The sequence below is a fragment of the Opisthocomus hoazin genome, chromosome 6, assembly GCF_030867145.1.
Source record: "Opisthocomus hoazin isolate bOpiHoa1 chromosome 6, bOpiHoa1.hap1, whole genome shotgun sequence".
NCBI classification, from domain to species: domain Eukaryota; kingdom Metazoa; phylum Chordata; class Aves; order Opisthocomiformes; family Opisthocomidae; genus Opisthocomus; species Opisthocomus hoazin.
This window is the reverse complement of record NC_134419.1, coordinates 30,940,389-31,079,428: the sequence shown is the minus strand read 5'-3', so window position 1 is coordinate 31,079,428 and position 139,040 is coordinate 30,940,389. Positions and strand designations below refer to the sequence as shown.

The window sequence follows — 139,040 nt, the reverse complement described above, 5'->3', positions numbered from 1 at the left end:
CTGGCCTGCGTACACACACATCAGGTAGCCATGGCTGGTGTTGCAAGCGGAAGTGTCAGGCAGAAGGGGAGGTTCCCCTTCAGCTCCCCAAGCCTTCCTTTCTTCTTTCGTATTTCTGCAAATGACCCCAAAAATGTAGAAGAGCAATGCTGATGTGTGTGGATGAGGCAGAGCTGGGGGATGTTAATGATACAGAGGACGTTATAGGTGTTTTTAAAAGAGAATTGGATGACCTGGAAGATGGGAGCAATGACAAGGATACAGAGCTCAGCAGCAGAAATCAGAAGGTCTTTGAGCTTGAGGAGCAACAACATATGATAAGGTAGGATTTCTTGTTTTCTGAAGGCAAGAGAGAAGGGCTTTAGACTATCGACTGATTTTACGGTGCCTGGGAGCCACTGTCTGAGTGCTCTCATGCAAAAGGCAGATGCACCAGACTTCTCCGTTGCCTTTAAAACCCTCAGGGCAACAGCCACCAAGACCTCCACTGCAACGGCAGGTACAACTGTGGTCATCCTTTCCCCAGAAAAAGTTGGAGTGGAGCAAATGCACAGCAAATCCACCATCCTGATTGCTCCAAGGGTGCAATAGGTATGAGGGCCAGACGTGGTTGTCCTTCTGCCATCATGGTTTTCCAGCATGGCAGAGGCAGGCTCTGGGCCCGGTTTCCACCCCTACCCAGCAGAAGAAAATGTTCTTCCAATTTTTTCCTCTTAATGATGATGATGATAACCATAAACTTCTTGCTTTGTGTGTGTCCTTGCTATGAAAGGCTGTTCTCGTGCTCGGTGCTAATGTTCCCAACTCGGCTTGGAAAGGGTACACTGGCCAACTGGACAGTCATTCATTTTGCTGAGAGGCTGTCTGTTCTGCAATTAACAGACAAAATGCCCACCACTGTGGTTGGAAAGAGGTTTTAATTAAAATCCCTTGGTATTGGCCTTGGTCAGACTCTGCGGTGAATGGGAAGAGGGCAGAAGGCCCAGGTCAGTGTCTTGGGTCACCCTAGGAGAGTGTCCGCTGAACACAAGGAAGGACCTGGCTTATAATTGCATAGGCCTTTTTTTTTTTTTTTTTTTATTTCTCGAGTGACCTGCCCGGTGGACAACTGCAAGCTGATAGGAGCGCAGATACTGCCAGCCAAAAGTTGGGCTAGGTCCACAGGTCATTTAAGTCCTAATGAGGACCCATGAATAAAAGCTCACATCGCACAAGTGAAAAACACCTCGCTTTCTTCTCTAATGAGTGTGGCTCTCCAAATGCTTTTGTCTTAGGCTTTGCTTGGCTTTCAGAGTTGCTCAGGGCTGCATCTTCCAGGCTGGCCTCCAAGCTGCTGTCACCTACTCGGTCTTCTCTCTGTTGGCCACCGGGAATGTGCCTCACTCTGCCGGGTGGCCAAGGTGGACCTGCCATGGCCCTGCGTGTCCACGATGATGGCATGGGTAAGCGAAGTCCTTAGAGGGTGAGATGCCCCCTCAGGGGGATGTGGTGGGCTCCAGTCAGTCTTCCCCAGGTGGGGGTTGCCCTCCGTGTGCTCACCTGTGATGTGCTGGACTCTGGACAAGCGGGCGCGTTGTTTCGTGTGTGTTGTCCCCCACCAGCGCTGTAACTGCAGGTGCTACTCTAATGAACAAGGGTCTGCTCCTGCCAGTGTCAAAGCCCACTAATTAATGCAAAGGGCACGTAATAAGCGCCAGGAAACTGGAACCAGGATGGGTTCCCCTGTCATTTGCATGGAGCAAGTCCTGCTTGCTTCCATGCTGCCAGCCTGTTTATATTCTCTTTGCTTAGGGTGGGGTGATGGACCTTCTGGTTTGCACACTAATGAGCAAGCAAATTTAAGAAACATAAAAAGCTGAATAGGTGCCAGCCCCACAACTTGTCACTCAGAGGCCTCCACGAGGGTCCTGCGAGCCTATGTTACCCCTTGACGTGGCACCAGGGCCCTGAAGCCGTGTAGATGCCCTTCAAAACGTTACTCAAAAATATCTTCTATTTTTTCTAAGATTGTTAAGGTAACTTTTGGGGGCAAAAGTCCCCCTTGGTTTCATGCACCGAGCCCTGACTCCTGCACCCTTCCCTCAGCATGGCACAGACTTTGTCCAGAGGTGCTCCAGTCCCTTGCGCAATAGGATGGAGCAGGCATCTGGCACAGGCAGCTGGGAAAGGATTTTACTTCTCTTGGGCTCTGGCCTAGAGAAAGCAATTGGTTTTCACACGTTTTAAGGAAAAAGGAAAAAAAAATCCTTTTCTGTTACCATTTAAGGTTTTGTCTCCTGCTTTCAGGTTTAATTTTGTGCCATCAAGCTGCATGGGAGCGCTGAGCAGCTTTGGAGTTTCTCTGCCTGTGCTGGTGTGATGGTGAGGACGTCGTCCAGGTGAACCCGGGCTCTTTGGCCAGGTGCATGCGGCCGGGATGGGTGTAAGTGCCCAGGGTGTCCCTGCCCGGCACCCACCCTGCGGGCTGGGAGGGAGAGGCGGTGGTTTGGGTGGCTGGGGCTGGGACACGGGGAGAGACCCAGCAGTGAAGCACAGGGGTGGCTCCAGGGACCGGTCAGTGGTGGCATTTGGGGCCACAAGTACCCAGGTGAAATGTCCCAGTGTGTTCCCCACTGGCATCAGCTTAGCCCCGTGCAGGACCAGCCACCTGCACAAACCAAGCTTTTGGGATGAAATTAGCATTTTGGAGCAGAGAAAAATGCCAGTTTTAATGCCTAAGTGTAGCAGACGAAGGGGTTGGCTGTATTTTCCCCTCTCCTTTCAATCCCTTTTCTGCAGGGTGACATTTTCTATTTCCAAACCCTGATTTGCTGGGGTTTTACCCTTCTTTTTCCCTTCCCATTGCCCCTGCCCTTTTCCCGGGGTCCCCCCGTCGTGGCAGGGTGCCAGGGAGGTGCCATGGCGAGCAGAGGGGCAATGGCAGCGGTTCCTTCTCCCTCCCCGGCAGCACAATGGGGACATTCAGGCAGGCTCCGTGTAGCCCAGCACCAACCCAGAGCCGGAGACCCCCCCTGCCATCCCCGTCCCCCCTCCTATCGCCATCTTCGCCTGGACGCGGTCCTGTGCAGCCTGCTCTGGGTGACCCTGCTTCGGCAGGGGGTTGGACTGGGTGACCCACAGAGGTCCCTGCCAACCCCAACCATCCTGCGATTCTGTGATCTCCCAAACAGCAGCGTGAGACAGCAAGCAGCTGACGCTGCGTCCCAGCACGCCAGTGGAGGCGAACTGGAATCCAGCGTCACAAAACAAGCCCTGTGCACCCGACGCAGGCGCGCGCGTGCGTGTGTGTGTGTCACACCCCCCCGCCTCCGTTCCCCCCAAAATCTCCCAAGTCTGCCCAGTAACACCAAACTGGGCTCCCATTCCCACCCACCCCTGGCCAATCCGCGCTCTGCCAACGGGCCAGGGCCTCCGCTGACGAGATGCGAGGGGCAGGAGCTGGTGGGGTTGGAGGAACGGCATGTTTTCTTTCCTTCTCGCCTTCTTCCTCCGGAGCCTCTTGTTTTTTTAATTCAGGGCCGGAGGGGAGGCGTGGGTCGGGGCTCGGAGGCAGCCCCCGTCCTTTCCCAGTAACTCAGCCTACTCCAAAAATGAGATTTCATTGCTGCTCAAGGAAGCCTTGTTTTTAATCGCAGAGAGATCAGCAGGTTTTTTTTAGGGGTGGGACAAAGAAGAAAGGAGGGAGAGCAGAGCAAGGAAAGCGCAGTTTTGTCCTCCCGGAGTCCCACCACATCTTTTCAGGCTTTCCTGCCTGCTCCAAGGGGTTTCCCCCCCCACCCCGCCCTTTGCTTTGCTGTTTTTTCTCGTCTCTGACCGCGCTTGCAGCAGCTGCTGTGTTTGCAGAGCTGGAGGCTGGGCTGGTGTAGATCCAGCAGTCCTGGGGGGATGGATGGAGGCCAATGGTTGGGGTCCAGCCTGCTGCCCTCCGAACCCCTGCCCTGGGCTAGGGGCAGGGATAAAACCACCAAATATGCTGGGTGTCAGGGGATTTAACGGAAGGACTTCAGCTGCCTTGCAGGGGAGCTGCCGGTCCCTGCATCTCCTCCCTGCATCGGGGCTTTTTGTGGGTCCTTTGGACTTGGCAGCCACAGAGCACGAGCTGTCCGTTACCGGGCACAAAATAATAATTAAACGCATTTTGGTCTTTTCTGGCATGTTCGTAGGGCAGCACTTCAGGATGAGCTTGCCAAGGTGTGAGCCACCCTACGAAGGCAGAGGTATTGGGGACATCCAGTGCTGCAGAGGTACCGGGGACATCCAGTGCCCATCCCTGACGTAAGGGGATGGGTATTCGGACCCGGGACCGGCAGGGCAGGCAGGATAACGTGTCCCACGCTGCGTGCTCGGATACGCAGTTGTGCTGAGATGCAGTAATGCCCGATGAGAGGCAGAGGCCAGCTCACAACTGCTCTTCCGCAGGGTTGGAGAAGCTCTGCTATGTCAAGGGCTGGTTTGCAATGCTCTGCTGATTTGCACCCTGCCGAAGCCTTGGCCCAGGAAGGTGCGTAGTGGCTTAATGCAGCCAAATCCTGATGGGATCTCAGTGAGTTGAGGGCTTGAAGGCAGTGGTCTTGTTGCAACGGGTGGAAAGCAGGAGGCCACGTAATCACCCAGCTTATGCCTTGCGGGGAAATTGCTGCCGGCAATATTACTGGCCAGATGGGATTGTCCCGACATCCGAACATTTTGCAGGCACCTCCAGAGGAGTGTCACGCTCTCCTGGTCATTTTGGGTGCCGTGACACAGTGATGGGACAAACATCCCCCCTGGCTCCAGGGGACCTAAAATGTCCGGGGAGGAAATGGCGACTGTGGCAAGCCGGCGCCGTCGGCTGCAAACGAAGAGCAGGCGGCCGGATCCTGTGGGCACTGCATGCGGCTGTTGGGTAAGCTGCTGGAACAGAGCTTGCGCAGGACTGTGGATGTCCTGGGGAATGGCAAGCTGTGCCAGTCTTGGGGGGGTGGCTGGGAGAGGCTGGCAAGGGCAGCGTGCCCCTGTGCGTGCCAGTGCCACTCCACCCCGGGGAGAGACTGAGCCCAGGTTTGCGTAGGGTGAGGGAAGCTGGGGCCTGGTGGCACGGAGCAGCTCGGGATGTCCCGAGGCAGCTGTCCCGCACCAGCTGTGGGAGCTGGGCAGGGACCATGCAACAGCGTGGAAAACACCACAAACTGCAGCTCCCGGAAATGAGGGCATTGCCGGGCAAGTGGGACCAGCTCAGCCGTGCGGGATCCCCCCTCTGCAGGGGTAGCGAGAGGGCTGTGTCAATAAATAGGTGTTTATTCTTAAAAAGACTTCAGGGTCTTTTTGTCCTCTGTCCTGCTTCCCTCATCGGTTTCTCAGCATCTGCTGGTGTCATTGACTCCACTGAATTCTATCAGGACACAGAATATCTGGCCTGAGAAGCACACACCTTGCATGGGTAGCCAGCACCGCCATCGCTTCCTGGCTCTGCACACCCCCAGCACACAGCCAGAGGAGGAGAGATGGAAGACTCAAAGCCCCAAGCTTTAACCCTGACAGCCCTTCTGAATTACTCCCACGGACATGATCCCCGCAAGGTGACAGAAGAGCAGCCAGGGCCCCACCAGTGAGGACAGGTTAGAAAGCAGAGCTGGGAGGATGGCTGGTGTCAGACGGGTGAAGGACAGATATGGTTTCTGGTAGACTTGACCACAGGCAGGATAGAGGTTCATCCAGCAAAGTCACCCATGGGTGCAGCGCCAGGGAGAGGACAGGTACTGGTTCTCCCTCGGCTGATTATGGTATTCACTGGGCAAACCCATCCTCCTGGATACCTGCACACTCACACTCAGGCTTGAGTGAGAAGTAAGATGTGGACACAATATATACAATATCCTATATGATATGATGGTATAGGATACAGACGTGGTCCACATCAGCCAAACTAACAGCTCGAGAGCTGGATTTCATATCGGATGTTGCAAGAGTTGCAGTAGTAGGAAATGGGCTGATTTTACCCAAAGAAAAGGGGGTGGGGTGGGGTGGGGTTCATTCGCTCCCTGACTCAGGGTCAGGGTAGGCGTACGGATGGGCTCAGCAGTAGGACGAGGGTCCCTCGCTGCAGGGCAGCCCTGTGAGGCAACCAGGGCAGGGCTGGCTGGGCTCGAGCTCAGCCTTTTGTGCCGGGAGGGTGGGAAAGGGCTGGCAGGGAGTGGGCAAAGTGGGACAGCCAGCTTTGAATCGGGTTATGGGAGGGAAAACACGGTCAGGAGGGTGTTAGCTGCGGCGTGGCCCTGGGGTTACGGTAATCTCCCCCACCAGCAGTGATTTGAGCTGTACCTACTAAGGGGCAGTGACCTTGCAGCGGTGCGTGTCATGCTTGTCCGGAGCATCAAGGGTGACCATCCCGTCGGTTTTCAAATCTCAGAGGAGATTTCCCTGGCAGAGCCACTCGGTTTTCTTTGGAGCAAAAGATAATCTTCCCCTCCTCCCCCACTGCTGAATACTCTGGCATCGCACCAAATAGCAAAGTCAACATGAAATACACCCTCATTTCCTGGGTCTCCTCTTCCCAGCAGTCCTCCAGCGAAGAGGAGTGATACAGCATCTGCTTTTCCAGCCGCAGTCCTCTTCCAGGCCCGGGTCTTTGTGGCTTTTCAGAGGTGGTGCCAAGAGCTTTGAAATCCGTTCAAATCCAAGGCGTAAAGCAAGGCAGCGGCAAGGAGCGAGCAGCAGGAGCAGCGCTGCCTGCGTTGAGCCCTGCCCGATGCCTGCTCCAAAGGGCCTCTGGTTTGCTCAGCCTTTTAAGGGACAACGCTGAGGCCACTACCGTCCCACGGCGTTGCACAACCTCCCCGTTCAGCGCACACGGGGAAAGAAGCCGCTCGCATTTCTTTCCTTCCAACGCGGGCACAAGGAAAGGTCAGAATAAGGACGTCAGCTCTGCCCCGTTGGCCTGGAAAGCGCTGTCCATGGCGATGACATCGAGTCTAATTTATGGGCTAAGCAGGATCGAGAGAGAAGCTGATCGGCAGAGGAGGATCCCATCAGTGTCTGCCAGACCGTTTGCCTCCAGGAACTGGAAGCAAGATGGGATCAAAGGTGCGTATGATATCTGCTGCACCTTCATTGCACCAGCTTCTCATCTCCATCCCAGTTCTCTTGCAAAGCACCTCAGAAGCTGGACAAGCGGCTCTCCACATCTTCATCCCTGTGCTTTGCTGCAGTGACCTTCCTGGGACCTTGCTCCTTGCTCCTCCTTGGCTGACGGCATGATGGACCCACCACAGTGACCCTGGGACCAGCTCCCATCCACTTGCTGTGGACTGTGGAGGACACGGAGGTGGGGTGGGGGAAGGTGGACCCACCTTCCAGACAGGAGTGTCTGGTTTGGGGGGAATGGGGAAAGCAGGGTATTTATTAAATCATTTGGAAGAAGGATTTAGAGACTCCAGGACATGCCTAGTCAGAAGGAAATTATTTAGTAGTAGGCTGGTATTTTTCCGAGCCTCAGTATCTCCTGCTGCCAATTCCTTTGCACTTAATTAAACTGCCCTTCCAGTCAGTCTTTTGAACTCAAATAGTATGAGCTATAAATTACTGCTGTCAGCCCCATGATTCCTACGCTTATTGCCATCTTTTGCCCTGGACACTCGGACTAGAGCCAGCCTGGGCAGGGCAGGAGGATGGGAGAGGGAAATAAGATCAACAGGAGGGTGAACTTGGGGAGGGATGCGTTGGACAGGACTCAGATGGGGCCCCTGGTCATGGGGCAGGATATATCCCAGAGGTTGGATACCACACCTGGGTGTCAAAGTGGGAAGAGGTGAGGCTGGCGTGTGGATGTGCGTGCAGATGTGTTGATTGCCTCTTCAGGATTGCCTTGTATTCAAAATTCGTGGTACAGCCTCTCTTCCAGCAGCATTTCCAGGATCTGGCACTTGTTTCCAGGACCGCAGAGATGGCTCTGGTAACTGGCACGCAGAGAGTTTCTCCCCAACCCTTGCACCGTTCTGCCTGGGGTGAGGTTTTGCTCTGGTCTGCTCTCATCCCTCCTGCTTGCTTCCCGCATGCTGCAGAGCTGGTTGGGCAACGTGCTCCAATATTTTCTTCTGAATGAAGTTTCCTACAGTGATAAAAAAGGGAAAAAGTGGTTTGTGCTGCAATCAAGAAATGTCCATGTCCTACAGCTCTATCCCACATGCTCCTCTTCCCTGGAAGCATGCAGGTACCCATGCAGGTAGGTATGGCAAAGCCCCAGCGCTCCCCTGTTCCCCACTCATTCCCAGTAGTGCCCAGACTGCTCACCAATGGGCAATGCCTGGGGGAGGCTGGGGAGCACCCTGCAACATGGGGCCCTGCTGACAACCTCCAGGTTGGTCTTCTCCAGCCACTGGAGAAGCAGATGACACTTACCTTCCCCCTGATTCCTCACCAACATCAGCTCCAAACGGGTGGTCCTGGGACCCCCACTGTGATGCGTGCATGGGAGCCCTGCTCTGGTCCAGGTCTCTTTCGCTGACTGCCACTCTCAGCCCCTCCAAAGGAAGACTCAAAGCTCCCAAATAATGCAATTCACATCATGGGCTTTCAAGCACTGATGCTCAGGCTCACCTGCCTGTGCTGGCACACTAAGACAGCCTGGGCGCTCAGCCTCCGTAGGACAGACCCCTTGCACTCACTGTGCAGAGCAATTCCTCCTCAAGTTTGAGTCTCTGATGCAAAAATCCCAGCAAGGCAATAGAGGCCATGGCCGGTTCCTGCCTGCTGACGCTGCCAAGGGTGGGCAATAAGGGGCAGAAAGTTGAGCTATGAAGGGAGGAGGGAGCCATGGGCAGAACATGGCAGCTCCTACACCCTGCATCAGATTGCTCCGTGTGGCTGTGGCATCTTGGGTTCTGTTGTTCTGTGATGTCTCCTCGCAGGCTGTCGAAGCCTTAGCACAGACTAACCCAGCAGAAAGGAGCGAGCAGGAATATTGAGAGAGGTGTGTAAGTGACAGAGGGACAATTCTAGCTGGAAAAGAGCCTCTGCTGGAGGTTTCTCTGCTGCTTCACTCTGCCTGTGCAGAAAAAGAAGGAGGGTTTGAAACACCGCTCACCGCTTTGCAACATCTGTTTCCCCGTCCTGGTGTCATCTGATCACTGGTGTAGGAATCCGTGCTTAGGTGGTCACATAAAGGGATGAAACAGCTTCCCAGTGTAAAACACATGGGGTGGATGGGTGGTGGCAGGGAGGCACCGGCGGAGCATGTTGTGCAGCTCCCAGGCAGCTAACGAGCCTTTGACTGGTAATCTGGCAGGGCACGGTGGCTTCGGAGAGAGGTCGGTCCCCAACGACCGCCAGGCATGGGCCACGCTCCTACCAGGTATGGAGCCAACCCAAAAGGACACATGGCAGATTCCTCAGAAACCTCTGCAGGAACTGGACCGTTGCATGGCCGCCTGCCATCTTCACTGCTGCAAAACTATTCGTCCCCGCTGTGTTTTCACATCGGCGATGAGCTGGCTGGCGTTACTCCTCGCCCACGGTGCAGCCAGCACCGGGCAGAGACTCCTCCTGGGGTCCCTACGACTCCCTGTCCACGCTCAGCTAATCTGCTGGATTAAAGTCATTATATTTAACCAGATTAGACGACCGTTACTGTTTTGCATCGGTCATGTTTACAGGGTGCGCTGGTCGTATTTATAGACCTGCAGAGTCAAGTTACAACTTTCGGGACTCCAGCCATGGGCCCTGTAAATCAAAGTAATCCCAGATATAGCGGCGCTGGTCCTGCTGAGCATCCCACATCAGTCCCAGCGCTTCCAGGGGCCCTTGGTGGCTCCTCACTGCGGGGCAGTGTTTTGGCACTGTGAATAGAAGCCCCCCAGCTCCCATGCCTCGAATTGTGTTTGACAGCAGTGTGGCATACCGAAATACTCTGATCCGGGGGAATGGGGCTGGAGAGAAGATCTTAAACCCTTCTGCCTGAAGAGGGGGCAGTGCACACAGCCGTCGGTCCCTGAAATGGGGAAAAAGAAGTCTTTAAACCGCTTCATAACATCTCGGATGCCTTTGGGGCTGGTGCCCTGTGGGTTTGGTACCAGGGGATGCCATTTGTCACAGCCCAGGCTGCTGTCCATGTTAGATACCTGCACTGCTAGGCTTGCTGCTCATCCAGCGAGGCGGGCACTCTGCACTTTCGGCGATGCTGGAGCACTTCGATGCCACCCCAGAGCATGTATCGCAACGAAAGCCGTGTTCAAGAGCTGAGACGAGCTTTGCCATGCGCCCTGGGTTTGCACAAGCAGGTCCAAAAGCCACGCGCACCCCAGCCCCGTCGCAAGCACCGCTCCCTGCCCCAGCACCCCAAGGGCACGTTGCCAACCTCCCCAAAGCTGCCTCTCCACTTTCCCCACCATGGGGGTCCCTGTGCCCCCCAGCACCCCGGCAAGCAGGAGGGGTGCTGGCTCATTGGGAATCACAGCATGATCAGGGTTGGAAGGGGCCTCTGTGGGTTATGTAGTCCAACCCCTCTGCCGAAGCAGGGTCACCTACAGCAGGCTGCACAGGACCTTGTCCAGGCGGGTCTTGAATATCTCCAGAGAAGGAGACTCCACAACCTCCCTGGGCAGTCCGTTCCAGTGCTCCGTCACCCTCGGAGTGAAGTTCTTCCAACTGTTTAGCTGCTGCTATTATGGCAGCAGTAAACACCTTCCCACAGCTGGCTGAAGTCCAGCGCTGGCATCGGCCCCACGGTTGGGACACAGCCCGTGGCCCGGGGCCACCCTGCCGATGCCGGGTGCCAGCCTCTCCGCCCACGGAGGGAGCAGGGCAACACCTCTGCTCATCCCGACCCAGCTTTGGGGTGTTTGTGTGGACCCCGACAATAATCCCCCTGCGATGCTGGTTCAGCCACAGGGAGTGGCACCAGGCATGGACCAACACCCAGCTAAATGTCGACCTTCACTTTGCACGGTCTCACTTGTCCATCTTCTCCGAGGCTGGAGGATGTCTCTGAGGGTGCACACACAAAGCGCCTTGTTAGCTGGGCTTAAGGATGATAAATATTCAACATTGTTAAGAAATTGAGCCCCTCCACCAAGATCTCTTAATCGGCAGCTGATCTTGGCTGTGCAACCACGCTGCATGTTCAGATGAGCTGAAATTAACTGTGCTCCCATGCAAAGGGTGTGGCGGAGCTGTGCTTGGGGCAACACAGCGTTAGGAGCTGCTGCTGCTGGTTTTAGGTGTTAGTGCATGGTCAGACCTGTATCTGTACCCCCCAGAGATGAACCTTTTCAAAAGAAACCTGCCTGGAGGCAAGGGTGGGCAAACTGAACTACCTGAAGGCTCAGGCTGTGCGACGGCCAAAGACCCTGGTCCCACAAGCATGTGGAGCTCCTCTCCACCCCATTGGGCTTTTGGCTGCTCACCTCCTTGCAACGCCGTGCTCCTGTATCCAGCCCATGCACCGTGGCACCAGCCCGACCTGGTGTTTGCTGCCAGAGGGGAGAAAAAACCATGAGCCCATCTGCAGACATCGCATCCCACTGAACAAGCAGGAGGATTGAGACACTAGAGCTGTGGCTGCTCCCTGAGTGCTGGGGAGGGACGTGGACTGGCAGAGCCAAAAGCCAGCTCTTGGGTGACGCTGGGAAGTTTTGCTGTGGGTGATGCAAAGGAAAAAAGCAGCTCTTTCCTTGGTGTCTGGCTGCTTATGGATGGCAAACAGATGAGCAAAGGCACCCTCGCTGCTTGGAGACCCTGAGCATCCTCCAGCCCTGCTGCATGGTGCACGGCAGGAACCAGCCTGCCCAGTGAGGCCACGACCGAGCCTCCAGCATGGGAATCCCAAACAAGCTCTTTGGAAGTGATGAGGAACTCCAGCACACACACTAAAAATAAGGAAACAGCAGACGAAAAATAAATCACTCGGAGGAGCCCCCGGCCAGGAGGCTGCAGCGCACCCAGGCTGACTTGAGCCCTGATTTGTGGTCTGACCTCGGCCACACTCATTGAACTCCTCGGGCCCCGGATCGCCTGGCTGGAAAACCGAGTAGAATAAAAAGCAGGATGTCAAGGCTGAGCTGAGCTTTCACTTCTGCCGATAAATCACTGAGAGATGAGGAAAATGGCTGTTTTTTTGCAAACACAAGTTCCTTCTTCAAGGATTCTCCAGTCACTTGTGCAAGAAGTGTTGGGTTTTTTTCCCTTTCCATGCAAGAAATCTTTTCTTTTGTTCTCCTGCACGTTGTGCCATCCCAGTCTATGTTTTGGGGGAGATGCAGTTGATGTCTGACAGCCTCGCCGATGCTCCCAGGCTGTTCGAGGTCTAGTGCTCTGTATAAAGGTAAATACATCTTGCTTTCCCTTCGCCAGCTGATGGGAAGTCGGGAAGGGTGATGTGTTTTAGCTGGTGGGGTAAATCAGAGACGCAGGCTGAGCTCATGGATATTCAGATCATAGCAAATGTCTGTAAGTGTTTTCCACAGTAAAGAGTTTATCTAGAGGCACCCCTGGCATTTGGCACCTGCTAGGCCGGATTTGGGGTATCTCAGATATTAAGGGATTAACAGAGAAAGCTCTCGGGGAAAGAGTAATAACTGCACCCTCTTCATCCTCTTTTTTCTTATGGCTTCCAGCAGCAGGAGCAGAGTTTACTGTAGCTCCTGTTCCCATCTATTCTGGAGCTGAAGCCGTAAAAACAAACGGAGGATGATTACACCACACACTTGCAAGCACCGAGGAATGGCACGGATGCGAGGAGCAGAAGAAAAACTTGCTCATTTAGTGTTTTTCTGACTGCCTGCCAGGGCTGCATCTGCTCTTCAGCTGACGCAGTGCAAGACCGCTAGCTGGCTATTAGATGAGAAGAATTCAAATAATTTTTGTCACATGGAGGAAGAGGGAGCAGTGACCCACCCTGACGGCCTTTCTGAGCTGAAAACTGATGCTCATGTCCATCAACTGCTATGTAAAAGACACCAAGGTATGGAATTTTTTATTATTATTATTTTAGAGAAGTGCTTTCTAAAACTTTTGTAATTTGAGAAGTTAACCAGCATGGCCAAACCAAGCAAGCCACAAGGCAGGCAGCCGTTGTCATGAGGTGAGCTCTTGTCCTTCATCTCGTGCTTCTTCAGTCAACCTCTGCAAACATGACCACTTTGCTTTTTTATGGACAAAACTTCCAGGGACCAAACAGTCTACTGCCAGGCATTCAGACAGGCAGGAAAACACAAAGCTGTGTAAAATAACCCCACTGTTTAGCCCCTTCTCTAGGCAGGTATATGTATTGCCTTGCATTGCGTTTTCCCAATGGGTTCTTCACTGTTGCAAGCAAAGCTCAAAAGGACTCATGCCATGCAGGCAAGACACCCTCAGAAGCCTTTTAAAAGCCTGTATTGAGCAGATCCTAAAATTTTGCGTGAGTCTAAATCAGATCCCTCCACTTCTCCCCAAGCCCACTTATCGCCTGCTTTTATACCATCCACGGATGGTAAGGATCAAACAACCTCCCAAATGAGCTACTCTGAGTACTGGGCCATAAAACAGGCAAAAATGGCCAGTAAAACCAGACCTGGCAAAATCAAATAAAGCAAGAAAGCTACAGGTGGAAAAACTACAGCATGGCTGCTGTTGCTGGTGCCAGAAAGATGTTTGCAGAAGAGCAGTGAGAGCTGGTGAGAGGTTTCACCTGGTGCCACCTCCCCAACCTCAGCAGACCCTCTTGATGGCAGTCTGCCATGGAGGTGGGAAGGAGGGAAGACCATGAGCGGACGTAAGCCCTTGCAGCTTTTTGAGGCACCTGGGTTCGTGGTGAAACTGCTTAGGAGGCCCTCAGGACCTTCCAGACACTGGGCTGGGAGAGCCTTCTGCTGCCCTTTCCCTGTCCTTTCTTCCCATCTCTCATTACCACCTCTTCAAAGAGCTGGGACCAGTTTAAACCCGTTTATGTGAAGCTAGGGAGGGAGGAAGGAGGAGAAATATGATTACAGGATCAGAGATGTATCTCCTGCAAGGTGCCCGGCACGCAGCGTGTCTGCTGAAACAAAAATCGCCATTCGTCTAGCCCTGATAATTTCATAAACTGCTCCAGATCCAGGGATGAAATATGGCCATAATCGAGGAGGTGCCTGCATTTTGACGGATGCTGCAGATGGCTGCTCTGTCTGAGATGAGCAGGGGTTTGCTCTGCCCAAGCCCGGCGCTGCAGGACGGACCCCAGCAGCCCGAGATGCACCCCAACATGGGCCCTTTTGTTATACCCATCCTGGGTGATGGCACTGGGGGGGGCCCAGTGTGAGCCCGGTGGCAGTGACCCCTCAGGCTCGCCGCTCAGTCTCTAATCCCAAGGGACACACTGGGTGTGCTGGAGGCTGGGAGGCAGAAGGACATGGATCTCTTGTGTCTTTATGTCATGTGCTTTAAATTGCATTAAAACATGCAATGTAAAAAATAAAAATAATAGTGTTTAATGAGGAGGATCCCAAGGCCTGCGGCAGGGGCAGGAGGTGGGGGAGATATGCTCCGAGGGTCAAGGACGAGCTCCCCAAGCTCTGGCATGTTCTGGGCACCCTGTGCCCACCGGCACGGCTCAGCCCACGCCGAGTGCAAGCAGGCGGCACCAGGCACGGGCTGCTTTCCAGACCTGTGAATTACAGCTGCAGTGCGTGCCTCCTCCCCAGAGCAAATCCACACAGGCTTGCAAAATAACCCCCCCAGCAGGACTGAGAGTCGGCGGCTGCGGCCGCAGCCTCGCTGCACTGTGCACTGGCCAGACCCTCTGAGATGGAGAGCGCAGCTGGAAGTTTATGACACGGCAGACTGGTCTGGAAAATAGTCCCTGTGAAGCAAATGGGAAATTCGGGGAGCTGCCGGTGCTTACTTGCCAGAGAGGTTGTGGAGTCCTCTTCTCTGGAGATGAAATTCAAGACCCAACTGGACAAGGTCCTGTGCAGCCTGCCCTGGGTGACCCTGCTTCGGCAGGGTGTTGGACTAGATGACCCACAGAGGTCCCTTCCAACCCTTACCATTCTGTGATTCTGAGGCATCAGGACGCACCAAGTGATGTGCCCTTCCCAGTCCTGGCTGTGCTTCCCACTGGTGGCCCCAGCCCAAACCTCCACGGCCATCTCAGTAAACCCAGCACATGGATTTAAAGCTGACTCAGGCACACGGTTTGCTTTATTTACAGGTAAAACCAGCAGCCATCAAAAAAGAAATGAAATGCCAGCAGCAGCCACTCATCCCTGGGCAGCAGGGGTAGAAAACATCCCCAGTCCAAATCTGGGGATATATAAACTGGGCATCAAACACGAATGCATGACTGCCATGGGGAAAAGAGGGTGATCCCCAGCTCAGCGCTGGTGGCACACCGGAGGGGTTACGCTGATTTGGCGGGTCCTGTCCCACCCCCACGGCTTCTTGCTTTTCCAAGGAGCATGGCTCCCATCCTAAATCTGCTGGGAGATGCCACCGAACCTCCCCCAGCCTCCCTGGCCCAACAGCCCTGTGTGAGCTGTACCCCTCCAACAGCTAATTCCGCTTTTCTCAGGGGGCGACATATTTCAAAATTCCAGAAATTTCCCAAAGGGGGGGCCAGCTGCCAGGGGGCCGGTGTCCAGGAGAGGGCAGGGTTAGCACTGCAGCACAGCACCAACATTTCAAGGACGCGGGGACCTGGCCGCTGCCATTATTTCCAGCCCAGATAGAGTTTTGCCTTTTGTTTTTTAATGAGCTTAAAGCTTAAACCTCACTCTGCAGCCATGTGGTTTGTGCCTTTCCTGGCCACTTCCAGCCCCGGACTGTCCCTGCAGAGGCAGGGGCCAGCAGGCACCATGCTTACGCTGTGTTCCTGATGCTGAGCCATGGTGGCTGCTCTTTCGAGAGGCACAATGTGCCCCAATGGGGTGGAGAAAATACCTTAAGTTAATCAAGAGATTGGTTACAAGGAGCGTTGACCTTCCAGGAACCTGTGGTCGCCCTCCAGCTACCGAGCTCCAGAGGCTGCGGAGAGGAGGGTTTGCAATGGGCTCTGCCCCATCGCGAGGATGCCGGAGTGGTACCGAGGTGTCAGGGGGGCAACGGGGCCAGCGGCGGAGGTGGCATCACCCCGAGAGGCTTAGCACGCACCCCAGCAGCACCTGCTTGGCCAGGTCAGCCTTAGGCAGTGAGTGAAATACCCTGCCCACCAAGCGATGCGCTGAGCAGCTCAGCAAGCCTCTGCTCCTCCAGAATGAGATGGAGAAATCAGATGGAGAACCGAGGAGGACGATGGAGGAAGGCTTTCTGAGGAGAAGCAGCCAGATGGGAGAGAGTCACCAAGCAGCAAGGAGAAGGGCTCTTAGCATCGCTTTCTCCAGAAATCACATCCTTCCCTGAGTCACTCCTGAGACTCGTCTGCCCTCGCACCGGCCCCAGCCTGTTAATGTTTAGCCCACCGGCCAGGGACCGGTGGCGGTCTCAGCTCGCGGGGATGGCAGCGGGTGGCTGGGCACACGCGAGGTCACCTCCCCGCACCAGTGGGACCCGCAGCGCCCGGTGACGTCAGCGGCACCCCCCTCGCACTCTGTGCCCCTAAGCCCCGGGGCTTAGTCCGGGTGAAGCGGCTTTGCCGGGGGTAACACCAGTTCAGTTGGAAAAGGCTCTGCCGGGGCCGTGTGACCCAGGGTACCTCGGCACCGGCTTCGGGGACCAGCTGGAAGGTGAAAGGGGGGAAATGCTGGCTTCAGCTTGTCCCCGAAGTGTGAAGCTCGGCAGGCAGAGCTGTGGGGCGATGTGCAGTGTGAACCCAGTGTCTTTCAACACACAAAGCCCCTTTTTCCCTGGGGACGTCGTCTCCAGGAGCCCAAGCAGGCTCAAGGCTTACAGGGGCGGTTGGTGCTGTGTTTTAGAGCCAGAGCTGGTTTGTCTGGCGAGGGGAAAAAAATATGGTTTCCTCGTAAGCAAACAAGGCTTGACTTTATTGCCTTTGAAGTGCAACTAGCACAAACAGCGGCAAAAGTGCAAACACTGATAATGCTCGGAACATTGTGAGCTGTGCAAACAAGCCAGAGGTGGAGGGGTGTGTTGAAATGAAGGGGTGAGGGGGGGACCAGGGAGAGGAGAGCTCCCGGCCCCACGGACACCCGGAGCTGCCCGAGGCAGCAATGCTGTGTCCGGTTTGGGGGTGGAGGCAGCCCCCCAGGAGAGCAGGGCTGAATGGGAGCCTCACGGAGCACATTAATGACATTTTTAGCCCCAGCCTGAGGTGATGCCCTACCCTGGCAGCTGGAAGAGCTCCAGAGCCGCACAGCAGAGCCACCCGGACAAGGCAGAGCCGTGCATCCCTTTCCCGGTCTCTGCCTACATGGAGCATCCCACCAGTGACTCGGATGCCATGTGGCAGACAGGATGCTGCCCCACCTTGCTTTTACTCTTTCCTCCCCTACCCTAAGTCCTTTTTCCTAGTCAAATGGCCACATTGCACACGCCTTGCTCTTCTCCTGCAGCTTTTCTGTCTTGTCCAGCTCTACGAAGCCTCCTCCGGGTGATGATCCATAGGTGGCTGCTGTACATCCCAGCCCTGCCCCGCTGGTTCCTTGCCTGGTGACCACAGAACCCTCTTCCCCACCGCCCTGTGCCTCTCAAGGCACGTTTTTGCCCTGGATAAGGGAGGGTCATGCATGGGAGGCTCAGTCCTTGCAGACGCGAGACAGCTTACATGGAGCCAGAGCAGCAGCGCTGTAGGTAGGGATTAAGGTCCAGCTCCTCAAGCGACGTTTAGGCTTCTGATTCCTATGATTTAGGATTACAAAGTAGGTTGGGAAAAGCAGGCCACTGCAAACTGGGTCAAAAGAAGAAAGGGAGGGACAGCAGATGGATCACCGGAGAATCAGGCAGGGTGCAGGGACCTCAGCCTGTATCTCGGCTCCCTCCCTCCAGATCCTGATGTACCAGAGGGTCTCTCCAGGCTGTTTCTGCTGCCGGGCTGGGAGGGGAAGGGATGCCTGGAGTCAGGGCAGCCCCATCAAGCATGCACCCCCCAGGCTCCCAGCCCAGCCCTCCTCACCCCGGCACGAAGGGATTACCAAGTTTTGCGTCTGGCTGACGAACTCTTCCCTAATCCAGCCTTGGGAGGGGGGCAAAAGCTTTTCTTATTAAATCCATCTCCTGCCCCCCTCCCGCATGGGGCATCCTGATGCCAGGCTGCCACGTGCCGACTCGGACACCTCCCCGGCTGCCCCATGCTCCAGCTGATGGGGTCACCGCCAGCCGGGAGTTTTCAGGAGACCGGGTACCCAATGAGCCTTTCCCTCTCTGCAAGAGATCAGCCCACCCTCCAACATTGGCATCTATTTTCCTGCAGTCTGGGAGACCTGAACACTGGGGAGGAATTAACGTCTTTGCCAGGGCGACCCAAAACCAGCCAGTTCAGCATGTTACTGAGGGCAGGGACAGGCAAACAGAATGATGACACACTGGCTTTTGTAAGGCTTGAGAAAACAGGCTGAAGTACAGTACATAAAATAACAAAAAAAATAGACATACGGGGTAAGTTCAGTTGCTTTGGGACAAAGTGTTTTATTTCTTTTTTTTTTTTCAAGCTAAAGCTTCCTTTACTTTTGCTTCTAATTCTGCCAAGTCTCTTCTGAGTGAGGATTTTGGGGATTTTCCCACTTGGACTCCATTTTCTGGTAGGAGAGGCCAGGGCAGGGGCGACCGCAGAACCCCGATTTGGAGCAGAGAAGCAGTGCACATCGGAAGTGACACCTGGGGTGGTTTTGGCCCAGTGTGGCTTGTTGATATAACGAAGGCTGGAGGCCAAAGGCAATAAGGGATTAGAGTAAAACAGCTTGGGCAAGCAAGGAACTGGGTTTTCTCAGCAGCGTCTTTGCTGGGCGGTGTGGGTGATGCTCCCATGAGAGCCGCAGCCCGGGACATGCGCCCATCACGGAGACGCTGTCCCATAGTGGTACCCGTGACATTTGAGGAAGAAGCCAGTCAAAATGGGTGCTTGATGCTGTCGGGTTTTCAGAAGAAGCTGTTATTCTCAAATGGGCTCTTTCTCCCTTGCTGCTCACCCCAAACACTCACTTTCCTTCCAAAAATTGCAATGAGCGTCATGTGAGCTAGCGAGCCGCATAAGCCCCATTTTCCCCCAACCCTGCCCCATGGGGTCTTCTCTGGGATGAGCAGCTGTACCTCACCCGTGGGGCACTGGAAGATGTCATGCCTAGAAATTCACAGCTCCTCGGGGAGCAGAGCAGCTATTTTAGAGGCTTCAGAATTGCAGCAGCTTAAGTTCTTTCCTGGAGCCTGCATTAAGTTATTCAGGCATCTGGCTGCACAGGTATAAAGCATGAAAATGCTGCTCTGTGATAAGTTCCTTGAGTTTTTCCACAGCCATGGGTTTTTTTCTGTGCTACCGGGATGTGGGGAAATAACCTTCTTCTAGTGAGCTTGTTCAGGATGAGATGAGAGGATTTTTTTTTCATATCTGTGGGTGTGCAGTCCTGTAAGAGGTAAAATTTACCCAGTCATGGCTAGTAGGACAGATGGGTTTGCAGAGAACCCTGGAAAGCAAAGCCACCATGTCCCTGGTGCCCATCAAAGCGTGCTTGGGTTTCCTCTACGGGGCCCCAGGGAGGAAGGAGAAGCCGGGCCAGTGCCCTCCCCACCGGGCAGCCCGTGTCCCAGCCTTATGCCAGGGTCAGGTGCCCGCATCACGCGCCGGAGCATCGCCACCGACTGGCACTTCCCAGCTGCTTTGAGGTGCTGCCAGGGACTGTAGGTCGCGACTGCCAACAAATCAGAACCATTGTGTTCTATCATTCCCCCCCCACTCGCTTTCTCCCCGTTAATAGCCCCTTTCTGTACCCAGGGAACGTGATTCTGCATCATCCTGTCCCGTTGCAAACCCCTGCCCATCGTACATGACGTCCCAGCTGGCACCGCAGGACGTGGGTGCACCTTCAGCCCTGCAGCCCCCCCTGAAAAGCGCTTTGATTTTGTACCGGGGTATTTGTATTGGGTCGGAGCGTTCAGGAAAAAAAATCTCTGCCACTGCAGTATCCATAAGCCCTTCCACCAAAAATGGGTCTTCTTCTCCAAAGGCTGCAAAAACATGTCCCCCACAGCTGATGTTTGGGACCCAAATGGCAATTTGGGTACCCGGAGCAGCAGTGCGCAACAGTGGGCGCCCCAACACGAGGGCTCGAGCAGGCGGGTTGTTTGGAGGCTCTCACGGAACACAAGCCACCTAGCCAAGCTGTTGTTCTCATTTGTTATTCAGCGTTAAGGAAATCTGAACCACTCTCCCGTCAGCCTCCCCATCCCGGAGGATAATTCATGCTAACGTCATTTCATTTTGGTCCAGCTGCTGGGCTCGGGAACAGATGTTTTATTGTTCAAGCTGAACACACAAAACCGAAAAATAAAACACCCCAACACAAAAAGCAACAAAACCCAACTCATTTGTGTTTGCGGTGAGGTTAGCCGCAGCTTCCTCTCCCCAGAAATGCGAGGAGGCAGAGCAGCAGCCCCAGGGAAGACCCAGGCCTCTGGGAAAGCCAAGATTTATACATCCAGCTAAGTGTCAACCTCCGATGTACGATGCAACAACCCCCCCCCCCCCCGAAAAAAAAAGCCTGCCATGTCCAACAGGCAGGCACTTCCAGCAGGGTCCCATCTCCCCCGACACTGAGCTGTCACCTTCGGGTGAGATGCCCCGCAACAGCCTTCACGTCCTCCCAGGAGCAGAGATCCACCCTGGTATTTGCAAGGAGGAGAGCTGCACTTGCTTAAGACCATGGATACAGGTCTCCTCCAAGCAGCAGACAAGGAGAGGTGAAAAGAAACGTGCCAGTGACATGTGCATCTTCAGCACATGGGCAAACGAGCTGACCCTCTTTTCCAGCTCATTGAAAGCAGCCTGCGCGTTCGATGCTTCAGCGTGAGAGCCCTGCGGCTTGCAGCCGTAGAGGAGTGCTGGGCACCACACACACACACACACACACAGAGTTCTGCAAGAGCATGGGATGGAGGGAGCAGGTCCGTGACTTGCTCTGCAGCAGGTGAGCAACAACATCTGGAAGTCACAGGCTGGTCCCGCCAAAGCACCCCACTGCATCCTTAAGCATTCAAAGAATCACAAAATCACAGAATTACAGAGTGTTTGGGGTTGGCAGGGACCTCTGTGGGTCATCCAGCCCAACCCCCTGATGAAGCAGGGTCACCCAGAGCAGGCTGCACAGGACCGAGTCCAGGCGGGGCTTGAATATCTCCAGAGAAGGAGACTCCACAACCTCCCTGGGCAGCCTGTGCCAGGGCTCCGTCACCCTCAGAGGGAAGAAGTTCTTCCTCATGTTCAGACGGAACTTCCTCTGCTTCAGTCTGTGCCCGTTGCCCCTTGTCCTGTCACTGGGCACCACTGAAAAGAGTCTGGCCCCGTCCTCCTGACACCCACCCTGCAGATATTTATAAGCATTTCTAAGGTCCCCTCTCAGCCTTCTCTTCTTCAGGCTGAACAAGCCCAGCTCTCTCAGCCTTTCCTCATAGGAGAGATGCTCCAGTCCCCTCATCATCCTCGCAGCCCTCCGCTGGACTCTTCCCAGTAGCTCTCCAGCTTTCTTGAACTGGGGAGCCCAGCACTGGACACAGTACTCCAGATGGATCCTGTGAAGCTACCACCAGGCAAGCTGTGGAGCAAGTGGGAAACACTTCCCTGGCTTCCAAAAACAGATTCATTAAAAAAAAAAAAAGCTTGCGAAAAAGCCAAGAAAGAACTCCTAAAACCACCCAGTTTAATAGATGTTTAGTATTTTTTTTCCCCTCTATCGCTAAGAACCTTATAGAGAATAATGGCACTTCTCCCATGCAGAAGAACTGGGAAACACTGGTATCTTCTACACCAACTGAAGAGGAGCTACTGGGAGGAAGGGCATAGCTGTTCTCCTCGCCTGGCCCACAGAGGCAATTTCGCTATAGGTGACACCTGGCCCTAGAAATAAAGGGTTCAGAAACACCCACAGCAAATCGCTTGGGTAATTTTCCCTACATGGTGAAAGCAGAAGGCACAGGGTTGCCTGTGAGGCCAAGGCGAGCATCTTTTGACACCTCCTGGTGCCTGCTTGGCATTGTCTCTGGCAGCATATTGTGTTTTCTCCCTGTTCCACATGACAGGGGTGGTAGGGATCCAATCCTAAGGGATCCAGTTCTATACACCGTGACATTAAATGTTCCGGTTCCCCTCTGGAGTCTGTGCTGGGCCTGGGAACAAGCACGTGGTTTGAAAAGGGACAATGACCATAGCATCTCCTTCTAGCAAACCAACAGTGGAGGAGAGCCACCAACTTTTAGTGGCTGCAAATAAAATAGACCTTGTCCATGAAGAGGCCTGGGCATTGTGGAAGAACTTCTTCACTCTGAGGGTGACGGAGCCCTGGCCCAGGCTGCCCAGGGAGGTTGTGGAGTCTCCTTCTCTGGAGATATTCAAGACCCGCCTGGACGCGGTCCTGTGCAGCCTGCTCTGGGTGACCCTGCTTCGGCAGGCGGTTGGACTAGATGACCCACAGAGGTCATTCCAACCCCTAACGTCTGTGATTCTGTGATTCTGTGATTGTGAATCCAGCTGCTGAGACCCATGTGGGATCAGTGTCAGATGTGACTGTCCCCTTGCAAAGAGCACTGTCATTGGAAGGAGTCTGTAGGGGAACAACACAGCAAGAGCAGTAAGAGGCTGGAGGTGGAAAATACCTGCTGGATCCCCCACCGCTTCTCATTCAGCTGGGCGAGCAGCAAGGATGCGGAATCAGTAAGTGTCCCCTCCTTTGCCTGGTGACAAGTTGCTCCGGTTCAAAACAGCCTCAGAAGCATCCCACCTCTGGCCCCCCGGTGCTTTGTGCCAGCTCGAAGGCTGCTGCCTGCAGCATCCCAGCTGGCTTGGCAGCAGCCCATAACCACAAGCGTGTTTCAGCTGCGAGTGGGCAAGGGGAGGTGTTGGAGAAACCGGCAGGATTCAGAGCAGCGCTGGCCCATGAGCCACCTCATTTGCCAGCAAAGTCCCTTGAGGGGAGTCCAGAGAGGTCACTGAAACCTGCAAGGCAGTGACACGGCATGGGGACATGCAGGGAAGCAAGGAGAGGGCAGAATCCAACCCCATTCCCAGCACCAGTGGCGCTCAGGCAGGCTGGCTGCAAATCCAGAAGCCGAGTCAGCTCTAGGTGCAGAGCCCGAAAGGAGACGTTGGAAGGAGATGTCATGGAAAATATTTACTCCATGAGGTCCTTGGCTTCTCTTTGGAGGGGACTTTGAACACAGGAGGGCAGACGTTTCCCGCACGCTTCTGCAAGCGAGAGGCTGGGGAAAGCAGGTGCTTCCCTCGGATGGAAAGGCCAAAAGCACAAGTGGAAAGTTTCGTGCATAAGGAACAGCAAGCGAGGCTTCAGCTGCTGGTGGCTGGGTGCTTCCTATGAGGGGAAGCAGCCTGCTTTGGAGAAAAAGAGGATGAATCCCTGAGAAGAAGGTCGGGGGATAAAAACAGAGGAGATGCCCCAGAGCAGAGCCGTGGACTGGCAGCATGGCACTCAGGAGGTGCAGGCAGGCACTGCACTGTGCGTTAGAGGGAAGAAATCACCCCAAAAGTGTAGTGCATTGGAGGTGAGGTGTGGGCACAGGATGGAGGGGAACCCTTGCTCTCAGTGTGGATGGGCAGAAGGGGCTCAGCGTGCCCATGGGGCATCCCTTAACCACTCTCCTGCCCAGCAGAGCCAGGCCACCCTCTCTGCAAACCATCATCCTGTGCCACCACACCAGGGAAGGACGTCTCAGAAAAGAGTCCCCGGGTCTGAGATTAAAGGGCAGGCTAATGAAGCGACAGACCATGCATAACAGGGTACGTTCGTCCCCGATGCAAGCCCTCAAAGTGCCACGCAGCAGCCCGGGCAGCCAAAGGCTTCGCCGTGTTTCTCGCAATAACAGCAAGGTTCAGCTCCCTCCCGCAGGGCTCCTCGTCACTACCTCTGAGATTCAAGCCTCAGTGTTGGTCCTGCTGACTCCCATCAGCGTCTCCGGACAAAAGCAACGGCCTCCCTGCGTATGTGAACACCACTGAGTGCTCGGGCCACCTGAACTGGCTGATGCCAAGCATTTGGGTAGCTCAGGCAGGGAAAACCACCTCCTAGAACATCACCAGAAAAAGCAGAGGAAGATGTTTCACACCTCATGAGGAGCAAGCTCTCAATCAACGACTTTGAGCATGTCTTGCTTGTCCTAATTGCTGGGCAAATTGGCTGCCTTAAAGTGAGGATCTTCCCGCTCTTCCTGGGAGCATCTCCTGCTGCACTTCCCTGTCGGGCCAGCATCCCAGGGGACAGTTTCTCTCTTTATTTCAGGTTTAGCTCATACTCTTGATGATTTTCCCCTGACTCCATCACCCCTTTGCAGTGCAAGCGGGCAGGGGATGCTCCCGGCGCCGAGCCTGTGTCCGGCAGCGCTGCCAGCAGTGATTCAAGAGGTCGGACTCCTGCCCGCCTGACTCACTCGCTGCCGAGCCCAGGCCCTAGCAGGATGCATCACTTCGTTGCTGGAGATGAAGAAGAGACCCGAGGTGTGTTGTCAATATGTGCTGTGTCATTTTAAGTCCCCACACATTCCCATTTGCTAGGGGTTTTTTCCGTCCCTCCCCAGCTTTTGACTCACCATATAGCCAACTCATTGCTCCATCGAGCTAGCATGATACACCCTGGCTTTCTCTTCAACGTATTCAGCTCCCGAGAAGCCTCAGGACAGAGCCCTTGGGCACCCTGTGCCACCCTGAGATGGGGTCTCCAGCACGGCACGGCCAGACCCTCACTCCCAGAAGCAATAAAAGCAGGAGGGCTGTCCTCTGCCCACAGCCTTGCTGGTCCCCATCAATTCCACCCGCAGCCCCAGCACACACCCACCCAGCTGCTCCGAGCCCGTTGCCGCAGCCGGGCACTGCCGTGGCCGGGACACTTGAACCTCGGCTCAGCTGTTGACTCCAGCCTGTCCCCGAGGAGCGGGATGGGGACAGGGAGCTGCTCTGGGCTCCGGGGTGGAATTTCAGTCAGTTTGGTGACCTCGCGCCTGTGGCACGCTCTAAAAATACAAATAAACCAGCGGGCAGCATGAAACCCACCCTGTTTCCCGCAGAGGGCTGCTCAGCCAGCCCCTGCCTCCCCTGGTTGTGTCCACCTTTGTGAAAGAAATTAAGGTGAGGGCTAAAAAAAAAGGCCAGACCCTATTCTTCCCTGGTCTCAGTTGAAAAATATGTTTAGAGATTGATTGGGGCCAATTTGCTGAAGGCGTGTGGTTGGGAGTGGGCAGGCTCTGTGTCCCCCTCATGCTCCCTGCTTTGCTAAGCCAGACCAGCCAAGCTCTTCCATCTCCCCTGGGCTCTACCACCCCTCCGACCACCTCATTGCCCCCCTCATCCAAAGCCATCTGCTGCAGGCAGGCCAGGCTGGGTGCAGGGTGCATGGTGGTCCCTCGTGCTGTGGGGTCCCCATCCTCACCCAACTGAGAACATCTCAACCCCATGGTGTCCTTGTCCCCAGACGTCTCATCCTCTGCCACTTCGGACAAGCCCTGAAGCAGCAGCAGGAGCTCATCTTCCCCATCCTCACCTGCATGGCTTTATGCTCCATATTAGCTAATTTCATGCCCATTCCTACCTCCCCAGGTCTCATGCTCTGGCTCATCAATACTCCACACCCACGTTGAAGTTGTCAGCAGAAACCATTCATAAGGCCGATGCTGGTCTAATTAATATAACTTGTCGTGATTGCAAAACCCCTTTCTCACTGCCTTCCTCTCGCAGCCGGGGACACAGCAAAATCAGGACCCGGGCACGCTGCCTTCACCCCCGCACAGCAGCGGGTGTCCCCATGCCAGCCCACCAGGGACGGGGAGCCGAAGGGGATGGCAGGCAGTGGAGTTCATGGTTTCCCTGCGCCCAGCAATAAACAAGCTCTCCCGAGAGGCAGGGGAGGGGGAGCCAAAAGCCCCAGCGAGATTTATTTTTGCGAGCTGGCAGATGAGGAGCAGCTCGAGGCGTGCTGGCAGCCGGCGCAGGAGAGCCGGTGTTATCTGTGAATGGGTGCAGGCTGTCACCCACCGCTCCCGGGACGGGGAGGTGGGGAAGGGGAGCTCCGGGGAGATGTTTGCTCCTCAGCCAAGCGGTTATTTCTGATTTCGTGAGCCCGTGGTTGAGCCTGGAGAGGATTTGAAAGCAGCAGCTGGACCTGGGCTGCACCCAAGGAACATCTACCCGCCCTGGACTGGAGAAGCTGCCCTGTCCCTAGACACTTGGTGCAAGCTCCCCTCCACGTTTCCCGTCACTCCTGACCCTTCACCGGCAATGCCCCATGCCCTGGGACATGGCGTCCTGTGCCCCGCCACCCTGAGAAGCCATCAGGGTAGCGAGGTCCCAGGCAGGGAGCAGCTAATGCAGGGAGCCGATTGAGTTACAGGCCAGCGGCTGGATCATGTTTACCAGCTCCCCGACACGTATCCTGTGCTGGGAGGATTCCTGGAAGCGGGAGCTGATTTCGCACCCCCTCGCCGTTGCCGCACAAACACACAGGCTGTGCCAGAAGCAGCTCTCCGCACGTGACCACCCCCAGTATTACCCAAGCGGCTGGCAGGGAGCAGCCACCCCCTTCCTCACTCTCCTCCTCCTCCTCCCCTGGCCACACGACTCCCGTCTCCAGTACGGGGCTGGCCCCATCCCTTCTTTGACTCTTTTTCCTCTCATCTTAACTCTCTTTAACTTTTCCTGTCTCTTAACTTAAAGCAGAGGTGGTGGACCTGCTGGAGATGCCGGAGGTCTCCAAACCTTTGATGGGACGGTTAAATGCTGGGTTTCCTCCACCCTGTGCCATCGGTTTGCTTGGGTGACACTGGAGCCCTGGCCAGCCACACTGGGATGAATAAATTCCTGGAATCCAGACTCTCTAAGTGTTCTATGAACTCTTTACCCATGCAGGGAAACAGGGTGTGAGTCTGTTGCAAACCCTGAGCATCACTTGCAAACCCAGCCGCTCGACAGCAGCGTCCAGACCCAGGGCACTGAGCTTCATACAGCAGAGGATGCTGCAAGACCATCTGGCAGACAGGGCTGGAGGAAGAGGTAGAGGAGGAAGATTTTCTCCCCCTCCCCTGGGCTGTGCACGGACACACCACGCACCTCTGACACTGCACTCTGCTACCCAGAAACTCAGTCTGGGAATCATCCCTGCACAGCACCTGAAGGCATCCTCCTGGACAGAGTTCAGGCTGTTTCTGCCGCCCTACCAACACCGCTTCTCCCTGCCAGCAGGTTTTGGGATGGCAGTTGCTGGGTCTGTAGGTCCCACCTCTGTTTTTCTTTCATATCTGGGCCAGCCGACTTGCTGAGATGGCAGGGTGACTTGGGGCTACCACCCACCCCTTGGTGATAACACTCTACTGGGGATCTTCTTGTTGGCGTGCCACTGCAGCGGGATGGGACGCTGGGCAGAAGGGCTGGAAGTGGGCAGATACATCACTGCTGGGGAGCCTGGGGAAAGCAGCCACTTGGACTTCCCCCAGCCAGCCTCTCCTGCATCCTTGCTAACATCCCAGTGACATCCCTGAGAAATGGGAAAGGTCGGCCCAGGTGGGAACTGTGCCTCTGCTTTGAGATCCTCCTCCTTCAGCCTCTACACTGAGGACACAGCTCGCTGCTAGCTTGCTCACACTGCCCCTTCCCCGAGCCCCTCCGTGCCTCTGAGCCCAGCAGTGCAGGACAGAGGGAGAGGAGTGCTTGCAGATGCTGGTTCAAAGCGCTCCTCAGCCTGCACACCCTGTTTGCACGTGAGCCGCTCTGGATGGGGATTGCATCTCCAGCATCAAGCAATAAGCAGCTCCAGTCAGGAGGACAGCCCTGGCTTTATGGCCTGGTATAGAATCATAGAACAGTTTGGGTTGGAAGGGACCTTAAAGATCATCTGGTTCCAACCCCCCTGCCATGGGCAGGGACATCTTCCACCAGACCAGGTTGCTCAGAGCTCATCCAACCTGGCCTTGAACACTGCCAGGGAGGGGGCCTCCACAGCTTCCCTGGGCAACCTGTTCCAGTGCCTCACCAGCCTCATAGTGAAGAATTAAAACATTTATTCTCCCTCCCTTTTCGACACAGCATCACCCATAGCTGCTCTTTACCTGATGCCCCATTTGAACTGCCCTCATTTGTGTCACATCTTCCAGCGTGAGACTTCAGGCATCCAGCAGCTCCACAGGGCTCCTGAGATTGCTTGCTCACCGATTTGCTTTAAATGCATCCCTTCTTAAGACAGGTTGTTTACAACTTTCGGATGGTTTTGTGTGTCCAAATCTTTCTATTTTTACTCAAGATTTCTTTTTGGAAGCTCTCCTGACCTGCCATCAGGGCAAAGGTTTCCCTCAGATATATTTACACATTCAGGAAGACAAACTACAAGATCTAATCTTGCTAAGACTCCTGCACATCTTTGACTTGAGACACCTGCACTTCATGGCAAGTGAAACAGCTTCAAGCTCAAAGTTAACCTACACCTACTGGGTTTTTTTCCTGGTGTACATTTTTCCCCTTGTAACCAAAGAGCCAAACAAACAGTCCTGCTACCCAGTGGAAAATTCAATTTGGGAAAAAAAAAAGCTTTGAAAATAAGTGGCTGGATTTGCAAAGTGTCAGCACAGCATTCAGCCCAAATGGGTGGGCTCTGGGAACACGAGCGGTGAGTACTGCTACATAAACATGAAGGGAAAAGCGAAAGGGAAGGATGTGAAAAGGAAGAGCAGGGAGCCATGAGCACCCCTAAATTTAAGCTGGCCTCTCCCAGTGCTCAGCACTGTTGCCCCATGGGGATGGATCAGTTCTGATATCGTGCGGGGTCTGCACCTCCATCCCACACGCGAGAACACCCTGTCCCCAGCCTCCCCGGCACACTGACAGTTGGGAGGGAACCCACGCTGATGCCAGGGATATGAGTAATCTCGACGCTGACTTTTAGCGTAAGCATCCCTTCCTGTGACCCCCACGGAGAGCCCCAGCTCCTCTGCAAGCTTGGTCTCTCCCATCACATCTGCGTGCTTTTTGTCCCCTTCCTCCACCAAACCCCCCTCCCACCTTCCTTTAATTACAAATATCATGTAAGCCCAGGCAAAAACCCAATTAGCAGCCAGTCTCCCGTCAGCACCCATTATCTCCGTGCGTTAGCTGCAGCCTGAGCGAACTGCTTAAAAATAAAGGCAGAAGGACGTTGCCCATGGGCAGGAATTTTCCACCGGGTAGGTACGGCCAAACCGGGTCACACGATACGATACCCTGGCTTGCATCACCCGCCGGAACCATGAGAGGCAGCTGTGCCCACGGGCAGCCCCCTCCAGCGCTGCCTGAATCCCTCTGCCCGGGGCACTGCCCATAGAAGGCACATTTCATGGGCCAGCCAAACCAGAAACACCCCGACCTCATCCCAAGGGACAGGCTCCAATCTCCAAATTTGTCCCACGAGGCTACTAGCTCACTTAGAACTTGCTCATCACAACTTTGGCATGAGGTGCCATGCATGAAGTGGCTTCATGTTGACCCCTGTCCTTGGGACATAAGGACTAAGCAGGGTGATAGGTCTCCTGCTAATGGATCTCTGTCCCATCAAGTTGTTTGCAGTAGTTTTAATAGAGTCCAGCCCTACTGGTGTTGCTCAGGAGAAGATGGGGACCGCGGGCTGCTTGAGGAGGAGAAGATGGGGACCGCGGGCTGCTTGAGGAGGAGAAGATGGGGACCGCGGGCTGCTTGAGGAGGAAGACGCATCTGGGATGGAAGGCATCATCACCTTTTGCTGGAGGAGCACTTCCTCGCTACAGCACAGAAGGAGCCCACTCAAGCTGTTGCAAACCAGCTGAATAGCTGGCAGGGCAGCCCAAACCACTTCCCCCGACCGCGAGCAGCGAGATGCAGAGGGTTTCCAAAGGAAAACTCCACTGCCCGCTCCCCAGCCCACTTCCCGGCTGGCAACGGGCTGCCTCCGGCTCCCTGCCACTCCACATCTGGAAGGGAAGTGTCAGGAAGAGACACGCTGGGCACTTCCCTCCTGCACATCTGGGAATTGAGAGCTCTGCTTCATTGTGCTGGGACAGGGAGGGTTTCGCTGGTGTTATTATTCCAAGCTGGCCCGGAGTCCTAGGAAAACAAAAGCTTCTTCCTTGCCAAAGGGAGGGCTGGCTAGAGCAGCCAATGGAGATGAGGGCTGGGCTATTGTCTGGGCTTGTAAAAGCTACATTTTGGTGTTTAAATTTAGCCCTAGATTTAAATTTTGCAGACATGAGACCTTCTGGTGAGCCAGCAGCCCCGGCCAGCATCAACACCAGCTTTTGCCACGCAGTTCATCAAGCAAGCACCCTTCCTTCCCTGCGAGCTCAGCCTCCGAGTCTCCAGCCCCGGCAGTGATGTGCTTCGTGGGGCAGAGCCCTGGCTGCCCATCAGCAGAGAAACCACTCGGCCATGCTCTGGAGAACAACCATAGCTGGAGAAGGCAGTCTGGTTGGAAGAACAAGGATTTTTGGCCATCCGGTCTACACTGAGACAAAGGAAGATGCTTGCAAATTTTCCTCTCCTCTTTAGGCAGATGACCAGCTTGACCAATGAGAACGTCACAGAAGCAATGGAGATGTCAGGTGTTGAGAGCTCTGGCCGTGCCCTGCGTCACCTTCTTTTTTCCTGGGGCACAGAGAGTCATCACAGCTTTCGGCCTCTTGTACTCCAGCCCTTCAGCTTTAGGATGCCAGTCCTCGCCTGGGAAGGGAGCCAAGCCCCACACTTCTGTTTTATTGCCATTACGGCTATCCATTTTCCCCACCATACTCCAGAGCATGGTAAATGGCTTCAAGGAAAAAAAGCCTTGTTCACAGCAGGCCTCCCCTCTACATTTAGGCCCCCAGATGCGATAGGCACTCTTTTTCCTCTCTCCCAAATACATAATTTAAAGGCTCCAGCCAGTTGTTTCCATAGTGCTTGATCATGCCACCTGGGAAGCTGGGCACTGTCCAGTATTTGCCAAAGGCTGTCACCCCCCTGCTGCCGAGCTCTGTGGCCTCTGCTTGAGTTGGCCATTGGAGTTAAAGCAGGCAAATAAGGAATCAGGAGGAATGCTGTTTATTCGCTGGAGTTCTGCAAACAATTAATATGGCCTTGTCCTTTGGATGAACCTGGTTTGATAAGGATCCTATTCATAGTCCAATGATTCCTTAGGAATAGAAAGTTGGATGCAAGTGAGCAATCCAGCTCTTGTCTGCTCTATGCCTGCAAGGGAAACGTGCCTGCAGGCTTCTACCTCTGGGAACACACAGAGACGCTCCAAGCTTTCAAGGCTTTTCTGAACAAATCCAGCGGTGCCTGAGAAGTACCCTATAAATGAGGTGGAAGGGACAGGGAATGGTGGGGGATCGCTCCTATATGACGTGACACAAGGTCATTTCATACAGCAGCTCTCCTGCAATTGCTTTCCCCAAAGAGCTACTCAGCCCCAAATCCAGACCTCTGGATTTGTTCAGAGCTGCTGTACATGTCCACTGGCTGGCTGATGAGCACTGGAGCAGGACGTGGCTGAAGGGACAACCTTACATTCAAAGGGCACCCAAGAAGAGAAACATCACAACAGATCATCTTTAAGATTAATGGACTGAAAATTGAAAAATTTTTTATGCAGACATTAGAGTACTAGAATAATGCAAACAGCCAAATACCCAATTTCACGGCTTATTAAAATCCAAAGGAAGCTGATCCTCTCTGCATACAGCTCCCTAGGGACGAACTGTGTTTCACTGCTCTGTGGCAGGGTTCAAAAGCTACGGGGATGCACAGAAAGCTTTTGAGCACAGCAAGTCTCCAGGAAACACAAAGGTAGCTTTGTCTGGAGTATAGCAACCTTCTTTTTTCTTAAATACTAATTCAGACTCGAAGATAAATATGCAACACGCACGGAAAGATGTGCTCCTCTCTAGGAAAGGAACTGTAAACACAGGCGGCCATGCACAAGCTAGGAGGAGCAGAAATGCAGGCAGCTTCACACTTAAAAACTTTTCCCCGTGACGAAGGGAACCTGGTGCCAACATAAGGAGAATGAAGTGGATTCAGCAAGTTGCTTAAGCACACGCTCTGCTAAACTCAAGGTTCATCAAGGAAGAAGGATTGAAAGAAGATGCTGCCTGTGCAAGAGAACTGTAGCACGGGTGTCATCAAACTTCGCTGCTCTGCTGAAGCTTTGAGCGATCCTGAAGATCCGGGGAATACAGGTTTCCTCTATTTAAATCAACTCAGTTGCTCCTCCAATTCTCATCTTTCCCCTAGCAAGAACTTTTGCTTTTAACCACTCCTATTGCTTCTTTTCCCTGATCACTCACTGCCGTGACAGATCCAGCACTGTCAGAAATGCTCACCTCTTCAGATTAAAACGCAATTCTGCTCCGAAGAGTGGCTGGGGAAGAGTTGCGGGCGATTTGATCTCCATGACCTGCAGAAACTGAGCCCACGGCTGCCTCAGCTCTGCAGTGCTACCAAGCAAGAAAAGGGGATGGTGCCACCAAAGCAAGAGGTTGCTCAGAAAACCCCCGGGGACCACATCCAAGTTTCAGCGGGTCTTTTCCTCACAGAGACTGCGAGATGTTACTCCAGGATGGGCTGCGCTTGGAGATGAACTTGATGGTAGAGCCACATTAATAAATCCAAAAGGAGAATTAGCAAGGCATAGGCATAACAAGAACATTTTGCAGTCTTTGTTGCCCAAAGTCACATCTCTGCTTTTGGTCTGCAGGAATCCCTGATATTTTTTGCAAAAGCTTATTTGATCTTGGTAAAAGGAAAGTATTGCTGCCCTCAAGATCCTTTGGGCCCAGCTCTGATCTGTAGCTGCAAAGCGCCAACCCCTCTCACTTCTACATGGTTATACAAATATACACAACAACTTTCTGGGGTTTTACCACCCTGTTAATCTCTAGGCAGGTCTTCATGAGAACAGCCCTCTCTGGATGCCCTCTGATTTCACAAGTGCCAAGAACTATTTAAACACCTCACACAAACCAGGGAAAATGCACTTGCAATGAGCAAAGGCAAACAGCTGAAAAAAGAACCCCAAAACCCGACAACCTGATGTCTTAAACTCATCCCGTGGATGAGGGGAAGGGGAGGCAGAAAGCCGATGCCGGCCTTGACGGCGAGGATGCTGGCTGGGAGGGCAGCCTGGCACAACCCGCCGCCTCCAATCACACCACCGGCAGCTCGCGTTGCTATGGCCCTCAGGTCTGAACCTTTGGAAATTAGGTAAAAGGTCTGAACATGAAGCTTTTTTTTTTTCCCCTCCTCCCCCTACACAGTGGTGCCCCTTGCCTAGCACAATCCCTCTTCCTGCTGAGCTCTGGAGGAAAGCAGCTGGGATGAAGGATTAACTCTCACGGTCCCAGGGGCTTTCCAAAACGGTAACAACAACCTGCGACACAAACGGCGTCACAGGGAGGAGGGGATGTACCAGCTGAGCTTGCTTCTTACCTGCCCTGCGGCAAAGAACCAGAGAAAATACATGTGCATAAGGACTGATGCATCCTTCCCTACCCCCTAAAAAGGGGATGGGTTTTAAATGGGTTTCATGCTGGTGGAACAAGCTGCTTGGAGATCCCAGGGGATGGGATTTTCCCACCCTCTGGGTAGAATCTGGCATTTCTAAGGGTGCATCCTAGGCCTGCAGGAACTCATCTCCTCCCCTTCCAGAGCAAACGATACAGTCCTGACACCCGCATGTCCCCGAGCTTTCCCTTCAGCCCGGTGAGGGGGTGGCCCTGCACGGCAGAGGTCAGTCTGGCACAGGCTGGACGAAGGACATCTCTGGCCGAGGTCAGAGTGCCGGCGATTAGAGGCAGAACCGGGCGGGCGGCGTGCCAACCCACGCACTGACGCTCGCCCCGTTCCCGGGGGCAGCCTGCCTGTGCCCACCCGCATGCCTGCGCCCCTGTCCGCCTGTGACACATGGACATTGCACAGGTCACAGAATCATAAAGGTTGGAAAAGACGTCTAAGATCAAGTCCAACCATCAAACGGACCCAGAGAGGCCACCCATCCCACCCACCTGCATTCCACATCTCTGCCGCATCAAGGAGGGCTGGGAGGGCAGGTGCAATCCCCATGGATGTTCCAGGGGTTACCCTATCCGAGCCCCATTATGCTGCTGCCAGGAGGGAGGTTCTCTCACCTGGAACCGCAGCAACTACCACAAAATTTCCAGCGCTGGGAAGCTCGTGGCTGCTCAGCCAGCCCTCCCCAAAATCCTTCGTCTCGGTAACGAGCCAGACACCTCACTGGCGCGGGGCCAGGCAGGTCTGCAGGGCAGGGGAACCGTGACAAAGGCATCTTTGTTTCTCCTGCTTGCTGCTGCTTCACCCCAGCCCTGGTGTGACACCTACAAGGTGGAGTCACCTTTCGACAGCAAGCTTCCAGCAGCGTTTCCCAGATGCTCCGTTGCCGCAGCGGGATCAGGTTCATCACCCCCCGCCTTTCTCCAGACACCAACCCAGGAGCAGAGCAGGGGAGCTGGGAGCGATCCAGGCAGGATTTGGCTGCTATCTGCTCCGCCAGGTGTTTGCATTAATCCTTCCTGGAGCAGACTCCCGTCCCCATCTCCCTGTCTCCCCGAGAGCCAGCCTCATCTCCCACCCGGTACGCCCCTTCCCCAGCGCTGCGAGATGGGAAGCCACGAAGAGCACCGTACACATTTTATCTTCTCCCTTTCAGCCTTGTTTACATACGAAAGTTAAGACGGATAAACTACGGGTTTCAAGTCCTTAAAAGTTTGTAGGGAAAGCAATTATGTTTTAGCTAGACAGCTAGGAAATCCCCAAAGAGATGCTGGCCCAAATCCATCTTAGGTCTGAGATGGAGCAAGAAGTCCTCAAACCAAGGAACGCACCTAGCTTGAAGCTGGCCAATTTTCTGCTTATACATTTCTTGGTTTTTTGCCCTTGTGCCAGGTGGTCATCTGTTTTTCTTCCAGCAATGCAGTGCATCTAACTGAAGTGTTACCTCTCCTAACAAATGCTGCCATGCCCATCGCCCAAAATCAGCCCAGCCGCCACATCAATACTGCTGCTGCTCAGGAAGCACGGTCTGCCTTCCTGCGGATGATCTCACTGAGAAATAAATCTCCATTACCACACAACACCTAGATTTAGCTACAGCAAAATACGACCACATCATGTTCTTTGCTCCCCCTCTCAACTCTCTTAGAAAAAGCCCACCCTGGAAAAAAAATGCCCTTGGATATTAAACATCTGAAAGTCCTATAAAACATCAGCTGAGGGCATTGGAAAGAGAAGCAGGCATCCATTAGTGGAGAACCTTTCTGTCCGAATCTCACTTGGCTGCTCTCAGCACTGTCAGACAGTGCAGAAACTGAGCTGGGCTAGGATGGAAGTCCATGCCTGCCCCACCAGAACGAGCTCCTTGCAGCAGCCTGGCTCCTGGCCATCCCCATGCTGTCCCATGCCCAGGAGAGCAGCAGGAGCCAAGCTGGGACCCAGCGAGGTCACGCACCATGTGGTTGTTCAGATTCCAGGTTGCGCTGGCACTCTCAGAGGTAGCAGTAACCACCATTTTCCTTGCAAACTGCCTTTGACCTCAATATATTTGGGATGCTAAAAGCGTGCGTCCTCTTCCTTGCTGTTGCTTTTAAATACAGAGCAGCTCCGCAGAGCGGTGTTCTGCTATACCACCTGCAAAATAGCACCAAACTCAAAAAAAAAATCCAAAACCCCAAAGGCCATGACCTTGCTCAGGCACAATTTACCCTGCAGAGGCTGATTTCTACCCAAAGCTGTAAATGGAAGCAGGGGGATGCCCGGGGCTCGGCACACAGCTGGGCGTGAGGAGGTGAGGGTTGCTGCCGGCTTGGAGATGTGTGGTTAGGAGGAGCCAGAGCAAGGGTTGAATGCTGCGTGCTGGCGTGGGTTAAAACCACAGCGTGCAGCCGATTGCTCACAAGCGCTCACTCCAGCAGTGGGCGAGAGACTTCTTCCAGTCAGCCACGCTTCCCTGACGTCCCCACCAAGTTAATCATTTCATCGCTCCCGCTGACGACAGACTGCAGAAGTGAGCTCGCCCTTTGTCTGGCCTTACTCAGCGGTTCCCAGTCCTCCTCCTCCTCCGGGAACCTCCCTGCGCCCAGCCACACAGGGCAGGGACCGGACGAGCATCCCGCGAGCCACAGGGCCAAGGCAGGCAGGAGGTTGAAGCGGGAGCCTGCCCAGAAGGCTGGTTAGATCAGTCTGGTGGCCATGCCCTAGCAAATGTAGAAACAGGAGTCACAGCTCACCGTGACCAACACTGGGGACTTGGCTGCTCAGGGCGGTAATCCAGGCAGCAAGGAAGAAGGCATCTTACCCAAAGCCCACTCCACTTCAATCAGAGCAGCAGGCTTGACACAGGTTAGGCTGCAATTCAGGACGCACCATCCTCCTGAAGCACCATGCAGCAACAGCCAAGCACAACATCCTTTAGCCCCTGACTCCACCAGCCATGCTATGTGGTGGCAGGCAATTAAATAGCATCTCATTTCCCCCTAGGGCGGGCAAAACAATATTCCTCCCCGTCTCCACAAGAGGAAAGAGTGGGAAGGATGCAGGGTGGAGTAAAAATTAATGAGGCGCCTTCCCCCTCCTTCAATTCTCTCTTACCACATAGGGTTTAATGGTTGGAAAGCAATCTGAGATCAGCAGATGTCAACAGCCCTGGAAAAGCGCACCCATGCAAATGAGTCATGAGCCCAGCACACCCAACCGAAGCTAGAGACGGAGCAGAAATGTGCAGTGCAATAAACCCCGTGCAGCTCCTAGCAAAGAGAAACCAAGTCAGGCAGAAAAAGCCATCCACGGGCATGATTTATTCAGCGCCTTCCTCTCAGCCCCGCTGCTCCCGTCGCTGCTACTTCCACTTGCCGCTGTGCTGAGGGCACATCCATGCTGTCCCCACTGATGGGGGCAAGCTGGAACTAGCCAGCACAGGTACTGGGACTGGCACGGCGGGGACAGAGACCTTTGTTCCTTCAACGAGGGGAGAGGGAGGTGCCAAGCAGAGAAAAAGCTCTGATCGTAGCAGGGTTAGGCACAGTGTGCCTCTGACAAAGATCCCCACAGCTCCTCAGGACTAGGAACCAGTTCTCTGAATATAATAGAAAACAGCGCTGAGAAGGACATGGGTGCAGCCAAAAAAATTTCAGGGTTTTCTTACCGAGAAAGGTTGCGTGTTTCCCCATTACAAGCATATAACAAATGGCTCAAAGGAGGGGAAAACACACCAAACACAACAACAAAAAAAACATCTCACAGACTAACAAAACCCACCTCTCATCTGAGCATGTTCCTTCAGCTCCTCCCAGCCTTCTCCAGCCCCCCACATCCCTCTTATCCCAACCCCATGCCGAGTGACCCATTCGTAGGCAGACGGAGCAGAGGGACAGGAGGGTTGAGCTAAGCATCGCGAGGAGACGCTATTTTAATGAATCCAGCACACAGAGCAGCTTTGCTGCCCAAGACCTCACGTGCAAAGGACGGGGGTCTGGCTCAAAGCACGGGGCAGTGCTGGCACGGGGGGGCCAGTGTGTCCCCGGGGTCAGCAGCACAGGGGCAGGTGCCTGCGGGCAGCAGTGACAGAGGAGCAACTCCTGCCCGTGCCAGGGAGACGGGCCAGCAGCGCCCACAGGCACATCTGCTCCTGCTTTCTCTGCTTTCTGTGCCTCTGACGTTCAAAACAAGCTCTTCCCGAGCCCGGAGGAAGGGCTGACGCCTGCCCTGTGGTACCTGGCAGAGAGATCCTGTGGGACAAGCACACGGTGCTTGCGGATGCTTCCCAGAAGGGCTGGATGTTTTGCAGGGCTGGTGCTCTGGTCTCGCAGCATGCACGGGCAGAGTGTAGCAATATACACATATACACAGCTCCAGGTGCCCCGGACACAGAAGAGTCTCCTATTTTTTTTTTTTTTTGCATGCGTCAGAAGAGGGTTATCCAACAGCAAGTGCTCAGAGACCTCCCCACACAACCAAAATCCTGCCCAGCAGCAGCCACTGCCTGGCTCCACAGCCGAGCTCCTGGTCCTCCTGCTCCAGTGGACACCACTAACAGCACACACGACTATTTCTCCTCATCAAAGAGCACTTCTGCTCCACCAAAAATCCCCCAAAGCCTTGGTCTGGGAGCCCAGTTCAAAGTTGGTATAAAGCAGCTCAGCGCTGAGGTCAAACAGAATTACCCTGATTTCCACAGCCGTAGATCTGGCCCAACTTTGCTAAGAACACTTGATCTCTTCCCAGAGAGCTGCCAGCTGGTTGAAATACAGCTGCTGCTTCAATAGCGTGCACAGAAAAAAGGCCTGACATTATTCACAGCAAAAAGACAAGTACTGCAGCGTTCGCTTTAGCTTTCGTGTGAGCAGTTTTCACTGGCTGGATAGGAGGGGGCAGATGAGCAGGGCGAGCTGCTGGATATCAGAGAGCGATTTGGGCTAAGCTGTCACTAGCTCCCACTCGAGATGTCCCATGACACCAGGGTCACACGCTGTTTGCACTGGCACCCTGGGAACGATCCAGCTCAGCCATGGCCTGCTAGAAACCCATTCACCCAGGTCTTGCAGGTGCTCTGCAGAGCCCATGTGGCATCACTGCCTTTCCCCTACCCCAAGCATTGCACAGAGATTTCTGTTTTACTGAGACCAGGTCTTCCAGCAGAAGCTCCCATCTTAACAAGCTTCATGACCTTCTCCACCATGACCTCCCCCAGCAAGCCCAGGCTGCCTTTCTGCAAGGCACAGCATGGAGAAGGGCTGGCTTTTGTCTTGAGAGGAACCGTGTAGACTGATGCTGACCCATGCTCAGGCTCAAACTGGGCAGCTAACTCTTTCCCGGGTGCTTTGGAGCCACTGTGAGTGGAGATCATGGGAGTGACTCGGAGCAATTCTGCTCTTGCTATGCCAAAGCCCGGCTCCCTGCACGCAGGGCTGTTGCAGTACCATCATTCAGGCTGTATTCAACCCCTTCTGCTCTCCATTGCTTATACAAGCCAGTCAGATGCCTTCTGCAGGGTCCTGGATATTGCCCTTTATCCCTTGTTGTTTCTGAGCTATACCCTACCCTGTGCAGAGAAGCTGGTGTGAGTAGGGTTTGCCTTGCATGAGCTCTACAGCTCACACTTTGAGAGTAAGATAGCACTGTTGCCAAATCTGTTCTCCCTCCCCACAAAAACAGAGACCCAATGACCACGATGGAAACCCTCACTTTGACCAGGACATTTCCATGGCACAGACTGCCAGCATGCCACAAACCCTTAGGATGCTCCTTGGTCCCAAACCACCATCCACAGCATGTCCCTGACTCCTAGTACATGGGGCACACCCCCAGCTCTATGCACAGCCCGAAAATAGAGCTGAGGACAGCCCTGCCAGAGACCACCTCCTTCCCCACCCAGCCTCACGAGCAGCTTCCTTCATCCTGGAGAGATTATAGATAAAAAACTTCCACGCCAAAGCAATCTCTTCTCTTAATGAAATGCTTCCTCATACGTCTACAGCTCATGGTGACAGTGTCACCCGCTGAGCACTGGCACGGTTATTTGCCGGAAGGGAAGGCATCCATGGTACAGTGAAAGTATTTTAAAGAGCGGATGGAGATCTTGCCAGGAGAACCAGCCACAGGGAGAGGTGGAAAAAATGGAGCCAGTTAATCACCCTGCATGTGTTCTCTGTCTGGGTGGAAAACAGTCTGAAAATATCTTGTATTTCAGAGCAAGTGCATAGTTTTCGGTGATTCAGCCAGCTGGAGCTCTGGCCTCCAAGTTTCAGAGACATGCTAAGCCCATCTCTAAGCCCAGCTGTTCCCAAGCAGCTTCCTAAATGGAAATGGCATCCGGACAACATAGCCCTGGGCACGGCTACTCCCACCTTGAACTTGGTGGCTTGCTCAGGATCCCCTAAACACAGAGAGGCGTTGAGCAGATTGCTTTTTGCAGTTGAGTCAAATGTTGATCCTAGAATTTTACCAAATACCTGCTGGCCAGCATGCTTTCCAGAATCCTGCAGGTTCAGCTCAGTAGGGCAGGAGGATCCTACTCACTCGCTTTCCCAGTATTTTCAGCATTTTGGCCAAGCTCTGGCTCAGGACAGAAGCAGCTGGGCAATCCAGCCAGCTGCTCAGCATCTCCAAGAGCCATACGGATGGGCTTGAGCCATCCAGCTTCCTGATGAGAAAAAGCAGCCCAAACCTGTATCTGATTAATAATTATCATTTTAACAGCATATTTGGCACTGGGGAAAGCTGCCAGCAGAAACTGTGGAGTCTAGTGCCTCAGCCACCCACAGAACATGAAAACACACAGCAAGGCATTGCTGCTGCCAGCTTCATTGAAAATCTGAATGGAGGAAGAGTACCTTTCCTTCTGAACCTGCGTGGTCCATGCCCAGCCCAATGGGGTCCTGAAGATCATCAGTCCTGAGCACAGGGGCTGATGGCAGCTTGCTCAGGCTGATGGGGAGCCAACACACGCCCTGCCACGCACCCATTGCTGTCCTGAACCCTACACCCAGCCGGGCTGGTGCCACAGGACCCCTGGGGTGCAGGATGCCCAGGGATCCCCCAGATCCTTCGTGGGGCAAGGGTCATGTCCTACAGACATGGCACCCTGGGAGGGAAGTCAATGGTGAGACAAGTGGAGAAGCTGTTGGTACCGACATGGTCTTCCCCAGGGTCTGCTCGCCACGCCAGCCTGGCAACCCACCTTTGCCACTGCTTTTTGGGGCTAGAATTGTAGAAGCCACCACTTCCATTTTTCTCTCCCCCTCTCAGCCTTCCTGAGCAAGTGCAACCTTCGCCGCGGAGCACAGAGAATTTAACAAACAAGGGGAGGCAAGGAAGGTCCCAAGGTGTGGTGTGCATGCCTGGGCCAACGCTCCTAGTGGCCAAGGAAAGGGCTTGCCAACAGGAGTCACGGGCACAACCTGTTGACAAAGGAAAGCAGGGTTCCGGCACAAACGAGCTGGCTTCACCTGGGGCAAGGGATTAGAAACCTCGGCACAGCCCTCTGATTCCTCCCAGTAAACCAACTGTGGCTGGAGGCAAGGATTAAACCCAGCGGCAGAGGAATGCAGCTCCTTCCCGCTGCGGAGTCCAAGTTGGCACTGCATCCCCACTCAAGACATGGCTTACATAATGCAGCTTATGAAAGCAAAATAGCCCGGCCATGCCAGCCTGTAGGCAGGTCAGGATGGAGAGGGAAACAAAAAGAAAAAAAGAAATTATTTGGCTGAGGTAAATCCTAGTTTCCCCCCTGCACTGATACCTCAACACATGCAGCAATCTGGCACCATCTCACCAGGGAAGGGAGGAAAGGAGCAGTGAGGGAAAAGGCTTAGGAAAGGCAAAGGGCCCAGTCCTCCTACAAGACTGCGAAGAGCTACATCCCTGGTGCTCATTCTGGAGACACACAACGTGGATTTTCCCCCAAACTCCCCTCCACACCTGGGTTTCTCCCCATCCAAGCAGGTTCCTACTGATGCTCTACTGAGCAGAGTCACAAGGAGTGAGCCGAGATCACCATTTCTTCATGAGCCAGGCAATCAACAAGCAACACCTTTGGGCATCCAGATGGGTCATTACTCAGTGACTGATATCCCACACAACCTACAAGACCTCAGGAAAAGCTATTTGTCTCTCCATACTGCAAATCCTATAGATGGACTGGCTCCTCTATCAGCGAGAAAAGAGAGTCAGGACTCAATTTAAAAGCCACAAGAGCCAGCACAGTGAAACTATCCACTGCACACAGGTGGTCAATCTCAGCTGAAGAGCCAGGAGAGCCGCTCTGGGTGGAGGACCCACTCATGAGTCACCCCAGGCCTGACCCTGCATCCAGCTGGCCAGGGAAGCCAGACAGACCTAAGCACATCATGCCTTTCAAGAGCTCCCACTTCTTTCCTAAGCGGCTGTCCTCAGTTTAATCAGTAACCGAACAAGCGGGATGAAATCCTGGCATAGCTGAAGCCAAATTACTGACATCCATGATGGCAGGATTCCCCTCCCAGCTCCACCAGCTTTCTCATCTGGCTCACACAAGAAACTACCAACTAGCCACACTTGACCTGTTCTCAGTGGGCTGGGGTCCAGCACCTTTCCAGAGCAAGCTGTGGCCTCCTTCAAGAGGGCAAAGGACCTCCAGCCCCTCTTCTAGGGCACTGCACCAGTTCACAACACAGGTGATGGACAGCAAGCATGGATCTCAGCCAGGACTTCTCTGAACACCACAGCAGAGGATATTCTGGACCTCCACAAGGCACTTAAAGAGAGTGAAATGGGGCTACCCTGATAACACAAGATCTTGCAGAGCTCTACAAATCAGCCCCTTGGCAGTCTGTGTCTGGCTTCCTCCTTGGGACCATCCCTTCCCATCCTCCACAGTGAGAAATAGGCCAATATCAGCAAACCAGGAAAGGAGAAGAACATGGACTCAGAGAAATTAAAACAATTTTGCCTCTCTCCCCCCTCCCCCAGGTAATGGCATCCAAAAGACAGCTCAGCAAAACCTTACTCACCTAAGATTTCTCCTCCAGAAGCTCTGTTCTAGAAGGGATAGGCAGTCACAGCCAGGGCTGGAAGTTACAGAAGTATGCAAAGGCTGACCTACCAGAAAGGGTCATCTAGGAAGATCAAATAGCACTGAATACCAGAAGAAAAAAAAGGGAGGGACTGCTATGTGGCTACTGGAGCAGCATCAAGGCACTCTGAAAGAGCAGAATCAACCCAACCAGACACACCTGCTTCACGGGGCTTTCAGGAGGAGAATAGCCCTCATGTCCTCACCGTAATTGGGCTTGCACAGCCTAGTGTTAAAAGATGCTGCAAGTGTGATCTTGATTAGCTCATCTGCTGCAGGCCATATTTGAAGAGAGCTGTGGCTAATCTTATTTTGATTGCCTTAAAATTCAGTTACGGGGAAAAGCCTGGCCTGTGAGCAGATATATTAATCGTTTTGGAGCAGCCTTGTCTCCTAAGCTGATGCTTGATTAAAAGGGAGCGCAACCACCAGGCACTTCAAAAAGCTGGTGCTATTTTTGACTGCCTCATTCGGAGCGGTTCCTGGTGCTCGGATGTGCCCAGCAAACCCTCTGGGGCCAACACTTGCATTTTCATGTATCCAGTGAACGTTTCTATATCATCATTCACATTTTAAGGATGTGTGAGCAAACACAAAAAAGAGATTTGCTTCCTCCTGCGAGGCTAAGATTAAAAGTCAAAAAGTTTTATATAATCACATGAGTAGTAAATTCAGCTTTTTGAAGGGGTCAGGCTTAATTTGCAAGAGCTCCACAGCCTTAAGAGGAGGTCTTTCTACCCTACGTCGTCTTCAGGTAACTGCAAAGCAGACTCAGCAAGGAGGCTTTAGGCAAAAAGTCAGAAAACAGTGTCTAGGGGAAAGGAAGGATTTTCCCCTCTAACTCCTAAGCTTTTTTTTTCAAATATATATTTTCAATAGTCATCTGAAAAGCCATTTTGCAGCACAATGTTTGTTGTTTTGACCTTGTTTTCATCTGTCTAATCGTGAAATGAGTGGATAAATGCTTTCTCAGCTGAGGAGGGGAAGCTCCTGTCCTAAACTTATGTTCAAGGCAGCTGGAGAAGTAAAGGATGGAAGCATGCTCCTGCTATCACCCTGATGGCCAGCCTGGAGATGGCATCCTCTCGGCATCCTCTGCAGGAACACACAACTGGTACTCCATATCTCTGCATCAGTGAGGCTCTGTGAGGCGCAGGGAGAAGGTGTTTAGCCCCAGGACAAAACCTGGTGGCCCATCGGCTATTGCCTTGGCTGCTGGTGATGTTTGGTGGCCAAAACTAAGCCATGCTCCCTTTTGCCAGTTCCTCCGTGCCCCAGGAGAAAAGGGGCTCTGGAGGAACAGGGCTCCAGTGTTGAGGATGCACACAGTTCAGAGGCATCAGAGAAGAGAAGCTCAAAACAAGCATTACCATGTTTTGTCCCTTCTTCTGTGCAAATGCCCTCACAGAAGTTTCCTTAATTTAGGTGTAATCCATTTTTTCCTCTGTAACATTTTCTTGGAAGGCAGAAACCACAGTAGCTGCCCCCCCTTCATCCAAATCAGCAGAAAGCCCAAATATTTTGGGGCTCCAGAGCAGCACAGGTTTCTTCTGCTTGCAGTACCCCTTCTCCAACCAAAGTCCCCATGGTCATGCTGCGGTCAAAGGAAAGGACACGGTGTCTGCTTTGCTTCTGCTCCAGTGATGCTCCACCCTGGTATGGGGCTCCCCAGCACAGGCACAGAGAAATCGTGCAGTTTGGGGGCCTTGGTGAGGAAAGTGCTACCTTGAACTTTCCCCAGAAGGGAGATGCAAAAGACCACTTGGTCCATAAAAATGTGATGGCAGGAACAGCCTCAGCAGCCCAGAAGTATGCTTGTGTGATGTTAATCCATATTTAAAGATGGGAATGGTTAAAGCATCCACCCCTGGAGCAGGTACCTCTGGGGGAGCTGGGAAGTAGCATCACAAGCTGAAGAAAGGACTTGGGGAACAATGTGACATATTTCCACTACCTCGTTTAGTTTCCTGAATACCTGGTTTTATACTAAAGGTGGATGAGCAGCATTTTCTCCATAGGGAGAGTGGGAAAGGGTCCTCTTCCACAAAGCCTCTTTTTGCATGAAGTTTGCTGGAATTTCATTTTCTGTGGGATTGTAGATGTATAACTTGTGTGGAGGAGTCTGGGGAGCTGTAAAAACACCTGCGCTTACCCTAGAACCCTTCCTATGGACACCCTCAAGCCCAATCCCTTTCCCATACAAGCAGAACCCCACTCCAGGCACAGCTGGACCATCATCCACCAGAGAATCAAGAGTCACCTGCAAAACCCTATTTTCTGGAGAGCACACAGGGATTGCAAGACCCCTGCCCCCAAAAAAACCCCACCCCACAAATTAAAAGCCAAAGCCTACCCACTATCGGGGGTCAAACTCCCTTCAAATGGTGAAGGCAACAAGCATACAAGAGAAGCTGCCAGAACATACCACAGAAAGGAGGCAGAAGTCGGAATTAGGTTTTGTTCTTTTTTTCTTTTTTTATTATATATAAAAAAAAAAAACAACTATTCGGAAGAAGTCCAAATGCAACGGAATATAACTGGCACCATCTAAGATACCCAAGTGTAAAATCCCAGAACGTTTGAACCTCCTGGCATGAGCTGGGAGGTGCCAGGGCTGGCCGGGAGGGACAGGTGGCCTCTCCCTTCTCCTAGCCCCCATCACAGCAGGCAGCTCGAGAGCCAGGACACAACAGTGACATCAACGGTCTCTCTAAAACCATTCAGTTTTAGAAACTAAGAACATTATGAAAAGAAAAAAAAAAAATCTAAAACTTTTTCTTTCCTGTATCAAAAGCCCTGCTTTAGTGACATGCTAGCCCCGCTGCAAATGTTGAACAGCTCTGTCCAGAACCTGGTTAAGTTGACCAGTCAACTCTTAGTTCAGGATGCCTTCCTCCTGTTGATCTAACACACTCATAAGTGTGTCACGGCTGCTCAAGTTACAGTGATAAATGCTTCTGTGGGCTTCCCGGGTCTGGGAACTGCCTCCTGCAAACTCCGCTCCATGCTGAAACAAATCTCATCCGAGTCTCCTCCACCAAGCCCTCCAAGCTCACCCTCAGGCCCACCTGGAGGCCCTCCAACAGCATCCTCAGGAGCTCTGCCTGCTCTAGCCAGGTGAGTCTTCGGAACATCATCTCTTAAAAAAAAAAACCACTTTCATATATAATTTTTTTTGTTGTTTTTATATTTAAATAGAAAAATACTACTTCACTCTGTGTTATGAGCCAGACACCAGTTGACTTCCAGTGACAGAACCAGGAGTTCTCCTCAACGCTCCTATGCTGAGCTCAATGCCAGAAGATTCAGAAACCTCAGAGCGGCCAGAGGGTGAAGATCTCCCCATCACACCATACAAGGCAGGAGCACGCAGGGCTCCATCACAGCTCCCATCTTCCCTTCTCCACAGAAGGGCACCAACCTTAGAGAACCATCCTTCAGCAGACAGCCAGCGGTGTGGCTAACATGCCAAATTTGACTGCTGGGGGGAGTCAGCTACAGTTTTAAGCTCTCCACTCGCCTACTGGCTTTTTGTGTGCGCAGTCTGTCCCTGGAAGCCATTGGATCCCATCAGATGTACACATGAATTAGACAAAACATAAAACAGTGGTTAAAAGTTCTCTAACACCTTCTCCTTCTCTTGTCTTCTGAAGAGTCAATGACAAACAGACATCGATAAAACTATATTTGCCCTCCTCCCCACCTCAAGACAACAAGAGTTACTGAGAAACGAAACGTGTTATCTTGTACCCTTGGGATTACATCTAGAAGGGATGTTTAGGGGTGCGGGAAGTGCGGGGGGAAGGCGGTGTCTGTGGGCCCAGTCCGCTTAGTTCTTGTACTCAAAAGGCTCGTCTCCAGTTTCGTTGAGGAGACACGTGCGGACGAGGGCCTCTGTCACAGCATAAGGATCACAGTTGGCAGAGGGCCGGCGGTCCTCGAAGTAGCCCTTCTTCTCATAACCCACGTTCCTAGGGATGCGGATGCTGGCACCGCGGTTGGCCACGCCAGCGGAGAACTCGTGGATGTTGGATGTCTCGTGGAAACCCGTCAGGCGCCTGGCATTGTCCAGCCCCCCTTTGGGGTCGTAGGCACGGATGTGGTACTGGTGACGCTTGCCCAGCTTCTCGATGGCCTCTTCAATGTGCCTGTGAAGGGAGCAAGGAGGAAGAGAAGACAGTGAGCACCTGACGGACAGTACAAGCTGAGCCATTCTTGACTCTTGCATCCACACCATGGCAGATTCATTGCTGTCCCCAAGCCACTTCATGTTGAAGCCTGCACCCTACAGCCCATTTTTCTGACCATCTCAACACAGGGCTTTTCTCCACTCCTACTTCTGGACCCAGACTGGTTCTTGAAAAACTGTCTCTGTGGCCTGAGAAGGTCCCTTGGGAGTGCTGCATGTGGGACACCACCAGTTCAAACCATGGCCAAATCCCAGAGACACACTGCCCTGGCGAACCTGCTCTCACAGGGGAGAGACCTTAACACAGAAGTTGCTATTTGGGAAGCTCACATGGTCACAGACTGGCTCATCATCTCAGGGCATCACTAAGATTAAGACCAGAAAACACAGCTGTCAGGAGGAATCCCTTCACAGAGCTCCACTGCAACCAAGAGCTGTAAGGTCCCTGCCTGCACTCCACACGAGTCCCACAATGGAACGAGCGGTTTACATTTCCAGGACCTCGTTGTTTAAGAAAACATGGCATTAGCTTCCACTGCCTGGCCCAGACAGAAGCAAATGGTCTTTCTCTTACATCATGGTTATGGAAAAAAAAAGGCCTATGCTGAGTGTATCTGTTTGCAGCAATGGCAGATGAAGAGCCGGACAGCCTGCTATGAATAGCTGCATCTTGGCTTCCATCAACACTGATGGAGCTGGACTGCTGGCTGAACTTCCCACCCAACAGCAAGATGGGAGTATATAATTATACAAAAAACAAAAAGAAAATATATATCCAGAAAAAAAGGGCTCAGACATAATGCCAAGCACCAGAGCAATGTCTCCTGCACGGGCCAAAGGTCTGCAAAAAACTCACTGTTACCAAGTCCAGCCTGCCACCTAGCAAATGGATGCCACCAGCCCATCTCAAAAAACTTACTTGAGACCTCCATCTTCCCTCATGTTCTTGGTACTGAAGTTGGTGTGGCAACCAGCACCATTCCAGTTCCCAGGGATGGGCTTGGGATCGAAGGACACAATGACTCCGAAGTCTTCGCACACCCGGTGGAGGATGAAGCGTGCAATCCAGAGGTGATCCCCCATCTCAATCCCTTCGCATGGTCCCACCTGGAACTCCCACTATGAGGAGCAAGAGTCAGTGGCTCAGTGGTGCAGAGACACTCGCAGCAAGACGCTTCCCACCCCCTTACGCTCTGGTCGTTGATACAACTACACGGCTCAGAGCCACAAGTTCCCGCTGCCTGGGATTCTTCTGCATTATCTCGTTCCACCAGGCACCTAAAGGCATTTACCTGGGCTGGCATCACTTCTGCGTTGGTTCCTCCAATTTTCACGCCAGCGTAAAGGCATGCTCGGTAGTGGGCCTCCACAATGTCTCTGCCGTAGGCTTTGTCTGCTCCTACACCGCAGTAGTACGGACCTGCAATGGCACACGTGAACAGCAAGGGGAACATGAGTTTCCAGAAAGGAAAAAGGCCCAAACTCTCTGAAGACAAAGCACACACAGGGAAGAACTCTCCAAAGGCATGTGATGTGTGGAAAAGCCCCCAGATCCGTTTTTCATGGAAGCAATAGCAGAGCACTGATGGAGAATGAGTCCCTCCGACAGTCTGGGGTCATGCTGTGTCATGTCTTAAATCACCTGCAGACTAACAAACCAAGCAGCAGATCTGGACGTGGCTAATCACCATCTTAGCCCTTCTGTAATGACCTTAATGTCGTGGGTTAGTTTTTGCCAGTATCCCGCTTGCTATTGTCCACCTCCAGCTCTAGGAACACCTGGAATCTTTCAGCTCGCCTGAAGCACTTAAGCTGCATCACATGGACTACAGTTCAAACACAGCATTAAGGAACCCTGACTCCATCCAGCGCAGACTCCCGAGAGGTTACCTTGGGGTCCGGGGAAGCCGTTGGAAGGCCAGCCAAACGGATGTCCATCTGTCCCCAGAAGAGTGTACTCTTGCTCCATCCCAAACCAGGGGTGCTGGTTGGACACCATATCCATAATCCGCTTGCAGGTGTATCGGAGATTTGTCTCTAGAACAGAAAAGCGACATGAGGCTTATGAACATCTCCACCTGCATTCCTCATTTCCACTTCCATTTACAGTCCGAGTCCCAGCGGCACTGGTGAAGAATCCCAGGACCAGCCCTTTGTCCACCACCAGCACTTTGTTTGCCTTTTACTTTCAGGACAAGGATTATTTTTGTGTCACGCATGATGCTAAGGGCATAAACAGCATTTGGATAAACCCCCCCTTTCCCCTCCCCAGGAACACCACCTCCACCAGGAGAAGGGAGAAGGTCCACTCACCTGCAGACTGGCGGTTGTATTTGAAGACCTCGCAGAGAACGAGTTTATTTGGATCCTTGCGAAAAGGGTCCCGAAACATGGCAGCAGGCCGCAGGTACATGTCGCTGTTGGAGCCCTCAGCCTGGAAGGTGCTGGAGCCGTCGAAATTCCACTCGGGGAGATCTGGAGCAGAAAGAGGAACAAGCCACGGTTGACCCAGGGTCCCTGGTCACCAGCAGGATGGGCTCCCCACCGCCTTCCAGTATTACAGAGGTGAAAATGCTTATTGAGAACATGCCTGTCATAGGTTTAATCCCAGCTCAGCTGATTTTGTTGCAAATAGGGGAAGAAAAAAAAACAAAAAAAAACAAAAGAAAACCAAAAACACAAAACCAAAACAAGTAAAAAACAGGGGAGTGCAACTCCCCAGCCACCTTGGGAAACACAAGGAGCTGGGCTGCTGGCCAAGGCCGAGCAAACCGAGCAGCGCTGAGGACGTTTCCCATGTCGCAACAACCACGGGGACAAGCAGAGCACCCAGCCGTGGCTGGGCAAACTGGGAGAGGGCAAGAGCACGAGACATCTTCAAGCTGTGGGAACCAGGGGAGCCATGAAATACCCTTATCCACGTTGCACGGCCTGGAGAAGGTAGGAAAGCAAACCACACGTAGGTGGAGCCGCATATGGAGGAGGAGTATGGCCAGCTTGGCCCCCTCGCCCACCCCTCCCGGCTGCCCACCGCTCTCCAGGTCAAAGCACAGCGAGGGCCAAAGCACAGCGGGAGCAGCAGCAAACTCCACCCGGGCAATGTTATCTCCTCCTCCATATCCTGGGGGGGAAAGTGGGAGGATGGGAAGCACAAAGATTTCAAAGGAGCTGTGCCAACCACTCCCTTAGAGGGGAAAGGGGAAAGAAGAAAAAAAAAAAAAAAAAGGGGAAAAAAAAAAAAGAGAGATAATTCTGCTCAGTCACACACAGTATTTTCATTTCATAACTGTCTCCAGCCAGCACCATGGCAACCTGGGGAAAATCCTAATGCTATTATTGTGTAAGCTGGGACTGTTTGTTCTGAGGGACACAAGCTCTTAATTACACCGGATAGCTCCATTCTTTCCCCTCCACTTTCTTCTGCCAAACTACTTCCGGCCAAAACGAGTACATGAGAGTCAATGGGCGGCCGAGCCCCTGCCAACAGCCCCCCAGCCCCTGCCAACAGCCCCCTCCGCAGCGGGGGCAGCGCCAGGGACCGGCTCCCAGCCCCAGGCATCTCACCCAAACTCCACATCTGGAGAGCTGGGAAGGTCCCCCCGGGGGATCTAGGGAAAGAGGTGCCTGGAAGTGGGTGAGGAGCAATCTCTCCCCCAAACACCAGAAGGATGCTTCTGCCACAAAAAGGGAGAAGTGGCATCCTTTCCGCGTCCTCCACCCGGTGAGGGGCTGCGAAACGTGCACCTGCCCTCTCACCTTCCAGGCTCTTGGGCTCGTGGTCCAGCGTGCGGGTTTTGCAGCGGAGGTGCTCCCCAGTCCCATCGATCCAGATGTACATGGCTTGGACCTTCTCCCCCTGCGGCAGCTTCATGTACATGTGCTTGATGGCTTTGCTCAGGTGGGAGCTCGCCGAGGTGGCCATGGCTGCAGAGCAGACGAGGGGGTTCCTGCAGGGAGGATACAAAAAAAACAGCCCCAACCGTGAGCCCTTCCCGGCGCTCCCAGATTTTTCACCCCCCCAAGCCAGGGAGGAGCACGAGACGGCTCAGCCACGGGGCTGGCTGCCATCTCCAGAAAAACACAGCAGCTCGGGCAGACGCAGGCAGCTAGCAAAGCCCTGCTCCAGAAGCAATGCCTTCAAAGCGTCCCGTCCACACCAAAACTCCTGCCCGTGTCCCGGCAACAAACCAGGTCTCAACCACCAAACCAACAGCCTTTGAAAGCGCTCCTCAGCCCGAGTGTGAACTTTTCACCGCCGCTCTGGAGCGACGTTAACTCACAGGAAAGCTTAGCTGGGGTTTTCTCGATATCCTTGCTCCAGCGAGGAGGGCTGGCCAGCCCCAGCCGCCTTCCAAGCTCAGCTGAAGTTACACTCACCTTGCCTAGAGCCGGAGGCTGAGCAAAAAGCAACAGGCAGCAGCGAGCAACCCAAGAAGCGATGATGGGGGGCTCTGGCAGCATCCCCACCAAGCAGCAAGCAACCCCAGCAGCGATGGTGGTGGGCTCTGGCAGCATCCCCACCGAGCCCAGCGCAGCCTGGAGCTGGGCTCTCTGGGGACAGCCAGCTCACGCGTGTCAGGAGCACGGCAGCCAGGCTCCAAGCTCGGAAATACAGATTTTCATTTTGGGGGGGGGGGGGGGGGGGGGGGGAAGAATTCGAAGTCGCTCCAACGTGTTCCCCCCTCTGCTCGGGCTGCCGGACCTAGCCCGCCCTGCTATGGCGTGGGGTCGGCACCCCACCGTCCCCAGGCCGGCGGGGGGAGCGTCACCCACGGGTATATCTGGCAGGGAGGAAGGCAAGCAAGCAGCTAAAGAGCCTCGTAAAGAAAAAAAACAAAACAAAACAAAACGAAACTGCAAAGAGCATCGGTTTTCAAGAAAAAAACTCGAGCTGCCTCTCCACTCCCCCCTCCAAAAGAAAAAAGAAAAAAGGAGGCATTTTCCCCTACGAGGTCTGTCCCGCCGGGCCCCCGAGGGTCCCCGGCCCCCCTCCCCGGCAGCCGGGCCGTTACCTGGGTGGGTGGGCGGCGGGCGGGGGGGGTCCCACGCTCGGCTCCCGGGGCCGCGCCCGCCGCCGCCGCTTTAATGGCGCCGGAGTGCCGGCCCCCCCGCACCGATTGGGCAGCGGGGGCGGGACGGGGGGGACGGGGGACACCGGACCGCCTCCTCCTCCTCCTCCGGCTGCCCCTGCCCCCCATCCTTGGGGGAGGGGGGGGAAGCCCTCCGCATCACCCCGCACCGGGGGGGGCAGAAAGCAGAGGGGAAAAGGCGGGGGGGGAATTTGGGTCCATTTTGCAAATCCCCTGCCCGAAAGAAAAAAAAAAAAAAGAAAGAAATAATAACCCCTGGTCTCGCATAGTTCTAGGAAAGAGGCGGCGGGAGCGGATCCAGGGCTTTCCGCGGCGTTTACATTAGCAGCTGCCTCTGCATAGCTCGCAGGGATGGAAATCAGCCGCCCTGGGTAAACAGGGCAGCGGGGAGGAGCGGGAGGAACTGGAGCTCCCCCACCATCCATCCCCCCAAGCCCTGGGCCCAGGGGAACAGGCAGCGTCCGCTCAACGCCCCGCATTGCCCCTCGGAGCAGGTAACGGGGTCCAGGACCTGTATTTGTAGCGGAGACCCTCACTGCGGGGCGCAGGGTCGGTCTCCATCACACAAGCGAGGAGTAATCCCCCACCCCGCCATGGGTGCAGGAGCGCCCGGGTGGCAAAGGGGCACCCACCAAACTGCAGGCATTGCCCGGTATTTTTGCACCCCGGCTCCCGCTCAGCCCCCCGCATCTCCCAGCCCAGACCCAAAGGGTGGGAGATGCCTGTACCCAGATGCCTGCACACACACACACGGGTACCAGGCTGACCACACGCCACCCACACGCCTGCCTTGGGGTGATGGGATCATGGGCTGATGGGATCATGGGCTGCCCCACACCAACTTTGGGGGGATGGCACCAAAATTGCTATTCCTCCAGAAGCTGGACTCTCCTGGCCATCACGAAGACACAGTCTTGGGGGGAAAGCAGCCAGGGAGAGCCGGATCCTCGGCCAGGAGGAGGTGGAAGTGCTTGGCTAAGGCCTTGCCTTGATTTATGGCCCATCTCAAGAGCCCAGTCCCCACCCTCCCTCCAGGGACAACCTTCTTTACCAGCACCCTGCAGCAGGCACAAATGCGTGTTGATCCCCTGAGGCTGTCCAGGCTCAGGTGAAATTCAGGTGATTTTCACCTCCTCGAATGGCTTGGGCAAGGCAAAGCTACTGACCATGACAACAGAAACTGCCTTCCCCCTCTACCTGCGCCCCACCTGTAGTGCAAAGGTTTAAACATAGAAGCGAATGCCGTGGTTTACCAGTAGAAATTAGCTCAGGATCCCGTATTCAGGCCAAGTTCAGCCGTGGTCACCTGAATCTGAACAGCTCAGCTGAAGCAAGCGGAGGCAGGAGCTGGTGCTGAGATGTAATCGGGCCCGGAGAGAGCCAAAATAGCTCCCATGAAGGGGAGCTGTCAAGCCGGGGGCCACGTAAAGCCATGCCCAGCCCTTTTCCCTAGGTTCGCAGAGAGGGTTTGGTTAATCCAGACACCGACAGCTCCAAATTCTTGGAAAGTTTCTTGCTACCTGCAAATTTCCCAGAAACACTGGCCACCGGAGATGGCTGCAAACAAGCCCAGGGCATGTATGGGTGGAAGCCCCTGTGGTCTGGGGCGACCCTCACCCCGTCCGAGCAGCAATCCTTTCCACCTTCTGAGCTCCGAACCAACCCCAAGGGAAGCAAGGGGCAGAGGCAGCAAACATCTCCTCTCCATCCAATAAATGCACACCGGCTAGCAAACCCCTGCCTGGGAAAGACCCCCAGCGTGGGCAAGGGTTTGGTGGCGGGGGTGGGACGATGTCGCTCCCAGCCCCGGGGGGAGCTTGGTGGCAGCCCCATGCCCCGCACAACATGTTTACAAGCCAGCGGAGAAGAGCCGGGAAGCCGGCAGGGAAGAAACGTCCCCGCTCGCCCGGCTCACGGCAGCTTGTTTACTGCCTGCCTTCCCCTCCTCCCCTCGCAGCATGCCGGGGGTTTTTTTTTTTGGGAAACGCGGCTCAGCCCGTGCCTTCGCCCAGCTGCCTGCTCCAGTGACCCTTATTGTCGCCAGCATTCAGCGAGACAAAAACCTCATCGGGGAGCTGGGGAAGGCACGGTGCCAACAGGTGACACCTCCCAGGAGTGGATTGAAATCAGCCTTCAAAGGGAACCCCTGCTCTGAATGTGCAGTGAGCTGGCCAGAGACAATGTGCCGCTCCAGGGGCGAGTCCCAATTGGCACATGTTTTTCTTTTTTCCTCCTATTAATTCGTGGGAACACCTTTATTCACCTGCCCCGGCACTTCCCTCTGGCGCGGTTTATATCCTGCGAGAATTGCCAGGGCTGCAAAGCGCCTGGTGAGCTGGGAGAGGTGGTCAGGGCTGGACTTTGCAGCCTTCTGTCTCCAAGGCAGCAGTGCAAACCCGGCAGGGACAGCACACAGCAAGGTCCCCTGTCTCTCCGGGAGAGGTCTGGGGACCAGGATGGTCAAGCCCCTCACAGTTGGCACGAGACGTGCCTGCTTTGATGTGTGTCCAGTCTGATACCACCCTGGCGCCTCTTTTTCCACCCCAGCACCTCTTTTTCCACCCCATCCAGTAGCCAAGCAGCAATAGGACATGGTTTCCCTCTCCGCTGCCTGAAGATGCAGAAATGTCACACCACGGGGGGGGTGGGGAAAAAAGGGGAGGGGGGACGATTCAAGGGTTAAAAAGGCAGGGTATGAAACTTCCCTGCAGCTCAGGCCCCGGGGAAGGTGGCCGCTGGCTTTGCTCCTGCAGTGGTGGGGTTCCTCGCCAGCACCCTGGGGCCATCTTGAAAGGTGGCCCCTCCCTGCAGACCCTGCGGCTGGAGAGCGGGCCACCCCCAGGGCTCTCAGCCTCAACGGGATGCAGAGCTGGTCTGCTAAGCCCAGGTCCCCATTTGCCTTTCACCAGTACTTAAAAAAACCCCACCAAATTCTTAAATAGGAATGGATGATTTCTGTTTTAAACAAACTTCATGCAGGGATGGGGAATGGTCCTTTTTGTGGTGACCGGTGAGGTCCTAGGAGGAGGCCTGGCCCCAAGTGACCCAGCCTCCAGCAGTGGCACAGCTGGGCAGGAGGAGGGATGAGCATCTCTCCTCTCCCCGTGCCCAACAGCCAAGGCGTTCCCCAGTTCAGGTATAACAATTTTAAGACCTGTCTAGCAAAATGCTTTGAGCTATGAGGTCCCGTGTAAGGATATGAAACACACCCGAGTGAGACCAGACGCGGGCTGGATGTCCTGATGGTGCATCACCTCCATCTCTGCTCAGCGATGGGCACAGCTGCCTCTGCTTGGACCCACCACAGCGTGTCCACCACCATGGGACCTGGGCTCTGGAGTGGCTCACAGGGCTGGAGAAACTGGAGATGCAGCCCCTTTTACCCGTGATTAGGAAGGGCTGGAAAAACAAACCTAACGCCTTAGCCAGACAAGCAAGTGCTTAATTAATGAGTTGCCCTGAGAAGACCAGAGAAGCAGCCACCAACTGAGGACCAGGTTGCCCTGATAGGACTGGAGAAGCAGTCACCGACTGAGGACCAGGGAAAATGCCCGCGCTGGCGGGACTGACCTTGTGTAAGCAGCGGTGGCCGACCAGTCTCCCCTGGAGCGCTGCGGGAGGCTGACGAAACCCCCCCGGGCAGGGAGGCGGTGGCTGCTCGCCCGATAAGCGAGCAAACATTGCACGCTCCGCAGCAGGCCCATGCTCTCTTTGAAGATGCTGCCAGGGTCAAGGGTAGCCAAGGTGACCAGAGGGCTTTCGGAGGCAGAGCAGGTTACCTGAGCTGCACAGGAAGGCAGTTTAGGAAAGCCGATTAATGAATAAAAACGTGCGGAGGCACACGCGGTGAAAAAAAATATCTCCCTCCCCGTGCAATACCCACCTGTGACGCATCTGGGGGAAGCGGGGCCTTGGACCGCAGCGGCCAGCAAAGCGTTGTGCAAACCTCCCCCCACGGTTGCTTGCACCTCCCTCTCCACCCCTTTCTCAGCCCCCTCGGTGCCCAATGCCCACCTTGCCACCCCTCGCAGGAAGCCATGGCGCTGCTTCGTCCCCACCAGCCCCCTTCCCCGTGGGGGGAAGCCCGGGAAGGGGGCTCTTTCCAGAAGGGGTATCGCCGGTGCCAGCTCCGGGTCCGTCTGGCATCAGCCCTGGCAGGCAGCACCTACCTCTCGCCGGCTCTGCCCCGCACACACGTGAGACCTTGCGCAGAGGCTGCCGCCGAGAAGCACGTGCTGGCCTTCCAAAGCGACCGGGGGAAGCTGGAAGATGAGAACGTCAAGGGCAGACGGGATTTGAGACCTAGAAATTGCTTGGCTCGGTTTGCTCTGTGCGAGGGTGGAGAACATCCCGGGGAGCGCTCAGCGCGTGCCTTTCCCCGCAGTTGGAAATCGGTTACAGTGTGCGTTGGCAAGGTTGGGTTTTGGGTTTGTTTTTTTTTCATTTTTGACTTTTTTTGTCAGCGCCGTTCGCGCTGCTAAAGGCACTCGCAGCTAGGTCAGGGCCGTGTTAGCTGCGGCTGGCGGATTAATATCAGCCTAATACACTTTGCAGCTCCGTAAGGGAGAGTGCAGAAATCCTCAAAGCGCTGCCCAAGCAGGTTCAGTGGTGGGATCTGGGCCTGACATTGTAAATTATAAAGGCTACCAAGCAAAGTGCTGTTGTCTGTGTTCCTTCTCTAGGTCCCTGTCCTGCCACAGCACATGTTTAACTGGGACTGGCAAAGTCAGACCCAGACAGAATCACAGAACGTCAGGGGTTGGAAGGGACCTCGGTGGGTCATCTAGTCCAATTCCCCTGCCGAAGCAGGGTCACCCAGAGCAGGCTGCACAGGACCTTGTCCAGGCGGGTCTTGAAGATCTCCAGAGAAGGAGACTCCACAGCTTCCCTGGGCAGCCTGGGCTCCGTGCTCCGTCACCCTCAGAGTGAAGAAGTTCTTCCTCATGTTCAGACGGAACTTCCTCTGCTTCAGTTTGTGCCCGTTGCCCCTTGTGCTGTCACTGGGCACCACTGAAAAGAGTCTGGCCCTATCCTCCTGACACCCACCCTGAAGACGTGGGTTTATAAGGTCCCCTCTCAGCGTTCTCTTCTCCAGGCTGAACAAGCCCAGCTCCCTCAGCCTTTCCTCGTAGGAGAGATGCTCCTGTCCCCTCCTCATCCTCGCAGCCCTCCGCTGGACTCTTCCCAGTAGCTCTTCATCTTTCTTGAACTGGGGACCCCAGAACTGGACAGAGTACTCCAGATGGGGCCTCACTAGGGCAGAGTAGAGGGGGAGGAGAACCTCCCTCGACCTGCTGGCCACACTCCTCTTGATGCACCCCAGGATCCCATTGGCCTTCTTGGCAGCCAGGGCACACTCACATAAGGTTACATGAGCGGTTTCGCTGTAGCTGGAGCAGAGGCAAACACACACCAAGAGCTCGCTGCAGGGGTTGTCAGGTGTGATGGGTCAGCGCCCAGCCTTCCCTGGGAATCCCAAGCAAGGAAACCACAGATAGGTGGCAATAGGCTCAAAAATACTTCTAGCTAATGTAAGGAAATACCAGAGTTGTCCTCGCTGTTCAAACAAGTCTTACGCACCCAGGAGACTGAGCATGAAAATCACATTAAAAAAAAATAATCCTAATATATTCAAAAAAGGAACAAATATATAAAGCTGAACTGCCATACCTGAGACCTCAGACAATTCCAGTTTTAAGGTGCTGTGGGCCCAAAAGGAGCAAATTCATTGCTGGCTGTCTTTAAGGTTTCCTAAACCATTTATATGAGAACAGGCTGGGGCTGTACGGGGGAAAACCCACCGATCTTCCCCCCAAAAGCTCACTCTGGGCATAGAATATTTATGCTAGAAGGAAAAATTGTGCAGCAAGGTGCTTGCACTGCTCCCTCGCGCTGGAGTTTCCCAACTTGCAGGGGCTATAGACCATCACCTGAGAATAAAAGCAATTCCGAGGTGTTCGGGGTTGCCATGGGTCAGTGGGTACCGACCACAGCTGGGGGGAGAACAACCCTCACCTTCCCCTCCGGGCAGCGAAAGGGGCTGGTTGGGCTGCCTGGGGAGGCTGCGAGCGGCCAGCGACCCCGTGGCTGGGCAGCCTTGGACTTTGCTGCCGCGGCGAGCTGTGCCAGTTTATGCTGGGCAAGGATAAGAAACTCAGCCCTGTCCCCTCTGCCACCCCAGGAGCGTGAGGCTCTGCTGCTGGCGGAGGTGGCTTCAGGTCTGCCGAGGGTGGGCTGCACCCTGTGCCGGGGGTATGGAGGACGCAGGTGATTTGGGCTCGGGCAGAGGCAGAGAGAAGCCGTTCTGACGTGTTTGGTGTTGCAAATCTACCTTTATCTTTGCATAGAGACTCCGGCTGCTCCCCACGCCTTCCCAAGCCCCCTGCTAAAGCTGGGCTGTGCTCGTGCTTCCACCTCTTTTTTTAAGCCTCTTTTTTTTTTTTTTTAGCTTTTTTTTGTTTGTTTAATAGCCACCCAGCTCACGTGAGCTCCTTTTGCGAGGAGCTGTTGCAGCACACTGAACAGGGCAGATGTGCCCATACACGCACCGAGCAAACCCCGGGAACCTGCAGCCGGGCTGAGCGGGGCTCGGTCCTGCCAGACCTCTTAGGGAGAGACTCCACGGAAATCGCCCCTCGCATTCCCGCAGTAACCGTGCTGCCCTGTTCCTGCTCACAACCTTGGTCCTTTCCCATCAGAAACCGGCACGGTCCCAATGAGGTCAACCCAGAGCTGGACGGGCACCAGCAGAGCTACGCCAATGTCCAAGGAGCTCATGGAGCATCTGCACAGTTGCCAACAGGAAAATATGCTTTTCTGACAGTTGCGGCCTTTCCCCGAGGACTTACGAGTCCTTTGTGTGTGAAAGGGTCACAGCAGCTCATCCCTACCCCCTCCTTTTGTCTCTCAGGCTTAGCAGCATGAATCTTTACGAATTTGTGATTGGAGCTGCTCCTCTCTAGGGTTTCCTGTAGCTTCTTCTCGTAGCTGTTTTGCAGCTCATGGCTGCCCCTTCCCAATGCCAGTTTAGGTTTTGGCATAGTGACCAGCCAACATGCCCGGGCTGTGACCGAAGGGGCTGTCATCGGCCCCATCCCGGAGCCGACCCCACAACAGCGGACGCGGCGCAGGCACTACCAAGCGGCAGGGCACAAGCGAGTCCTCGCCCCTACCCCACCTCCCAAAAGCAAAGCATCACCCAGAGGACAACACCCCTTCATTCTCACCATGAGGATGCGCATCCCACACGCATCCCATGCACCGCTGTTAGACCAAACAGCCCCAACCATCTGAACGAAGGCAGCGTGGCTGGCGCAAGGTGGCAGGAGGTGACCTTTCCGGGGGCACACGCATGTGCGTGGACACTTCAGGCATGATCTCTAACACACTTTCACGGGTCTCTGGAGAGACTGGCTTGGTGTCACACCAGTTACCCTCCTCGCACGAGGCAGCGCTGTGATATGCAAAGAAATGAGCTCGCTTGCTGGGGGCGATGGAGCGAACTGGTGCCGGCAGCCCAGGGCTGCCACCCCGGGGTCCCCAGCGCCAGCCCCAGCGTTAATCAGGAGTCGCCCCTGTCGCGATTGCGGCTGTGGAGCCCCTAGCCTGTCGCCGAGGCGCGGAGCGGTGTCGCGGCCAGGGCCAGGTTCCCATTCCCGGTTTGACAGCGCCACCTCGTGAGATGGACCCATGCGTGGGGACCCGCGGGGACAGGCAGGCTGCACTCCTTACCTGTGTGTTAACCCGCCTTCTTCTCCTTCCCTGGGCAAAGAGCCAGCCTTCCTCCTCTCCAGCGATCTGTAACTTGTCCTGAAAGTAGGGAATAACCCCTGTTTTCTAGAGGAAAGATGGTGAAAATTGATATTTAGTACTGACTGGCTGAAGGAGCTGGGCTTGTTCAGCCTGAAGAAGAGAAGGCTGAGAGGGGACCTTAGCAATGCTTATAAATATCTGCAGGGTGGGTGTCAGGAGGACGGGGCCAGACTCTTTTCAGTGGTGCCCAGCGACAGCACAAGGGGCAACGGGCACAAACTGAAGCAGAGGAAGTTCCGTCTGAACATGAGGAAGAACTTCTTCCCTCTGAGGGTGACGGAGCCTTGGCCCAGGCTGCCCAGGGAGGCTGTGGAGTCTCCTTCTCTGGAGATCTTCAAGACCCGCCTGGACAAGGTCCTGTGCAGCCTGCTGTAGGTGACCCTGCTTCGGCAGGGGGTTGGACTAGATGACCCACAGAAGTCCCTTCCAACCCCGAACATCCTGTGATTCTGTGGCTAGGGCCTTTCTAGGTCTGAGATGGGTTTAAACTCTGGAGAAAATGAGGTTCCTCACACCTGCCACGGCATCTGCAGGAGGAAGCTGGGAGCTGTCAGCAGGGTCCCTGCCACACTGTCTAGGCTGACCTGGGGCTGCAGGCTGCCACTACGATTTGCTTTACGCAAACATCTAGTCACTTCAGCCTAGCTCCAAGTGAGGAGCCATGACTGGGATTTGCTTTTTCCCTTGGTCCGAGCACAAAGCTGCCTGTTGTCACAAATGATCCTTGCAAGAGCCTGCAGCACCTTGATCCAATGTGAGTGGGAGGTCTAGGTGAGCTTTCAGAGCCAGGCCTGGTGGTGACGCTTTCCCCCTGCCTTTAACACGCAGGGGACGGTAAGAGGGGCTGCAGCCACGGTGACAGAAGGGGACGTGACACTCAACACAACGGTGGCTTGTCAATGGCCAGAACGAGAAAGCTCAGGGCTTCTTACAAACACAAGTTTGGCAGAATCCATCCTGCAGCCCCACCTTAGCCAAGCAAGGGAGAGATGTCCGGTGCAGGAGAGGCCACAAAACCTCTGCTCCACACTCTACACAGGCCATGAAACACTTCCCACTCCCACCGACAGCACAGAGCCACAGACAAGCAGACCCGCTTCTCTACTACGAGGCCCATCAGAAACCCCGTTCATGATGGTGCCCGAAACCTGGAGGGCATTAGCAGCCCTGCCAGGTCTGACACCACAACATTATAGACAGGGGGATCAAACACCCACCTGGGGAGCAGATTCCTCCTCCTTCCAGGGAAACAGGTCACTGCTGCTGCAAAAGGGATGTGGTTCCTTCTTTCTTGCTCCTCTTCCTGCTGAAGGTTCTCCAAGGTTGGGCCTCAGCCCCAGGTCGGATGAAGCAGGACAGCTAATAAGGAAGCCGGGGTTGCTCTGTCCGGGGCAGACATAGCAGGGTCTCTTGTGAAATTTCCATCACCATGTGAACGTGACGGCAACCATGCACGGTGCCAAGGTCCTACCAAAAACCTGGTTTGAAGGTGAGGAGTTTGCCCAAGCAGGGAGAGGGGAAGGTCTTCGCTTCAGAACTGCCCAAGTGTGTTTGCAGGGCTGAAGGTTAGGAAAGACACTTCCCCGAAGGACAGCAAAGCTGGAGGTGCCAAGAGCCTTGTGCTCTCCAAGGACCTACCAGAACAAGTGGGTCACAAGCAGCATGGCACTCTAGAACACATCCCCAGGACACGGCAGCATGGTGGCCACCGGTGAGTTACCTTTGCTGGAGGCTACAGCCCCTCTAAGCGCACCCCAAAGGGGACAGCGGGGAAAAAGCAGTCTTAGGCTTCTGAAACGTGGGTCCTCCCTGTGACACAGCTGTGCCTTCATGTAAGTGGACACTTCCAAGGGCATCCACCCGTCAGTAGGCTGATGCCAGCCCAGCCCCTTGCATCCAGATCTTTCAGACATGAATAGAACTTCACGGGATAGCGGGAGGTGTTGGGCACAACTGGCATACTGCCTTGATGTCCTGGGTGGGTGGGGTGGGGGTCTGCAGTGATTGTCACAACCTGCCCCCAGCCTGACGGTGCCTGCTGATTTGGGAGAATTTGCTACCGGAACCTGAGCAAGAGGACTCAGAGGGCACCGGCGTGGTGGGGCTGGAGCAGCAGCACCAGCACGTGGTTCCTCTCTGTGACAGCAGGATTATACCTGCTGTCTGGGTAAGGTGGAGGAGCACACCCCGTCCCTTCCACTCACAGCATCTCCTTTCTCCTGCCCCATGGATGCCACCACATTCGTGCCCAGCCTCCACGAACCACATACCTTTGCTATTTAGGAAGCTCCATTCCAATTTTCCAGCCTCTGCGTCCAGCTGAACCTGGTGCTTCCCAAACACCCTGTGCCACCCACCCAGAGCACATAGGTGCACTGGGACCCAAATTTCACAGACTGTCCCAGGTCCAAATCCTCCTGTGTGTGCACAGGACAAGCCCATACCACACAAAGTCCCTCCCAAAACTCATCCTTTGTTTCGCATTTATATCACACTTGGCAAAACAAAGCCCAGGCAACTTTCTCTTCTCCCCCTTGTAGCAACCATAGCTTCCAAGGACATAGGGCTGCTGCTGAGAGATGACGTTTTTGTCTACTTTTTCAACACGTTCCTGAATCTTCCTGTAAGTCCACTCCGCAACATAAAGCCCGGGACCTTACTGAGCTCTTCCCAGGTGAAATTTCAGCTTCTGTGGTGTTGAAGGCCCCAGGAAGACTGGGAATACACCACACCCAGGCTGGAAAATGAGGGAAGCCTGAGGACCTCAGCTTGGAGATAGAGGTCTGAAAGGGAAGATGATGCCCTTTTCCATAGTGAGGACTAACTAGACCAGCTGGGCTCTGGGATCCCCTGCCACCTTCCATCTCCTTCAGCTCTCCCTTTCCTTTCGACACAGGTTTTTGGCCAGACACCCATTTACATCAGCAGCATGGGCCGGTGGGACCTCTGGCCAGAGCTGCTGGGCCACATGGTGAGATAATGCCCCGTGCAAGGAGGGTGAGGAGGAGGCAGGAAGGGCGCAGGGGAGGGAAGGAGCTGGTTTCTCATTGCCCAGGCCACTCTCTGGCTCTCCTGTTCATGCAGCCAGGCGATTATTTCAAATCCAGGTGTCATTTTGCTTTTAAGCCCTGGGAGGAGCAGAAGCCATTTAAAGTCCTGGTGCGTGGGCAGCTTATGGGATGCGTCCAGCCACCCTCAGTAAACATCGACAGCAGGAGTTAGGGAGTGCGCGTGTGGTGGCAGAGAAGGAGCACACAAACGTCAGCCCCTCGTGTCCTGTATTCCTCCTGAATTCACCAGGAGTGAAGTCATGTTGCTCCTCAAAAACTGGCTCAGCCCTCCCCACTGACGTCTCCCTTCCCCACAGCCACGAGGGCCGTTTGCGGTGCTCAGACCCCGTAGCAAAAGGGAACCTTGCTCCTCTCGGAGCTGCCGGAAAGCTGCCGTGCCTTCCTGCCTGGGCTCTGGGAAAGCAGGCAGGCTGCGAGGAGAGGCAGCCTTGCAGGCAGCCGCACAGCGCTGGGTCTCCCAGGTTTGCAGGGAGAGCTTGGGGGGATGCAAGCAGGGGCTACAGCTCGAGTATCCCCCTTCTTTCTCAGCACAGGGATGGTGTGCATCGCTGTCTAGCAATAGGGCACCTTCCCCTGCCTCCTTCCCCGGTCGCAGAGGCCCGTACTCACCCTAATCCCCAGGCGAGAGACAGCTCCTTGCTCACAGCCTAATCCTCTCCTTGGGCGCCAGGGCTGCGACACAGGATCCCAGCCCCTCGACTTTACTGGCTTGGCTGGAAAAGCACCACCTGCCTCACTTCTGCAAATCCAGCCTGTGCCTCCACCTCATCCTCTGCCAGAAGCTCCTGGGTTTCATTCGGCCGGGGGAAGCAGGTGAGTCATCACGGCACGGAGGAAATCGGAGCGGCTTCGCCACCGCAGCAGGGCTTCCTCTCGCCGGGGCTGTCACTGCCTGGTGCCTGCCCAGTGGGTCGTGCCTCTGCTCCGGGTTAAAAAGGCGTTGCACGAGCCATTTTTAGGGATGCAGCAGATCCCGGGGTTTCCACGGGATGCCCAGGGATTTGTCGCACAGACTTGGTAGTGCAGGCTCGCTGCCTCCATGGAGTTGAGCCAAAATAGCTGCTTCACAGGGTTTACCATGGTGTTCATGGGTGGAGTGGGGCTGGAGAGCATCCTCGGGCATGGGAAACTGGGATCCTGGCTTTTCGGGTTTGCTGCTGTGCAAGGTGCCCCAAGCTCTCGCACTGTATTGCGATGTGCTCCTAGTCTGACGCATCCTACGCTGGGAAAACAGGCCTATGCCATGGTCTGTCCTACGGGCAGCAAGCCTGAATCGTGCTCGGTTTACCCCTAAAACGAGCCTCCTCAGCCCAGCCACCTGCTTTGTCAGCCTGCATGTCAACGGGAGAGAAGGCCACCAAACGGAAAGCTGTGGCAGCTGGGACATAGATTTTCATTGCAGAAGAACAAGCAGTTCATCGAGGCTTGCTCCAGCGCCATTTCTGGACGCATTGCCGCTGCCTCTCCCGTCAGGTTGAACTTCAAGTTGGAGGATCTTGAGGCCAAGCCCCAAACTCAAGCAAAAAAGATGCATGTTTGCAAGGGGGCACGAGAACTAGGTAGACTACCACCGACGTAAGCAGGTTGTACTCGCAAACACCACACATGCATCCCACCACCTGTCTGAAACTCCCATTTCAGGGTGGTTTGCTGGTCTCCTGCCTCACAGCACTGCTGCCCTCCAGCAGCCTCTGTCAGGGAGGCTGAGCTATGCTGGTGTGGTCTGGAGGGCTTTCCTGGGGACCGCTCCTGCGTGCACGCCCCACGATGCCATGCTCTGCACTCTCTGTCTGACAGCAAAGATGCTGAACTGGCAAAGTGCTGACCGGTGGCTGCTGGAGTAGTGCATCAGAGGGAGCCAGGGCATGTGGCACTTTCGGGCCTTCGTCCAAGGAATGGCAGGTGGGCATGGGGCGCTCCATGGTCCCTTCTCAGCCAGCTGTGGGCACGCTGCCCGGCAGGACACCAGCACAGAGCTGGGAGTATGGGTAGGCGCCAGTGGGACAGGAGACGCTGCGTTCCCACACATGGCTTTGGAAGGCAAGCCAGCAGCAGAGCCCCAACAAGCGTGCTGCACGCTGAGGAGACGCGTAGCCCTAGCTCTTCTCTACATTGTTCCCTTAGTTCATCCAGGCATTCTTTCCTTCTTTCTTAAAAAAACCAGGCTGCTTCACTCATCAGTGGGGGTTTCCAGGGACTCCCTCCAATTCTCCTCCCTTGTCTGATCCATAGGAGAAGAACTGACCAACTTCTGGCTCACCACCAAACGGCTCCTGGGGCTTGATGTGTCAGATGCCAGACAGAAGGACCTCTGCTTTTCCTTGCTCCACAGGCTGAAAGCCAAGCACCTGCATGAAGGCTCCAGTGTCATCACTCTCTGCAAGACCACCCTTGGTAAGAAACATGGGAGCTGAGGATGAGCAGTGCCCTTCCAGCAGGGTGGACTTTCCTGGATGCTCCCAGGGAGATGAGATACCATCACCAGCTTTGCTTGGCTGGGGAACAGTCTATATGGAGCTATTGCTCTATCATAATCCCCTGCATCCATTTCAAGGTCACTGACAAAACCCAGGCACGTTCAGCCCATCAACACCAGGAGAGAGATCCTAAGCAAGATACAGGAACATGCCCTTTTTGTGATTCAGAGTTACTGGCTCCCTAAGTTCTTCATCCACTGCAAGATGGGCATGGAGTCAGAGAAATCATGCTGGCCTCTGCTGCAGGAATATCGAGAGCGTTTACTGCGATCTGTTCCCCCCAAGCAATACTTGCAGGAGCCCTCAGACCTTTCGGAGAACCTCTTCCCAATGCACATTAGAAGAAGCCAGGGTTTGTCAGGGCCCTACTGCAGCAAGACAGCCAAAGCAGAGGTCTGGACTCTGATCAAGGAGGGAAAAGACACCCAAGAAATAAAGATGCCCAGTTTTCAGGTGCAACCAGAAAGGCAGCCAGGGCCAGCTAGAACTGCTACACAAAGCTTCACAAAGGAATTGCATCTGGATAAGGGTGCTTTGGGACCGATTCCTCAGCAGTCAGAGCATCCTGCATACACTGCCTTCGGAGCCAAAGGAGGCACAAACTCTCCCAAAAGACCTAGACCCAATGCAGATCGGGTCCTTCACCTGGAAGACCTCTGTGAAGAGAATGCCCTCTCTAACCTGCGTTCCTCTACACCCCTCGTCCAGCTGCCATCTCTGAAAAAGCCAGCTGAGACCTTGAGTTTCCTTCCCTGGGCCTTTAGCGCCGAGTCCTGCACGGGACGGCCTTTCAGGGACTTCTTGAGGTGCCAGGACAAATCTATGGAGACTCGTCTCCTGGACCTGTGGCATGACCTGGAGGAATTTCTGCCTCTACTGCTGAGCCCCGGCAGAGAAAACAGTTTCTTCCTACGTCATGTGATTTGGGAGAAGATATGCAAGACCTACCTGGAGGACGACACCATTCAGCAGCTTCCTCTGGAGACCAGGACTCTCAGGAGCTTGTGGGACCGTCTGAAGTCTGGAGAATTCTCCCCCTGGATATTCAGAGCCCAGAAGGAGATTTGCAAGGTACAGAGCAGTTCTGGCAGTGGTCAAGCTAGGAGATACAGCTGACATTGGCATCCCTAGGCTGATATGAGGTCTGCAGGCATGTTCAAGAAGAGAGGTGTTTGGAAAACGAAGATGAAAAGAGATTAGGAAGGAAAGAACTTAGAGTTGCAAGCCAGCTAGTACTGGAACCAGTGACCAAGATGTGCCAGGCCAGTGGAGAGGAGCATCCTCAGTGGTTTGCTGGGCAGTGGAGCAGAGGCAAGCAGTCATTTAGCAGCTGATGACCTTGGTTGTTAGACCCATAGGCCAAGGGACACAGGATGGCAGGACGATGGCTGTCCTTTTGCATCTGAGTCACTGGTTCCAGCACAGCATGAGTAAAACACATTTACAACCCAAGCACTTCTGGGCAACCTCTGAGCAGCCCAGTTGGCCAACCTGGGCACATAGCTCCCAGCTGAGTTGTCCTGGGTGTCTCAGCCAGGTGTGACCTTCCCCATGGTGTCACTGCTGTGACCTCAGGGTACGGCAGGGCTGAGGGGTGCCGGTTTCTGCTGGGACACTGGCTAACAACAACCCACCTTTGCTCCTCCTCAGGTGCTCTGCTGCTTCTACGAGGAATTTCTGGCTGACGATGACAGGACGTTCCTCCAGTTTATGGTAAAGGGGACGCACAGGGGACCCAGGCATCCTCGTGGGGTGTGCAGGCTCCAGTGGGGATGTGAAAATTTGGAGGCAGGGAGGGAGGGAGGGGAAGCCCAGCATTAGCTGAAGTGGTCCAGCATCCCACTGTGTCCCCCGGCCAACGCTGCCACAGGGCGATACAGCAGAGCCTGCTCTGGTCCAGATGCCTGGAGCGATGATCCTGCAGCATCCAGTAAGACAGCAGCACTGCAGGAGCACCCTGCGAGAGCTCACCTGAGACAGGCCACCATCCAGCCCAAAAGCAAGGAGACTCAAAAGCAGTCTTCCAGCGTAGGCGGGGGTGAGACCAGCAGCAGGCAGTGTGCACTGGGTAACTGCCCCATGGGCAAAACACTTCTGGGAATTAACTCTCTCCCTTTTTTCCTTGCCCACAGCAAATACTGCTGTTGATGTGACTCATGTGCAGACACACATGCATATGTCCCTGTCCCAGCACATGATACTGGGGGAAGAGGGCCTGCAGCCTTTTAGCCTATGATTCAAAGGTGCCCAAGTTTTTCCACTGTGTAAAGGGATGATTTAAGAAAGCAGAGTCACACACAAGCACTCATCTTCCCAGATTACTGTTCCTCTGGGCAGCAGAAATCCCAGTAATACCTCATGTTTATCCGCGCCCTAGATGCTGGTGTTACACCAGGAAACCTCCTCGCAGACCGAACACCCCCCAGCATCCCACCTACATCCCTGCCCAGCCCACACAGACAATTTTGCTCACTGCAGATGGTTTTTTTTCAATCAGACCATTAGGCTTCTAGCCAGACTGCAATGTAAAATTAGCACCTGATCCTGGAAATGGTAAGGAGAGGCTGTCAGGGCTAGTGCCCCGAAAGACCTGGCTCACAGAGATGTCAGAGTCTCCATCAGCAAGAGCTGAGCATTTCGGAAAAGTCAGCTGGCAGCTCTTGACCCTGATCTGTTAAATGCTCCTGGTTGTAAGTTAATTAGCTGCCCAGGTTTTTAAGCATCTCTTATCAAGGAAATCACTCCTCAGAGCACAGCCCTGCTCTGGGAGTGCAATTAGCACTTCAGCAGGTGTCGAGGCCATGCTCTCCACAGGCACCATCCCCTGAGCCAAGCTCCTCCTGGGCCTTGCTGCGCTGATGTCAGGGGAAGCGCTTGGGGGCTTAGAAGGGTTATTTTCAGTCCTTGCTCTCAGCAGCGCGTATCTCACTCAGAAACCGGCCACTCTGACCCTGCTGTGCGGCGAGCCGTGCAAGCTGCTCGCTGGTGGGGAGGGTCTTAGTGGGGGGGCGAGGGAGGCCACAGCCAGTCCCAGGGAAAGGAGCCTACTGAAAAGGCACCTGAGGTTCCACGTCTGCTGGTGACACCTTCGGGGCTGTCTTCAGCTCTCCTGGGTGGATGTTGACCTCTTGAGGAAAGCTGCTGCCTTTGCTGGCAAGGCATTGTCTGGACTACCTGGGGGACCTGCTGCCTGTCCCTGGTACATCCCAGCTGCAGGCAGATGTGAGCCAGCTTTAAGCAGCTGCACGGGTAAGTTTAAGGTCTATGCCGAGCTTTGAGCTCACATAGATTTCATAGAATCATTAATGTTGGAAAAGACCCCTAAGATCATCAAGTCCAACCGTCAACCCAACACCACCATGCCTGCTAAACCATGTCCTGAAGCGCCACATCTACACGTTTTTTGAACACCTCCAGGGACAGGGACTCCACCACTTCCCTGGGCAGCCTGTTCCAATGCCTCTTTCAGTTAAGAATTTTTTCCTAATATCTGATCTAAACCTCCCCTGATGCAACTTAAGGCCATTTCTTCCGGACAGTTTAAAGCTAAATCAGAGACCTGACTTCGGTAGGTTTGCACTCTAAGCCACAGTAAAACGTGCAGCTAGCCCATCGGGCACACTGCAGGAGCAGCTCCTCAGACGGGGTATGAGCTCTGTGCAATCACCCTCTGCTCTTCTCGCCGTAGTTTCCGCAGGGTGAAGTCCCACTACCCGAGATGCTGTTGGGAAAGATGAATGTTTTCTCCTGTCCCAGCGGATAAATGAGTCCTTGAAGCTGAGCCAGGCCTTGCATGGCACGAGGAACTTGGAAGGTCTCTCCTCCAAACACTGGCAATTAATTGTCACTCGGGACCTCCGGAAAGGAGGCTCCATCCAGGCAGAGGTGGAACTTTTCCTGTCCAGGATGGGTAAGAGGAGGGTCTGGATTTCTGCCAAGGCTCATGTTGGCTCAGGCTGATAGACCATATTTCATGCATCCGTGGTGACCACTGCCCATAAAACACGGGCTTTGGTGCACTGCTATATTGCTGACAGCATGTGGACATCATAAAGTGGGTTGAGACAGGGTATCTGTGAGCCATGAGCTGTAATCCAAGCCTTGGCAGTGACTTACGGGCCAAATTCCCTCCTGGCAGTACCAGAGGTACCAAACACCACATTACTGCACTGGCCTGGGTCACCAGATCAAAGTGACTGAAACCCAAAGCCAGCAACAGCCACTGTCACCCCACTTCCACATGTTGACCTTGTCCTGTGGACACTGGGACTGGCCATGCTGAGGTAAGACCTCAGCTTTGTCTTCTCACATCATCTTTTGAGAATGACATCAAGTTTCTGGGTACTTGCTGGTGCACTGGGAGCCACAGCAGTCAGGTTACGTAGCTTGTGAGACCTCAATCACACCTGAGAAATGCCGTGTCATGAGCAGATCATGGGAACAGGACACACAAGGGGAAAGGGAAGGCAAGTGGTGATCATGATACAGCACTGGCAGCAAGTGCTGAAGGGCTGTCATAGCCAGGAGGAGTGAACATTGGATCTCTGCTCTTCTCTGTCTGATGCAGATTCCCAGAAGATGATGTCAAATGAGCTGGCTGGTCAGAAACCCTCGCTGGCCATGGATAGCCCAGGCAAGGAAAATGAGCTTCTGTGTCTCAAAAGCCCATCACTTGGTGAGTCCAGCCTAAGCAGGCAAGAAGCAGGGTGGGCCCCCAACTATCATGCCCTTGAAGGTGCTCCAGCTTACCCTTAGGGGACCGGACAAGCAGGGGTCTTCCCTGCTTGCATCCCATCGTCCGGTAGAACATCTCCAGAAGGAGAGAGAGAGGCCTAGCCACCTTTGAAAGGCATATGTTTTGGGGTGTTAATCCAGCCAGAGAGGGTGGGAGTGGGAGGGCTTCTTTGAAGCAGACACTGAGGTGGCCAAACCACACAGAGGCAAAGAGTTCCCCAGTGTTTCCTGAGCTGGGCTCACCGTGCAGACATCGACATAGTGGCTCTGGGGACAGCCTGGGCTTCTTTGGGTTCCTCTGCAGACAGCTGTGAACAGACTCTGGTTGTCACCTGAAGAAGGGGCCAACACTGTTCTGTCTCCACAGACACTGAACCTGAGAGAAGAAAGAGGAGGACTGTTCCTATGAGAAAACCCAAATCAAGAATGGCAAAGTCCACCACTGTTAAAGTAGAGAAGCTGTCTAGAAGACCCAGGTCTGGCACCTTGCAGCACAGGGCTTTGCTGGTTTTTGCTACTTCCACTCTTTCAGCAGGCAGATTTTTCCCCAGAGCTTCCACTGCTCCATGCTTCATTACCAGGCCCTCTCAGATGCAGGCATGGGTGGCCTGTGAGTCTGAACTGTAGAGTTACTGGGGAAAGGAGAAAAATGTTGTAGCAAACCCCCAACCTTGCGCATCTCATGCACTTCATCCTCAGTCACTCCCTGGCATGCCACCTGTACTACAGCTGGGCAACTCTTAGATTCCCCCACAAAATCACGTGATATCAGCTTGTGACAACACATAAATCTCTGTACTCGTTGACCACATAAATGTCCATATGGCTCACGTGTCACCTCCTGGGAATACTTCAGTCCAGAGTTCTCGCAGCTTCACATACATCAGGATATAAATGGTAACCAGGACACAAGTCCCGAGTAGGAGCAGCTCTTATTGTTCATTGTGAAAGTCAGTCTCAGGAGCCACACTTAAACAAAGAAAATGTTTGACACAGGCCACTGATCTTCAAATAAGGGTTTGCTAACCTCATAAATAACCCAAAAACCTTCATCCACTCCCAGCTCTGGTTTTCTAAAGCTCTGCTGAATCTTTTTAATGTGGCTGTCCTCTGGCTTTACAGCTGTTGACAATTTTCTGATCTACCAGTTGCAAGCGGCAAGGGTTTTACACTTCAAAATGTCCTCTCCACGGCCAAACCCATGAAGCCCTCTGCCATCCAGTGGCACTTTACTGCTCATTCTCAGCAAATGCCAGAGGGCAGCACTACCATCTCCTCCCACCAGTGCTTCCAGGTGCCCCTTCCTTACTTGCCTCCTTCCCCAGTCTCTGCAGGGCTGTCCCACTCCATTTACAGGTTCTGAGGTCTCTGGCACGGTCCCAAAGTCCTGCCTCCTCCTTGACTCCTTGGGTGAAACCTCTTCAGGCTAAGATCAGTCCCTTTGGATACGTGGCAGCAAAGCTGTTGGGCAGGTGCACCTACAACAGATAAGAAACAGCTTGTCAGGAGATTTCCCCCCTGGATTCCCAACTGCTTGGTGGATGTGCAAGGCACACAAGGGAAGCTGTGCTCCACCAGTATCTTTACTGGCCCATCTGCTTTACAGATCCCCAGGCACCACTCATCCACATGTTTGTAGCTCTTCTTCAGGTGTCTCAGTCCTGGAGAAGCAAGCATAGAGGTCCTGGCTCTCTTCCAGGTTACTGGTGGCACAGAGATCACTTCTCCTGGCATCTCCTCGTGTACAGGCACTTCATGAAAGTACTGCACAACCCTGCCCACCTGCAGTTCTTCAAGCATTTCCTCAAGGAGCGCAACGCAGATGAACCACTGTGTTTCTGGATGGCTGTGGAGAAGCTAGTCGCAGAGACCAACCCTAAGATGAAGAACCTCCTTATTAACAGCATTGTTGGAAATTATTTCCATGCCAAAATCCCAGCTGGTAGGCACCTTCCCACCCTGCACTTTACTCCATTCATGATGAAAGCCTCCTTTCCCTGAGCTGGATGCTGGTTGCAGGTTTTATATCCCCTTGAAGGGACCTGCCAATTCTCCTTTGCTGTCTAGTGGAGTATTTATTTGCTGAGGCCTTCCGCTGCCACTTGTATTTCTATGAAGGTGGTCTATTTCTTTGGCAGAATCTACTAACCAAGGCCTGCAACATGCAATTCCTGTAGTGGCCGAAATAGCTGTTCCCTAGCTTGTCACCTTTAGATGCTCTTGGAGACACAGCTTCACTCACAAAGTATGCAATTAGCGCTGTACAGAAAGCAAAACGGACTAAAAACCAAAATTCAGCAAACAGCAGGCAGGGCAGGCAGGCAGAGATGGAACAGGGGGCCACTTACAGATGTGAGGGTAGGAAGAGATGTCACGGTAGCTCAGGGGTGGCTGGCAGGGACAGGCAGTAACTGCACTTCTCTTCCAGAGGAGCAGCTGGACTGTCACACTTCCATCATCAAAGAAATACATGAGGCAGAAGTAGTCAGCCCCTTCATGTTGATGACAGCACAAGTCTTTGTCCAGAAGGCAATGGAAAAACGATGGTGAGGACCTGGTTTGAGCTGGTTCCTAAATCCAGGGGTTACACAAACACATCCTTCCCATGGGAACCTGAAGGTGACAGACAGCAGCTGCTACAAACATATTTCCCTATGAACTATCAGATGGTGCATCAAAATCCCAGCCAGACCCTCATCCCAGCAAAACTGTGGTTCCAGCTGCTGATGCATTTGCCTGTGCAAGGCTAGCAGGACTTTTCCCATGGACACCGAATCACTGCTGGGCTTGCAGGGTGCTGAGATGGAGGAAAAAACATGCTGCAGATAAGCAGGGTGGACACTCCCCAAGCAAGCTACATGCAAGAACAGAGCCCAGGGGAGGGGATTCAGCTCCCTGTCCCTTTCTCCAACTCTCTCCAGGTACAGAAGTCCTGTGAGACTCCATCCCCAGGACTATCCCTGTCAGCTGCTCCCCACATTCCATCACCCTCCCACCAAACCATTGCCCTCCTCATGCATCTGTTTGCCCTTGATGGTCTCTCACTGGTCTCATATCTGGCAGGTTTAAAGAGTACCAGGACCTGTTTCGCCCGAGTGATACACATAAGTCTAATCTTTGTTTGCAGCATGGGATGGGGAACTTCAGTACAGACAAACTGGTAGGGAAAGACTCTCTGCTGGCAGGCAGATGTTGTCCGAGCAAGAAAGAGAGGAGATGCTGTGGGTCAAGCAGTTCTCATGTAAATGGGGTGAGGGGGTCAGACTTGGAGAGCTGCAAAAGGCAGCTGGCAGGTAAAGCCTCACTCCCACAGGCTCTGGAGTCCTGGTCTGTGAAGACTTCACTAGATTTGGCCAGGACTGGCCAAGTGTTTCACACACTGTTACCTATGGCCCCCCCAGTGAAACCCAGAAATACCAAAAAGCAAAGATGATGGCTGGGTCACAAACCCCAGTGCCAAGGCTGAGCTCTGGTGCTCCAGCTCATAGTGGTGGGTCCAAATGGGAGGGCTCTGTCTGGGAGCAGCCCCACTGCTGCAGCCAGGGGCTGGCTCCCCAGGGCTGTGCCATGTCTCCATAGCGGTCAGCCTGGTGTGCTGTTCAGGACATCGTCAAGAGCACCTGCAAGTTCCGGAGGGAGATGGACAATACCAAACACCGTACAGAGTTTGAGGACTTTCTCCGGCAGGAACTAGGAAATGAGGAGGAAAGTATGGCTCATCTCCTGCCACCCCCTCTTTCCTCCCGGAGGTAGCCCTGAGTTTAGGCAGAGAAGTAAATAAGGGAAACCTGTGGCTCATCTCCCATCCCCATATGCCAACCTTGTTGCCAAGAAAGCCAATGGTATCCTAGGGTGCATTAAGAGTGTGGCCAGCAGGTCGAGGGAGGTTCTCCTCCCCCTCTACTCTGCCCTAGTGAGGCCCCATCTGGAGTACTCTGTCCAGTTCTGGGGTCCCCAGTTCAAGAAAGATGAAGAGCTACTGGGAAGAGTCCAGCGGAGGGCTGCGAGGATGAGGAGGGGACAGGAGCATCTCTCCTACGAGGAAAGGCTGAGGGAGCTGGGCTTGTTCAGCCTGGAGAAGAGAACGCTGAGAGGGGACCTTAGAAATACTTATAAATATCTGCAGGGTGGGTGTCAGGAGGACAGGGCCAGACTCTTTTCAGTGGTGCCCAGCAACATGATAAGGGGCAACGGGCACAAACTGAAGCAGAGGAAGTTCCATCTGAACATGAGGAAGAACTTCTTCACTCTGAGGGTGACGGAGCACGGAGCCCAGGCTGCCCAGGGAAGCTGTGGAGTCTCCTTCTCTGGAGATATTCAAGACCCACCTGGACGCGGTCCTGCTGTAGGTAACCCTGCTTCGGCAGGGGGTTGGACTAGATGATCTCCAGAGGTCCCTTCCAACCCCTAGCATTCTGTGAGAAGGTTACTAAGCTAGGAGGAAGGCTGCACACTGGAGGGGTCTGAATTCCCAGGAGAGCCTGGCTGCAGGAAGGCTGTAGCCCACCTAGGTAGAAAGACCCTCAGCAAATTACTTGCACTCAAGGAAAAGCAAATAAAAGTAAGGTGAAGGAGCAGGGTATGGGCTTAGCATCAGATGCCCAGACGACCTCAAACCCAGTGCTGGGAAGAGCAGGACACAACAGCTCTTCCCCTCTCTCAGACTTGCCCATCAACAGCGTGAGCACTTACCACTCCCAGACGACCTCTGCCAGCAGCCCAGAGGACAAAGAGGTGGTACTAGTGAAACGCCAGCTGTTTAACAGGTCATTACCATTAACTTCCTCATGGATGACCTCCGCTTTTATCTGGAGATTGACAAGTAAGTTCCCTTTCCATCCAGTGCTCAGGTACCACCAGTCTCCCATCCTGTGGGTAGTGCCCATCTCTCAGCAGGGGATAAAGCTTGGTCCACGGATTTGTTAGTGCATGCTAGGGGTCTGTGCTGCTACCCCTAAACTCCCATCAGCACCTCTACACAAGGCTGAACATCACATTGCAGCAGAAGACACAACCAAAGTCTCACCCCATAGCTGTCTACATATAATGTGCTATATAATATATAATATAAGGTTACCTGCCTTTGGAGCCCCCAAAACCCTCCATTTCATCCAGGAAGAGTCCCCTGGCTCAGGGTTCCTCTTTGGGTGTCCTAGAAGAACTTTTGGTTTGATAATCCCAAGCAATCCAACATTTTGCCTACAACTTTTTTGACATGCCAGTGGTGGCATTTCTCCATTGACTTTGTCCAGTTCCCTGACAAACTTGTAAGAGCAAGCCATGGCCAACGCACAACAGTCCCGCAGTAAGCACACCCCAACATGTGCAGGACCAGGTTTTGATTCCCCTGTTTTCCTAAAGAAGGGCAAAAATCACATCCCCCAGGTACATGCCGTGACTATGAGGGTGGTATAAGAGGGAAGTGGCTTTTCATCCTCCTGTTTCACTGTTCCACACCTTGTGGATTGCTTTTTCTGGCCCAGCAAATACGAAGCTAAGCAGGAACATGACTGTCTAGCCTAGTAGTCAAGAAGACTTGTCTCAGAGCAAGACCCCACATGCCTCTGCAGGTTTTCCAGGCAGTGGAAGCTCTGGCAGCTCAAAACATACAGTCAGAAAAGGAAGTTGCTTTTCTTAAAAGTAAAGCCGTCATCATCAGCAAACTCTTCCTGAACTCCGATGTTCCCCCCAAATCGCGGATAAGATGCTGGGACCCGCCCAGGAAGGCTGAAGGCTGCTGTCTGCCCATTGCTCAAGACCATCACATCGCAGCTGCGAGCAGCTGTGGGGAAAGGGGAACCAGGCAGAGGTTTGGATCTGCTCCAGCCAAGCATGCTGTGAAGCTTCACAGCATGCTCTGGAGGCTTGGGACCTCCACTTGGGCTCCAGGGAAGGGGAACAGATCCACCACCAGCTCAGAGACTGCTGAAATGTGAGGTGGGGTCAGGGAGAGAACCATGCTCCTAGGCCCCACCAGGAGTGTCCCAAACTGCTTCGGTCAACCAAGGTCTCTTCTGCGGCCAGGTAAACGTCTCTGAGGAAGAGAGAGATTTAATCTGGAGTTTATCGTCCAAGGGGCTACTAAACCGTATGCTCTACCACAGGGCTAAGGTCATGATCTTCCCCCATCCTGATGCATTTCTGGAGAAGGTACCTGTCCCCTCTCTCCCAAGGTGGCAGAGGCTCTGTGGATGCCAGCCTCTTTCTCCAGCCACCTGTTCCTCTGACATGATGAAAAAGCAGATGAGACATTCCCCAGGAGCTCAGCTGTAGATGTCTGCTTGGAGGTTTGCTGTCTTCAGTATTTCTCCTACAGGTTCTGCACCTGGAAGGTGATGAGGAGCTTTCAGGTCTCCACGAAGGACAGGGTGCCAATCTCTTCACCCATTACAAAATCCTCCTCTGCATCATCTGACAGCTACAGTCCAGGTAAGCCGAGTGCCTGTTCCCCTGCTCCACATTTGTCCTCAGGCTTGTTCTTCCAATGCAGAGATGACCAGACCTGGGTTTTCGGTGTCTCACGAGGTTCTCTTTAAAAGAGCCAAACTCCTTCCTTCGCACAGCCGCTTCATACAGCTTTGAGGACATATGTGGTGCAGGTCTATTGGAAAATGAACCAGCTTTGAAACTGTTCCTTCCCATCAAATTCAGTCAGAATTGCCCAGTAGGTTTTTAGACATCTCTTTGGGGAATAGGGAAGTCGGTGCAGAGACTTCATGAGCAAAGAACTGTTGCATAACTCTTGTTTACTTCAAAAGCCAAGTTAAAAATACACTTGCACACACCCTAAAACAGAAATAATGCAACAAATCTTCTGGGTTTCAAGTCAGAAGGGAGCAGGAAAAGGCAAAGAACCATGTAGCCAAACAGCAGGCTCAGTGGCATTACATGGAGGATGCTTTGAACACCTATAACAGAGAAAAAGTTTCATCAGGATTTGAGGTGACACTCGTTAGAACACCTCCAGGGAAAGAGAAACATTTTTTGCCCCCCCTCTGCATCCACTTGTTTAGTTTCAATACACGGAATAACTCTAAACTGAAAATCACAAAGAAAGTGATGCTAAGTGCTGTCAGTCTGCCTGACAACCTGGCTCCCTAGCTGAATATTCATTTGGTAATTGTCTAATTGATTTTTGATTAAAAGGGAAGCCAAAATAGGAACGTACTAATCGTGCTTTGACGGTCGAGTGGGTGTCAGCAAGCTGGTGTTCTGCTCCCTGTCATTTATCACTGTCAAGCTCTGGTTAAAAATCAGCAGAGTTATGAGATTTTGATACCTACAGGCAGGTGCTCAAGCTACTGCTCAGCAGCTGAGCTGGGGTGACAGACCCCCATACCGACGTGCTCCAAGACTGCCAAGCCATGTCTATTAGCTCAAACCACCCCATACCATGGGTGTTCTCCTGGATAACACGCAATGTTCAGCTGGAGTCTCCACCTTGCTACAGAGCCTCATGAACTTCTAGGGCCTTCTAGCGATGTTCAGCTGGAGTCTCCACCTTGCTACAGAGCCTCATGAACTTCTAGGGCCTTCTCAATCATAGGTTTCTTAATGCAAAAGCCTATTGCCACTAGAAAAAAAAAAAACAGACAAAACCTAACCCACCACATGTGTGTTCCCAGCTAGCGACATGCCAGAAGCATTGTGTTGCACAGGAGCTACCTGCTGCGTTATCTGGGAGAAAGACCCATGTTTGCCAAGGTCTTCAGCAAACCAGTAGGGAGAGAGACCTTCAATCAGTGCAAACTGGTGCAAGGGTTAGGACAGTCCCACCGCTGCTCAAGCAGCACAGCCCATATTTAACTACATAGAGCCTCAGAGCGTGAGTGCGCTGAGGTGCTGCTCCAGAGAGATAGCTGGGGACATGTAGAAAAGACAGTGATCTTTCTCACATGGACATTAATCCTTCAGTGAACATCCCTGGGACGTTTGTCCCCAAGCCACAGCTCCTTGTAGCAGCTCACAAGGATGAATAACCTGAGCCATGCAGATAAAAATCCCTCAGCTTGGGCGGTGTGTTGTGGGAAGAGAAGTGTGATCGCTCTGACCCGTCCCACTCCTCCTGCCCTTGCCTGCGTGTCTGGCACGTCCAGCCTGGCTGAGTGGGAAGGGCAGACGCCATCACCCCTTGGTAGGGCAGAGCGGTACCCACGGGGTGCAGCGCAGGCTGGCTCCCGCTCTGCATCACCTGCCGACCCACAGACAGCCCCGGCTGCAGCAACCTGACCATCAGAGAGGAGCAAAGCAAATCAGGGTGCCACCCAAAAATAGCTGCTGTTTCTGGCTGCACTGGTGTCCGTGCCACCTTGCTCAGGATAATTTTCTGCACCTTATCACACTTTCACCAATGACCTTTATCTAAGGGTATTGCTTTTCTGACCTTTAGATGAAAATCTTGCTTTTCAGCTGGGGAAAATTGGTTATGTGGTCTTTAAAAGGCACTAAAATTGCTAGGGAAAATACCTGTAATTCCAGAGAAGCCCTGCTACCGCCCACATCTTGCTTTTCTCTTGTTTTGAGGGCCGCTGCTTTGCGCAGCCGTGGTGCACGTGCATCTGGGAAGGTGCCAGACACGAACCCGTGTCCCATCACCAGGCGTCACTGTGGCACTGCCTGTGCCTCCACAGAGAGCAGAGGGGCAGCTCCTGCTGAGGCTGGACATGCTGCCTGCACCCCACTTCGTGGGCATGAGCAAGGTGCTCCTCTTGGGAGAAGCCACCCATGCGGGCACAAAGCTGGGAGCACGTCTGTCCCCATTTCTCCTTCCTCACAAGCCTCCCGTTTGTCATCCAGGACCCAGAGCTAGGGTGGGACATCACCCCAGCCCTGCCCTGCGGCCCCCAAACAGCTTCTCAGCCAAGGAGATCTGGGGGACTCATGTCCTTGATCAGCCAACCCTTCCCTGACCTCCATCCGAGCCCCATGGGATTTGAAAGGGACGACACATCCTGCTGTCCCCCCTCATTTGCCATCAGAGCGCTTGGCGCATGGTACCACTTCATCTCGTCTCCCTCACCAGACAATCACACCGTCATTGTCTTCACGCTCCTGAATGGGGTCCAGATCCTGCTGCCATGGACCCAGAAGACAATGGAGCCATTGGAGGAGCAAAAGGTGAATGAGGGCCGAAAGGACCATTCCTGCTCCAGCTGCTGGCATGGGAGCAGGGCTTTAGGTCTCCCTGCATCGGTCCACGATGGGAAGTTTGTGCATGTTGTTTTTCCTCAGATTCAGATAAAAGTCTTGAGAAAAGGCTCTCACTCAGCAAGTCTGCTGCCTCCTGTCCTGCGGAGCAGGTAGGTGGTCGCAGAAGCAGTCTACGTCCCCCAAACCACACCAGCACAAGCACCTGCAGCAGCAGAGCTATGAGACCCCTTAAAACCCAGAGACCAGCTGGGTGGGTCTGTGCAGGATGCTGGTCAGCCCCACCATCTCCAGTAACATTCACAGAAAATCCCCAGTTGCTGCACCTCTCTGTGCCCTGAGCAGCCCCCCCGGGAGCACACAGCAGTGCTCTGCATCCCCGATCACCCACACTCTGCCTCCATCAGCAGCAGCCGCTGATGCAAAATCTCCCCCCTCCCTGTAGGCACCGAGGGAAGGACAGACATCCGAGGAATAACAGACCTCCCAATCTACTGTCCACACTGAGCAGGAAGATGATGTGCTCCAGGAAAGCTGAGCAGCCCAGACACACTGCATAGTACGCACTTAATCAGCAAGAAGACCTAAAAATAAAGCAACTCACAGCATCCTCCAGCCTGCCTGGTAGCAGAGCACAGCAGCTTGCACCTCCGTGACCATGGCACAGCTATTCCATGACGCATTTCCACCGAGGAGATACCCTTGTCCACACAACAGTCGCTTTCCTCACATCTATCTGCAGAAGACTACACTGCCCATGGCTGGAATCCAGTAACAGTGTAAATAAATCACACTGGTTACACAGCACAACACCACCTTTGAGGTCTTTTTACAAGACATTTGGAAGGTGCCTAAAGCCAGCAAGCAGTCACAGTAAATACCTGAGGGTGGGGGTCCTCAAAGACCACTGGTCCCCAGAGCTGTGCTCCTCACCGAGGACCAGGATTACCTTTCCTTTGCTCCACACACCTCACAGACTTGTCTCATCTCCTCACACCTCCCTGCTTTCCACTCAAATGAAATGCCTCCTGTGGGTGGGAAGGCTAAGAGAACCCACCTGGTTTCCTACTCAGCTGTCCCTGGGTGGTGAGATGGGGTCTATCTTGCCAGAGCCTTTCTGAATTTCCAATCAAAATCAACTCGTGCCTGACTTGGGGCCTCAGCATGTTTTTTTAAAAGCCAGTATTTTTACAAAGCACTAACCAAATCACATCAAAGACCTGCATTTCCCCTAGGTGAAACTGAGTCAGGGTGGCTTTGCCAAGTCACCACAAAGCTACAGAAATCCCAGATGTTCTTTGGACCTCATGAAGAAAAGACTGCAAGCCTCCCTCCCTTGCAAGCTCTCAGCTTTGTAATTTTGAGCTATTTGTAGCTACTTTTTAACCCTCAGATCCCAGAAGATTGCATCCCGGGAATGACGCAGGTGCATTTAAGGCAGGTGATGACGTGTTTCATATTTGTCAGTTACGATTATCAACACTTTGGTTCTGAAGGATCAAAAAATCCAAACAAACCCCAAGTCCAACAACATTTCTATCAATGAGGCACTTAGAAATGGCATCAGCCACCTACAACCTGGACCGTGACCAGCTTCTCAAAATGCCCTTGTGCTGTAGCTTGATTTTGCCCCGAAGGTGAGCTGCGTTTTTGTGTGCTTTGCACTAGCCCTCCAGGCTCTGCAGCCTGAGCCCAGCTGAGCCTGGTCCCTAGAAGGCTTCACGGATGTGCCTGAAGCTCATCACAGCAAAACCATGGCTAAGAACGATCTTCACTGCCTCTGCGAGCTCTTTTTTTCCCTGGTGTAGAAGACGAGACGCATTGACCTGGGGCCATCCCTGTGCACACAAGCGTGTCCTCAGCACACGAGGGAGAGGATGGGCAGCACCTGATCCTGTCACATCAGGCTGAGCCAGCTGCCCCTGGGGTCACCCAGCAGGGGAAGAAGGCAGAAGCACAGCAAACGCGCAACGGCAGGGGAGTGAAGAGTGTGGGGCCAAATCAGCGTGCCCTTGGGCACCACGCACGGTCTGCAAGCCCGCCCGTAGGAGGCAAAGGCAGGCAGCAGCTCCCAGATGGGGCACTGACGCTGCACATCAAGCAGCACTAACTCTGGCAGCTGGCTCTGCCCCAGGCTCTCCTCGGACACGTTTACCCCCAGGCTGGGACATCAGGCACTACCATACTACCCAGTTGCAATACTGCCCAGCTGTCCTTGCTACTGGTTTGCCATCCCACCCGGCTTCTCGCTGAGCAGTCGCCCATCCTTTCTGACCCTGTGAGGAGGAGAGGGAGCCTGGTGTGTTCTCCAGACTTGGTCCCAGTCCTGCATCCCCCCTTCTTCCCGTGGCCTGACACTCTGTGAGCAATAAGCTTTACAGATGCCCTGCACAGATCAAGTTTCTCCTCTGTCACCAGTCTGCCGGCACCTCTGGCTTCTCGGAAAGCAGGATATGACCCTGCAGACCACACCAGCCTTCCCTGGAAATTCTTCCCAGCAGCCCGATTGCCCCAGAGAGGCAAGTCACAGCCTCCATGGGTTTAATCATTGTTCTGGTTTGGACAACCTCGAGTGCTCTCTGCTTTCAGGAAGGCCTTTCCACAGCCTTTTAAGGCTGCCAAGTCATAGCCCTTTAGCAAAACAGCAGAGTGATGCATGAAGATGCAAACATCAAAGCAAACTGGAAACAGAATCACAGAATGGTAGGGGTTGGAAGGAACCTCTGGAGATCATCTAGTCCAACCTCTCTGCTAAAGCAGGATCACCTAGAGCAGGCTGCACTGGACCATGTCCAGGAAGGTTTTGAATATGTCCAGAGAAGGAGACTCCATAACCCCTCTTGGGCAGCCTGTTCCAGTACTCTATCACTCCCAAAGCAAAGAAGTTCTTCCTCATGTTCAGATGGAACTTCTTATGCTTCAGTTTGTGCCCGTTGCCCCTTGTGCTGTAGCTGGGCACCACTGAAAAGAGTCTGGCCCCGTCCGCGACACCCACCCTTATACTATTTAAACACGATGTTTTTCCAAGAGGCTGAAGGACCCCGGCCCATAGCCTCACCTCTCCTCATGCAAGAGCAGAAATGTGTTGCTGCAGGATGAAGACACCGTGCTCCCCACAACACCCCTGATCCCCATGCTGCTGAGACGCAGACATGCACCTCTATGTGTCCTCGTGCTTTCTGGGCATGAGAACGACAGACAACAACAACAAAACAGCAAGGAGGAAAGGAAAAAATAAAAAATTTACACAAGAGGAGTCATCATTCTCCTGGTTACATTTTCTCTAATGGCACCTCATGAACAGTTGCATAGTCAAACTTTCTTGTTGTTACATTTCTGTATTTTAAAAGGTTTCCAAGACCATCAGAAGGACCTTTGCTCTGAGCCAGGACCACTGATGCAGGCTGGCACATGGACCCCGGTGAACCATGAGCACACATGTGGCAGTCTGCAACCCAACTCATGCACAGTGATGCCTGCTGGTTTGCAGGTATGTACATCTATAAGCATGCACAGCTAAACAGATGTGCGGGGCTCGACGGTGCATTCTGGGGAGCCATCCATTTGTAGAGGAGACGGGCCAAACACATCCACTCCCAGAGTTCTACATGTATGCAAGCATACATGTGCAAGCATTGATGCTCATCTTCACCTCTCAACTCATCCACAAAATCCTCACCCTCACGCTGCAAAAACAATGCAAAAATCCTCACCATTGAGCCTATTATTTCACAAGAGACAGCTTGCTTCTGAGGACAGGAAGCCTTTGGTACTTCCCAACGACATTTCCCATCAGATATCCATATGGGCCAGAAGAAATTCATCTGGGCAGTGACAAAACCATCCACCACCTTACCTAAACAACCAAGAGTCACCTCCACAGGGAAGCCAAAAATCCCAGCCTTTTCGATATTTTATAGTGCTGCAGACTAACTCTCTGTGCGGAGTGGATGGGGGACCTCATTCATAAATGTGTAGTAAAAGTCAGTTTTCCAGGGAATTTTATTCCAAGTTTGATTCTCCATAGGCTAATTGAAAGAATAGCAATCTCCGTTGAAAAAAAATTAAAAAGCCTTTCAACAGCTGAAAAATATTTCTGTAAGCAACATATAATCATTGTGCAAATCAGAGCGTTAGCCAAGAAACAAGCAAGCCCTTGGTCAGCCAGACACACATTGCATGCAGTAGGATTTCAGAAATGGGTTTGTGCCACCCAGCCTCCGGTATCAAAGCTCTGAGCTGGCTGCATACTATAACAGAGCTTGTCCTTTCCAGGAGGAACCAGTCCCTGCAGTCTCTGACATCAGCGAGCTTTTTCAGATGTCAGGACTACTCACAGTAGCAGAGTTTTGTGGGATCGTGCTCCTTATGTCCGCTCCTGGTGGAAACATCCCCCATGTCCCCCAGTAGAAGTCCTTCAGGTCCTAGCAGGCTGGGCTGAGTGTACATCTACCAGATCAGAGAGATAACGGGCCAAGGGCAACTCTGCAGCCAGACCATTGCTTCGGCATCTTATCTTCTGGCTGTAGCATTTCAAAAGACTGAAAAGGGACAATCCATGTCTTTCTAGGGTAGGTGAGTTGCTCATCAGTGCAAGCTACAGGGAATATTTGCCCTAGCAAGGAGCTCGAACTCTTTTTGCTTTATAAGAGTCCCATGTTGTCTGGCAGTGCCCGAGCTCTTCACCTGCCTCCCAGATGCATTTGTTTAAGGAGGCTGTCCCACATCTCCCTGCTCTCCATAAGGATCAGGGCCTTGATCTCCACCTCACAGAGACGGATAAGACCAGAGGGACAGAGGCAGCCAAGGGGGACCTGGGTTGGCGCTCAGCTTGGTTCCTCTCCAAAGCCCGTGGATGTTACCCCAAACCCTTGTGAAGCATCCTTCATTTCTTAGCCTAAGCCCTCCATGCTCTGTCCCTGCATGTGCTCTCTCCCATCACCTTACCCACTTTCTTCAACTCTTCTGCAGATGAAGAAATAGGGAATAAAAAGGGGCAGGGACGGTGGGGTCAGACACAGGATACGAGGCAATGACATCCTACAGAGAGGGGTCCTGAACGTCTGCAAAGTGACTGTATTTGGGATTCTGACGTACACTGTTGTAGACATAAATGGTAAGTGCTGGAAAAAGCTTCAAGAAATACTCAGCATGGTCTCCTATTCTGTTGCTGATCCTGAAAGAGAACAAAACCAAAATCGATTTTTAAAGCTTGCCCAAGGACTCAAGTGTCCAGGATGCCCTGCTTCCTCCCTTGCAGAGAAAAAGCCATTCCAAAGGCTTTCTGATAACATATGGTTTCATAGTAATCATTGAGCCACAGCTTTGCTATACCTTCCCTAAGCTCTTCATCCATATTTTCATTATTCCTCCAGCACCTCCATCTGCCCAAGCCCACCTGCATCTTCGCTGAACAGCAAAGCTGGCCACCAGCATCAGTGAAATCATCACTACGAATTAACACCACCTCTAGCTCACATGTGAGTGCCCACAATTATACAAGGTCGGAGACTCTGGCTCTCTGCTTCAGGAGTCAAGATCTCCTAACAGGATCTATTAATGGGACTGGTTCTTCCTGATCTGTGTCTCAAACCACTTCAGCACAGTAAACATCAGCACTTTGGAAATACTAGCAAAGTAGACAAGGAGGCTTTGCAAAGGTGTAAAGGATGATACAAATATTTAAGAGTGATCTAAAAACCTTCCTGGAGTTATGGCAAGAAACACTAGCCTGCAACAAAAATAACAGCCCAGAAGGACATGTTCACGGTGTCCTCTGCTGTAGAGCCATGACGTGCCTTAGCTGTTGCAGACACCTCTCCGTGCTGGGCTACTCTGCAAAGGCAAGAGTGCCAAGGGAGCTGCCACCATTTCTCTGAAGCTGCTGCTATCCCTCCAGAGCGGAAGGCTCTGGTTGAAGATCATCTCCCCTCTCTGTGGGAGACGATCTGGGGGTCAGATTTTTCTTCAAAGTCTGAGGTCTGATCCTGTGAACTAACTTTCTTATCTTATCCTCAGGAAGGTGCTTTGAGGGCTGACTGCGGACTGCCTGCTGCTGTGATGCACAATATTTTAGTCTATTGTGCTGCCAGAGGAGAGAGTCCGTTAAAGCTCATCTTGTTAGAGGGGCTGCCTCCCACATCCTGGCTGCATTCACCCTTCCGGAGAACCATCTGAAGAAGATTTTGCTTTCAAACTCACTAACACTTGCAGATACCCAGATGTTCCCTGCAATACAACTGTGGCAGAGGCAAAGATGTGACCACGTACCTGCTATCTGGATGTTCATCCAGGTTTCTGATGAGCCTCAAAAGGTTGACGACATCGTCGCTATATTTGAATGGTGGTCTGTTCTGAGGCTTTTGCATGATATTCAGAACGTCTTTGTCAATCTGAAAAAAATACACGTAGATTATTCTCTGCCTTTCACTCACCACAAAAGCAGCACATCTACCTGCACTCATCTCACCCGCTGCCTTTCTGCTGGGACTTCATCTTGTATGGTTAAATCTTGTGAACCTTAAAAGCATATTTCCCAGCACGAGCAGAAGAATTCACGCTGCGGAGCATGCGCCATACAGACCGCCTGATTCTGCCAAGTGTTTCCTCTCCTGCCTTGCCAAGGTGTGGCATTCATATCTGGGCTGTCAACATAGCACAGGAGATTTTTATGCATGCCTGGAGGACAGGAGGGGGTCTTGATCCAACTGTGCCACTGTTGAGAGGACCACATGGGCTGCCATACTGACCCGAGACCGTCAGGTCTCCAGTGATGAGGTCTTTCCAGGATGCTACCTGCAAAAGTCTCACTGTTTTTGAGCCAATCTAACAAAACACTTTTGCCAGAAATTTGCTGGCAACGAGCGCCAGAGGTCCTTGTCTCAAGGGCTCACCCTTGAAGATTTGCCAGCTAATTCTATAACAACCTTCCCCTGCTACCACCCCAGTCAACAGAAGCTCCCTTTAGCATCAATGCCTTTAGTCTGGTGTATTTTGACTACGTGGCTTAGATTTAGTTTTTTCCCCCCAGTTATCTCTATTTGCATGTGGCTATTTTTTCCAGGTGCAGTTTTAAATAGGAGTGTGAAACACTCAGGAAAAGCTTCTGCCTGAAAGTCTACCTCAAACCTCATATCCACCCAAAGGGAAAAGGATTACCTGCTTGGTCCATGACGGGTAAGGAAAACTTTCAGTAGCATTAGGAGCTTGAAAGACAGCTTTTCGGTTTTGGAGATCTTTGATTTTATTCCATATACTCTTCAGGAACTTGAACCTGCTGTGGAACGAAGAGCTTCATTAGCTGCAACAGGACATTGCTGTTCCCAGCGCTACAGGTAAATCTCGTTCTGAAAGCTTTTCCTTTGTACTCCCAGCACTTACGTCTGTTTGCTCCAGAAATAGGGATGTTTGCTCAAACCCTCCAAGCCTCGTTCATCATGAGAGACCAGGCTGCTTACAAGGTCCAGAGCCTCCGAGTAATCTGGTGAATTGGCAGCCAGATCCTCGGTACTGACTTGCTGAAGGGGTTTGCTACCCCCTGTTAAAACGTACAGCACGAGCCTGCTGAGGGCCTGCGAAGAAACACATTGCTGCTCGTGTGCCAGATGCGTGGGACTTCTCACCAAATTGAAGAAGTCTAGTGTTCCTAAACGAGCAGGCTGCGTACGTGAATGCACACATGCACCTACACGCATGCAGAAGTACACAAATACACACAGACACGAACTTTGAAGCTGCATGCACAAAGACAGGGCAGACAGGCACTGTAATCATGCGCACAGGGTATTTGGGGATATCCCAGCCACAGCCTTGCATCCTCATCACTACCATTCTTACACAGTGCCTATTGTTATATGGGCTTTCCCAAAACCCAAGGTGTTTTCTAGTTGATGCAGAAAGGCTTCCCCTAGGATTCACAGCAACAGAAGAGATCAGAGACAGCCTGACATTTTAAACTATACGTTGATTCACGGGGAGGTTACCTCTAAATCTGAGCTCACAAGTTCTTTTTTGCCTTCAATCAACTCTCTTTTATTATCAAAGTCCACCAAGTAAATTTTGCCACCTGAATCTGAGGAAATAAAAGAAATTATTAACAAATACTGGTGGGAAACCTTGATAGAGTCAGTCACTGACTTCTGTGTGGCCCCTTCTTTAGAAAACAATTCTCTAAAGAGATCTTCTATGGGCTGATCTGTCTGTGAAGCCCCAGAAAGGAGGGCAGATCTAATGAGAGGTGTAAAGCTGTTCTGTTCACTCCCCTTTGGCTGACTGTGAATGTGTCTATACCTATTCAAAGAGGACAGTTAGTGCCACTGACACCTCATTCTGCATGAAGACATCTGCAATGGTGTTTCCTATCTCCTTTTTTACAGATAAGTATGAAGCATCTTCTGTAAACTACAGGCAACAGGAAAGCAAAATGAAAACACTGAGGAAGAAAAAGATAACCTATTAAAAAGTTGCTGGGATTCAGATCCCGGTGAGAAAATCCGAGGGAGTGCAGCTCTCTCACTGCCTTGAAGATCATCCTCAGAGCATCTTTGCAATCCATTTGATCTTCTGGTTCCTGCAGATGTTCTTCAAGGTTTTTCTCCCAGAGGGCGAAGCACAAGTATGTGTAACCTCTTGCCTTCTCAAACTGGAAGAGCTTCAGTAGATGTTCACAGTTACCACATTGTTCAAAGAACCTTTTCTCTTTGTCACCCTCCGTACTGCGGCTTATTCTTACTGCTACCTCAGTCCCACCGTAGAGCCCCAGGTAGATGCCACCCTGGGAAGTGTACCGAATTCTCTGCTGGATGTACTGAAATACCTTCAGTTTGCCAATCATAGGGCGATATATTTGATAAAGACTTTTCAGCTGGTCCCTCCAGCGTTTGCTGTTTGGTTCCCAGTTTTTGAGGGTTTCTGGAATGAAGGTGGCATTATACTGGCGAAGAAGACGTGCCATGTTATGAGCACGGTTCCTGTTTGCAACAGCGATAAGGTTCCCAACATCAGTCCTTGCTCCTTTTTTACACAACAACTCTGCTATATTGCAATCATTTTTCTCTACAGCCACCATCAGTGCTGTGTTGCCTTCCTCATCTGCATCATCAATATCTATTTCACCCTTCTCCAACAAAGCTGTCACCAAATCTGGGCTCTGCATTTCAACAGCTAGAATGAGGGCAGTTTTCCCACATTCATCCTTGCTGTTCACGTCGCCACCGTGGTCCAGCAGGAAACGGCCTATGGCAACTGCTGACTCGTACCTGTCCTTGGCACAACCCTCCTTGAGGGCATGGATCAAGGCATTCCTGCCTTTGTTGTCACAAATGTTCACGTCAGCCCCCATCTCTTGGACAAGAGTTTTTACAACCGAGAAGTAACCCTTGCTACAAGCATCCATCAGTGCTGTCGCACCTCCTTTATGCAGTTTCACATTCTCCTCGCTGACTGCCCTCCTCAAATTCACATCTGCTCCTTTGCTATACAGGAATTTCAAGGCTTCCTCCCTCCCATAACATGCAGCCTCCATGAAAGCTGTGAAGCCGTTATCGTCATGGTAGTTAACACTTAACCCGTAATCAAGGAGGAGTGTCAGTATATTCACGTTTCCCGCGATCCCTGCCTCAGTAAATGCAGTGCCACCGTTGTCCTTCCGGGCATGCGGACAAGCCCCCTTGTCCAGTAGAAGCCGGACCAGGTCCTCACTGTTAGCTTGGACGGCGCTCTGCAGTGGTGTCCAGCCACTTTCTGCTTTGGAGTTCACATCTGCCCCTTTCTCCAGGAGCTCCAGCACAGCTTTTGTATTAATGTCCCTCACAGCAACATTTAACTCGAAGGCAAGGTCTTCCGCTTTCTCCATGCTGGAAGGGGTAGGTGCTTCCTGGTGGCTGTGAGCTGCGGGCTCCATGATGATCAGAGCGAGGGCTCTGTTCCTCTGATGTTCCTCACCTGAGCCCAAGGATCCCAGTGAAGGATGGGAGAGGTCAGTGCCTTCGTTGCAGGCGATGCTCTGAGTTTAGCTGACGAAACGCTCTAGGTAGGATAGACTGCTGTTTTAAGGGCTTTGTGGTCTTCACCTAATTAATAAACGGAAAATCCTGTATTATTAGACTGTGAAACCTTGCCATTTACCTTTGATGTCCTGCAGGCCTATGTGAGGGGCAATTAAGGACAGTAATGCCAGTGCCAGCCTGGTGTTAAGGCCCGGCGAGAAGCACAGCTTTAGCATTTACCCAAACACCCGCACCCATCGTGTTCGCTTGCCTGCTCTCAGCACTAACCGCAGCCCAGGCAGGTGGTCCCTGGGGCGTCTGGGTGAGGGGACAGGGGAGAGCCCAGGGTGTTCTTGCTATAAGTGTGATCTTGGATTTATTACAGGTTACCTAATAAGCAAACCTCCAGCGATGCTTTCAGGTGGAGCACGCAGCAGGCAATCAAAGATGGGCATTCCCCTCCAGTTTTGGATGGCCAGCACACATGGGGTCCTGGAAAGTCCCCAGTCCAATACCTGGAATCACTTTCAGAAGTCACTGTCTGACAAGCTGAACTGGAAATAAATTATCTAAGAAAATCAGAAAAGGGACAGAGAAGTCTTAAGGTATAAAGCTAAAGTATAAATTCACATGAATTTACCCTCAGGAAAGCCAAGGACCGTTTTACAGATGGTCTTCCCCCCCCTCCCAGCAGGAAATGAATACCCTATTCCAGTGATTTAGAAGCATTTCATTTCCTTGTAGTAACTTCTATGCCTTTTGCCATGTATAAAAAAAATAAAATGTTACTTTCCTGGCTGGAAAAGCAGCACCACATCCGCTGGGCACAGTGGGGCTCAAATTCCTCGCCCGGGTTGGGAAGGCGGAAGCCTGGGGAGGGGGAAGGCAGGGGCTGCTCACCTTCCTCCTCCTCTTCCTCTGACGAGCAGCAGAGCCGCAAGCGCCCTACCCAGGCAAACATTTAAACGTTTCTGTCCCAACCCACTGGCTTTTGGCCAGAAGCCGCTTCATATCTGCGCGTCACAGGCAAGTGTGATGTGCAACGTCACGGCACGCTGCCCGTCGTCCCCACCACAGGAAGGCGAGGAAGGGATTGCTCTGCCCGGCCAGAAACCCAGCCGCTGCTTCAGAATGCCTACAAAGCCGGGGAGCGGCTTTTCCCAGCAGCTGCTCTTCACTGCTGCTTCCCAGCAAGTATCCCCAGAGAGTATTTTCTTCCCGGTAAAGTCTGTAAGCATATGCTGTCCCCTCTCAGCAAGGAGCAGCCCTGGGTGGCATTTTATCCACTTGCTGGGAGACGCTGGGGTTTTTGGGGACCTTTTTTCAGCATGCAGCAGAGAGGTTGTGCGCAGAACGCTCTCCTCATACGGATCCCCCGTGCAGAACCTGTGCTCAGCAGCGGTTCGGGAGCTGAAGGCATAGAGACAATAAATACGCCCATGCTGAGGTTTGGGGTTTTTTTGGGGGGGGGGGGGGTGGAGTATATGCTAGGGTTTGGTTTTTTTAAGCTTTTCCTCACCTTTTGCTAAATCCATCCATATGAGGAAATGAGCCACGCTTCTAAACTTCACCCAGGGCACCGCTGAGCTCCAGGTCTGTTTATGCCACAGCCGGCGCAGGCAAGCAGGCAGCTGCTCACAGCCCGGGCGCCGGCCTCCTCGCAAGCAGCTCTGCGCAGACACAGCACAAACCAGTCCTCCAGCCCTCCCTGTCCACATCCAAAGCGTGGGCAGGAAATGCAGGGAGCAGCCCAGGCTGTGACGTGCCTCCCAGTTTCTCTCACTGCCTTGCAACGTAAGGTGAGCCGCAGCGTGCGGAGCCCCTGCAACCCCCCCAGCCACCTCCACCGAACGCCGGCATCTGCAAGAGTCAGACCACGCTTGAAAAGCAGCTGAAACCACATCAGTTAACTCACGCCTGGCTTTCCCCAGGACGTTGGTATATGCAGAAACTGGGCATCTGCATGTGTACACGGAGACGTGGCTGGATAAAAACACAATGGCACGAATGCAGAAAAGCACACCCCAAAGGGGTGCGCGGATGCAGTCCTGCACATGTTTTACATGCAGATCTGAATCCTTATGTACACCTGCATTCCTTGCTCACACCTGCATGCCAACTTTCACAAAAGCTCTGCCTGCGCAGGAGTCGCATCATTGCACCTCACCGCTGTACTGAGCGTCCTGCTTCCCGCAGCGTGAAGCGCATCCGCAAGGTCTGGGAGCAGCCTGCAGTCTCCAGACGCAGTTTCGCAGAGTTTGCGTCGCTATAGAAGACCCTGACACAGCCCCACAGGGACAAAGACTGTGAAAACTCAGGGAACAACCTCAAATCTCTCTCAAGGCTGTCAAGATCCGATTTTAATTCACAGAAATCTGTTGAATTCGACAGCATCTCTCCCAGTTTGACCAGAGCTGGAGCTCTAGCCCCAGTGTTTCACAACCCCTCTGCAGGCTGGTAGAGACAAGCAGGCAGAGGGAGGGAACATCACAGGCTCAGAGCCAACAATAAAGACGTTCAAATAAAGGTCAACGTTACAATAAACAACAATACCGCGTCACCCAGCTGCCTAAGCACAAAAGCCTTCTTCAGCTTGCTGATTTGACTGAAGTAGTTCATTATCTTACGGTAAGAAGATGAAAAAAACCCTGGATGGTAGGAACCCAGGTGTAGGCATGGGGTGTCTGCAACTGGCAGGGCTGTGCCTGTACCCCAGCAAAGAAGCATTTGCTGGTAATGCTTTTCCTTTCTTTCATCCCTGATCCAAATTGCTTTCCACAGAGTCGCAAGCTTAAACTCTTAGTACCAGTGACGGGCAGTTTATGGGGAACCGAAGGTCCTCAAACGTCTTCTAAAGCTTGGGAGTCACAGAGCTCCTCTCCACAACCATTCCTGTAGCCTCTGGGCTATGCAGTTCCTGCTGTATTTGCACTTCTGCAGAGTCCTTATTTGCCCTCCCACACACACAGGGACTCAGGAGACAAGCTGCTGATACACAGCCAGTAGGAAAATCAAGGGCACAATTCAGCAAATCTTCCTTTTCCTCCACCCTGATGGACTTACACCTGTTTTGCAGTCCTTCTCCTGGGAAAACATCTCCAAGCATCCATACACTGGCCACCAGCCACAAATAAACATGAGCTAATACACAGCAACAAAAACTGCCTGCCAAAGTCAAAATAATCTTAAAAGTAGCTATGAATAGTAGGGTGGCTTTTTTCTTCATGTTCCCTGTACTTGCTTCCTCATTTAATTTCCAAATAGGGATGTCCCAGGGTTTATATGTTTGACCGCGCTGATGTGACTTGCAGTGCTGGAACAGAGTGTTGGAAAATAGTCCACAGAAGGACGCAATTTAAACACTGACAGGTGATGTACTCCACGCAGGAGCATCGACCAAGTTGTGCTTTGCCACCAAGTATTTTTACATTTTTAATCTGCATTTGCTAGCCTTTAAGGCTGCTGCTCAAGCCTTATCACTAAAAAAAGGCAAACCAGCACATCTGCCAGCAGGAGGGGGCTGGGAAGAAGAGTGAGGGCAAGGCAGGTGGGGAACCTCACCAAGCAGGGCACCCTGTCTCAGTCCCTGGGCAAGGAGAGCAGAGCAGGCCCATCAGAAGCATCCCAGATCAGCCATAACAGGCCAAACAAGGAACCAGGCTGAGGACTTGAGCTTAAATGCATTTCCTGAGCAGCGGAGGCGGCTCCCCAGCAGCAATTCTCCCAGCTGTTTCTCATCCCCAGCTTCTCCCCGTAGGCTGAGCCCAGGTTGGAGCTGCACTGGGTCAGAGCTGTCCTCCAGCACAGGCAGCCCAGTCCCGGGGAGGCAGGGAGGCTGCAGAGCCTACAGCTGCCCTCAGCGCCCCAGCGATGTCAGAAAGCATGAACATTATCATTAATTCTTGATCCGTTCCCAAGGCACCCCGGGGGTCAGAATCCCTGCCCGCAGCTGGACCAGGTTGGCGACCTTGGCTTTTAGCTGCACACAGCGAGAGGGATGCGAGCCGTATGGAAACACATCACACCTGATTTCTGGCGCTTTATTCGGGCCATGCCATGCAGGCGAAAACCGGAGAGAGGGAAGCGGTGCGATACAGCTGCTCCCTCCCTGTCAGCCGGCACAGGGGCTGCAAAGCGCTGGGTAAGGTGTTTGTGGTATTTGAAACGGCTTGGTACACCACCTCTGCTGGTGAGCTTCCTTCAAAACCACATTTAAACAATATTTTGTAGCATCTATTTGCAGACTTTCTCTAAAAAAAACCAACACATGGCTGTACACACACTTAACCACATACCATATATGTGTCGTTATGCGTGTGCGTCCGTTGGGGTGCGTGCACACAGAAAGCTCAGCATCCACACACCTGTACACGCACAACCGCCGGCCCAAATATCTGTTTTCAAGGGGCCACCCGTGCATATATGTGTGTGTCCTAAGGCTGCTGGGTCCTGCCGGAGCGGGGACCCCCCGCCGCAGGAGGGGACCAGGCGGCTGAGCGGCGATGCCACCCCCACCGAGCCGCTGGCTGGGAGCACGCCGGGTCCCAGGGCAGAGCGAAACGGGTGGGTTTTTTTCCACCAAATAAATCCACCCCCCATCCCGGCTCATGGAAACCTGGCCCCAGAGCAAGTATGTGTCATGCCTGGGGGGGGGCCTAGCACCAGCCACCACATTTGCTCCCCAGAGCTCAAATCTTCTCTGCTGCTTCCAAATTTGCAGCCTCCACCCTGGGAAACTTTGGCCGTGGTTTATTTGAAGCAACCGCAGCCAGCTGTGCCCAAAGGCGGTCGCGGGAAGCTTTGGCTCCTCTTTCTCAACATGGGGTTTTTTTTATCTTCCCAAGGCTTTAAAGGTTTTGTGATATTACCACTGGGTTTTGCCAGCAATCACGGAGGACACTCTGGTTGCGAGCATGGTTTTATTGACCATGGTTTTATTTCTCTTTGGGAAGCATCTCAGACATGTAGAGTTGAAACCAGGCTGCAGAAGGGATACTCCGGTATCAGCTGTGAGGTCTCAGTGCTACCGCCAAGGCTGAGACTCAGCCTGGCCATCCATTTCCATGCATGGTGGTCAAAAATGGGCATAACCCCAAATTTCCTTCTGAAGGAAGTTCAAAAGATTTTAATTCTAAACATTTCTTTCTTCTTTTGTTGGCCTATTTAAATATTTTTTAAATGGAGCATCCGTTTTAAATAAACTTCAAGGTGTGCAAGACAAAATACTAACTTTTTTCAGTTGGAAGCTGCAGTTCAAAAAAAAATAATGATTTTATTTCTAGCTGCTTCTATACTGTTTTTGCTGCTCTAGGTCTCTCTTGCTGGATAATTTAAATGTTTCCTGGACACCTTTTAATGAATTTCTTCCATCTCCTGCGCACCAAGATCAGGTGTAGGAGCAGACATGGTGCATCTCCTGTGCACCAAGATCAGGTGTAGGAGCAGACTGCTGCGACTCCAAACTGCCTGTCTCGTAAGAAAAGGCCAGGCTTAATGAAACAGTGAATAAAAGATAAGAGGAAATTTAAACTGCCTTCTCCCCGTTAGGTGGATGACAACTGTGGGGAACAGCGATGGAGAAGAGTCGATGTATTTTACAATGAATGATGATGAATGATGATCCTTGGACTCTGCGTGGCTGTAGTAGAAGATACTTAAGGTGTTGTTATAGGTACAGTCACTTGTAAAAGGCTTTTTAGTGGCAGAGGCTGGCTTGTGCTGACAGTAATACCCTGGGACCTAAGTGCTCTTGAGTGACAGTCACCTGCGCTACCAACTCCTCCTCAGCAGTCCACTCACACTCTCCTCCACTGACGCAGGCCAGTTAATTTTGGCTTCCAAAACACGCAATAAATAGAAGGAAGACAACTTTAAACCGTGTTTCATTTGGTTTTTATTCGGAGCATCAGCATCTCTGCACCACACTTGGACACTCCCCTCCCTGCATCGCCCATGCTGCAGGCAGCCCCCCCTCAGTGCTCCCGCGGTGTCTGTGGGTGCACCCCCCACCCCACCCTCCCAAGGCATCCCACAGGGACACGGGGGACTGCTCACACCTCAGAGACAGCACGCTGCAGCACGGACAGGATGTTTTCTAATATCCTTTCTACAGCCAGGTAATTTCCCCCCTTGCAGATGAATTTAATCATCAGCTGAATTATTGATAAAATTCAAATATTATTTAGAACAGACACCCAAACTTGCTGTTTTGCAAACAGCAGCCCTCACTTGAATCCTCCCGTGCTTTTAAGACATCGGTGCCTTACAGATTAAATAGGTATTGGGAACTGCAGTCCCGTAAAGTGCTCAGAAAATGGCGAGCAATACAAAGAACACCAAACACCCTGACAACTGACATATTCGAAACTGAACTTCTGCTTTCATTCTTGCTGTGAACTGTTCAGTTCTCTTCAGTAAGCCAAATACCATGAAGCTTTACTCTTCACAAGCCTTCCCCTTCCTTTTCTGTTCCTGACATTGCAACTTTTAAAGCGACTGTAAGTGTCCTTTGAGCCAGCCAACACAACCAGCTTGCTTGAGTATGCTTTGCAAGTCATCCAAAATTAGAATGTAGAAATTAATTGAAAGCCCACAACCAGAAAAATCTGTTGTCACAATATTTTCCTCTTTATTTTTTATTTTATAATGACAATATTGTTTTAGTAAGGAAAATGGACCATTGTGCATCATTCACTTCAGTAACACAACAAAGGTGGTTCCAGTTGTAAAAATAAATAATAAATAAGAAAACAGCTAAAACCTCCCTGTAAATACAGCTGGGACCCACCGAGGCTCAGAGGTAGAACCGGGATGGGGAAAGTGGAAGAGGACTTGGAATAACTTCCCCAAACTGGTCCTCGGTCCCTTGCTCTGCTCAAACAGCCACGAAAATCCTGAGTGCTCCTGTCCTCTGGCTGATGCTCGGGAGGGCAAAAGATGGTTCCCCCGGCAGGGAGTGAGTACCAGCAGGATAAGGACCTCCGGGTTTGGTCTTTAGGGGTAAACGGAGGCTCACATGGCAGCCCCAGGCTGTCTCAGTGGGACGCTGAACTGGTGGCACACCTTGCTGTTCCGCTCAGCTCCCTGGGTTTCTGCCGAAGTGTTGTGGCTGCAGGCTGGTTTCGCCGGCCGAGGGAACACCAAGCCCAATTTTAAACCAGGGGAAAGCCCCAGGTTTTCTCTCCCATGTGTAAAAAATAAGTTTTCAATAGCTTCACTCACCGAAGTGCCTGTTTCACATCGCTGTTCTCTGTCTAGGACAAGCTCCTAGTCTATGTGCCCAGATGCCATCCGCATCTTTAAGGGGAGAAGGACAAGCAAAATTGCACGGACTGCAAAGCATTCCTTCTACTGCCATCAACAATCCTCTGAGCTCACGGGGAACGTGCCGCCTTAGACCCCCTCCAGCAGCACTCTCTGCTGCTATTCGCGTACCTTTCTCCAAGGCCGTGTTACGGATCTGTCTGGTCATCTCTCGAGTTATTATACAGAAAAGGTGGGAGGCATGCTAAGTGCTACAATATCTGAAATAATTTAATCTACAAGTTCCTTGGAGCTAGGGACATGTGTATGCTTTGAGCAGTGCTCTTCTAATAAATATAGATATAATAATAATGATAAATAAATAACAATAATAGTAATAGAAAGTTATGCGTGTGACCTAAGATTATGTGCAATCTAAAGGTCATGCAGCAGAAGGGAAGGATAAAAATGTCACTGCTAGGAATACGCTGTACTGGAAGAAGGTGTAAAGCTTTGATGCAGAGCATGCATAGGAAATGGCAGAAGAAGGATCCCAGGATCAGGAGAAGGCAGGCACAGGGTCCTTCTGGCTGAAGGTGCCACGTAGTCTTTGGAGTTCTATTCTGGCCATTCCTTCATAGAAGAAGCCCTACAGGCAGGTCTGGGGTGGTTGCTGTGGGAGTTGCAGCCGGCTGCCGATGCTGCAGGTCAGTGGCAGGGTCCGGAGACCAGGTGGGAGCTCCATGGTTATGGATGCTCAAGGAAATCCGGCCCCTTTTTCCCGGGCTTGCAACTCAAATCCAATTTCTTTCTGTCACCGCGGTGCTGCAGGTCCCTGGCTGTGCTGCAAGGGGAGGCACCGGGTTCCCACCCGCTCCGCTCCTCCAGGGAGGGAGGACCTCTCTTCCCAGCAGCTCTGTTGGAAGCAGGAAGCGCTTGAGGTCCTGGGGATCCTCCTAAAAAGCCAGGACTTCAGCCAAAACCCCACCACGCAGATCTCAGCCCTCGCAAACCGTCTCTCGGCCTCCGCCTGGTCCCCTGGCTCGTCCCCCCGTGGCAGATTCGGGCTCGGGTCAGGTATGCGACCGCTTGCTGATGCCGCGGCTGGTGGCCTGCTTGGTCATGTCCTGGTAGGAGGCGGACTTCAGGAACCGGGGGTAGGAGTCCTTTTCCATCAAAGTGCGGGTCTTGGCCTGGGCTTCATTGAAGCAAGCAGAGGTGGCACCCGAGAGGTTCTTCCGGGTGATCTCCCTGGTTTCGTGGTCGATATTCACCTGCAAGGAAGCGGCACCCAGAAAGATTAACTTTCTGTTAAGTCACCTCCCGTGGGGGGAGGAAAACTGTTTTCTTCGTCTTCAGATGGGGGCGAAGATGCTCACAAGCCTTTATATCCCTTCATGTTCATAGATCGTCTGAGGTTGAAATGAAAGCTCTCACGAGCCAAGAGCACATCTTCCCACTTTAACAAAACCCACCAGGATATTGTGTTCCTTTACCTCTCTACTCCATACCACAGGACAGGGGCAGAAAGTGCTCTCACCTCCCTGGGCGCCTCACTTTGGACAAACTCCTCGAAGATCCTGTTGGCCTTGGAGGCCAGCTTGGTTTTCGACCGGGTCTTCTTGAAGTCCTCGCACGCCAGCCAGAAGTCAAGGTTCTCCTCGCTGAACTCTGTCTTCAGGAAGGTGTGGAAAGCCGTCACCCCACCTGGGGAGGGGAGAGAAGAGCAGTTAATGAGGGAGAAGAGAGGAGGAAGAGGAGGATGGCTGCCAGAGGTGATGCTGCCCAGCGAGCATTCCCCTGGGAGCACGGACCATGACATCTGCACATTTCCTTTCCCTCCGGGCAAATTCCACCCTCTGAAACACTGCTAATTGGCCTCTAGTCTCCAATAAAATCCTTTCCCACAGACAAGTAATCCTCTGGTTTTATTTATTTGACCTTTCTGTAATAAGGCTTCAGAGCATTTTTTTTACAGCTTCGGAAAGAGCTAATTCTACCCAAGGAGAAATCCACTGAAGTATTAGTATGCCTGCAAGAACCGAGCAGTGATGGCTTCACTTCTGTTTCTCAGCTGAAATCTAGAGGGAACGAGATGCTGAGGAGTGTGGGAGAGTAATTACAGCAAGGATTTCAGAGCCGGGCTGTGAGGATATATTAAGTTACAAAGCCAGAGAAGCTTGTTAGCCATCACAGCATGTAATGAAGGCTGGAAAAAAAATACGCCTATCCCCAAACTAGCGCTATGGAAGGACTATCTGTTGCCATGGAATAGCTTTTAAGGTAGACAACTACTTTTGTATTAAAATTTGGGACTTCTACCATCGTGTGCCTGCTGTAAAGCCCAGCATAAGGCAGGGATGATGTATGGAACTGAAAAAGAAGTCTCCTCTCTGGGTCCAGAAGTACTGTCTGAATGAGGGAGAGGGACACAGCACCTTATGGGAACCCTGTGCATCACCAGAAGTATAGCAAATATTGGAGGGGAAAATGGCTACATGTAGCTCAGTAAAGCAGCTGAATTCCTTCTCCCTGGGGAAGAGCCATCCCCAGAGGCACAGGAGAGACAGACAGACAGAGGTTAGCAACGCAGTCTTCTGAGTGACAAAATCCTGTGGGGAGGTGGCCGCTTTGCTGTGCAAAGGAGGACATGGAGGGCAGACACGCTGCCTTCTCCTGAGCATGGAGAAAGGCACGGTCAGTGTGACATTTCCCCGATGGACTGCTGCGCATGGGGTGCCCACAACGATGCTCCAGTCCCAAGGCAGCAGCGAGGCGTTGTGAGACAACACCTGTGTTCCCCAAAAAGCACCCAGACAGAAGAAAAGGGCACAGCTCTGCAAGGTGGGCAGCGAGCCCTGCGCATCGGCTCTGCCAGGGCAGGAAAGGCGCCTCTTCCTAAATTCTTAATGACCTCATCTGAGGAGACAACATGTCCTCGTACACTGGCTGCAGGCATACAGTCACCGCCTTGCTCACTTGGGAGCACCCTTGTCCTACGTGCTCTCACCAAGAGAAGAAAACAAGATCCTACTCACTTTTACTCTTCAGCAGCTGGTCGAAGGACTCCCTCCATTCAAGCACCTCTTGTGAGGAGTCTCTGGAAAAGACAAAAGGATGTAAGGCTCTCTGCCCCACCATCAACACTTCTCCTGCTGGCAGCAAAGGATGGGACCACTTCAGTCAAGCGGCCCTGTTCGTGGGAGACAGCACAAGAAGGGAGGCAGCAGGCACTCAGTAGGACACCAAGCAGAGACCCCAGCATCCATTACCTGTGGGCTCTCTTTCCTTTCTCCCTTTCTTTCACCTTCCCCGATGGCTCACCAGACCTCAGCTCCATAGCGCAGCTTTGGCCAGGTGGCTTCTCCAGAGGATGCTCAGAGGAGCCCTTTTCTGCTGGCAAGAGTCCAACAGAACCTCCTCTTGCAAGAAGACGCCCTGCCTTCAGCAGCAATATTTAGTATTTTGTTTTTAATGCTGCCTGCATTCCCCGGGGGTCCCAGGCACTGGTCTGGGACACCAGGAGCTGTGGGAGCCCTCTGGGTTTCTCGCCTGTTGCTAAGGCCCTGCTCTCTTGTGCCTAATACCAGAGCATCAGTTGCCCCGTCTGATTTTATAACTGGGGGAGCTGGGAAGCGATCCGCCTTCCCTGCCTGCCGGGGTGGGACCGTGGGGAGGGTGAGCTGCCCTCTGATCTCTCCGCTGCGCAGATGGGCAGGAGCATCCCCTGGGACAGCCTGGTCCATGGGGACCTGTCCCAGGCTGAACTGGGGCCACGGCACCGCTTGGCTTACCCCCGCCTGGAGCCCAGTTCCAGCTTTCTGGAGGTCCCGATCCTGTGTCCCAGCTCTGGTTTATGAAGCAGGATCCCTAAGCGGGTCTTCACATCCTTGGCTCTGGAAGGGAGAAAGGGGAGAGGTGAGACTGTTGGACCACCAGACTGCTGCTGCCACCCCATTGCCTCGCAGGGGCTGCACTCCACCAACCCGACACAGCTCGCAGGGGCAGCCCTCCCTCCTCAGCTTCAGCTGCTTATTTGCCTTCTGATGGTCGAAATAAACGCTCTCCCAATTGCTTTTTCTGCTCCCTGGCAACCATGCTTCGCAATGCATTAAGCCCAGGCGACTGTTGCCTCCCGCTCGCTTCCTGGGTAGTGCCGCATGCATTTAGAAAGCACGGTGAGCTTTTTCCTCTGGGGCAGGTAGCGGGGCAGACGCTGGGTGCCCAGCTGGAGCCCCCCCCCCCCAGCCCTCCAGAGCTAGCCTGGCTCCTTTTCCCACCCCCTCTCTCCCGGCAGTGCTACTCTGCTCTGAAAACGCTGGGAAAACACAGCGATGTCTTTCTGCTCTGCAGAGGGGGAGCATCTCCCTTCCGCCAGGCTGCTGCAGCAGAGCTGATTCTCCCCTGTTTGTGTTATTTTTGGGGGGTAGCCCTGAGTCACCAGGAGCCTGCCACCGCGCCGTGGAGATGGCCGCGCTCCTCGGTGGCACCATCCACCTACCCCATGCCTTTGAGACCCAGCGAGCCCGGCGACAGCCCGACGCTCCCGTGCCAAGAGCCCTCTCTGCGAGCGCCTGGGACGCGGCTGCCCGTCACCGCGGCTCTGCGGTGGTGGCACCTCCCTGCCGGGAGGTCTCTGCGGCAAGGCGGCAGGAGCTGCTGCTAAATCAGCTCCTCTCCCTGGGGTACCCCCACGGCCCCGCCGCTATTTGTGTGCTGCAGCTCGTTGAGGCATCCCAAGGCACTCATACAAAAATAAAGCGTTTAAATGTCAAGCCGGCAGCGTGGGGCTTTGCAGGAGGAGCAACGTGTTGCTTCATGTTTCGACCGTGTTGAGAAAAATAGTCCTGCTGCTGCCAACGTGCAGCGAGTTCTGCGGAGACAGAGCCAGAGAAGCAACCCTCGTGTGTTTGTACGCCCGGACACAGGCAGGGCAGCCCCATCCAGCCTCCTCTCCCTCTTCGTGTTTTACCTCTGTGTTCCCCTCCTGGGGAGCAGAACGGCCACAGGCGAAACAAATCACTCTGGCCACCCTTCGCTGCCTGTTTCCTCGTGGTCTGCGCCCTAATTTCTACCGAAACACCACGGCTGCAACAGCAGAGCCGCTCGGAAGTGAGGTGCATCTTTTCCAGCTATCCCTCTGCATCCCAGAACAGCGGCGTGACGAAGCCCCTTACCTTTCCAGGCAAGCGATGGGGAGCGCGGCTAACCCCCGGCACATGCTGAGAGCTGGGCACCCGGGCATCCAGCAACTCATTGGGTCCTTAGGATGCGGCGGCCGGGATGTGCGACGGGCAGCAGCGGCACCACCTGCGCCCGTGTGCTGTCGGCTGGAGAAGCGGTGAGGAGATGTGCTTTTATCGGGTGGGAGGCGGGAGGGCTGGGAGGGGGACCCGGCATCGCACCAGCCTCCAGCCAACCACAAGCTGCTCTGGCAGCGCCCGGCGAAGATAACAGCTTAGGTAGGTTTCTTTCGTGCTGTTAAGGGAGGGGGGGTGGTGGGAAGCCCAGGCTTGTCCTTGAGCATCACAGTCATAACTGCTTCCTCGATAACAGGAAAAAAAAGGCTCGTTTGCACCGACGTGCGGAGGCTGCCGAGTAACCGCCGGCGGGTGGGTGCGCAGATGGGGAGAGCGAGAGGGACAGGACAGACGCCGCAGCGCACAGCAGTTCGTCAGCTCTGTCCTGCTGCCCGAGGACTCCCAATCTGCCTGGCACTCAAGGACTGCCGTGGCGGCATCTCAGCAGCACGCTTTTCCCCAGCTGGTTTAGGCAGGGGATGCCAGCCCGCAGCAGAGTCCGGCTGGCTTGCAGCATCCCAGGGGTTGATGCAAAGCCTGCGGGAAGGGTTTGCGCTCCCCAGGGCAATGCAATACACCCCCCCTTTCACTGCAGGTAGAGCAGAAGGGTGTAATGTTTCCACATCCCCCCCAAATCACATGGCCAGTATAAATAAGGACTGATGTCTGACCCCACGAGCTGTAAGAAGTTGCACATTTTCATCACAAATTCTCTGCTGGGTCTGTGGTGGGAGAGGAGAAGGGCAGGGGATGCGCATTAAAGAAAGTCTGAGCAAAGCATGGGAAAACGTCTGATAAAGGTGGATCCTCATGAGAACCAAAGGTGGAAAGAAGAGACTAAAAGCAGGGGAGAGCTTGGAAACTGGAGGAGAAGGAGGAATAGAAAGAGTTAAACCTGTGTCAGACACTGCACACCAGCAAACCCCAAGGTCTGGTGCAAGAAGCAGAGAGGTCCATGACAGCCAATAGGTCCCCCGTGCCGAGGTCGGGCTCACACCGGGTCCCGGAAAGCTGCCCTCCCTGCAATTCCCCGGTCGGTGGCTCTGGGAAGGAGCTCACCATGGTGCGGGGAGCAACCCTAAACCCACCTGCCCATGTCCACCCCAGGGCAAAGCCACGAGCTGCCATCTCCCCTCCGCCAGCCCTTCCTTCCTCCCCACTCGGTCCCTGCTGTTAGCAGCTCCGCACCCAGCACAGACATTTTTCCAGAGCTCAGGCTGTCTCCTACCCTCACTGCCCGCATTAATCAGGCGCGGGATGTTGCCGGAGCATCGCGCCCGTGGGAGATGAGCCATGCCGGGGAAGCAGCAGCACACGCAGCCATCTCGGCCCCAGGCCTCAGAGAAAGGCTCCTCTCATGCTGCCTTTGGGGAGCCAAAGCACGAGGATTTATTTCAGGATGGGGCTTTCAGAGGAGCAGGAGGCACCTCAGCTACCTTGAACTGTAGTGGGAACTCCTGTCTTTCTCCCATCACTTAGAAGAAGCCACTGAATTTTCTTGCCCACAGCTAGCCAGAAAAGGTGCATGAGGACTAATGACCAACAACACATTTTTAGTTCCTATCTCAGCTCTAATGAAAGAGCAGCCTCTCCCAACAGCTCTGCTTTTTTTCACTTGAATAAAAAAGTTTAAGGCTTCTTGGTGAACAGCTATTCAGCTACAGAAAGCCTTTGCTCATGTCTTCGCCGTGCCTTAAAACCGTGATTAGAGCTGGGATCCTTGCTGTGGATTTAAGGAAAGAAGGGGAAGCGTAAGGCAAGTGCTTGGCTACATCAGCCTGGTGCTCCACCCCAGCTCGCTGCCATGCTGGGAGCACTGGTGTTGCAGCAGCAGTGCCACGCCGACGTGGGTACGGGCTCCTGGGACCCACAGGTGAGGGTCATTCCCGGTGTTAATCAGGACTTCATCTGTGTTCTTTTCCCTTCTAAAACTGCTCTTGCGCGCTGCAGCCTGTTCTCCCACCTAGAGGTCTGCAGTCATAGGATGCTCTGATGCCTCTCCCCGGTGCTTGAGGCATCCCCCAAGCAGGTTATGCCAAGAGGAAAACCTCTGGGAGGCCGGGCATGTGTTACAGACACGCAGAGCTGGGCAGGTGACTTCTGGCAGCACAACCGTGGTCCCCAAGACTCCCATCACACTGGGAGCCACGAGGTGCTTGAAGCTGATGGGCAAATATAACTGCATGGCAAAAACACAGCCAGGAGGGCAGCAACAGCCACGGCCCATGGGAAAGGAGCACAGGGGACACGAGCCAGAGCAGAGAAGCTCTGCACATCTCTGTCTTGGTGTTACAGCCTGCTGAAACCTCCACTTTGCTTCAGCCCCGGTCTCCCCACTGCTTTTTCTCATAGGTATGAAGTGCATTGGGCAACTGCACGTGTGGTTTTGCCTTGCCCCCTCCGTAAGAGCTTACAGCAGTATTTTATAACGCAGAGCTCTTCTGTAGGGTTACGCAACAGCCTCCAGGCCCAACGATGTATGTGTACTCAGATGTTTTTATGCCACTCTATATCTAATTTAATTACGTGCTTCCTGTCTCATTTAGCCTAGCAGCCTCCCGCGGCTCCAGCTCAGTTGCCTGCATTATCAGTCCTTGTTTTGGAACACAAAAAACTCATCTGTGTCGCAATGCCTGGGGCTGGGTTCTCTTCTCATAACCGTGCTGCAGACTTGCCGGCATGAAGCCCACCTCCCATCTATGGGGACCAGCCCTCTCGGGGCTTCATTTCGACCAGGGAGGTCCTGGCAACCCAGGCAGGGTTCACTGGGGGGGACCCTGAATGCTTGGGCTGGGAGGCAGCTGGACCATGGAGGCACCTGCAGTAGGCGGCTGCAGATGCTCTTTGCCGGCGCAGCACCAGCGTTTACAAGGGTACGGCTACCGGCTTCCCCATCGGAAGCAAAACACAAAACCTCTCAGCCCCAGGTATTGCTGCTGGTGGTGGCAGGGGTGTTTCTGGGTTAGTATTTTGTGAAGTGCCAACAACCTTGAAAAAAAGGAAAATAAAGCTTTCAGCCCCAAAACTACACAAATGAGGTAGGTAACAGGGAAACCAGGAGGGACTGGTGACAGGGTGCAAAGCATCCTTACACATGCCCCAGAGCACAGCTGAGCTCTGAGGAGAGTTTCTGGTACCAGGTACTTCTGTATATTTATATGGTTTGAGTGGAATAAGAAGGGGAGGATACAGAAATGGATGGGAAGGGGAGGCAGGGAGGAGGAGAGGAAGATTCAGGACAAGCCACTCTGCTGGGGTCATAGAATCACAGAAAGCTTGGGTTGGAAGGGACCTTTAGAGGTCATCTAGCCCAACTCCCCTGCAGCAAGCAGGGACATCTTCAACTAGACCAGGCTGCTTGCAGAAGATGCATGGCCAGGCAGGCTCGCCGAGGAGCCTAACACCTGATTTTTTCCTAAACCGATGGGGAACCACAAAGGTGGCAATCAGGAACAGTAAAACCTTTGTGCCATCTGCATTGCTTCAACAGAGACTGCCAGAAGCCCAAGGAGTCCCATGGAACTGCCTGCATGAACCCAGGGAGATGCTGAATGCAAAGGAGCAGAAGGGAGAGACTTAAAGGCTCTTCTTTATAGCACAGACCCCTCCTCCACCAGCAAGCTGTTGTTAAGCCTTGGTTGCATTTAAAGACAGATACAGGCAAAGGAGATGGGGAAAGGGGTGCTGGCAGGGGATCATGGTGACGGGAGGTTGCTGCTGTACGGGCAGGAGCATGGCATTGCTCAGAGGCTGGCGATGCCAACCAGGAGGAGCGGGGAAGCCGCTGAGGCTGCGACAGCATCGGGGCGCTTGTGAGAGGTCCCCGAGGAGCCACATTGCAGCTGGGTCTGGGCCAGCTTAGGAGCCAGGGAAGGTCAGGGGCTGCTGCCGGACGCCGCGTGAGCCTTGGTGCTGCTGTGCCTCCCTGGCCAGGGAAGCTCTCGCCCCACTGCGGGACGGGCAGCTGCCCGTGCAGGCAGCAGCGCTTGTCCCTCGGCAGCTCCTGCGCGACAACAGGCCTTTGCCCTGACCCACGGGGTGTTTAATTGATTCTCAACAAAAGCACACACTGGGTTCACGTGAAGCACGGGAGGAAATGGCTGCCCTGGAAATTTGTAGCAGTGCGGAAGGAGATCATTGAAGTAAAAGAAAATTAGAATTACAAATGGGCTTTTCAAGGGGCAGCTGTTATCCACGCTGCTCACGTGCTTGCTTTTCGCAGCGCCGGAGCACATCTGCATAGGGAGAGGTATCTGACAGCAGGTATTTTTCATCTTCTCTTTCTGTTCCTGGCACCTGCTCTTTAAAGCCACTGAACAGCAAAAAAAAAAATAAAAAAAGCAATGGCTAAATATATCCTAACTAAGAGGAGAGACAGAGCAGCACTAACAGCAGATCCTTCCTTGGATGCATGCAAATTGTTTTGGCTCGGAGACAGGCTTAGAGGGAAGAAGCAGCAGATGAAAAGGAAAAAAAAAAATATAAGCAGAGAAGGGAATTAGGGCAAAAAAAGGGGGATAGAAAGAAGACAGAGGGACTGATAAATTCCACTGCAATGATTCCCAGAGAAAAAAACAAGCTCATTTAATTTTTCTTTTTAAATGAAGAAGCAACCTTGTGCAGACCATGCAGCAAACACTCACCTTTCAGCAGGGAAGGGGGGCTCCGCAGCAGGCAAGAGCTGCCCTCAGTGTGCCAAGGGCTGGGCCAGATCCAGGTCACTGCTCTCCTTTGCTTGCCAGATCTGCTCAGGAGATGCTCTGCTTGGCCTCAGCCCTTCCTCATTGAAGCCCCTTTCTCTGGATGGGCAGCAGCCCCCATGGTGTTGCTTCAGCCCCACTCTACAGATCTCCCAACCTCCAATTTTCTCCTGACACCCAAACACTGCCCCCACCCCAGCTGCCCTCACTCTGATCTCTACCCCTGCTAACACCTCCCCTTCCCCTTTTAGTACCCAGGATTGCCCTCAGCTGCTACCCGACCGTTCCCCACGAAGCCCAGGCTCCTCCAGACTCATCCCTCCCCAGTGTGTTCCCCAAGGATGGATCAAGCCAAGACCTGATGGGAGCTGCCTGCTGGAGCCCATGACTGCTTTATTTATACTGGAGAAAGCATTTGTTTGCTCTTTGTGGCCTGACCATGCTTGATCCATCCACACCACTCCCTTTTCTGGGAGACCTTGCTTGTGCATCCCCCACCGCTGGTCCTGGTACAGGGAGCAGACCCAGCACACGGTTTCACAGGCTTGCAGTTCCCACTTTGTCTCCACGCAGGAAAACGTGCTCGTCTCACACCTTTTCTGACACTCCGGCGCAGAGCAAGTAGTTCTCAGGCTGTTTATTACGTCCTCATGGTCTCTATACAGTACAGGTGAGTAACACTTTACAATGCAGTGACGCGACTCAGGGGGATATCATCGCCGGTTGGACATCTGGTATGGCTGAGGAGCTTCTCCAGCCTCATTAGAGGAAGGTGAGCCTAGAAAATGAGCAGCTAATGCAGAGGGAAGGTCAAACCAAACCCGAGCCCATGCCTTCCCATCAATGGGAAGGAACCAGACTGAACAGCCCATGCGTCCTGCCCAAACGGCTCCTGCTGTTATCTACCAATACCAGCAGCACCCAGACACTGCCGAGGCAGTTACAGCATCAGGACCTAATTAAAATAAAAACGTGGCATAGGAAAGGTGTTAAAAGAGTTGGTTTTCTTCCCAGGTACCTGGTGGCTCACTTCTGAGTTCACTCCATACAGTAACGCCCTCCTAAATCTCTTCTGAGCCACTGCAGCCATGTTTCCCAAGGAACAGAGACATCTTAAATTCAGTCTTATTCGCTGCTTGGGTTTTGGGTCGGATCCTTAAGGTCCCTTCCTGCTGTTGGGACACTGCCATCACACTGAAAATGGAGGTGCCAGAGAGCTGAAAGAAAAATCTGAACTCTCTCCAATGTGGTTTGCTTCTAGAGGAGAAGGAAGAGAGGTTATAGGAGGGTCAGCTACTTCAGTCGTGGTTTGTAAGGAAGGGGGATCTGCCCCAGGGCGTACTTGTACCCTGCTCTCTTCATTACCAGCAATCCCGCAGAGGACTGCGTAGGCAAACACAACACAAGATGCCTCCTTCCCCTCGTTGCTTTTTAGCTGGCGACTGCAGGCACTGATAGAGCAACATGAAGACATTTCTCTTAGGGTAACCCCATCATCTATGCTGTAAATGCAAAGCCGAGCAGCTCCTCATCTGTCCTGTTTTAGATCCCGGGGCATGCAGCACATGATGCAAACTGGGAGTTGTGGGGCTACTGGAGAAGAGCGATTCACACCGCAGCTGGTGCCCATACCTCCTCGGAACGCCAGGTCCCTCCAGGAGCAGGCACTGCCTTGTCTTTTGTGCCTTTTTGCTGGAAATGTTGGGGTTTTTTCAGTAATAAGCTCATCCCCTTTTGCCACCTCCCTCCCATGCCCTTGGTTCCCTGAGCTCCAGGGGAGTTTACTGCAGTCTCAAATTAGAGATACGTCCCTCCAGTAAAGCCAAAAGGAGGCACAGAACGGAACGACTGACTTTACTAAGCAAATACAACACTGGCACCTTTATTTACACTCATTTTTTATACCACAAAGCCAAGAGGAAGCACAGCTGTGGCCCCGCCGAAGTGGCCGCTGCCTCCGCGCAGCACGGCTGCCCTCTCGCTTAGCCAGCCCCTGCCACGAGCGCAGGACGTGGAGCGTGGGTGGAGGAAGAAGACACAACACTGGGGACAAGCCGAGCCTCTGCAAAGCCCAGGGGGTGCGTGGTGGAGAAACATGTTCTGGTCCAGCAGCAAAATGTACTTTAATTCCAGTTCTGTGATAGAATGCTTTGATGCCACAGAAAACACAGTACCAAGGAAGAAGACAACTGCAGCAGCCCCAGGAATGAAAGATGATGCAGAAATTAGGTGAAGCTTTTTCTGCTTATATAATGGGCAAGGAATAGCTACCAGGAGCGTTATAGCGACAGTAGGAGGTACGTAGGAGAGAGACAGCAAGACCAGAGACAAGTGGCTGGGGCAGGAAAAGGCAAAGAAGAGAGGAGGGGTAGATGGGGATGGAGGGTATGCAACCGGGAGGGCATGGTAGGAGGTTATGTGAGACCCAGGCTCAGATGCATGGGGACAAGCAGTGCTGGTGGAGAGGAAGGTTGGCATGGACAGGAGTGCTTCAGGGAGGTGAGGAGGAGGAGGTGGGAAGTCCACGGGGACAGGACTGAGGAGGAGAGAGGGGTTTGGAGGGAGAAGCGAGAGGAGCCCAGGGAGGGGACAGTTTGCACGGACGGGTGAGAGGCACTCCAGGACTGGCATGAGGTATGCTTTGCTATTGCTCTGAATGCTGTAAACATTTTGGTTTTGTGTCTGTCAGTGAACATTCAGTTCAGTTTGATACATGTGCTCTTATGGGTAGCTGGAAGCCTAGCAGAGTTTTACGTCTCCTATTACTAGTCAAACTTACACACGAGGCAAACACGACACTGGCTAAAAAATCTCATTTTATGTCATTTATGCCTAATTCTCCTATTTAAACATGCACATCTATGTCTCAGAATAGCTTCTCTAGTAGGAGACGCTAAATAACGTACACATGAAGTCACATGCATTCTCACCCACCCACACCCACAGATGCACACCCCTATTTCCCTCCTCTGCTCGGACTAGCAGGACTTTGCCCTTCACACCTTCCCAGCGTGGAGGGCAGGGATCCATTGGTACATTAACAAGTCCAGCAAAGGTGATGGAAATCATGCCAAACCTGGCTGACGGGCCAAAGCAGGAGACGGAAACTCAAAGCAGATTCGTGTTCTGCATCTGCTTCTGGAGTTAACAACCCCTGAAGCTTATAGGAAAGGCAATTTGTAAACTCTTCTTCCCTTTTGCTGTCATAGGACTTGGGAGCTGACTGGATATGTGCCAGCAAACATACAGAATAAAAAGAGCCGAGCGAAACGATTTTTTTTGCCCTCTCTTCATGTGATGGCACGCTCTGACATGACTTGAAACAGGAGCAAGGCTTTGGAGGTGTGTGCTTGGGGGGAGGGGGAGGTGGGGGGCAAACAGGATTTTTCAGGTTATGAATATCCCTTTCACTTCAGTGAGAGATGAAACAAAGATAGGATATTTGTCCTTGATGGGGATTAGTCATCACTCAGTGCTTTCCAAAGCTTTGGTTCAGTCATTATTTCCTCAATCAGCCCCTGGTTTAAGGGGAAGAGCTATAAGCTGCCTTTTTTAATTCACTTCAGACTGACATTTGGCATAAAAGAAGCAGCTGGTGCCAATTTCTTGTTTAAAAAAAAAAAAAATTACTTTAAATAACTAGCCTGCTTTCTTTCAAGAGAGATAAACTGTAAGAGCAGCAACAAAAATAACCATGGTAGACTCATATGCCTCAGACAATACTTTTGCTCCACTCGATGCTCTAGGATGTTTCCCGTGGAGGATATTGTCTGCCACCAATTTGATGGGTAAAACACTTCTCCTACATCAGCCGGCACGAATACAGCTCCTGTCACAACTGCAGCAATGCCATCTCTGAGTCTCCATGCTCAAAGCAATTCCCCAGGTCGACGGAGGAGAGAGAGGAGCTTGGTGTTTACACGGCCTCGGCTACTTTGAAGATTTTCGATGGCTCCTAACATGAACGGAAAGGATGCCAGCACCGACGCTGGAGGAGCTTGCTGAGAGATGTTACCTCCTGGGCGTTCTGGAGTCACACTCTGAACCAGCCTTGGTAGCCATCAGGGAAGCCTGGGAATTGTCCTCACTTCTGAGTTTCTGTTCCTTATTCCTCCACAAAAAGATCTTGGTTCTGCCATTTTTCCTCATGGCCTGGTTGTCTCGGGGACCCTCACTGCCATGGGTGCTTGCAGGGCGCTGTGCTGAAAAGCCTTGTCCAGGATACATCAGCACTGGAGGTCAGCATCATCCAAGCCCACTCAGCATGTGCATTGGTGGCTTTAAGAAAAGTACCACAAGGCAGTTGAATGGCCTTCTCCTTCACAGCAATGACTTCATGAGCCTGCTGCTGCCGTCTCTCACATCCAGGGCAGCACCAGGCTACCTTTTGCATGTGCAGTCAAGAGGAGGCTGAAGCAGAGGAAGGCAGGACCAGACGAGGTGGCCTCCCTCAATGCCCTGCAACGCAGCTTGTTCGACACCACAGCACTGGGAAGCTGAGCTGCTGTGCTGCAGCGGTTGGATCGCCGGTGGCTGTGCCATTTCGCGGTCACAGTGACACTGGGTACAGCTGGCACCACAGGCTGTCTCAAGGAGAACTATCCCAGCCAAAGCAACCCATACCCCTGAGAGACCCCAGTCCATCCTGTGTTCTGCGGTGTAGTAGACACAGTGCTTCTTGGAAAGGAAACTTCTTCCAGCCCCTCCTCAGTCAGTGGTTTTCCATCCTCCCTTGCAGGTCAAGCATTAGGAGTGTTTCAATGCAACATGGGATGATTTGCCCTCCTCCTTCCCTTTCACCTATAGCAGGAGGGAGCTGTATAGGGTGATGTGACTCCGTTCCTCTTCCTACAGCCCAGATACCACTGGACGCGTGACTCTACATCCTCTGCTCCTGTCTTTGACTCCTTCCAGAGCATTGCACATGTTTCCCAAGGCACCTCTCCCGCTAGACCTTCTTTGTCAGGTACCTTGTTTGCCATAAAGCTGTGGGACCACAATCAGCTGCGCTCACGGCTGGTTGAGCCATCGCGTGATGTAGACCCCTGGGATTAATTTGGGGCACTTTCCAGCACCTGCCTTTCGCTGATCTTTTCTGGCAAAACAGCTGAAGAATTCTAGAGCTGACCGACCAGATATTGAAAAGCAGGTTTCGCTACTGAACATAAATTTCACACTTGTATCGTATTTAGACTTTAGTGTCTTAGGGACCAAAGGAATAGACCTCCAAAACAAAACAAACATACTTACCATCCCTATCTTCACCCTGAACCTATTTGTCCTAAAACCCTGCACAGCATCCTTGCAAAAAGCCTCAAAACCTGCTTCCTGCCTTTAATATCCAAGCAGGCTTTTTGTATCTCATTCCAACGCATTACCCTTAGCTTCACAATTCAGTCTACCTAGTTTACACCTCATTACACTAAACCTTTATCGCCAGCTTTCTGGTGTATCAAACCTACCCACTTCCCTCAACTAGAGCAGAGGTTTGCAGCCTCTGATCTGTGGGTGACTGGGAAAAGGAAAAAATCCATGGGGTCACTGTCCAGGCCTTCATAAAGCTAAGAAAACAGACCTCTGGTCCGTAGGCTCAAAGTCACAGACAGGCTGTCTGCTTCTCCACCAGAAAACATCGCAAGAATCTGACAGCCGATAGTCTGGAACAGCAGTGCCAGAGAAATGGGGCCTTCAGATGGTAAGTGTTCTTGTCCAGCATGGAGGAGGTGACACACAACTGACATCTGCACAGAGTCTGATCCTGCAGCTGGCTATCCAGGCTGTGGGAATAGGGCCAAAGCACCCTTCACACACCACTTCACATCCAGACGCTCGTCCTGCTCGCTGCCTGCTTCCCTGTGTCCTATTTTTAAGCAAGCACCGTGCAGCAGGGTCTGCGTCTTTAGTAGCTCTTTACATGGCGTTGAACCCACAGTGGACAATCAGTAGGTAACAACAACAGCCAATAATCAGCAAATAACTAAAATATAATGCTGATTTTTCATGTTACCTCTCCCTACCATGTGCTGGTCGGGTAATACATGAAAAATGCTATCTGCCATAGCAGGCAGGTCTTGTGCTCTTCTTACACCTCAGCATGGGGCAGATGTGACGTTCCTTCTCTTGACTCTTTCCCAACAGCTAGCAGGTCATTCCCAAGAAGCCACCAAGCCTGTTAATGTCTCTGGTGGCCAGGAGCCTCTTTGTGTTAGGCTTTGGTACAGTGCCTAGCACAATGAAGCCTGAACAAAAACTGGGGTCCTGAGGCTGAACTACAGCACAAATAAATAATATTAATGAAAAACAATCATACGCACTGAAAGACTTGCCTGACCAGGTCTAGCGAGAGCTTTTGGCATTACCTTCCTCGTGAGAAAAACTCTGCTCCTTGACAGTCATACAGAAAATAACTCTTCGTCTCCATCCCTGGAAGATAAGGGGCTGTGGCAGGGTAGCAGCTGGTGTCATAAGATGTGCAACCAAAATGGAAAGGTGAGCTGAGTTCACTGACAGGTTCCACTCCGGGAAGCAGCATGAATCATACGCCTTTGCCTTCTCTCTCCCTCCCCTCTCTCCTTCCTCATGGTCTCTGGATCCAGACCCCAGAAGCCATCATGGGAGCCAATGCTTTGGACTGGACTTGGCTTCACAAGTTTCAGAACTGCCCTTAGGGCCCCTCCAAACATCGGGGAGAGGCGAGAGACAGGGAGATGTCTGGAGGGATGGAAAAGTTCAGTGGCGTTATTTACACATGTACCTATGCAGTAAATTCAAAAGAAACCTGCCTTCCCAACTGATGACCCTGTGACTAGAGAGGATTACGGTTTTGTGCTAGAGAGGGGCAACAACTGCAAGACGCTACTGCTAACCAAAAGAAGCACAGAAACTCACAGAGTCCTAATACCACACCTGGATCACGCTCTGGAAGCCTCCTCTTCCCCTTCTCCCTCTTTTCTCATTCCCACCGCTTTTAACACCAAGAAAGTTTCACATTTAGACATGGGTTTTGGCTGTTGTGGGAAGCACATGGTTTCTGAGGGCCCCGTCGCTGCTCTAGCTGAGCCTCCTCTGGGTTTGAGACAGCAGGTCTGTGTAAATTTTGGATCTCAGGAACCTGGGGTAAGAGTCTTTCTCCATCAGGCTGTGCACCTTCCCCTGAGCTTGGTCAAAGCAAGAGAGGGAGGGCTCCTGCATGTTTCTTCTTGTCAGCTCCCGTGTCTGGAAGTCTATGTTAACCTGGGAAAAGTAGCAGAAGAGAGTTTGGTACTGAGTGATCAGCTTGTCCGCTTAAAATGGCACATTTCGTCTCAGCCGTGGCTGCGAGAACAGCAGAAGAACCAAGCACCCAGCCTCATCCATGCCTAAACAGCCCCCCAAACTCTGCCGGGTTTAGCCATCTAACACTACAAATCTTGCCCCAAATTTGGAAAAGTTGAACTAGATTCGTATTGATCTGAGCACTTCTGAAATCAGGTTACTTCTGTTCAGGCCCTTAAGCATGGGTTTACGTAGCACATCTTCTAAAAATGCTGACTCAGCCTAACCTCTCTCCTGTCAGCCAAGGTTTCTCTAGTCCCTTTGTTCTTCGCTGCATGCCCAATATAAGGGTGAATGAACTTCTAGCTGGGTTTAAACTATTAGTACACTCATACTAGAAGTTTTTAAGCTTTGTTGCTATAAAATAAATTGTTTGGTTTTTCCCATAACAGCTTGGCGTTACAATATCTCGAGCAGGGACTTGAAAAAATAAACCACCCTGGTGTTATGACTGCCGTTCGTTTGCAACGCCAGTTCTCCTGTTTTCTCTCCCTAGCAAAGCAGTCAGTGTTTGTTACAGTTATTGTTAAAAACCCGGCTGAAAAGATGTCATTTGTTGTTACTAACCCAGTGTCCAGACTTAGACGAGTCTAGAAAGTAAAGCTGTCTGCCTTAACTCAGATGACAGCGATATAGATTAACTCTCTGCGTCACTTCAGGGTCATTTCACATCCTACCACGCCAAAACTATGGCAACAGGACCAAATTTTAGGAAAGACCCCCATCCAACCTGCGCTCACGTTTCTAATCCAGATTCAGCCCTGCGGTCCTGAAAACCTCACCCAGCTCCGTGAAGAACAGCAGGGAGATGCTCCCTGAGGGCGACAGGGACTGACGCGTGCCCCGAGACACCCACCGCACTTGGTGTAAATCTGGGTGCTTCTCAGTGGCCTTGCAACAGCATTCCTAGCTCAAAGACAGAGTAAAGATAGCCCTTTTAGGGGGATCCCCTCGCAGGCACCCGTGTGGTGACAAGCACCCGTGCAATCTCGCAGGAGGACCACGGTGGGAGAGCAGTAAGCCCCCTCTTGATTGCTTTATGAATACAATCACACAACCCGACATCACGACACAGGATCTGACGGTCGGACCAGCCCGTCAGTGCTTGAAAGAGGACTTAATTCCAGGCTTCGGGTTGTGACTGCACTTTTTGTTCAGCTCCGAGTTATTGCTCGCATCTTTTAAGAGGTCTAATTGAGTTGGGAGTTAGTCAGCGGATAAACACTCCTCCCTGGAGAGTCAACAAGTTAGTCATTCGTGGGATGATTCTATACAAAATGTCCTGCGAGAAACGAGCCCAATAGCCTGCTCGGGGCTTGATAGTAAGTGAGAGAAGCGAGGTGAAATACTCCTAGGAAGCTCGTAGCGGTCAGGAAATGTAGGTTGCTGTTGCCAGTGAACTCACTGGCTGTGACTAATTTAGTATCGTCAAAGTAGTTGCCCTCACCAGGGGATGAGTCATTGCTAGCAGAGGCAGCTGTAGCAGGCAGGATGGCATTCCCATCCTCCTTATCCACTCCTCAGCATCACCTCTGGGAGGGAAGGGACGGCTCCCTGACTCCCTGGCACCCCACAGGTCTCGGATGGGAAGGACGGACCTGCTCCCTGCGCCGGAGGGACGCTCTGCCTGCCCGGGGTGCCGGCACACCCACCTCTCGAGGAGCCTGCACGTCGATGAACTCCTCGAAGATCCGCTGGGCCTTGGAGGCCAGCTTGGCTGCTGAGCGGGTCTTCTTGAAGTCCTCGCAGGCGAGCCAGAACTCCAGGTTTTCCTCGCTGAACTCCGTCTTCAGGAAAGCGCGGAAAGTGGCCAGCCCATCTGCGAGAGAGACGCAGGGAGTTGCAACGGGAGGAGAAAGAGCACGGAGCAGCCTCTCTAACAGACATCCCTCCGTCCTTACCAAAGACCATTTGATTTTTCTCCCAAGGCCTGCGATCCCAAGACATGTCTGTAACATACACCGCTGCATCAGCTGCAGTCTCGTGAGCTGCCACGAAGCCAAGCATCATTCGCTGCTGTTGCTCTGAAAAAGCGTTTTGCCAGCTAACATGGCAAAAGGCTTCCTTCGAGATTGGGGCAGTTAAGCTTTGAAAAGTTCCTGTTGAAAACATCAAGCTTCAACGATACATTCTCTTTGCCACAGCTTCTTGTGTGTGTTAATGCAGCACTTTGTAATGTTCTATCTGTCATTAACAAAAACCTTTAATAAAACATAGTGTCTCTGGACTCATCTCCTATGTTTTCTGTCACTTTGCTTTATTGCCTTGTGACATATTTTTAGTTCTTATTTAAACAGAGGAAGGATCTTGGAGGGTCTAACTGTTACAGCTACAATAATGGGGAGAGGGAAAGGACGTGGCATAATTGCTACTTGTGTAGTCAGTGGTAAAAGCGTTCTTATCACTTGTTAATGCTCACTAATTGTGACACTTCAGTAATGTAATCTGAGTCAGCCAGGGTAGATTAGAAATATGGAAAATTTATTAGGCAATCTGTGGTCTCTTAAACCCCTGCCTGGGCGTATTTCTGGACACAGCTATTGTTTTTTATTTCCTTTCCCTGAACGGCACCAGCAGAGTTGAAGCAGCGGGAGGTTTCACACATGCCCTTTCCCCTTCCTTTGCCCTTGGGATAAATTCATCTCCTAATTTTTTTTTTTTTTTCCAGTAACGTGTTTCTAACTTTACCTGGTCTTTTTCTACAGGGTCAGAATATTTGTAGTTCGTGATGGGAAACCTCCTGAGTCAGCACTGGCTACTTCCAAGCAAGTGTCTGAAAATAGATGGAATCGCGAATACGCTCGGCGAGGTCAGACTCCCCGAAAGGGTGAGGGAGCAAGCGCACGCGTGTGTGGCAGGGATGGACCAAGGCTGATGAGGGTTTGTAGGACCTGAACTCCTGCAGCGCTGCAAGGTGGGAGCTCCATCTCCCCTGTTTCTGCCGCGGGAGATCTCGGCAGTACCGCCTTCCCTCCTTCCTCCCGTGGCAGGGGCGTGGGAGCTGGGATGGAGCCCCAGGGGTGATTCCTGACGCTTGGTGCATTTTCACATGTCCACAGCAAGCCCAGGCCCACCAGGGACAGGGGCTGGCCGTGTCACAGCATCTATCACAAACTCACAGCTTTGTCCTTGTTTTCTTGCCTGCACCAGGTATGCAAAGAGAAGCAGCAATGTATCACTTCCCTTTTTGTCCCTTGTGCATCTTCATCTTATTCCTGCTTCTCTTGTTTCCGGTAATAACTTAGGATATGGAGATATTTTTCAGTTCTAGGTCCTGAGCCTCAGCCCTAAGAAATGGCCCCAGGTGCTGAACAGCAGCTAACAGTTCTATTTCTGGCTGCGCTTAAGTCAGTGGAGCTGTCTGACTTCTGACTGCCCAGATTCTCAAAGGGAAAGGCAGAAAAGATACAAGGCCAGACAGGACCAAACTACAGGCTGAACCTCTCTGCTCGATGTTGCTCAAAGCTCCTTCATTAACGGGCTCTGCGCTGCCAACTGCTCCGTCAGCGCGCTGCATTACAAAGAGCGCAGCCACCGGCAACTAAAACGGGTACATCCCGTCTCAGCTGCGCTTGCTTCTCCCTGCCAGCCCCAGGAAATAGCTCGATCACACCGATTCGTCCTGCACTTCCTAATTATATGCACTTGTGGGAGAAGATCAAGGTTTCAGACTGCTACCGTGGACAAAACCAGGGCTTTTGTCCATGAGTGCTGCAGAGCACTGAACAGTGCAGATTGTGGGTTCAAGACAGGGGCGATAATATGACGTTAGCCCCAGAGAAGCCTGCAGAGCAGAGAGTGCCAAAGGCATCTCCAGGAGCAGAGTACCTGTCAGGGTCATGGCTGCTGTGGCCCTCTCCATGGGTAGCTAAACATGGTGAATGACAGAGATGTTTTAGGGCTGCTCTCCTTCCTGAAATGTAGGAGACGGAACAATTTTTCAAAACCTTTGTCCCCTTTAAGGCCAATAAAATTCACAGGGCCCGTGTGGGAGCAAGTGGAGGACTTGAGAACAGAGCAGGGAGGAAAAGGAGAGGACAGAACAGCAGGCTGACAGGTTTCAGAAGGAACAAAGTACAAAGGGGAGGAAGCAGCTGTTCCCCGAGATGTATGTCATTTTATAGATCATCAGCTCCCGAGACATTTGACATTAAATATTCCAGCATTCAAGCACGCTGTTATGGCTATGCAACCTCTGCTGTTGGCCCCTGCAGAGGTCTTGCTCCCCTTTCTCTGTCCTGGTCTTTTTTCCCCCCCTTTCTTCTACAACAGCCCCCGAGCCTCAGCACTGGCAGAGGATCACTTGCAGAAATAGCAGCTTTGTGTGTCAAACATAGTATCTGCAAAATATAATACCATCTGCTAAAAGAAGGGGACTTCTTCGTGATTGATGAGGTGAGAAAGGTATTTGCTTCAGCCCTGCCCCAGAGAGCAGTTGCAGCAAGTCGCTCCTGGAACCAGGAGGGTTCCATATGCTCTGACTCCTGCTCTCACGTCAGTCAGCTCCTTTTTATCTCAAAGTAAGCTTAGATGGAGGACAGATAAGTAATAGTGTCTGGCTGTTCTCCACCTCTTTATATATTCCTGTCGTGCCCTCCTCACAGCCTTTGAGGAGCTGGAAATGATGAGGCCGGACCTAGGAGGACCTTGCAGAGCAGGCCTTGGATGCAGGAGAGGTCATCCTTGCCTTGAGGGCTGCCTGGCTCTCCACAGATTTCATCTTTAGCTGTTGAATGCTGCCAGCATTTACAGCTGTGCCAGGCAGCCAGAGTACAGAGGTGGGAGCCCAGACGACTGTGTAGTAGTAAATCACTGCCCACATGTTTATCACGGAACAACAACAAATCCAATTGCCAGGGCAGGAGGGCAATTAGGTACGGGCACTGCCACCACCTGAGCTGGAATTTGACCTGGATGTCGACTTTAACTTCCTACTGCACATGAGGGCTATGAAGGAAGCATCACTCAGCATTTCAAATCTCATCCCACCCAACTGGACAGCTTTTTTGCTGGGGCAACCAGCACTGGATTTCAGGGTGATATGAGCAGGAAAGCATTACCTACTGAGTCAGCCTCCTGAAATATCCTGGAAGATGGTTGGAGCACCCGAGAAGTGCGACTCCAAAGGGATGCTTTGCAGGAAAAGCATAGAAATGAAAAGCAGGACTAGAAGTCTTCAGATGCAGCAGCACAAGATATCCCTCACACGTGTAGCCTAAAGGCATGGCCACAAGAAGACACAGATGTACCAATATAGATGCATGGCCCTCAAGAGACAACTATGGGACACCTAGTCAGGAATTTGACTTGAGAACAGTGAGCCTTGCTTGAAGCCAAAGGAGTAAATCAGTGCTGATAGAGCAGGTAAGATGAAGGCAAGGAAACTGTGCTCTTCTGCTGAGGGTCAGGAGTCTGAAAGAGGAGCAGAAGTTGTTTGCTTTTTACTTTTGCAGTGTGCAGTGTAAATGTTAGCTTCAAGAGGACCTGCTCTCTGTTCAAATAGACCAAGGGAATGCACAAGAGGGTTGTCAGGAAGGATTGTGCAAGGAGTTATAGATAACCCCATCCCAAGGTCTTGCAGAGCAGCGTACAAGTCACCTGCAAATTAGTCAATGACAAGGATTTGTTTTATAGATGGGGACTGCCAGGCACATCAACAACTGTGTGAGGATCGGGACTTGGATGCTCCCGATATCCCATTCAAATGTTGTCCTTCAGGCCATGGAGAGGAGATCCTTTCCAGCAAGAAGAGCTGTGGAGGGAGGGACTGAACTGGACAGCACAAAACACAACACAGCTCTTAACTAAGGCAAGCTTCAGCAACACGAGGAAGAGCGGAGATTAGTGGCTTAAATCATTCGGGCAGCCAGCTTAATAACCAAGCATTAGCCACTGCCAGAGTAAGAAAGCCATCAACAATGATATATTTAATGCATGCACTTCACACCACCGGGGCAACCAGCACTTCATGCAGGAAATAAACGTGGAGTCCTTAAGACTGGTAGATGAATGGATTAGCTCTGTGGAGCATGTTGGGTCCAGGGCTGAAGAGACAAGGCCACGATGCTCTACACAGCATATGTATGCGCTCTCACTGCTGCTTAGCATCGCTTTGGTGAATGTTATCTGCCTGTCACCAGCACAATGCTAATGCTGTTCTGGCTTAGAAAGCACGAGGAGTAGGTTGGGATATTGCTGTGCTGTGTAGGAAGAGGAGCAATGTGTAGACAACAACAACAGGAGGAGGACAATAAAGTTTGGGCAGAAGAGCAAAGAGATCACCAAAAAAAATGGTGGGGGGTGTGTGTGTGTGTGTGTGTGTAAATCACCTTTTAGATAAAAATGGAAATTCAGCACAAAGGTTTTCTGCGTCAGATGCGTCGGTGAAAAGTGACTAAGGGCTGAGGACAGACTGTCCTGCTGGATTCTGGACAAATGACAAGCCATGTGTCCAGCCCCGCGAGGGATGCAGAATGAGACATGCCATTGCTTGTGTTTCCCTCCAGCAGCCTGTCAAAAGAAATCTTCATCTGGCTGACCAGCCTGTACCTCCTGGGCATGGGTCCGGAGGGGGGATTACTCCTCTGTTACTCACATGCGTGCACATGCACTCTGCAGACCACACCGAGCCCCACTTCCTTGGGAGCCATTGCTAACCCTCACTGGCATAAAATGGGAAAAGATGCCAAAATCTAGTCTATTAAACCCACTGCTTTTGCTCCGTGAGCATCCAAGGAAGCACGCTACATGTGATCTGTCTCTTGCTCTCTCAATTCCCTGCTGCAAAGCAGGATCAAACTCCTCTCTCCTGTTGCTTGCCGTGCTCAGAAGCCCTGACCCAAGAGAACGCTGCAACGCTGTCCTTGCCTTGCGTGCAGAGAGCTCAGACAAGGCTCCTGCTGAAAAGCGGGGATCAGCTGGCTGACCCTATGGTTTCAAGCCGATTTGCTTGACCCATTAGCAAAACCAAGTAGGATGTTGTTGCGTTGACCTGTTCATCCGGGGCTGTCAACGAACGGAGCTGAGCTGCATCCTACCATTCAGCACTGGTTACTCTACGACGGCTAGGCTGAAGGATGCTGAAGTCCCAACGTCAGTGCAAAAGGAAAGTGGAGGAACGATAGAGAGAGTATTTCTGCCTTTCCTACTCACAACCTCTTGCTAATGTCAACACAAATTATTCTTTAGATGACAAGGGAATTAATCCAAATTCAACCACTCTACGCAGAGGGGCATTGCCCAGCTGGGGAGTCTCTGGAGCCATGCAACTGCTTCAAAACCCAGCGGTTTTCAATCCTCCCCTCAAGATGCTGCCAGACAGCAGCATGTGAGGAGCAAATATTGCCTGCAGAGTTCATTCATTAAAACAATTCAGGGAGAGGGAAAGGGCGGGGGGGGGGATGTCCACATGGCCAGCACACTTCAAGGTCAAGGGATATTTGACAAAAATGAGCATAACAACACTCTCCAAGAGTCCACGTAATGCACAATAATCTGTTTGGGTCACTTCCATCTGGAGACTCACAAAAATAGGAATTGGAAGAGTACAAGTTGTTTGCCCTTCCCATAAAGGGTACTGCAGCCCTGCGAGCCTTCTCCATGTGCAAGCGCAGCCTGCTCACCCCGGCACTTCAGAGAGTCTTTTCAGGACCTCTGATCCACTTCCTTCCTCCATGGAGCTCTTTTTTGCAGCTGTCCCACCCCTTGCAACATTTTCAGCTGCCACATCCAGCTCCTGAGTCCTACTTGAGCATTTTGGGTTTTTTTTCCCCTCCAAAGAACAGGCTGGCTGGAAGGGACCCAAAACCATCATAACATCAGACTGCAGCAGAAAGCGCCGCTCAACCCCCTGAAATTGGCATCGCAACCTCCATTCCGAAACAGATGAATTGTCCATCTAGCGAAGAAAGAGTTCATGACAGATGTGTCAAGCCAAAGCGGTCTACCTGCTGATGCTGAGTGCCCCAGGGGAAATTCTCCCTGAGCCCAGCTGATGCTCAGCCCATGCCCCCAAGCATGAATTCAGATTTCCCCGGGCTAATATTCTTCACCTGGGCAGTCAGAGGGAAATTAGACTGAGATGGTTCTGTCCTCCTCTTGGCGCTAGAAACAGAATATTAGCTGGCAGCTTTACTACAGACAGATGCCAGCAGGCCAGGGACTGCTTTTCTTACTCTGAAATTTTGGTCAGAGAAGACACAAGACTCCCTCGCCTAAGATCAGCGCTTGTCTCCAACAGCAAAAATGCAACAGGCTTTAGTTCTGTTTTCATAGTGGATCTTTAGCAATTCTTCTCTGGTTTGGATACGAGTAGATGTGAGTGAAATTATAATGACTTTACAAGACCATTCCTTTTATGGATACGCGCTCTTATCTCCTTTAAACCGGTGTAACTGGAATAACACTTCTGTTTCAGAGGGTTTTGTATTCGCATCGTTATAACTTCTTGACTGCCAGGATAGCAATTCCAGAAACTTCAGGTCCAGAGCAGTTGTAATATATTCCTTTAGAAAGCAGTTTATTAAACAACAATTTTTTTTTTTGTCACTGATCACCAGGCAATGTCACCATGGCTTCTGATAAAAAAAGATTAATTTAAATTTTAAAGATCACCTTCTGTTGCTATTAGGAACTGAATATTTTTCATTAGATGCCAGAGAGTTATCAGAATGACTTTCTGTTCTAGAGACAGGAAAAAATTCTGATAGTTCATTTATCACTCTGTATGGCTAATTTATTAATAAAACCAGACACTCATGTGGCGGCTGTTGGATGAAATAATTGAACTCAGGTTTGATTTAGCATTTGCAGCAGTCAGCTGAAGAGGGAACAGTCTGTATAATGTCAGTACATAGATGCGTAAACTCACCGGCTATTGTAACCAAAGCACTTTTACTGCAGTCTGTATCTAGTTCGGAAAATTTCGACTTCTGCACTGGTGAAGGAGAAACAGGGGCTCGAGGACAGGATGGTAACACTGACATGAATATCCCATCCTCCTCCTTCCCCACCCCCCAGGCACCCCATAGTCTCCTCAGTGCATTTTTCCATTTTTATTTTGAATTTTGAGGAAAGAAATGTTCCCTCTTAGCCATACCCAGCTACACCACATTTTTTTTTATACTGGCTGCAAGAGCAATGATCTCAAGATACTGCTGCTAAAATTATATATTGCTTTTTCTGCCTTAGACAGCCAGCCTGTTTAAAGTTGTCACTTAATTCCCTGCCAAAACCGTTGTCATCTCAGCAGAAATCCAGCAAAATTACACTTTATTTAAAATAATAATATAACTCTACACTTATATTTTAAAATATAAGTGCGGAAAAAACCTGAATCTCTAAGAAAGCCAGACAGTTCCTTACTGCAATAAAATAGTCCACCGCCTACGTTGACTGCTCCCCAACCTTGACTTGCTCTTGTTTTGTTCTCCAATAGAAACACACTAATGAGCCTATACTGTGAACTTGGCCGTCTTGTTTATAATTTCTCTGCATGAAAATGTTGGTGAAGCAGAACAGTATTTTCTGAACAGAAGTGATATGACTGATCTATCGAATGGAGCGAGGTGTGCTGATTATATGTTTGCATAAGCTTTCCAGGTGCTAAATTCTCAGGTTTGCATTCGCAACTGTGAATTAGATCCTGCTAAGTGCTACCATGCACAATTTCTCTGCTACGGAGCGAGCTGTTCAAGTTCCTGAACCATGTACAGCGTTGTGTCCTACCACTCCCAGCAAAGGCTGTGCTTCGACATGGTGTAGCAGCTCAGAAAAGCAGCTGGAAGAAGAAGGAATCGAGATGTTGTCATGGATCTTGGGGGGCTTTAACAAGCTGAGAACCTGCTGTTTGCTTCTGTGGAAAGACTGGACCCAGGAGGACTTGCCAAAGGACAGTATGCATGGCTACAGCCTCGGAGTCCTGCCTCCAGTGCATCTACAGGAGCTGGAGAAGGCTAGAGCTCGGGCTGATGACTTAATCGATTGTAATCACCCAGTCAGGAGCAAAGACAAGAAGGCAACCCACAGAAACTCACTCCCTCACCTTTTAATCTGAGGACAAGTCCTGACACCGTTGCCTAATGGGTGGTAAGCAGCTACCCGAGGGACCATCCTTGTGCTGTGCAACACATACTTTGTTTGCCCAAGCTACAACCCCCATGTAGGGTACGGGGGGGAGAAAAAAAGGTAGAATTTGATCTCTACTCACATTTATGGGACAAGAGGACATCAAAAGAGTCTGCCCATCTTGTTGCTTCTTCTGTTGACAGTCTTCTGCAAAGAAAGGAAGAGGCAAGTTACAGACAACCCATGGCCGCTGGTCACCTCTGGGGCTGTTTGACAAGGACACCAAGGAAGGCTGGAATGCTTCTCACCTGACTTTGAAGGTCTACAATGCAGAGGTCTCCAGGTGAGCAAGTCACCCTGGGCTCCCTTTAGAGGCAGTGAGGAGATACCAAGGGACTTGCAGGGACTTGACTTCCTTCATTTCACACCCCCAGGTGGGCGGATAAAATAGGCCAGATGAATCACACCCGAAAATGGACCAATTTTTCCTCATTGACTCTAAGCAGGGGCCCAGGGAACAAGTTCAGGTGTAGACATTTACATTGGTAATAGCAAAAGCCAAGAGAAATGAGACCCACCCCTGCAAAAGTGTTTGTTTCTCTCTCCTGGCTTTCAGGGGAAGATTAGAGCCTTAGCTCAGATGTAAGCAGCGACTTGCGATCAGATGGATCCCACCCCACTCATCTCAGATCAGGACTCCGGATTGTCTGAAGCATCTCCCTTAAGCACTGTGCAGACTAACACAGGACCTTCTGGTAGCGTTTGATAACAAGGCTTAGCTAGGGAAGACTGTGACAGGTTAATTGCTGGTCACCTCTTACACAGAGCCTTCAGGCTTCGATTTGTGATGACAGAGGGGTAAATCGCATCCGCAAATACATGCAGACATGTCCCACGGACAGCAGCAGGGATGGCGCGCATGCCCTGTCTCACGGGACAACTCCTGTCAATGATCCAGTAGTGCCCAGTGACAGGACAAGGGGCAACAGGCACAAACTGAAGCACAAGAAGTTCCAGCTGAACATGAGGAAGAATTTCTTCCCTCTGAGGGTGACGGAGCCCTGGCACAGGCTGCCCAGGGAGGTTGTGGAGTCTCCTTCTCTGGAGATATTCAAGCCCCGCCTGGACAAGGTCCTGTGCAGCCTGCTGTAGGTGACCCTGCTTCAGCAGGGGGGTTGGACTGGGTGACCCACAGAGGTCCCTGCCAACCCATAACGTTCTGTGATTCTGTGATTCTGAGGCTGTTTCTGTTGTATCGGTGCTGCTTTGTTTTCCTCCGTCATTGTGCTAAAAGAATCACTCCAAGCTTATACAAAGTATGATAGAAGGAAGATAATACTAGATGGGGTGGTGGGCAGGGAGGGGAAGGACAGAAATGGGGTTGGGGTGGGATGCTGCAGCTATACTCACTTCAAAGCCCGGTTGGGCTTGTCCGGAAGAATAGCTGTGAAATCATTATATGAGTCTGATTTGTGAGACAGGCAGCCCAGGCGAGTCCTCATCCCTCTGTTCCTGTGGTCGATGTGGGGGAGTGGGGGTGTGAGCAGGGGAAAACCAAAGAAGATGACGATTATAAGTTTAGCCAGAGTGGAAAAAAAAAAACCAAAAAAAAACCAAAAAAAAAAAACACCCCACAGCCAAAACCAAAAAACCTCAGTGGCTCTGTGCCTCATCAAACCTGGGTCCTTGGTTCCCTCATCTGTGGGAGGGACCCTGGAACATCTCCAGTAAGATGCCAAGCGGGCGCTAAGGACGGACACAGCACCGGAGCAGCTGAAAGCTCACCCACAGCAGTCGTTCAGCTGCTCCGACTGGCAAAAAGGCTTTTACAGGCTGCGCTTTGGGATGGTTTCTTGGAAAGAGCGGCTCTGGTCAGGTGTGGGAGGAGAGCAAAGGGCAGCAATATCAGCACTCAGTCACCACAATCCAGCAGCCCCAGAAACAGAAATACCAGGGCTTGTGGGCAGGAGAGGGCTGGAGGAAGAAGAAATGGAGCCCGTCCGGGATCCCAGGCAGCTTCTTTAGTCTCGGGGTTACATAAGCACACTAAAGCCACCTCTTTCCCGACAGGCTTATCCAGGCAGAAAATGGTTTTATTGCTTTCTTCCCCTAAATTTCAAACCAGCCCCAGAGGCTTTGCTCCTCCGCCAGCCCCTCGCGTCCTCGCCAGCCCCTTCCCGGAATAGCCGGCGCGTCCGCAGCGTCCTTCATTGCATAACCCTGCGACGGGGAAGAACACAAAGGGAGAGGGAAACACAACACACACGTGCATTATGCGGGACTGGCATCGTCTCCTCTCAAAAACACATAGGTGCCGGTTAATGGCTTTACATGGTCACTAGAAGGGCAGAGCCTGCGATTTGCCCCTCCAGCCCAAGGGCATCTCTTCTACTAGATTCCCCAGGCATCGAACGAGGCCATTCTCTCCTCTGGACCATGGCAGGAGGGTTGAGTGACCCAGTCACCATTTCTCAGCTGCTGGACCCACTTCTGAGCTGGAGCAAGCCCTTCTCCAAGGCCTGCTGCCAAACAGATGTCAAATACTTTCTGTGACTGCAGAGGGAAGCACAGTATTTTTCCCTTCCATATGCAATTCTTGCAGAACACTTCAGCGCCAGCAACTGAGCCAATCTGCAGCACGCCTGTTTCCCCCTTCTTCTCCCGCCCTTCAGAGAGTTTCTATTATTGCACATTTTAATGTAATCTTAAAGCAAATTCAATGTTAATTAAATGCAACGAGTGTCTCCCTGGCGCAGCGCAGGCAGCTCGCAGCATTCAACAAGCGCAGAAACCTGGAGATCTTCAGTCGCAGAAATTGTGGACAGGCTCAAAATATGGACCCATGACTGGCAGTCTCAGGGTGCTACGCTGCAAAAACCTCAAACATCGATGCAAAAATACTGTTTACAAAGTGTCATGCTCCTAGCTGAGCATGCTGGACCTGCCGTGTGCTCAGACGGACACCGAGTCCGCTGTAGGACCTTTCTGGTACCTTTCCCGACACCTCCTGCCCCCAACCTTTATCTTCCCTGTGCTGTTTGTTCGAGCAAGCTCACCAATTTCTCAGCATGGTGAGACACGCACTACCGCAATGCTGCTCAGATTTCTATCTGACGCCTGAGATCAAGGGACTGCAGCAGGGAATCAGAGCGTGTGGGGGACAGAGATGTTGCTCCACGAGCAAGGAGCTTGTCTCTCATGGAACGCCGATCTGTAGGTGAGGACTTCTAAGACAGGACACAGGAGAAGGAGAGGGAAAGAAGCCGGGTCCGCAGGAGGTGGAGAGGCAACAGAAGGGCAGGAGGGAAGAGGGGACACTGCAGCGAGCCAAAAGGATCGCTGGACAAGGTAGACAGCGACAGGATGGGCAGGGGTGAGGGATGCATCATGTCTTTTCAGTTACCTCCGTGGAATCAGTAAGGCAGCCATTCAGGCATCCAGCTATAGTTAACCCTTTAACTGGCTGGCTTCGACAGCAGTCAGGGCTGTTTGCAGGAGGCAGGAGTGCGGGAAGGAGGGATTTACTGTTTCATGTCCTGGCACTTAAAAATATATCACAGAATCCTCTGCAAAAAAAGGAGTGCCAGTTGTCCTCAACCCATTTGATCCTTGCCTCCTAGCATGGAAGGTCGCTTTTTCAGTGGAAGAAGTTCAGAGTTGAGGGATGATCACAGAGGAGAGACAGCATTTCCTTCTAAGACCAGGACCGCAGGTGAAGTCCAGCTTCAGGTCTAAAGTGATCTGAGTTTGGCGTCACAGCTCACCATGGAGCAGCAGCAGTTGGCATTATGGCACTCATCATTCAACCCCTCTGAAGGTCTCTCCTCAACAGGCAGAGCTCCGGGCTGACCTCGCTAAGAAGACCAAACTACCTCTTGTCCCTGTCCCTCCAGGTCATGGCTGACGTTACTGGCCAGGCATCAAGGAAAAGCTGGCACTGCAAATAAAATAACAGGAGGACTTCACACGTGTGCAGGTGCTGGTCCTTTCACCATCACAGGCTCAAGCACTCACACAAAAATAACTCAAAGGTAGCATCTCCTCTTCGGGGTGGTGGGAGCCCGCGGGGAGCCACCAAGGAGATGCACAGTCTGCAAGGGGGAGGGAAGGAAGGAGGGAGGGACCGGGGGGATGGCAGGATCCCCGTGAGCCTTGGCACACAGGCAGCTGGTTGAACAAATCTCACATCAGAGAGGGAAGGCGAGATCCACCAGCCCGGAGACCGATGGGGCAGAGAGTAGGACTGTGTAGTGAGCAGAGGGCAAAGGTTGCTTGTTTGCCAGGGTAGGGCCAAGCTCCAGATAACCTCCATGTCCTCTTGCCCAGAGGGAACAACTGAGGAGGAGACAAAGGAGCTGACGAGAGCAGAGACTGCGTGCAAAGGAGCCAGGACCCTGCTCCTGACTGGGGCCTGGGGAGATCCCAGAGCTTGGGCTGCCCAACGCAACATCCCTTTAAAAACCTGATTACATTAAAAGTGCACAAATACCCTTCCCAACTAAATTAATGGAACTGGGATTGCGCTACACTGGGAGTGCATTTCCTTAATCCCTACCCTGACCGGCTGCTTCGATGCGCTTTAACTGATATCAAGCCATGTAATTCCTTAAGCCCCTTTAAATTTCCTCATTAACAGCCTCACCCGTGTGCGGGGCCACAGCACATGATTTCCTAGAGTCCGGCAGCCCCTCTGTCCCCGCGCCGCTCCAAAGCGACGGCTGGAAGCCGAGCCGGGTGCCCTCTCCCTCCTCTCGCAGCCTGCTTTTTGGGGTGCTGTTATGAAAGAGCTTTCTGCTCGCCCCCGCTCCCACCCGCTCGCCAGCCCCCACGGCAACAACCTGCACAGCCGAGCAGCACCGAACTGCCCCGTGATCCCAAAGTCCGTCTGACTTCACGGACGCCGAGACCTGTATTTCCCGTGAAGGCAATCCCACTGCTAGGCTGACATCCCCACGGATATTTCCCCCCGTTGCAAATAAAGCCAGTCAGTTATGACTTTAGAAATATAATCTGTGGTGCCTGGTAAAGGCATCCCTGTAGGGGTTCACGGTGAGGTTTTTTGCCTCCTGCTCCATCATTCACGCTACCTCCCCCTTTATGAAAGGACCCCGGTCAAGGAGAATTGCCAGTCTCATCATGGATGTGTTTTGGGGGGTTTCTCCTTGGGAGACAGAAAGGGAGGGGGATGATTCTGACATTCAGGTTATCAAACCACCCCAGGAGATCACCTGAGCAAAGATAAAGAAGCCATCCCAATAGGAAAAATTAGCAGCAGCAAAGGTTAAAAAAAAAAAAAAAACCAACAAAACCGTGAGACCTCAGGGGCTTCACGAGATTCAGACCATCCATTCACATGCAGAGAAAGCCAGAATAAAACCGAACACAGAGGCACTGCAGACAGACAGACAGACGCAGGGAAATGATACTCACTGCCTCCGACCTGTCCTCTCTGCCGGTGGGTCTGCGCTGCCAGCGTGGTCAGAGAGGCTCTGGGGAGAGAGCAGAGAGGTCTCCTTCAGAGACAACCCCCTGCACGGGGTGGAAGGCACACTTGGACACCCCTCCCCTCCCCAGCTCTCTCCGGGCAGCAGCAGCAGCGCAGCTCGCTCACATCCAGCAAAAACCCTACGGCAGCCCCAACCCCGTAGGCTGGGGCTCGGCTGCGCAGCCGGCTCCCATCGCTCGCCGCCGGCATCGCCGAGGAGCCCACCTCATCGACGCGCCTCGCCGCCTCCCCACCTCACCCACCTGGCAGCAGAACCCCAGCTTCTCCCTCGTCGGAGATGGGGGACCGCTCCGCATGGGCGGCGGATGCCAAAGGCTGGCAGGGAGCATCTGGGGGCTGGGGGCGGGGGGGGGGAATGCCTGCGAAAGCGCTCGCTGTTGTCACCCTCGGTATGTCGGAATAAAGCATCCGCCTGCATCGTTTTAATCGGCTCCTCTGAGGTTTAGGGAAGGCTGCTGCCCTCATAGCACGGATCATCAGGAGTTGCCACAGACAGAAGGGATGGGAGAGTTTAATTAAATAGCCCCAGTGTCAGCAGGGCCAAATAAAATCGTTAACAGGCAAGGGAACACCTTAGTGCAGGGCATGGGATGCAAGAAGAAAAAAATCCACCCGGCAAGCCAGTGATGTGACCGACCCCTTGCATCCACCTTGCTTCCCTCTCCCAATGTCTGCTGTCCTGCTGGCTCCCTGCAACCTCCCTCGGTGCGCTCGCCCCACATACAGGCTCCCATTCCCTTTTCTCTCCTGCACCCACAACTCCATCCTCCAGAGGATGTATTTGGGGTGTTCAGTGCACCCCAGTGACTCTAACAACAGCCTGACCCACAGCTCCCATCTCTGGGCTTAGCCCAGCCACCAGTAACAACACCCGGGCGTCATACAGGCTGCACCAGCTCTAATGCGGGTCACTGACTGAGGACTCCTGGGATCTCCATTGCTTTTTTCCTGGCAAAGTTGATTGATTAAAAAAAAAAGTAAAAATAATAATAACTAAAAAGTCCTCTGCAGTTAAATGAGTCATTGCCTTTTTCCTGGAGTCACCTGCCTCTCCTTTGCTAAAACACTGCTGGAACCGACACGCTGGTGCTACTAGCAGGAAGTGTGTCTTGAGACAGCACATTATCACCAGGCAACATCCCCGGGGAGGGACAGAGTCCAGCAAAATGTACTACAAAAACACAGGGATTAGTAGCACTGCAGCAATGGTCCCAGCTCTCCATCATCTTGGATGCCCTCCTTCACAGCTCAGCTTGCCAAAGAAATATTTGCCTTGTTTTCTCATCCTCCCGTCGCAAAGCCCAGGTCATCCTGACTCAGATTAATCGTGTCTCTGGTTGTCAGAAGACAAGCACTGAAAAAACGCCGTGGCTGATACCATCTCCCTTCAGCCAAGGTTAAAGGTTGAGGTTCATCTTACGCCTCTGGTACAACAGGCTGGCTTGCCCAAGTTAAATAACAGTCAGCTTCAGCCCTTGTCCCAAATGCAAGCCAAATTTAATCCAACATCACCAAGGGTTTAACTTCTAACATGCCATTTTCCTTTTAATGTATTTCCATGCTTCCAGGTTCTCTCTGGGCAACCACCGCAGGATGTCACAAGTGTCACCGTTTTCATAGTACTTCCAGGACATCCCTCAGATCTCTTTTACACACACAGATATTGCGGGGTGCAGGAGGTCAACAAAATGTTCCATCAGCGAAGCTCTAGGTAATTCTGGTCCATTATTCAGGTACCTGGACTTTGCTACAGTCTCAAACAGATCAAAAACTCCCATCCACTAACTCTGGGAGGGATAGATCAGAGGACCAAGTGAGTCCTCCCTGTCCTCCTCCTGCTTTTGCACCAGTTCTGTATATCGCCTTCTCATAGCCATCACCAGTATGGACAGAGATCCCCATTCCTGTTTCTCCAGTACATCAGCACAGCCTTTTTGGGACCCCAGTGAGATCCTGGAGCAATCCTCAAACAACCCTGAACATCAACAGTTTTTTCTTCAAGTTTCCTGGGCCAGGTGTGAGTTAACAGAGAACAAAAAGTGAACTGTGCTGACACAGGCACTATGGGAAATGTAATTAAATTGCAGATAAAGAGAATTATATTTTTACAGGGTAATATTTTAGAAAGCTTCTGTGCAGTAGAAGAGGTTTATTGCAAATTCCCTCTAAAATAGCCCTCCTGCTTCCGACTACTCTGTACCTTCTATTTAAAAGCTTTTAATAAAATAACTCATTTTGATATTAGGCTTGAATCCCATCCAAAATTTTAAATCTCTCCAAGAAATACTTTAAAGCAATTTCCTCATGACCTGCTAACAGCAAACACACAAGTGGCAAACACGTGCGGCATTGGCTTGTTGGCTGTCACTGGACAGGGTGGGAGGGAATTCGCCGGCCTGTTCCCTGGAAGTTAATCTTCTCTGCACCATCTCCAGGGTCCTTTTCACCTTCCCTGTTATTTTAAATGCCTCTCTACCTATTCCATGTGTTTTGCCTACTGAGCATCCTTCAGGTGGTCTTTACCCAAAACCTTCTTCCAGACCAAACACCTCCACCAGTTTCACTTGGTCCCTGTTTCCGCTACCCAACTGGTAGACAAAATTGCATGGCCTGAAGAAATCTGTTCCATCCAGTACAGCTCCCTCACGTATCCATCTGGACCAGGAAGGCAGCTCTGGCTGGTAGTTGTGTGGTCTTCGCCTCTCCAGATACAGGGATGCTCCTCCCAGGGCTGGCTGTTGACCACCCTTCCTCAGCTTGGAGCTGAAAGATCCAGAGGGTGCCTACACTGAGTAGCTCATTTGCTTGGCTGACATCTCCAGTGGTTTTGCCTTAAATAAACTTCTTCACCTTGACATTTAAGCAGACTTCTCCCTATCTTCTGACTCTTGCTCTGTCTCCTCGGGGGTCTGCTGCCACTCTGGGATTCCACTATTTTATGCTTAACGAGCCATCACGCTGAGCCTGCTGCTGTCGCTTCCACTTCTCATTTCTGACTTGGTGGCCTTGTCATATTTACAGTGATCCATGCCACAAGGGCTTTGAACTCCTTTGGGGCTGCGTTCGCTCTTACTTTCTGACTTTTCCTGGGTCTGCGCCAGCATCTCTCTTTTCTAGTATTGTGCTGCAAGGAGCTTGTTAGAGGTAGTGCTTCACAACTTGCTAGTCCAAGAACTTCTTCCCTAGTGCCAAGAAAGTGCTTCTTCAGACTCCTGTGATGCTTGGCAGCTACTTTCTCGTAGATGAGTCAGTCTTTCGTACGTTTTCATGAGATCTTGTTGCCTCTGTGATCTCTCCGGAAGGTGCTTGGTGATGTAGGCTCTGTGACTGCAAAATGCCAATGACACAAGGCTGGCTGCTTCCCACAGTAGTCACTGCTTTGGGAATTCAGGTGACCTGCATGCTGCAAAGCCTGCCTTTGGCTCAACGGCAAATCTTCAGCCATGGTCTGCTTCTGCTGTGACCCAGGGGGTCTTTGTTTTTTTGCTGGAGGACTAGAAGGAACCTCAACCTCAACCTGGAGCGACAATCCTAGCAAATCTCTCATGACACAAAGTCTCATTTGATCTCCTCCAACACAGGGTCATTCAAAATTTATCCAGAATCCAGACTGGTACCTATGTGGGCCCAACCCCAAGGTAATTTAAATTAGTAATCAATTTATCTCCAGGACTGGTGTTCTCCACCACTGTTTGCCATTAAAGCTGGAAGAAAATTATTAGCTACTGGAACCTGACATGCAATGCCCTGCTTGCTGTGCCAGGCTGCCTGCCTGCCTGCTTTGGGGTCCAGGGGAAAACACACCTGGTCCAGCACAAAGTGACTGTCATGGCAGGAAGGAATTAGGGCTGACATAGACAGCTTCCTAAAGTGCAAAACAAATCAGGATTTGTCTCACTTGTAACAAGAACCATGAGAACAGCTCCTGTTTCTAAAAACAAGCTCCAGTAGCACCAGGATATATCCACAGCTGTAGCTCAGAAAGTTTTTAAGGGGTTAATTTTTCTCTTCACCTTAAAACTCAAATCATTCTCCACATCAGGCCAGGCAGGCAGGAAATCGTGAAAGGTGAAGCAAGGAGAGCTTGAGTTTCAGCAGCAGGTGAGGAAACAGAGCAGCTGATGTACTGGATGGGGGGTTGATAAAAGAAGCCACCTCACACGTGCTACCGAGGCAGGGCAGGAGATAGGAGACACCCACTGAGCTGAACTCCACTTGAAAATAAAAGACTGTGTTTAAAAATAAAAACTAGTTACATAAAGTGCAATCTGCAGTTCTGTCTCCGGCTTAGCTCGAGAGCATGGCAGCTATTTAAATTCTCCCCTGTGCCAATGATAAAAGTGTCTCCTGGCCATGCTCGTGGCTCTCGGGCGTTGTGATTGCTGCAGCAGAACAGATGCCTCCGCTGCGAGACAGCTCCTGGCCCCAGCCTGCGCGCTCCCGACTCGCTCCGCAGCTCCTCCGGGCAGGCAGGATGCAAAACCAACAGCTAAGCAGTGTGGAAGGCTCCGGGCTGCGAGTGGCAGCTCACAAGGCAGGAATCGAAGGGGAGAATTTCCCCTTTAAAGCACTTTATTACAATTTCAGGATTGTTCTCTGAGGCAGCATGCTCCCATGCCCAGGAGCAGTTACGCATAAAGAAGCGTGTCGGTGCCTCTGCCTGCGTGTTGGAGAGGATACTGTCGGTGCAGAGCAGGGAGGCAGAAGGGATCGGAGTTGACACAGAGCTGCTCGGCGCAGCCTTGGAGCCCTCCCAGCTTTCAGCATCGCTGCTACTGTCAATATGGCAGCGTCTAACGCGGTTGGTGCGTGCGGCTGGGGAGCCGAGACGGATCCACGGCGACAGACAGAGCTCCGCAACGATCCCCTGCCACAGACGCTCCGTCGCTCGGACGTTTAGATTGAGATCGGGTGCTCGACACGGGCCAGGGAGCGAGGCTTGCTGAGGGATGGGGTTAATTTTCTGCCGAGAGATCATCCGAGGTGCTTGCAAGCAGCCTGCATTTTGCAAGCTGAACACTGCAAACTGGTTGTTTACCGAACGTTAGAAATCAGCCCCCAGATCTCGGGGCTGCAGTCGCAAATCCATTTGTGATGGACAAGGTCTACGCTTCTTTGCTCTTACTGCTGCTATGTCAAAGCCTTGGGCTTACAGGGCACCTGGGTCCCTCAGCAAGAATTTACTGGGGCTATTAACTGCCATACAGACACACAACGTGGCACTGGGAGGTCACTCCCACCGCAGCGAAACACCTGAGCACGTGCCTAACTTCAAACACATCGGCAGCTGAATGGATATTTGTATGTAGTACAGACGGAGTTAACCACACGGGCGAGCGGGGATTCCGCTTTCATCTCTGGAGGCTGCTGCTGTAGCCTTAATTAAAACATCAATGAAGTGAGTTAGATGGGCTCGTCCTCCCTCCAGCAGACGGTGGCTCCTTCATAGCAACATCTGTGGCATCCAGCGCCAACCTCTCCTCGGGAGACCAGCCTGCAGCCATCGCCTGCGTCCTGCCAGTCTGGAGAGAGGGAGATGCGCGCCGGGCTCTGCCAACGCCTGCACCAGTCAAGCCCCAAGCACCGGGCAACGGCTCCAGAGCCGCATGGAAGGGACGGCAGGGCGAGAGGCCAGGCTTGTCCCGCCAGCGCTGCTTCGGAGGGCCCTGGGGCTGTAGGAACAAGTCCCGGAGAAGCGCAGCGCAAGACAGCGAAAGCACAGCCCTTGATGGGATATGTACGTTCCCCAGATGGAGGAATGCGACTGCAGCCCTCCGGGATTGGGTGCAGCGATACCCAGCCACAGAGAGAAGATGCTGGCGTGACAGGTCCCTTGTATTTCTTAGCCGTGCCAAATTGCCAGCTTATTTCCCCCACCCACCGAACGGCAAAGAGATGGCCCTTGCCACAGCAGGGATCCCCAAGAGCTATGGTGGGGCTGGGGGAAGACGAGCCCCCTCGGCTTCACTCCCCGTTCTTCCCCCAAAGAGCGCACACGCTCCCGCCACCTGCAAGTTTTCGCTACAGCCTCCGCTCAATGCAGTTCTCTCGCCTCCAACACATTCTCCTTTCGCTCCAATTAGTCGTATTTTTAACTAGCTCAGCCCCGGTGTTAGGCACAATATCACAGATAATCCTGGACGCAAATATTCAAAGGAAATACGATCCACCATTTTCAAATAACACAGCAGCGAAGGGGAGGGGAATGAAAAGACGGTGAAGATCTCAGAGCTACAGGCATCAGCACAGACCAATGTTTTCTCCCAACATCAAAGGCCCACCGCTAATCCCATTGAAACGGAGATCACCCCAGAACCAGTCCTGCTGCCGTGTCAGCCCAGCCGGGGCTGGGTTTAATGTAAGAAATACGCTGCTCTCTTTCGCCTCCTGCTAATTATAAGCCGTGACTGTGTCCCTTTGACCATTGCTAAGATGCCACGGGAAGCTTAATGCACCAGGAGAAGCTCTGCCATGACATCAATAGGGGTGACATCTGAGCAGACCCTTCCCTTCCCACTTTGCTTGCAGAGCCATCCTTCCCCCCCAGAAAACTGGGGCAGGAGCAAGTAAAAATCCCTCCCCCGGGGGACTCGTAACCAAGCGGAGGACCACAGGGCCTTCCATCGCCCACCAAGGCCCTCCTAGCTCTTACCTGTCTTGCAGCTGGCAGCAGGGTGGTGGCTACGTGGCTTTTGGTGCTTGATGGACACGGCTGGTGGGGACCCTGAGGAACGGTGTCTGCAGGCTCCCGGTGCATCGGGGAGGGCGAAGGACCCAGCCCGGCCGTGGTTGTCTCTGGAAGAGCAGCAGCACCGTGCCACTTTTCCTGGCTCCCTAGTCCTGCATCTCATGAGCCGGTGGAAGGAGGGGGGTTACGAAAGAGAGGGAAGGGGGAGAAGGGAGAGCGAGAGCACGCGCTCTCGCAGATGCACACACGCAGAGCAGACAGAGGCTTGCATAGGATGGCACTGCCTGACTTGCTCTCGTTATTGCTGCAGGCTGGCTGCTGCCCGGGGAGGACTTGCCAGTATCCGCTGCTGGCCAGGGGCATGGTGGGGAAAAGGGACAGGGAAGAGATTAGGACCTCATGAACCATCGGAGCAAGGAAAACTGCCGCCTGGTCACCCGCGGGCTTTGCTGTCTGTGTTTGCTTTTACCTGGGAGGGGAAGGGATTGCGGCGATGGAGAGTTCAGCTTTTCCTTGATGGCTCCTTTCTTCCTTCGAGCACAAAAAAATAAATCCCCAACCCCAGTGCTCGTCATCTGCGCCGAGGGATGGTGTGGGGCTAGCCTGACCCAGAGCTTTTAAAGATGGCACTGCATCACGGCAGACAGAAAGCGGGTTGCGCACACCCGAAGCGCCAGCAGCGTGTAAGGCTCAGCCTCCCCCTCTCATTCCCGTCTTCGGGATCGTGCCGATGCAGGTCCAGAGTCCTGGCAGGGGTGTCGGGGGGTGTGGAAAGACACTGCAGCCATGACACCTCCCCTCTGCACCGTGCACAGAAAGCTGCGCGCAGAGCTGCCTGCAGTCCCCGACGCTGCTGATCTGCTGCAATGGCAGACCCAAAACCCTGGTGATTCACAGATCTGACCATAATCCTCCCTCAAGGGGCACCAATTCCTCACTCCACAGATTTTTACAATGTGCTTTTCTAAAGCATCCCGTGCTTGGAAGCACGTGCCCCTTCAGAAGGAAGCGAGAGCTTTGTGCCTAACGCCTTTGTCAGCTTTTTGAAAGATCCCACACCTCTTCCCCTCTCCTGCCTTAGTGGCTTAGCATTCAGAGGGGCTAGGTCTCACCTGGGGTGCTCGGTTCAGTCAGAAGGATTAAAATAAAAGCAAAGTCAGATGCTTAAGGTATTGCACCTTCCCCTGAAACCCTCCCCCAGTCACCCATTTACTGCAGCTCCCTGCTAAGGTTTCCCACAGGTGATTTCAGAGACACGGGTACTGACCCACATGGCTGCCTTAATAAAAATCGATAGGTGTAAAGTGCTGAAATACGAGCACAGAAAGTCTCCAGGTCAACACCCTCCACAGCAGTTAACCTGAGAGTACACCATCTTGGCAGGTCTGTCTCTAAGTGACCACCTTCAGTCGTACACCTCCAAGACCACCTGAGATCACGCACACTTCTACACCAGAGCAGGACAGGACCCAGCCCTATTGAGCCGAAATCCAGCATCCCAACCGCCCGCCTGGCCAGCTGGCCTCAGGACGCCGGAGCCCAACCCTAGGAAACATCTCTCTCACGGGTCACTCTGCCAGGAGCTGTCAGAACATGTTTGAAGTCATCATGCCATCAGCCCTGGAACAGAAAAGGTCTCACTGGGGATCCACAGCTAAGGGTGGCTTCTCTGACTGCAGCAGCAGATACTTTGGCCCAGGGGGATGATCATCAAAGGACCTACAACCAGGTGTCCTTATTTCCCCTGCAACAGAAGTAAGAACCTGAGATTTGACGCTACGTCAAGATCCTGGCCATTCTCCCTGGAGAGACCCCAGTGGTACTGGGGAGCTGGATCCTTTCAGGCTGCTGAAGCAGGGAGTAACACTGCTGCAAGAGAGGGTGCAGGCATCCATTTCCCAGCCCTGTGCATCTGTATTGCCTACACCAGTAATAAAGCATCCCGGAGCCTCAGCGGGTGCAAGTCAGCTTTCTCACGGACTGGGGCTGGGAGATTTCCAAGTGACATCCACGCTCTGTAGGGCTGGTTTTAATGCAGATGTACTGCAGTGCAGTCTCACAGTACATTAAGGGGAGTGGGGGAAAACCATCTTTTTTATATATATATCTTAAATATACCCACGTCAGTGCCTCCTAGGGAGTGAGGAGCCATCTGCCCTGCACCCCAACGCCTGCAGCCAGCTCTCCAGGACGCCGTGCAGCCTGCCTGGAAGGCAGACCCTCCAGCATCCTCAGAGCCAAGCAGCTGGGGTCTGACTTTTCCGGGGGGGGGGGGAAAAGGGACGAGGCACCTCGGATGATTTGCAATGCGGTGTCCAGGACTTCCCTGGGTCGGGCCACTCCAAGGGGACACTGCCAGCACCACTGTCCATCACCACCGTGAAAGCTTTATACGGGCAGGGATGGCTTCTCCCCGGGCGAGCCAGGATTTCCAGCTGCGCGTGAAAAATCAGAGCGATTGTTTTGCATGTGTGCGAAAGCCTAAACTTAGCGAGCAAGATGTTAATTTGTGAGGGGAAAATAGGCCATATTTATGTAACTGGGAAAAACTGCAGCGAAGGGTACGGATCCAAGGGGAGAGGAGTGTATGTTCAGGGCTCACAACAAACGCTGCTATTCACTTGGCTTTGTCGAGAGCTCCATCAACTGCATATTCATCGCCCCACACCCCGGAGGACGGGCTTTGAGGCTTTCCAGGCTAAGAATAGAGGTCTTGTTGTGTTTGGTGCTCCACAGCCCGGGTTTTGTCTGGAATTAGAGGCACCGGGGTGTGGAAGCCTGGCTGCAGGAGCGCTGCAAACGGCAGCGTCTATGTATGCCTGTGAGCAGTGCGGGGCTCCGGGCTCAGCAGGGGTGGAAAGCGCTGAATAAAGGGCGAATTCATTCACCGCCACGCAGGATGGCATTAGTGCTGGCCCTCTGCTCACAGAGACATCCCCCCGTGGTTGATGGTGCGCTGGCAAAACACGACTCCCTTGTGCGTAAACAAAAACCCAAGCATCTTTGAAAGCTGGCAGGCGGGGCAGTGTCGTTACTGAAATCAGCAGCTTGTCCTGGCTGTGAAGTCTGATGGCTTGGATCCACCTCGGGAGCCCA

General features: G+C 52.7%; 5 protein-coding genes across 17 annotated transcripts; 1 reads left to right on the top strand and 4 right to left on the bottom strand.

Moving 5' to 3' along the window:
- Nucleotides 1-45,073: 45,073 nt before the first annotated feature.
- GLUL (glutamate-ammonia ligase) lies at nucleotides 45,074-50,759 on the bottom strand. Its single transcript, XM_009939239.2, has 6 exons — nucleotides 50,569-50,759; nucleotides 49,126-49,287; nucleotides 48,703-48,849; nucleotides 48,105-48,232; nucleotides 47,732-47,931; nucleotides 45,074-46,771 (listed from the first exon to the last, which is right to left on the bottom strand). Exons 1-6 carry the CDS (start codon nucleotides 50,732-50,734, stop codon nucleotides 46,453-46,455), a joined length of 1,122 nt encoding a protein of 373 aa, XP_009937541.2. The 5' UTR covers nucleotides 50,735-50,759; the 3' UTR covers nucleotides 45,074-46,452.
- Nucleotides 50,760-61,163: 10,404 nt separating this feature from the next.
- RGSL1 (regulator of G protein signaling like 1) lies at nucleotides 61,164-80,689 on the top strand. Its single transcript, XM_075424098.1, is given in 28 exon segments — nucleotides 61,164-61,203; nucleotides 61,272-61,360; nucleotides 61,765-61,881; nucleotides 62,021-62,084; nucleotides 62,255-62,337; nucleotides 62,611-62,685; nucleotides 63,469-63,598; nucleotides 64,583-64,687; nucleotides 65,018-65,174; nucleotides 65,334-66,333; nucleotides 66,913-67,009; nucleotides 68,981-69,169; nucleotides 69,821-69,937; nucleotides 70,364-70,472; nucleotides 71,745-71,938; nucleotides 72,425-72,542; nucleotides 73,060-73,156; nucleotides 73,576-73,705; nucleotides 74,660-74,758; nucleotides 74,761-74,846; nucleotides 75,576-75,694; nucleotides 76,020-76,119; nucleotides 76,121-76,146; nucleotides 76,313-76,425; nucleotides 79,019-79,113; nucleotides 79,228-79,295; nucleotides 79,589-79,702; nucleotides 80,611-80,689. Coding segments are annotated over 28 exon segments (3,810 nt in total).
- A 2,438-nt stretch (nucleotides 80,690-83,127) lies between these two features.
- RNASEL (ribonuclease L) lies at nucleotides 83,128-90,807 on the bottom strand. Of its 2 annotated transcripts, none has more exons than XM_075422504.1 (8): nucleotides 90,649-90,807; nucleotides 89,520-89,999; nucleotides 87,595-89,213; nucleotides 87,126-87,214; nucleotides 86,524-86,714; nucleotides 86,302-86,419; nucleotides 85,414-85,535; nucleotides 83,128-84,319 (listed from the first exon to the last, which is right to left on the bottom strand). In XM_075422504.1, the coding sequence occupies exons 3-8, from the start codon at nucleotides 89,042-89,044 to the stop codon at nucleotides 84,184-84,186; spliced, it is 2,106 nt and encodes a 701-aa protein (XP_075278619.1). In that variant the 5' UTR covers nucleotides 89,045-89,213; nucleotides 89,520-89,999; nucleotides 90,649-90,807; the 3' UTR covers nucleotides 83,128-84,183. The 2 variants fall into 2 exon arrangements, with proteins under 2 accessions (XP_075278619.1, XP_075278620.1); XM_075422505.1 differs by having other exon boundaries at nucleotides 89,520-89,698.
- Nucleotides 90,808-95,733: 4,926 nt separating this feature from the next.
- On the bottom strand, nucleotides 95,734-101,919 carry RGS16 (regulator of G protein signaling 16). Of its 2 annotated transcripts, none has more exons than XM_009939242.2 (5): nucleotides 101,549-101,919; nucleotides 100,166-100,267; nucleotides 99,410-99,471; nucleotides 97,912-98,078; nucleotides 95,734-97,645 (listed from the first exon to the last, which is right to left on the bottom strand). In XM_009939242.2, the coding sequence occupies exons 1-5, from the start codon at nucleotides 101,626-101,628 to the stop codon at nucleotides 97,445-97,447; spliced, it is 612 nt and encodes a 203-aa protein (XP_009937544.2). In that variant the 5' UTR covers nucleotides 101,629-101,919; the 3' UTR covers nucleotides 95,734-97,444. The 2 variants fall into 2 exon arrangements, with proteins under 2 accessions (XP_009937544.2, XP_075278618.1); XM_075422503.1 differs by lacking the exon at nucleotides 101,549-101,919 and adding an exon at nucleotides 100,873-101,034.
- Nucleotides 101,920-106,993: 5,074 nt separating this feature from the next.
- On the bottom strand, nucleotides 106,994-136,028 carry RGS8 (regulator of G protein signaling 8). 11 transcript variants are annotated; one of them, XR_012764208.1, is made up of 7 exons: nucleotides 135,909-136,028; nucleotides 129,181-129,239; nucleotides 125,161-125,262; nucleotides 123,893-123,957; nucleotides 115,338-115,504; nucleotides 113,278-113,604; nucleotides 106,994-108,063 (listed from the first exon to the last, which is right to left on the bottom strand). XR_012764208.1 is itself a non-coding variant. In XM_075422498.1 (7 exons), exons 3-7 carry the CDS (start codon nucleotides 127,177-127,179, stop codon nucleotides 113,422-113,424), a joined length of 543 nt encoding a protein of 180 aa, XP_075278613.1. In that variant the 5' UTR covers nucleotides 127,180-127,687; nucleotides 129,181-129,239; nucleotides 129,499-129,527; the 3' UTR covers nucleotides 106,994-113,421. The 11 variants fall into 11 exon arrangements, 10 of the variants coding, with proteins under 10 accessions (XP_075278613.1, XP_075278608.1, XP_075278609.1 ...); XM_075422498.1 differs by lacking the exon at nucleotides 135,909-136,028 and adding exons at nucleotides 127,154-127,687; nucleotides 129,499-129,527 and having other exon boundaries at nucleotides 106,994-113,604; XM_075422493.1 differs by having other exon boundaries at nucleotides 106,994-113,604.
- Between the last annotated feature and the right edge of the window lie 3,012 nt (nucleotides 136,029-139,040).

Coding starts and splice junctions, on each gene's coding strand:
- RNASEL (XM_075422504.1), bottom strand. CDS start 89,044: ATGGAGCCCGCAGCTCACAGCCACCAGGAAGCACCTACCCCTTCCAGC. Junction 86,420..86,523: donor TATTTCTGGAGCAAACAGAC/GTAAGTGCTGGG, acceptor TTCGTTCCACAG/CAGGTTCAAGTTCCTGAAGA. Junction 84,320..85,413: donor GATGAACATCCAGATAGCAG/GTACGTGGTCAC, acceptor GTTCTCTTTCAG/GATCAGCAACAGAATAGGAG.
- GLUL (XM_009939239.2), bottom strand. CDS start 50,734: ATGGCCACCTCGGCGAGCTCCCACCTGAGCAAAGCCATCAAGCACATG. Junction 48,850..49,125: donor ATACAACCGCCAGTCTGCAG/GTGAGTGGACCT, acceptor TTTCTGTTCTAG/AGACAAATCTCCGATACACC. Junction 46,772..47,731: donor AGGGAAGATGGAGGTCTCAA/GTAAGTTTTTTG, acceptor CTCCCTTCACAG/GCACATTGAAGAGGCCATCG.
- RGS16 (XM_009939242.2), bottom strand. CDS start 101,628: ATGAGTTGCTGGATGCCCGGGTGCCCAGCTCTCAGCATGTGCCGGGGG. Junction 98,079..99,409: donor CCAGCTGCTGAAGAGTAAAA/GTGAGTAGGATC, acceptor TCCCCTCCCCAG/GTGGGGTGACGGCTTTCCAC. Junction 97,646..97,911: donor AAAGTGAGGCGCCCAGGGAG/GTGAGAGCACTT, acceptor GCTTCCTTGCAG/GTGAATATCGACCACGAAAC.
- RGS8 (XM_075422493.1), bottom strand. CDS start 136,013: ATGCACCGGGAGCCTGCAGACACCGTTCCTCAGGGTCCCCACCAGCCG. Junction 125,263..129,180: donor GAGAGGACAGGTCGGAGGCA/GTGAGTATCATT, acceptor CATCGACCACAG/GAACAGAGGGATGAGGACTC. Junction 123,958..125,160: donor AAGCCCAACCGGGCTTTGAA/GTGAGTATAGCT, acceptor CTTTCTTTGCAG/AAGACTGTCAACAGAAGAAG.